Genomic DNA, 118170 nt, shown 5'->3' with positions numbered 1-118170 from the left:
AGTTGATCTTTAAATGTTTGGTAGAATTCGCTTGTAAATTCATCTGATCCTAATGCTTTTCTCTTAGGAAGCTCCCTTATGGCCTGTTCAATTTCTTTTTCTAAAATAGGTTTATTTAGATATTTGATTTCCTCTTCTGTTAATCTAGGCAATTTATATTTTTTGCAAGTATTTTTCCATTCCACTTAAATTGTTAAATTTGTTGGCATATAAGTGGGCAAATAACTCCTAATAATTGCTTTGATTTCATCTTCTTTAGTTCCTTAGTGGTATATTCACTCTTTTCATTTTTGATACTAGTGATTTGGTTTTCTTTTCTATTTTCTAAAATCATATTAACTGATGGTTTATTTTATTGGCATTTTCATGAAACCAATTCCTAGTTTTATTTATTAATTCAGTGGTTTTCTCACAGTCAATTTAATTTGTGACTTTCTAAGTCAATATGAAGGTGGCAGTGATCTGGTTCCTATCGGTTTGACATCACTGGACTAAGTTCGTATCTTATTTTAAATTAGTGCTTCTCAAGCATTTGAATTAGGACTCCTTTACACTCTTGAAAATTATTGAAGATTTCCCTCAAATTTTTGGTTTTTGGGGTTATGTCAGTGTTTTCCATATTAGAAATTAAACTAGCTTAGTATTATTATGAAAAGTTTTGACCTTAGAGTCAATATAGTCTCAGGGATGTTGTCTCCAAGATGCACTTTGAGAACGTCTGCTTAAAATCTATGCTTCTATGCTTCCATATCCTGGAAAAGACTAAGGGGAGGGGATGGAGGAGACACATGATAATCATGTTCAAATATTAACAGGGCACTTTGTGAAGTTATAGTTACTCTGTTTTATCAGGAATTAAAGTCAGCAGAGTTGAAAGAGATGAGTAGAAGTTTAAAAAGGTAATATTTAGGCTTGATGTAGGGGATATCTCAGGAGGGTGGCTTTCCTCTCAGTGGTCTTCAAGAAAACTCTGTATGACTAATTGTTAGATGTGTTTTAGTACTGTGATTTGGACTAGAAAAGTATCACCTTCCAACTCTCAAATGTGATTCTCTGACTGAGTTGTCCCCTAGTGGAGAGTAATGTGTGTTTTGTATATAACACCAACATGTGATGTTTTACTACCTTTGTGCTTGCTGTATACTACATTCAACTTTGTTTAGACTCTTTTTTTCTTTTTGCAATGTAACTGCATATGATATCTGTGTTTGCTAAGCTGTATGTAATTTAAATTTATGTGCTAGATACTATGCATATGTATGTGCAACTTATGTATCTGGGGTAATGTGCATGCATGTAACTCTATTACATGTGAATTAATGTTGAATTAACACCATCAAAATGTATCTGTTTTCTGGGAATGATTTATAGGTGTAGCCCAGACTTCTCTGAGGCATGTCCAGTTCTAACATGGAGACATCCTTGAGGGGACTTTTTGAGCACTTTGCAAACATGGAATCCTCTTGGTCCCCTACCACATGGGAGAGGGTTGTTTCATTTCAGTGACTGCCTGGATCTCTAAAACTGGAGAGACTGAGCTGATCATTCTCTTTTCCACAATCTTTGGGACTCTTTTTTAATCACAAAGAAGTATAATTTTTACTGCCTGAGTCTCTTATTTCAGTTTTCTCAGTGCTAGGGAAGATACTAACAAGGCTGCCCCAATTAGTATTTCAGATATTGTAGCCAGAGTGCTCTTATGTCTAGGACTGACCCTGATTGAAAAGAGCCCTTAGCAACTTGAAGGAAAAATATAGGCCCCTTGCTAGAAACACTTGAAGTCTTGTTCCAAAGATGGGTCTCAACTCTTCCTTTTTTCTACTTCTCACTGGGCAGGTTACTGTGCAGAAGTCTGCTCCTGAGGACTGAGCTGGTCAGTTTCTTTACCATCTTTTTGGCCGAGCTCCTTTCACTAACTCTTGTGGGCTAAGCTATCTGCTGCATTCTGCATGGATGCTCAGTGTGTAAACCATGAACTGAATTGGAGAATGAAGGGGAAATCCTTCCTTGTTAACCCTTTCATTTTTATCCCCAAGAAATGGGGTGGGGTGTTTGTTTGTGTTGTGAGTTGTTTGTCCTCCGTTTCAGAGGCCAGAAAGGTAGTTTGAGACATGGTGACCTTGGAGCTTGTAGGCAGGATCACAAGTGGAATGGTGCAGCCAGCCAGCCAGGCAGACATGAAGCCTTGAGAAACTAGTGTGCATGAGACTCAAGCCAGGAGTTTTAGATGTGGAATTTTAACTGTGCTATGGAAACTGAACTAAGATATGGTTATGCCTTCCATATCTTAGAAGGGGTAGGTCTGTGTGTTTGTGATTATATCTTTGAGTAAATATTCATTTGTAAAAGGTCCAGTATTAGATGTAGGCCCTTGTCTGGATTAAAATTTAGCCCTTCACTTTAGTAGGGAGATAGATTTTCTGTCTATGACTTTTGATTCTAGATTCTCTAGATTCTCTAGAATGTAAGATTCTAGAGAGATTGGGGGGGAGGGGTGGAAATGCTGTAAATGTATAGTTTTTTAATGCTATAAATGTATAAGTGTTTCTTCATACCTCAGTTCCGTTGCTTTCTTTTGGCAAATTTTTCATTTGTTGATTGCTTGACTGTTTTTGTACTGATAATTTTTGCATTATTGCAATTTGTATAAAGATTAGTCTACTGATATAACCTTTATTATTGAACCCTGTACTTTCTGTTGTCCAGTAGAAATGGTTGTATTCTTTTGGCCTTTAATCACACCTAGACTGCTTGCTTTTTGTTAAAGCAAAATGCCCTACAGCTGTGTAGGGTGAGAAACGCTGTACTTTAAATCCATAAATAGTTCGCATTCTTTGCTACTTTTGTGAGCCTACTTGTCCTCTTGTCCTGATGGATGAATTTGCAGTTCTGATTCCTTTGTATTGGCAGTTACAAGGATCCGTGGGGGAATTTAGGTGATCTTTGTGATAAAAGGACCCAAGGACATTGCCCGGACCTCTGTGGGTGTTGCCTATGCGAGAGAGTTCTCCAGAGAATTTTAGTATGCCTTGTGTAGAAAGGAATACTTTTTGTTTTGGTTTCTCTGTGTAGAAAGGGACACTTTCTGTGCAGTTCCCAGTGTGATGGTTTTTATGCACTGAGGGAACTATTGGAGGAGATTCTACCCAGGTTAGTTTTCTCATTTGAGAAAAGGACAATGGTAAGGTAACCCCAGATTATCCCTGTGGGGAGAGCTCCATGTAACTTTTTTTAAAAAATTGTTTTGAATTCTCTCCCTTCCTCCAGTCCCTCCCCTATCCATTAAGAAGGCAAGATATATGATGCCCATTATACATATGAAATTATACAAAACATATTTCCACATGAGCCATGTTGTGGTGGTAGGGAAGCAAGAAAAATAACATGAAATAAATGCTCCAATCTGCACTGAGTCCCATCAATTCTCTCTTTGGAGGTGGATAGCATTTTTCATCTTGAGAACTTCACATGTGGCTCATTTAGTAGTAGCTCATTCTATTGATCGGAGTAGTTAAGTCTTTTACAGTTATCACTACAATATTGTTACTGTGTACAAAGTTCTCCTAGTTCTGCTCATTTCCCATTGAATCAGCTCACATAAATCTTCCCAGATTTTTCTGAAACTGTCCCCTTCATCATTTCTTCAGCATGATAGTATTCCATCATACCGATATACTATAACTTACTCATCCATTCCTCAACTGATAGGCATCCCCTCAGTTTCCAATTCTTTGCTACCACAAAAAAAGTCTGCTATAAATATTCTTGTACATGTAAGTCCTTTTCCTTTTTCTTTGATCTCTTTGGAACACAAACCTAGTTGTGATATTGCTGAATCAGAGTATACAGAATTTTATAGCCCTTTGGGTGTAGTTCCAAACTGTTCTCCAGAATGGTTGAACTAATTTGTAGCTCCACCAACAGTGCATTGGTATTTTTCCATATCCCCTTCATTTGTCATTTTCCTTTTTCGTCATCTTAGACAATCTGATGGGGGTATGTCATTTGTTTTAATTTGCATTTATCTAATTATTAGTGATTTAGGGCTTTATTTTTCATATGACTCTTGATAGCTTTGATTTCTTCCAAGAACTGCCTGTTCATATGCTTTGATCAATTGGGGATCCATGTAGTTTGGAAACCTCAGTGAGGACCAGGTTTCTGTTCAAGTCGGGAGTTCCTTTTGTCTGTGTGCTTTTTTTGCTTGTAGGTTGAGAAAGGCCTCATAAAGCTAATAAGGCTAAAGAAGCAGAGATATTTGGTAAACTGTAAAACGTAAAGTGTAATAAGTAAAATGCTTATTTGTTGACTTATTTGTTCTTTGTTCTGTGAATTGGCAAAAGTTTTTGTTTGGAGATAATTTTATCCGTCCATTTGGGATAGTATATGATGCTTGAGACTTTATTATAAGGCACTAGGGAAACAAGTAAATGGACGTTGCTTATGTTTCCTCAGAAAGCACAAAGAACCATTCTGAATTTGGGATGAACCCTATAAAAAAAAAAAAGAAATGCACTTGCCAAATATCCTGGAAGGCAGATTGCAAACGGGGGGAAATATGCAATCCAGGCTTCTCTGGGTGTGTTTTGAGCATGCCCAGTTTACCTGAAAAGAAGCTCTCTTTGTCCCCTACCATGGGGGTGAGGTAGTCTTCTTTGATTGGCTGCCTGTATCTTAAAAATGGGCGGAGATAAGACTAAACCATTCACTTTTTAAATTTCTGATGGCATGGATGCCATGAACTGAACTGCTGAAAGAGGAAGGACTGTCTCCTGCTTACCTCGCTTTTCCCTCAGTTCAGAGAAAATCCTTCCCTGCTCCCTTTTTATTTAACCCTCAAGAAATGGGCTTGGAGTGTTTCTCTTGTCCTCAGTTTTAGATGCTAGGATGGGAGCTTGAGCCATTGTGACTGTGGAACTTAAGAGTCAGGATTGCAATGCAGCAGGGCAGGCATGTGGACATAGAAGCCCTGAGAAACCAGGGTGCCCGGGACTCAAGCCTGGTAACCAAGCTTAAACCATGAAATTCATTTCTTCTCCCAAGAGCCTAGGGTGGTACAAGGGGGAGGAAGAAGAGAAGGATTATGTAGTTCTTGTGTGGGGAACATGGGGGGGGAGTATATTTCTATATTTGTGATTATACCTTTTCAAGTAAATTTTTTCTGTGTAAAAGCTAATATATGGAACTGAGGTAGAAAACACCCCTGAAAATGAGGGACCACCATCAGTGGGGACTGAAGACAATGGTAGCCCCCCCAATTCCCTTAAGGGTATCAGATAGCCAGCACTGGGAACAGAGCAAAAAAAAAGGTAACACATCTAGCCTTTGGGAGGTGGGACCAGGGCTTTGTGGTATATAGAAATTCTGCTTTTTTAATTAGGGCCACAGTATAAGGGTGACAGGGAGCTAAGTAGTGGTGGCAGGAATACTGAGTAAGGCTATCTAATCCTTTGCTTGGTCAAGCTTTCTAGGATCTTTATCAAAGCTTTAACATGTTTTACATGGCATTCAAACTAACCTCAAGGATCAAAGGCTGGTCAGGAAAATAATTTTGCACAAGAGTGTGGGCTAAGGCACTTTCTGTTGAAGTATTGGAAAAAGTCTCACCCCCTTTTGTGTGACAATTTGGCGGGGGTGAAATCTTTCTCATAAGAGTTAAAAATATGTTGATTAGTCAAGAGGCATGTTGTTGAGGGCCTGCCAGGCATATTGTAGCAAATTTTTTCAGGTTGGACTAGAGTGTCACGAAGATCCTCTTCCAACTCTCAAATTTTGCGTTAATGACCATTTTTTCTCCCTGGAGGAAGACACAGCATGTAGTCACAGGTAACTTGTCAGAAAATCAGAAAATGGAAACTTTGGAGGCAAGAGAGTGATTGGAGAAGGTGGAGCTTCAGTGGGTGCCGACTGGCTGGAGGTAGAGGAGTCAGTGCCAAGGGTTATACCCAAGAAGCTTTGAGATGAGAAGCCAAGAGGAAGGGAGGCATACTAGATTGCCAGGAAAAAGGCAGAACTAAGAAAATTTCCATTCAGGGTGAATCCTCCAGAGTGTACATTCTTCAAGGACTGTTCCCCTTACCTCATCTGGCATGGAAGCCTGGGAGAAGATATCCTCTTTGTATATGGCTTAACAGAATGCTGATTTTTAAAAATATTTAGTTTGCTACTGTGGCTCAATTACAGATATTATTTAAGCTTCTAGCCTCTTCTTTTGGTGGAGAATTTACTGGAGGCTTGAGCTGTATTTGCATCACTATGATGATATCAAACAACTCACATGGACCTTGGGGTCTCTTCTAGAGTTGAATGGAATCTGGCTGTGATTGTTTGAAGTTAACAAGTACAGAGATTTGAGTTTCTAGAAAAAAACCATCATCATAATAGGTCGTTAAGTGAAAAGCACTCAATTGAAGGAAATTTCTAAATAAACCTCATTTCTAGGACCTTAATGCTGCCCATTTCCTTGATGTGGGTATGCCATTTATTCACATACAGACACAGACCTTCTGGTCTGGGTTCTTTGGTTGCCTTTTCCTTTCAAGGTCCAAGGGGAGTGTATTCCATTTATCCTATACAGTGTCTCAACAAGTATCTTTATCTGGAAATGTGTGAACCCACATATCACTACCACCATGGTTTGAATCCAGCTTGGTGAGAGCCTCCTTATGAGATTCCCTAGAGGTTCCAACCTACCTTCAGGAGAACATACCTCAAGGGAAGTACAATGACAAGGTAGCTTACCTAAGATAGGATATACCTGTGGAAAAAATAAGCCTTCCAGGAAAGATGGTTATAGAAGATAACAATTTGTATACCACCATTAGGGAATGAATGCACCTCAGAATAGTCATACCTCTAAAGTGCTGGTCATCTGAAACTGGCCACTGGAACTCTAGTCAAGGCAGAAGATGAGTTGCATCATTTTGCTGCTGCTGAATGAAATGAATTGAAAACTTGATCTGGGACTGAGTTTGCAAGGGAAGCCCAGAATGGTGTTGCTCATTCTTGCAGTATAAGGAAATTCAGAGGAAGTTGTGTGTTTGGATGGTAAGACTTGTCCCTTTGTACCTACCCATATCCACAACCATACAGAATTCGACCTAAACTGAGGCATTCTATGCCTTCCCCTGCCATCTTTTATGGTCTGGACCCTTGATTCCATCCATATAGGGAATTTCCAGTGTACAAGTTTCCTCGGTCATTCATGTTGGAGAACTGAAAGTCTAAGTGGCTCATTCATGATTGCACAACCTAGTGCATATCAGGGGGCAAGGCTTGACCCACATCTTCCTGACTACCCATTTATTATAATGCATCATTCTTCCTGCCTCTCTTCTTTCCCTCCCATAATATTTCCTGCCCTTCCATCCCCAATAGCAAGGGTGAAAAAAGTAGGGAACCGGAGCTAACACCTTAATTTGTCTCCACGGTGTTTATTATGTGACTTAGGCCTTTATTCAAACTCAGGATAAAGGAACTTCCCTCCTGATCACCTCAGGAACCAGTCACATAGCCAACCACTTTTCCTTTCTCTGTGCTCAGTTCTTCCCCAAATACCCTCCACGTGCTCACTCTGTCTGCTGCCCAGCTGGGGAGACATGAGCACACAGTGGCCTGTTGTTCCCTGAAGCTTTCTCCCACTCATCCTTCTCATGAATGAGAGGAGCTCCTCTTGTATTTTCCCCCTTCCTTCCCACCTTCCCTTCCACCATCCCCCCCGCCCCAACCTCTCAGCTACAAGAACACAAAAAACCCACTCTGACCCAGAGTTAAATGAAATTGGTCTCTAGCCAATGTGTAGGACCACTGAAGAGAAGGGCTGGTGGGAGAGAATGACCACAGGAGGGTCAGAAAGGACTGGGATGGGAATGATGGGCCTGGGTCAAATGTACAGTTTCTCCATCTGTTCCCCAAGTGTGATTGAGGGGGATGGAGGTCCGGATTCAGGAGAAAGGTTCTCTTCAAAAGTTCAGTACAGGTTCTTGGTAACAATAGCCAATGATGAAGCAACTAATGATCAAAGCCAGTAGGATGGTAGAAAGTAAAAAGTACTCAAGCCACTGTAGAAAGAAACAGACAGAATCAGGATGGATTTTCCCATGGAAGTCTATAAAAGATTTAAGAATCATAGAATGGTCCCATATACAACATGACATCTCCTCTCTGCCTTCGCCTAGTATCCTCTGTGTTGGGAACGTATGTCCCTTACTGTTGGTTCTCAGAATCCTTGGTTTCTATCAAAACTCAGCTCAAGTGCTGCCCCCTACGTGAGGACCTCTCTTGAAGCTCCCAATGCCTCAATGTCATCCTTTACTCACTCATACCTTATTAATCCAATCCAATGGCAATCGTATTGTTTTTACCTTGACGACATCAACTTCTCTCTTTGTATTAAAAATTCTTCCCAACCTGACCCTTCCCATTTTTAATCTTATACTTCATTCTAGTGCACAAATTCAATGATCCAATAGCTGTGTAATAGCCTATTTGCCATTGCCTGCACATGACACTCAGTACCTTTGTAGCAGCTTCCACCATCCCTGGAATGCCTTCCCTCCTTACCTCTGCCTCTTAAGTATCCCTGGCTTCCTTCAAGACTCAGTTCACATCCCATCTTCCACAGGAGGCCTTTCCCAGTACCTCTATTGCTAGTGTTTTCTTTCTGAGATTACTTTTCAACTACTGTGTATGTGTGAGGAGGGGGCCAGGCTGTGTAGGCACCTCATTATTTACACATCATCTCTTCTAATAGAATGTGAGCTACCTGAGAGCAGGGACTGATTTCCCCTCCTTTGAATCTCTAGAAGTGCTTATCACGGTTCTTGACACATAGGTGATTAATAAATGCTTGTTGACTGTCATGTCCTTCTTGTGATTAGCTGTTGTATGTATATACTATACTACGTGTATAGCTATGGCTAACTGAACTTTCTGATAAATCCACCATGTAAACTCTTGACCTTAGGTCTTTGTGCATTCCTTGTCCTTTTCCCCTTCCATTGATTCCCTAAGTGATCCTCTTAAATTGGTTACCCTTCTCTTTGTCTGCATCATAGAAAATCATAGAACCATGAAGACATGGTCTGCTCTGACATATATTGTCCTTCTTCAACCCACTCCTTGGTATCATTTAGACCTGGAGCCAGGAGATGAATACAGTCCCAAATGGAAAGAACAGAATTTCCTCATATAAAAACTGAAAGGCTGACTTAATCTGGGGTCAATGAGAGGGCATGATATCATGGCTATACTACTACTTTGACTTAAATACAAAGGAATGAATGGAACTTGACAAACCTTTCTCTTCCAAACACCATCCATGGGCAACAAGGTAAGGGTTGGATTGCCCATGGATAAAAGGATATGAGGACAAGGATCTGCCTGCTTCCATCATCCCCCCACCCCATCTGGTTATAGGCACTCGTCTTCACATACCATGAATCAAGGTTCATCCTTACCCTGAAACCACCTTTTCTCTAGAATAAAAAGCATAGAAATGACTTCTCTGGCAGAGAAGTACCCCTAGATCTAGGACTAGCCTACTTTCTATGTTTGGACAAGTGGTTGAAGACAGGGTAAAGACATCTGGAAGGATTCTAGCAAAGTACGTCCTAGAACTTTGGAGTCAACTGCTTTGACTCCAAGAAAGCAAGCTTGCTTTTCATCTTAGTTAGGCTACTCCATGTCGCAGAGGCAAAAGAAAGGGGCCTCAGAACCTTCAGTAGGTGATGACAGCACAGGGGCAGCAAGAATGACTGTGCCATGGCTGCACCAACATCTTGTATAGTGTCATAGAGTTGTCTAGGAATGGACTCTGCTTGGCTTTAGTGAGGCCAGCCTAGAGCTGCCTTCTTTGAGGGAAGATGAGAAAGAGTGGCCATCACAGGACTGCAGAATTTGGGAGATGGAGGGGACCTCAACAGCAGTCTAGTCCAACCTATAGTGGCCTCCTAGCAGCAGCCAAAAGAAATAGCCCCTGCTGTAATCACCAGTGGTTGCAGTGAGATTTCTTACGATATTTGGATCTCTCCCCATGCTAAGGGTCTGGTTTGGGGGCCAAGGGCTGGGATTGGGGGCAGAGGTTCTACCTGGGGCTGGGTCACCTAGTCTTGTAAAGGACAACAGAAGCAGGAGGGGTCTGTACCTTAGGCAGAGAAGTGGTGTAGTTCACAGAATACAGGATCAGGGAACTGCTGGAAAGGGTGCTTGTCCACAAAGCCTGCATGGTAACTTTCATACCTTTGGGGGCCTAGGGCACAAAAACCAGCTTAGTCACTACCACCATGATCCAGATCCTGGCACACTTCCTGAAGACTTGAGAGTAAGCTTAATCTCCCACTCCTTCCCACCCATTTTTCCTTATTTTCCCCCCAATCTCCAACACACCCCTTCCCCCTCCGCCCAACATCTTCTTCATCATTCTCCTTCCATTGTATTACTTTTGATCCTGAGGAATCTCTGACCTCATAGTAGAAAAATTCCATTCCAGAAAAAATGACTAGGTATTTTCCTATCTCCATTATAAGAAACTGTGGTAATTGCCACTCAATGGAAAGGGGCTTGATTTCAAGCTTCTTTGTTTTCCAGGTTGTCAGTACTGGTGTGTCCTGAGGAAGCAAGTAAAGCCCAGAGTATATATGGTGGTAAAGGAGGAAGAGTCCAGGGTGGTTAGTAGGGATAGGGATAAGGAGACTGGGCTCAAACATCTTGGCTGGCCATGTTTTGGTAACTCACCTTAAGAAGAAGGACTATGTAAGAGGATCCAAACTGCAACAACCCCAGTTCTAACACATGTTCCTTCTTCTCAATCACACAAAGCAGGTTTATGTTTCTGGTGAGAGGCAGTCAGTCAGTTAAATGCTTACTTTGTGTCAGGCACTCTGCTAAATTCTGGGTATACAAAGAAAGTCAAAAGATAGTCCTTGCTCTCAAGGAGTTCAGAGTGTAGTGAGGAAGACTACATGCAAACAACTATATAAAAAGCAAGATACAAGACAGGATAAATTGGAGATAATCCAAAGAGGAAGGGCATGAACATTAAGGGGGATCGGAGAGATCAAGGAAGTTTTGCTGCTTATACTAAGTGATGGTAGGACCCAGGTCACCCATTCCCCCAAACTGGCCATAGGGATGATAGGGGAGGTAACAAGTCACCTGTTTATCCTAATGGTTAGCTCTGAAGAGATTCCCTTGTATTTCGTGAGATTGTAGGTGTCCGCAGACATGACGATATAAACATCTTTGTCCAGCAAATTCATAATCCTGGGTATAAGAATCAAGTCTGAGTCTGAGAGCTAAAGGCATGTAGTACAACTATCCCAAGGCCATAGCCTTGCTTCTGAAGTACCTTACTTCTGTTCTGCTGTCTGCTAGTGTCTGCCCCACACTACCACCACTTTGGATACCACCACTTTTTCTCTATCACATAACACGGAATATCAGGTTGGAGAGATTTCCTGGTTTCTGGTATCCAGAGGCCTCCGTGTCATATTCATTGTCCTACTATCCTAGACAGGTGCGATGTTGCCCAAGGCTATATAGCCTCCGGGCTTGATGCCCCAATTTATGGCCCTGGATCTAGGGATTCAGTGGGGAAGGTGGGGTGAAAGTGAAGACAGAACATCAGCCACATTCAGATACCAAGATAGACCAATGGCAGGTCAGGACTAAAAATCTTGTCAGTCTTAGAGCATGTAACAAAGAAACTTTTGGGAGCCATGATTCTCTGCTGGACTTATGTGATAGATACCATCAAATCTCCATAGCAGAGAAAGATAAAGCAAAGACAGGCTTCATTTACTCAGCAGGATTCTATCAGTTCAAGTGAGTGTCTGAAGTGGGATTTCAATCATTCTTCTATTTGCAAATCCAGTGATTTTTACATGAGCTGACAACAACCAAAAGAACTTGGCCATAAAAATCCATTACAATGGAAGGGAAGAACAAGTCACAAACTCAGAAGAAGACAACAGTGTGAAAATAGCTGCAATCAATGCCTCAAATTAAAAATCAATCCCAACAAGAATTCCTAGAAGAGTTAAAAAGATGAGTAGTAGAGGAAAAATGAGCAAAGAAGTGAGTGATGCAAAAAAATTGTAAGAAGAGAATTAATTAAAAGAGGCACAAAAAACACTGATGAAATGACCAACTTAAAAACCAGAACTGGCCTAATAGTAAAAGAGGCACAGAAATTCACTGAAACCTCTGGGAAAAAATTGAGACCTGCCCTTTGAAAACAAATTTTGTTTTTTTACAAAATCCCACAAAGAAAGCCAGAGTGTGATCAAAACCAGTTACATTATTTCAGAACTCATAGCTAAACATTCAAAGTGTTGTAGTGAAGGTGAATTTGTGAAGTATGTAGTGAAATCCACTCAAATTCTTTGTGCTTCAAAAGGTGAAGCTTTTAAGAATATTTCATTATTATGAAATACTGTTGTGGGAAGAATTAACAAAATTGTCACAGATGTTAGTGGAAAACTTAAATCAAAACTGGCAAATTGACTTTTTTTAATTACAATCAAAGTATGTATATTAGTGAGCTGGTTCAAGTAGCCTTATTTATTTACTCATGTGATGAAAATATTACGTTGAGTGAAGAATTGCTTAATATTATTTTCCTTAATGACACCACCATAGGTGATATTTTTAAGGAAGTATATGGACTTTTTGAAAAAGTATAATCTTGCATTATCAAGACTAGTTATGTGACTGCAGATAATGCAGAGACAAGTGAATTTGTAGTTAAATTATTAGCTAAGCAAAACGAAGTTGCTACTGATGGTAAATTTCACTATGTTCTCTGCATTAGACACCAGGAAGTTTGTGCTCAAAAATAATGAAAACATAACAGGTGCTGATGTTTGTTAAGAAAACAATGAATTGTATATGTTCTTGAGGATTGAATCAATGATAGTTTTCTTTATTACCCTTGGAAACTGAAAGATTTACTTGATTATACAGAAATTGGCTGGCTTCTCTGTCATGAGGTTTTGAAGTGATTGTGGTAACTTTTGCCATGAAATCAAAATGTTTAAGAAATGACAGGCACCGGCTAGAACAACTTACTAATAAGAATTGTTTTCAGGATTTGGCTTTCATTGTAAATGTTACAGGATATTTAAATGAGTTGAATTTAAAACATCAGGGTTGAAATTATATTTTAGTATTTATGTATAACTGCACTAAAAGATTAAAGATAAAACCTGGTCTTTGGGAAAGGAAACTAATAATTGTGATTTGGCTCTTTCCCACATGTAAATATTATGAAGAGTCATTTGGGTTTTGTAATTTCAGCAAGTATGCCTCAAAGATCCAGGAATTACTATTTGAATTTGAAACTTGATTTGAAGGATTCAAATGTGGGAAAATGATTTTTTTTTGTTTACTATTTAGCACTCCATTTTGTTGTGATGTTAGGAGATCAAAAAGTAACATTCAAATGGAATTTGTTCAATGTAACATTGCTAAAATAAAAATACACTCAAAGGCTTCAGATTTTTATTTTTACTTTTTTAATTGCAGCATGTTTGGTGCAAGAATCTTAACAATATTTAGTAGTCTGACAATGTGAACGTTAGTTTTCATTCCTGAAGGCTATTAAAATTCCCATAGGGCAAGATTAACAAATGAGCATTAATCATACGCACTGAAGACTGCATTATCATAGAACTTATACCCAATAATGACAAAAGTAGTTTCTGGCAAAAGATGCCAAGTTTCTAATAAACAATATTAATTTTGAATCTTGTTCTAAAATGTCTTATAATGATTTTGAATATATTTAGCATTAAAACAAAATTTTATGCATCTTTTTCCATTAATTCCTGTCTGATTTATATGCGTGCCTGTTATACCCACATAAATACTGAAAAGATATCAAATTTATGATAATATATTTCTTTTTAATATTAGTTATATCTAGTTCTTATCTGATTTTCCTGTATTGATATATTCATAGAAGTAAAAATGCAGTTTTCTAAGTCAATATATGGCCCAGAGAGTTCCTTATATACAGTTTAGTGGGATTATGATACCAGCGCTATAGACTACTTCGATTTTTGAGGAACATGGGCATCTAGAACTCTCAATGGTTGTTTATATGCATATTATATGTATATATATATATGTATAAGTGTGTGTGTGTGTGTGTGTGTGTACATACACAGATACATATACATCTATTACATATATTGTGTGGTTTACATTATATGTTATATTATCATAAATATATTTTATATATATGTACATACACATACACATACACATATATTTTTTTCCTTTTGCTTTTATGGCTGTGAGTAAAGAATTATATACAATTTTCCTGTCCTTGTGTGGATGACTACATGTGATATAGCCTTGAAGAGGGTGAGGTTTCCAAGTGGGTAGGGGCACCATGAGACTTTGAAATCGAAAAGGTAAATCCATCCTCATCATGCCTATAGACCAATGAGACAAGTGCTGTCACCCGCAAAAGATATAAGCTATGGCACGGAGGTTACTAGCTCCCTGAACAACCTAAGGGAGACTAGTATTCATAATCTCTGATGAAGGGTAATATGACATCAGAGGTGTGCTAGGCTTAGTATCAAGAGCTGGGCTAATCACCGCAATAGTGAGGGTTCTTTCCCTTCTCAGTGTCCTTCGTTGTATATTCACATTGTATCACCCAAGTAACATGGTATCTTTGCATCCTCAATGTCTAACACCTTGCCAAATATATAGCAAGTGCTAGATAAATGTTTGTTGATTAAGATTTGTATTTTGTTCCCCATTAGATTATAAACTCCTTAAGGTCAGACATGGTATCTTGTTTCAATTTCATATCCCCAAGACCTAGGACAATGCTAGCTGAATTTGTGTTCTCAGTGAGGTCCCTTTTAGCTTCTGTGCAGATTGAAGCCCCATCCATGTATCTGCATCCCATTTGATCCTCTTCCAGGGTTTTACATAAATCCTCCATAGAAGAGACATCCAATCGGCTAAGGGCCTTCCTTGGGTTCTCTGAATGTTTCATGGATATTAGTGATGTGCTCAGACTATTTATGGTCGTTGTTCTATCACCTCCATTTCAGCTTAAACTCCCTTTGATAACACTTTTCATGTTCCATCCTCATTGGTCACATCTTTGCATGGCATAGGTGCTTAATTTGTGGAGTTGAATTGCTGAGTTGTTGAGTCTGTAGTCCAAGGACACATGGGTTTCTTCTTGCCTCACAACTAAATTTGTTCATATGTGTATCTGTCCCTTGGTCACATGGGCACAGGAGTATCCTTAAAGACATCAAAGGTTTAGGCAAATGCAGTTAAAAGCAAAAATGGGGCTGGAGGCCTCTGAACACATGTGTTCAAGCGAGGCCAGAACATGAGTGCCCCTGAATCCTACAGGCTTTTCCATCTGGGGATTCCCTTTTTATCACAGGCTCACTTTTATCATGCTTATTATTAGTATCTCTCACTTAATGATTCAGGACTGGCTCTCATTTACCAGCTTCCTGACATTCTGTGAAAGATCCGGGACTGTCTTACAGTCCTTATTTACTCCTTGTGATCATGGCGATGTACTGTATACCATGTTCTGTATCAATTGCAAATACCACTATGAACCTTCTCAGTGAGAAGAAACCATAATCTGCCAGTCCTGAATTCCTACCTATAAAACAATTATAGTATCACAGATATAGGACCTGAAGGGACCTTAAAGGCCAACATCTTCATTTTACAAATGAGGACACTGAGGCGGAGACAGTTTGCCCAGGGTCATATATTTAACAAGTGTCTGAGGTGGGATTTGGATCCAGGTCTTCTTGACTTTTGCTGTGAGGATATAGGTCTAAGTATCAAATGCAGGAACCCATTCTTCACTTCCACATTTCACTCATGGAATTCCACTGGTGATAATCCACCCTGCTTTAGGCTTATCTTATCTCTAGGTAGAACTCTAAAGGACTTGGGCGAACTTATATGTTTGAATTGGTCAGATTTGCTGCCATTGTCTTAGGCCATTTTGCTACATCAAGGGGAAGGTATTGCAAGTAAGAGGTTAAGGGACTGGCCTCAGGTCGCACAACTAATAAAGAGAACTCAAATCCAGGCCTCATGCCTCCATTCCATGCTGCCTTCCTTGTTCAATGAACTTTTATTAAATATCTACTGTGAGCAGAGCACTGTGCTTGGACAGGGGTGGATAACAGAAGTTTAGAAAACCTCCCTCATAGAGGTTGTAATCTTGCATGCAAGTTGCCAAGTGAGCAAGACTATATTAATGAATATACAGTACTTACCATGAAGATTAGAATGAAATTTGTGCATGAAACAAGGACGGATTATTCTCTGAGGTCTGAGAAAGTTGTTGGTTTGCATTAGGGTTTTGGCAGAAGTCTGCTACATGCTAACCAAAGGCAGCTGGGCCTGCTTTACTCAGGGCTTTCTAGCCACAAAATCCGAGCTGAAGAGAAGATGGTCAGCAGAAGGCATGAGGAGATAGAGCCCCAAAGTTGGTTCACATGGATCTAGCTACCCAACCACCATTGTGGGATCAGCAGACAATACTAGCAGATTGTGTTCACCCTTCATTGCTGAAGAAGGCCATGCCATCAGAGAAATGATGACATGACTTGCACTTGACTTTGTTTTGAGTGAGGGAGGGCTGTGCAGGTCACCAGCCTCACTTCTCCTCCAGAGCCATCTGAACCCAGGGACCTGATATTCCTCAGGATCACTGGAGATGACCCAGGATGCACTGGGAGACCTTGGGCCCTTTAGGCCAAGGTCTTTGCAGACACTCACTTAGGGTGAGGCAATGCCCATTCATTGAATAAGCCTGTTTAAGAAGTAGCCAGAGCATGGCCCTTTAATGAGGTCAAGAGCAGTGGTCCTAGAAGAAGGAAATGGCACACCTTGCTTCATCATGTTTCTATATCAGGGAAAGGAAGACAGCCCCAAGAACTCGCAGTTTGTTTTGCTTTTCCACTGGCCTACATTCTGCTGGCTTCATGCTCCCTCCAAGATAAGAGGCACAGGAAGTAATAGTTTGGAAAATGGGGGTTGAGAACAACATTTTCTATTAATTTTTTTTATTCCTCATTATTTATGTACCAGTATATTTAAGTAAATTTTCTTTTGTATTACTTTGATGTAATGAATTTACATCAGGCTGGCACAGGGAGGTATCAAAGAGGGAAAGTGGGGTCTTGAACAGTGATTTTTGAAAAACAGTGAATCCAAACAGGGAAAAAACCAAGAATAAAGATGATCCTAGGAATGGATTGTTTCTCTTCTGAGGGGAAAAGGAAGGGAGGGGAAGGAGAGATAGACAGTGCACACTGTCTCATAATTTGCACACGTGAGAAGAATATATGAACATGAGAAGGAAGGGCTATGGACTGTGAGCTCAAGATGAATCCTCATTCTTTTCTGAAAAATGACCAAGATTGAACACACATACACAGTTTAGTGCAGAAATACATGGAATTCAACAAGTAAGGGAAACAAGTAAGGATTAGTGTGGAGGAGGCACAAGTATTTAGTGCAGGACTTTTCATAGCCCTGGGCTTGACATGCCACGATCTGCTAGGCCTCCTGGAAGCTGCCAAGCTCCCTCATAAGTGGCTAGATTATTTTTTCTTGTACATATGTTTTGCAAACAAGGAAATAAATTTTAGTAAAGTTATATCTTTTGATAGAAAGGCTTTAAAAATGAATTATTGGGAACTATGCTCAAAGGGCTATAAAACTGTGCACATCCTTTGATCTAGCAATACCACTACTAGGTTTGTAGCCCAAAGAGATCAAAAAAAGGGAAAAGGATCTTGTTGCACAAAAATTTTTATAGCAGCTCTTTTTTGTTGTGGCTAAGAGTTAGAAAATGAAGGGATGCCCATCAATTGGGGAATGGCTGAACAAACTGTGCTATATGGTTATTATGGAATATTATTGTGCTATAGGAAATGATGAGCAACATAATTTCAAGAAAACCTGGAAAGATTTATGTGAACTGATACAAAGTGAAGTGAGCAGAGCCAGGAGCAATGTTGTATGATGAACAACTGTGAATGACTTAGCCTTTCTCAGCAATACAAGAACCCAAGACAATTCCAAAGGACTCATAATGAAAAATGTTATACACCTCCAGAGAAAGAACTAATATTTGAATACAGACTGAAGTATACCATTTTTCACTTTCTTTTTTTTTTAGTTTAAGTTTTCTTATACAAAATGACTAATATGGAAATATATTTTACACAATTGCACATGTATATCAGATTGCTTACCATCTTGGCAGGGGAAGGGAGAGGAAGGGACAGAGTTGGAACTCAAAATTTAAAAAAAAAAAAGAATACTAAAATGTTTTACATGTAATTGGGGAAAAATAAAATATTATTTTTTTAAAAAATGGATTAATGGTGGTTAAAAGAGAAAACTCTTAGCCACCCACCAGTTTCTGCTTCTACCGTCTTTCTTAGAAAAATTAAATTGCTGTCAGCAGCCTGTGGTCCTACTTTTGGCAATTCCTCCTCCAATGGATAATACTGAAGTTATCCATTTTAGTTACGTCTCTGAGAACATACTATCTTGCTCTGTTCATTGATTGACTGTTAAAAATTGATTCACAAAGTTAAAACACCAGCTTAAAGGCTTAGCTTTAACAAGGTATTTCCCCATGTATTCGTCAAAATCATTCAAGAGTCCTGGAAACATGTAAGAACAGATAAATTCATTTAATAATCTTGTGATTATTAATGTCAAGTTAGGTATTAAACAGAGAATTATATTATTGCCAATATTATTGCCATTGTCATAGGGGAAATTCTATGCATAACCTAAATCAAAGAGAGATTCTCTGTGGATGGAGAGGTCCCCTAGATGCTTCTGTTTGCAGATGACATTATTCTAATTGCAATATGTCTCAGAACATTGTAGAACCTCTTAAGAAAGATTCATAATCACTCAAACTTGTCTGGTCTAATCATACAATAAAAATTAAGCATATAAAATAGGACTATTGGCCAGACTATAATATGAAGTTAGAATGGACAATCCAGTAAGCTGATCCCTCAGTATAGTCAATATATCTTGAATATATTAACAACATAGTCAGTATATCTTGAAAGGACAAAGAGGTGCATAATAAACTGCCCCAACTATTGAATGGGTGGGCAACATTGCTTTTAGAAAATTTTATAGTGCCTTTGATGACACTCCCACCCCCTCCCCCCAAGATAGGAAACAAAGCACCATCTTTTTCATGTCAATATTCCTCCAGGGGTGCTATATATTTTCACAAAGTTATGGAATACTGTAATTTTTGAAGAATAATGTTGAGGACCTGTTGAGGACCTCTCAAAGGACAATGCATGGTAGGTATGAATAAGCCACAATATCACTAATAAATAATGATGGTTATCAAGAATATATGTGATCAAAAAGGAAGGTTGGCAAGTCATGTGATGAGAGCAAAGGAAAGTTGCTGGCCAGTGCACTACTCCACTGGCCTTTATACAACTTTTAAAAATCTATAGGAAGACCCCCCCAGAAGGTTGAGTGCATTCCCTATGGAGGAAGATTTATAGGAGGTCCTGGAGAAGTCACTGAATGAGAAAGTGTGCATGTGTTCATGTCATGCACAAAAGAAGGGAATACCCATATTGACAACTGAAATATTGAAGTGTGAAAGACTGATTAGAGGGGGAGGACACAGTGAAGGCAGGAAGACCTTTTAGGAGATGATTGTAATATTCTAAGTGGTTGTTTCCTCTTCTTAGAAGAAAAGTGAATTATTCTTAAGAAATGCTTCTCCACTCTTCAGGTTATTAGGGAGAACAATTGAAGCTGAATTCATCCAATGTTTTGTCGTTGTTATCGTTCAGTCTTTTGGTCCTGCCTGATTCTTCATGACCCCATGAATCATAGCATGCCACATCATGTTCCACTATCTCCTGAAGTCTGTCCAAGCTCATGGGTATTGTTTCCATGACACCGTGAGCTAGCCATCTGATCTCCAGCTGTCCCCTTTTCCTTTTGCCTTTAATCTTCCCTAATATCAGGGTCTTTTCCAATGAGTCCCATCTTCTTATCTACTTTGTGTCAAGCACTGTGAATGCACAGGCCCCCTGGAGGTGTCTGCCTTCAAGAAGCATATATTCTATTGGCAGCTAGGTGGTGCAGTGGATAGAGCACCAGTGCAGGAGTCAGGAGGACCTGAGTTCAAATCTCACCTTAGACACTTGGCACTCACTAGCTGTGTGACCTTGGGCAAGTCACTTAGGCCCAGTTGCCTCATCCTGGGTCATCTCCAGTCATCTTGATGAATATCTAGTCACTGGATTCAGATGGCTCTGGAGGAGAAGTGAGGATGGTGACCTGCACAGCCCTCCCTCACTCAAAACAAAGTCAAGTGCAAGTCATGTCATCATTTCTCTGATGGCTGGCATGGTATTCTTCGGTGACGAAGGATGAACACACACACACACACATTAGCGAGAAGAAACTATTACTTTAAAAAAACAACATGAGAAAGAGTTTCAAAAATAAAGCAAAAATTTGAAGAGTCAGAGAGGAATCCTAACATGTTAGGAGGTTGTAGGGTGGGAGCATGTTATACAGAAGGAAAGAGAAGGACTAAGCTTAAATAACACACTCCAGGCTTTTCTAGTGAAGGTGTTTTGGATCCTCTGAGGAAGAAGCAGCTGCTTCCCTTCTAAAAAGGTCATTCATTCCTTCACTCACTCACTAATTCATTCAACAAACAGTTACTTATTACATATTTCAGGTAACTTATGCTAGGTTCTGGGAACACTAAGGCAAAAATGAAACCATCGCTGCTCTCAAGGAGCTTTGGAGGCATGGAAACATGAACACAAATACAATATATACACAAAGTGTAGTACAGGCATCTATGTGGCACAGTTGGTTGGAGTGTTGACCTTAGAGCTGGAAAATCCTGAGTTCAAATATTGTCTCAGACCCTTAACTGGTTGCATGACCATGAGCCACCACACTGGGGTGTGACCCTCTCAGCATCAGTTTTCTCAACTCTGAAAAGGAGACAATAACAGCACCAAACTCTCACGGTTATCGTGAGGAAAAACTGAGGCAACATACGTAAAGGGCTTTGCAAACCTGTGAGGGCGATGTGAACGATAGCCAGCTGTAGTTCTGGATGTAGCCATAGTGATAGGAGCAGCAGCAGTAGGAGCAGCATTAACAGTAGGAAATACAAAGAACGAGCAATGAAAGTCTGAAAAGCACTGGGATAGTGGTGCTTGAAGGGTGCTTATCCTTTTAGGAAACTAGGGATTCTACCCGACAGAGGTGAGAATTAGAGTGCATTCGTGGCGTTTGGACAGCCTGTATAAAGTCATGGGGACAAGGGATGTAGTGTTGGGTTGAGAGAACAAGGAGACTGGTTTGGCTAGTGCTCAAGGGGGATTGATGCTTAATCTGCCTAAAAAGGTAGTCAGGAGGCAAATTGTGGGAGATTTTCTTTATCATATGGAAGAAATTGTTTTTCCCTAGAGAGAGTAAGTAAACACTACCCCTTCTTAGTCAGGGGAGTGACATGGTCAGACTGGTGCTTTAGCAATATCAGTTTGGTAGCTCTGTAGGAATGAGGTGGGGAGGGGCAATTGGGAGCTTTTAACAATAGATAGAGACAGAAAGAGTAGAGGTGATGAGGACCTGGACTGAGTGTCAGGGAAAGGAATGGATACAAGGCTTGTCATGGAAGTAGGGTTGATTCCCAAGCCCCATCACGTCAGAGTTTATTGAGTAGAGATCAGTGAAAGAAGAGAAAAGTAAGTAGTGAGAGCTGGTGACTCCATGATGAGGAGTGATGAGACAGATCTAACAAAAGAGAAGTCTGTTGTCTCTCCAGGGAACATAGGCAAGACATGATGGTGACTCTCTCAAGACTTGTCAAAGTAATAGGTGAATACCACCTGCTTATGCTGATCCTGATTCACATGGCCACAAATGATATTGCCACAACTCTAGAAAGCATTGCTTCATCACGATGATGAAGTGTTCAGCAGGAAACCGAAAACCTCAAGGACACAGATGTAGATTTAATTTCTATTGCTGATAAAAGGTTACAAAAAAGGACCCTACTGCCTTCCCCGAAAAGTGAGAAGTGAAGATGGTGTGTGGAAACAGGATATGGATTTCTATGCTACAGCCTAAACTATGGGAATGACTAGCTCTTGCCCTCAAGATCATGTCACACGAGGACCAGTTGAAGGAATTTGGGATGTTCAACCTGGAGAAAAGAAAACTTGACTCAGGGTGAATGTGACAGTTGTCTTCAGGTTATCTGGAAGGCTATCTAGGCTTTTTCTGTCTTGGTCCAGATGGAAGAACTAGAAGACATCTGTCTTGTTACTTATTCTTCTCCATCCATATTGACTCTATGATCTAGCCTGTCCCCATCACCTGACCCTTCATCTTTCCTCTCAGGCTCTCTCTCAAGCCTGGATATTCTCTCATTTTGGCTTTTCAGCTTCCCTGGTTTCCTTCCTTCAGACTCTGCTCAAATCCCACTTTTTGCAGAAAAGCCTTTTTCAGGTTTCCTTCCACTAATGATGCCTTCTTTCTTGGGGGTAGAGACCACATTTTTCTTTTTCTTTGTAGGCTCAGAATTTAGCACATAGCCTTACACATATTAAGCATTTCATGAATGCCTTCTGACTGACTGATTGTAGAGAGGCAAGTTTATGCTCAATATAAGGAAAAGCTTTCTAGTAATTAAGGAATTGCTTGATCCGTCAATTCTACCTCACTAGATGTCTTCAAAAGAAACCTGGATAAGCAATTATATTTTATAGTATTTTATTGTAGGGGGTTTGTATTCAGTAGTTTGTAGTAGAGGACAGCGTCTCGGCTCCCTTCCACTGAGATTTGGGGAATGAAGGTATATACTTAAGTGGTGACAGTAGGAATAGAAAGGAACAGAGACCAATGTAATGGCAGTTAGAATAACTAGTTACTGAGAGTGGTTACCACTATTATGAGTTATTATGATGATTATACTATTACGTTAATGTTGCTACTATATTTTTGTATTTCTTTAATTCTCCCTAAGCTGTGATTTCAAAAACATGATTACATTATAGATTAGCAACTTGTCATTCTTTACAGTCTCACATTGGGAAATGTCCTGTGGGCAGTAGCATTTAGAAAATTAATTGTTTAATCTTTATGGAAACAATATAATTGGGGAATCAGATAAGGACAGTTCCTGTAAGGGCTCCCCATCTGAGATATGTACTTGGGCAATGCTACTGCCCACAGGATGTTTCCCAATGTGAGACAGACAGGCAGATGAATGGGTACTGGCAAATATACCAGACCTACAGGCGGGAAAACATAAATATTTGCCCTAAACCCACTGGGTGTGGACAGGGCCTCAGGACAGGCTGCCTTTCACTGCCTCCAGAAGATATCTTTCTTTGGTTGAGAACTTAATCATATATACCTCACATTTGCAACTCCTTTGTCTGGTTTGGTAGTTGTCTCCTTGACCTAAAAGCAAAGAGAAGGAGAGAAATCATCATGGACAGCCCTAAGGATGGTCCTAATGTTGTTCAGATAGTGTCACCTTTCTTTCTTCCCTCTTTAACCTTTCCTTTCTGTCTCCTCACTTCTCTCTCTCTCCTTCCCCCAGAGCTGCCCTGTCTCTTTCCATCCAGTCTCCTCTCCCAACTCTCACCATTGTGATGGAGTAAACTGGTCTTCTTCCTGACAGAATTACAATATATGTCATCTTCTCCTCCAGGAGAATCTTTTTTCCTTTGAAAAATGTTTCAGTGTTTATGTATACATGGAAATACTGCTGGTCTGCATCCAAGTATATTCGTTCATAATTACGTACTTCCTGAAAGAAAGCATTAGGTCAATTTATGTGCCTCAGATGATTAAGAAAATCTCAAACAGTTTTGTCCTTTGCAGCTCATATTCTGGAAGAGAGTTCATAAGAGGCAGCATAGTATAATGGAAATGGGACGAGATTTGGAGCCAGATAACCTTAAATTGAATGTGACTTTGGACAAGTTAAGAAGAGAGCTGTACCCTTTGGGGAGAAAGCATAAACTTGTTTGCCAAATGCTGATGTTTGAATCTACAGGAGCCACCATGTAAGAGATCATCCAGTAAAGGTCAGAAGAAGAAGAGATTAGTAATGATGATTGTTTGCCACCTCACGAGGGATAGTGAAGCACCTGGTTATCAACCTAAATGTAATAGTAAAGAGGTCCAATAACATCGAAGGGTTGCAACATTAAATCTCCCAGAATTCTCAAATTGGATCAGTTCTGACCTTTTTTGCTGATTCAAGTAAGCACACATGATACTGCCAAAAAGGAATGTAGAAAACTTTGCTAAGGATTATGAAGTCTTGGGCAACAAACTGAAGATTTTAGGGACACAGATGATATTTCCATGACTGATAGTAATAAAAGACAATGGCTTCAGAAGGGAAAGGCAGATCGAGGAAGCAAACAGTTGATTTATAAGATGATATTGGAGATTGAGATTTGGATTTCTGACTCATGGTTTAAAACACAGGAATTACAAGCTCTTGACTAGGGATAAAATACCTAACAACGGATGGCAGGACTGGGTTGCCTAGAGTTTTATGATGCTAATAAAAAGAGCTTCATCTGAAAAAGGAGGAGGAGGGAAACATTTATTTATGCCAAGACCCTGAAGAGCTACCAGCTTGACACAGCCTAGCAGTAGTAGATATATCAGCAATGAGGCAATTGAAAGTGAACTTGGTGGAGGTGAATGTTTTACATTTGAGTCAACTCTCACTCATGGACTTTGGTAGTATAGGGGAGATTGTGTACTTAGATGTCTAGAGAAAATGTTTGTAACTTCTATTCTTGTTCTGTGTTCTCAGTAAGTATCTTTTTGTAAAAGGGGGGAAAATACCCTTAATTTTCCACCCCCAATTAACCAACAAAAATCCCTATGTATATCCCACAAGCTTGATAAAATTGAAAGTAGCTTCTGCATAGGAATTGTAATAGTACAGTCACTCAGAAATTCATTGAAGACAAAATAGAAGCAGTATAACACCATGGCTTCAGACGTCTACCCAAATGTACAAAATATGAGTAAAAAGCAAAACCAGTGGTAAATTTGGCTAGGAGATAAATTTGACCTCACAGGGATAAGCCAGGTCCCAAGGTCCATTGACACCAAACTCTCTCAACACTAGTGGAGATCAATGCTTGCACCAGCCTCAGACACTCAATGTCCTGTGCCTCCATGAGGGTTGGCAAGAGTTGGTGAAAAGCAGGAGAGAAAATAAATTCCCTCTTCTCTCTTGCTCAGTGATTGTATCTCTAGTCTATTGACTTTCTTCAAGTCTCTTTGGTCTCTGGGTTCTGCAGTTGCTTCTGGCACTTTTGGCTTCCGCATCTTGAGAGGGAAGATGGATGTTGAAAACTCTACTTCAGGTTCTTGAAGTGAGAACAAGACTCTAGGAAGAAGCCAACAGGAGAGGAGATGACAGTCTCCATTATGGCCCCATCCTCAGCTTGTTACACTAAAGACTTTGGGGAATTTCTCCTTGTGTGAGATCTGACACTCTCTCAAGTTGAGCTTAACTACCTTGCTCCCAGTGGGAAAGCTTCTTCACTCTGTATTGTCTGGTATAATATATATACTCTTACATATACTTTTTCTGATTTCGGTTTTTGTTATTGAATTGGATCGATGGACTTCATTGAGCGTCTGAGGCTGCTGTGTGGGGGCAGTTAGGTGGTGCAGCGAATACAGTGCTGAGCCTGGAGTCAGGAAGATTCACCTTCCTGAGTTTAAATCTAACCTTAGACACTTACTAGTTGTGTGAGCCTGGGTAAGTCACTTAAACCTTGTTGCCTCAGTTTCCTCATCTGTAAAATGAGTTAGAGAAGGAAATGGCAAACCACTCCAGTATCTCTGCCAAGAAAACTCAAATGAGGTCAAGAATAGTCAGACAGGACTGAAACGACTGAACAACAAATATGTGTATTCATTGTGGAACTGGTGGAGGTTGGTGGGGAGTCAAGCCTTGGATATAACACATAGATCCTCTTTTTCTGCATTGATGAACAGTGATTAGAAGGTTAGCCTGAACCTGAAAACCACACTCCCTAGACTAACAATATTTCAAGGATCATATAGATGTAGTTCTAGTTTGATTATCCCCTCTTTCTGAGGAGAGCAGAGTGATCAAACTTCTAGCTCCAACTTTTTGCTTCCTCTCCTGGAAGGAGTCAGAAGTGATAGTCATTAGAATATATTGCAGTCCTTCCAGATTGTAAGAAAAAATAGATGAGGAATTTGGAAAACAAATCAGAGAAGCTTGGCATAACAGAACAGTGATTCAGTTATCTGAACAAGTGCTGGAGTGCTATTTTTCCCTAATTAAAACTGTGAATAATTCATTTCAGTTTAATCCAACTATTATTAAGAACTTATTATGGACCAGTCACTATGTTAGGTTCTGGGGTGAGGGTGGGAGAATCCCAAAAGGAAGGGAAGATACTAAAGACCTGGAAATAATCTTGTATCTTATTATGATCAAAGGGAGTGTGTAAGTCACTCCCAAGTCATATGTCTCTTTTTCCATTTCTGTAACTATTTAATGAGACTAGAATACATATGCATTCAAAGTTTATTTTTTATTGACTATAAAAAATTGATTCAGAAAAGCAAGACTAATCCAATAAGGTGTCTCCCGTCTATTTGTCAAAATCATCCCAGAATCCTTGAAAAGTGTAACAAGAGATAACTTTGTTCAGTAAGTTTCTACCTTTTAATATTAAGCACACATAAAACAGAGAGATGTGTATTCAAAACCACACAGATTATCCAGAAGAGTCCCTATTAATGTGGGATTCCCTGTAGATGATGGGATTCTCCAGATGTTCCTGTTTGTGGATATGTTAATTCCATCAAGCCCCAGCACATGGTAAAGTTTTTGAAATGTGACTCTATAATCATGTAGAAGAGTTTAGCTTGACCATTCACACAGGAAAAACCAAGTGGAAGAAAAATATATGCTGTCTAGAGTATGATATGAAACTAGGCAATATACATATATGTATATAGAATTTGGTATTCAATGTAAAATATTCATAATGTTTGTACATAATTTATACATAATACATATATGTATATGTAATATATAGAAAACTACCTAGAGTATAATATAGGTATATATAATATATGCATATATGTATATATATACACAAACATACATACATGTATATAATTATAAATGTGTATGCATATACACATATGTGTGAAATATATATTGTGTATAAGTTGTGTGTGTGTGTGTGTGTGTATGTGTGTGTGTATAATCTGGTGACCCTAATATTTTACTTTTATCTTCCAGCTATTGAATCTAAGATGAAAAAGATGGAAATGCTAGGGCAATAACTTATCTATCAGCCTATTTCATTCTCCTCTCTGTCTAGTCTGTGCTGGCCATGCACTTAGCTGCCACCTATTGCCTCTAGGATAAAATGCAAACTCTTCAGCCTTACATTTCAAACCCTGCACAATGTGGCTCCAAACTCTTTTGAGACATTTCATATGACTCCACTTCATTTACCCTCCATTCTAGCCACATTAGGTATTTGTTGTTCTACACTAGGATCTTTACATAGATTGTGGCCCATGCCTAGAATGTAGTCATACCTGATCATAAGGCTCAACTCAGGTGCCACTTTCTCCCAAAAACTTGTCCTGGTTCTTCTGGAGGTTAAGTGTTTTCTTCCACCCCAGATGATCTTGTATTTTATTAGCTGTATAGGTCTTGTAGTTAAGTAAAAAACATGTAGGGTCTAGAAGTTACAGCTGAGACAAATGGGCAGGTGGCCTAATCCAAGGTCAGAGTCCAGTATAGATGGACAGATGTACAAAGACATGCACAGAAATGCACAAAGAATAAAGACATATTCCCAAGACACACAAACACACATGGAGATACACAGACACGTACCTCAAAAGCTTCGGCCATTTTGGAGTAGAAAAAATGGCCGTTAATAAAGTTCACTTGAAATGAAGTATCAGCAACATTTAAGATATGCACAAAGCTCTCCCTGGAGCCAGGCATCATTCTGGGAGAATTCTGAAGGAACAAAGTTCAACCAAAGACTCACTATGGCTCCACTCTGTTCCCAGAGATCAGCCTCATAGGAATCTAATGTAAGCATCCTTGGACCCTTTGTATTCCCCTATGTCCCCTCCATGTATCTCTAACCTCTTCATATCTCCATCAGATCACACCCTTATATGCATGGATGGAATGCCCAGGATGACTATGTCCATGGATGATGACCTTTCTTTCCTTTTCCAAGTAGCAGAATCCCAGTTTGAACCCAGGTCCTAGAATTCCAAATCCAGTCCTCTTCCCATAGGATCCCTTGGACACCCTACACTCCTTTCTTCCACAAGTTCCCCATATCTGCATTCAGCTCCCTCTATCCCTTCTGTACTCCTCTTCTCAATTCCTATTAGGGTGGAGGTGATAAGGGGATTTGGCCTTGCCCCTGAATTCTTCTTTCCAAGTTAGTAGTGAGCCATTCATGGTTAGTGGCTACAATTATTTGACCAGTTCTGAATCCACCTAATTAATGGTACTTGGTAGCTCCATTTTGTCCATAAGGATAGCATTAAGAGATATGCCCTAACCCAAGCATTCCCCTGATCTGTCTGCCAGGAACTCCCATCCTATCCAAAAAACATTCTCCCCTTCACACATACCCCTCTCATCTCCCTGCATAGATTACCTCCCTCCACTCATTCTTCAAACCACCCTCTGACCCTTCTTGTGAATAGGCCACCAGAGGGACTTAGCCTCCAACTGCCATATTGGGAAGTCCTTGATATGGAGAGCTCTGTAAGGCCTTCCATGACTTATGTTCCCTAGCAGGGAGGATGGGCCCCTTCATGTCTGTCACCACTGGACAATCTCCCTGATTCTACTCAGAAAACTCCCTAGAGATCCTTCACTGCCCTCCCCACCTCCACTTACCTCAATATGCAGTTCCAGGAGGAATGTCATTAGGCTTGAAAAGTAAATGAAGGACATCCCTATGATCATTTTCTTTATTAATCTAGAAGGAGAGAGGGGGAAACAAAGGGAATTAACCAGGCAGAGGAAAATAAGGGTAGGAGGTGCCATGTTGGAAAGGACGAGGTTATGAAATACAAATAGAGTTCATCACATTTAGGAATCAAGGCCCCCAGCTCTCTCCCACCCACCCCCCGGGAAGCCCAGTCCAAGAGCTAGACACATACGAGAAGTGTATTTGAAGACCCTCTGCCAAGGGGATGAGAACCACTTCCACTACAATGAGGCTGATCAGGAGGGCAGTATTAAAAAATAGCTGAATCAGCAAAGAAAAAAAGTCAGTGCATCCCTCTCCCCTCACACCCTCCCCCAATCCTCTTTGTCCCTATGATTGTGGCCCCTCCTCCCCACCTCCAACCAGGGGAAAGATCTGCAATAGCGAATCTGCCATTCAGGAAGGGAGATAACTTGGTGGGAGGATGAGAAGGGAAAGGGAAACGAGACCAAAGGAGAGGAAAGAGGCAAAAAGGATGCCAAGAGACAGTGGGAGGAAGAAGGATGATGATCAGGAAGGATAGGGGAGTAAAAATGAGGTGGCATGCAGCGCCAGACTGAGCACTGAGCCTGGAGTCAGGAAGACCTTTTAGTAACTGGATAACTCTGGGTAAGTCTCTTAACTATTCTATGCTTCAGGTCTCTCACCTGTAAAATCAGGGATTGGACTCGATGTCCTCTAAGGTTCCTTCCAGTTCTAAACTTAGGATTTTATAATGTCATGATGCTCTGAATAAATGGCAGTGAGGGTAATGATTTCAAGAAGGGGAGAAGGGTTGGCTAACAAAGGAGGGGTAGGGTGATGCAAGGCAGAGAGGAAGGGAGAGAGGGCAGCACCTTTCATACCTGTATGTCCTCATTGTCCACAGGATACCCATTCTGAAACATAGTAAGAACACCTTAATGATTGAAGGATAGTTATTGTATGTGCATTACCTCGCAGGCCTCTAGGACCTCTGGAAAGATTCCAAAAATCACAGGACGAGGGGCAGAATGATCGCTGGTAGGCAGGCTGTGGGGGAAAGCCTGGGACCCATCCTCCTGGTCCCAGAAACAGCAAACAAGTATCAAGGCCAGAGAGCTCTCTTAGGAACTAAACCACAGAAGAAAACAACTAAGTGCTGTAGTGATTGGAGCATTAGACTCGGAGTCAGTCAATAAAATCTGGGTTTGGATCCTGATTCAGACATTCACCATCAGTGCAACCACTGGCAAACCACCAACTTCTTGGGACCTCAGTTTCCTCATCTATAAAAGGATGTAGTTGAGCTCAATGACCTCCAAAGTTCCTTCCATCTCTAAACCTATAATCCCAAGGCTTTGTTGCCTTTCATTTGGGGAAGGAGGTGGGATGTGGGAAGGGTACTTTCAGGATCTGTTCTTTCTCCTCTGGGTCCCAGGCCTTAACAATCTTCCTTATTCTCTTCCCTCACTAAATCAACCCTATCCATTCCTTGACTTACTCTATCTACACCTACTTGTCTATTAGCCCTTTCCTTTGTCTCTTTACATGTGCTTGTTCTATCTCTGTGTGTAAACTCTTCTAGTCTTCTATTTTCCGCCAGTGTTCTTTCCACCTCCTCATCATAATTGCTTCTCCCTTGATGATATCACTTCCAGTGGAGGTCATACTTTCTCCACCTTCCTAGATGTACAGCAAGTAAAGGAAGAACTTGTCTGCTCCTTGTTCTTCATTGCCAATTCCATGCCACGGCTCCATAGTCATCACTCAACAGTCTCATTTCTTTAGTAACACATACATTACGCACTTATACCACACTCTTCCACATCCTCATTGTTATGATCTAACAAACTTCCATATATACTCACATCTTTCTTTGACCACTTCAGGCCTTGTTCACAGTCCTCCTGTTTACTTTATCCCCTGCCATCATCAATACTGACTTCAACAATCATACTAAAGACCAAGCGTGTTCTGGGAGGATGGTGGAATAGGTCAGGCTCTAAAGCAAATAGATGTATCTTTTTTTTTAAATTTAACTTTTAACACTCATTTTCACAAAATTTTGGGTTCCAAATTTTCTCCCCATTTCTTCCCTCCCCCCACCCCAAAATGCCAAGCATTCTAATTGTCCCTATCACCAATCTCTTTTCTAATATCGCTCCCTTCCCTTGTCCCCATCTTCTCTTTTGTCCTGTAGGGCCAGATAACTTTCTATACCCCATTACCTATATTTCTTATTTCCTAGTAGCAAGAACAATACTCGACAGTTGTTCCTAAAACTTTTGAGTTCCAACTTCTCTTCATCCCTCCCTCCCCACCCATTCCCTTTGGGAAGGCAAGCAATTCAATATTGGCCATATCTGTATAGTTTTGCAAATGACTTCCATAATAGTCATGTTGTGTGAGACTACCTATATTTCCCTCCATCCTGTCCTGCCCCCCATTGCTTCTGTTCTCTCATTTGATCCTGTCCCTCCCCAAGAGTGTTAATTTCAAATTTCTCCCTCCTCCCACTGCCCTCCCTTCCATCATCCCCCCTACTCTGCTTATCCCCTTCTCCCCTACTTTCCTGTATTGTAAGATAGGTTTTCATATCAAAATGAGTGTGCATTTTATTCCTTCCTTTAGTTGAATGTGATGAGAGTAAGCTTCATGTTTTTCTCTCTCCTCCCCACTTTTTCTCTCCACTGAAAAGTCTTTTGCTTGCCCCTTTTATGAGAGATAATTTGCCCCATTCCATTTCTCTCTCCTCCCAATATATTTCTCTCTCACTGCTTAATTTCATTTGTTTAAGATATGATCCCATCCTATTCAATTTACTTTGTGCTCTGTGTGTGTGTGTGTGTGTGTGTGTGTGTGTGTGTGTGTAATCCTACCAACTACCCAAATACTGAAAAGTTTCAAAAGTTACAAATATTGTCTTTCCATGTAGGAATGTAAACAGTTCAACTTTATTAAGTCCCTTATGACTTCTCTTTGCTGTTTACCTTTTCATGCTTCTCTTCATTCTTGTGTTTGAAAGTCAAATTTTCTTTTCAGCTCTGGTCTTTTCATCAAGAATGCTTGAAAGTCCTCGATTTCATGGAAAGACCATTTTTTCCCCTGAAGCATTATACTCAGTTTTGCTGGGTAGGTGATTCTTGGTTTTAGTCCTAGTTCCTTTGACTTCTGGAATATCATATTCCATGCCCTTTGATCCCTTAATGTAGAAGCTGCTAGATCTTGTGTTATCCTGATTGTATTTCCACAATATTTGAATTGTTTCTTTCTAGCTGCCTGCAATATTTTCTCCTTGACCTGGGAACTCTGGAATTTGGCCACAATGTTCCTAGGAGTTTCTCTTTTTGGATCTCTTTCAGGTGGTGATCAGTGGATTCTTTCAATATTTATTTTGCCCTCTGGTTCTAGAATAACAGGGCAGTTTTCCTTGATAATTTCATGAAAGATGATGTCTAGGCTCTTTTTTGGATCATGGCTTTCAGGTAGGCCCATAATTTTTAAACTGTCTCTCCTGGATCTATTTTCCAGGTCAGTTGTTTTTCCAATGAGATATTTCACATCATCTTCCATTTTTTCATTCTTTTGGTTTTGTTTTGTAATTTCTTGGTTTCTCATAAAGTCATTAGCCTCCATCTGTTCCATTCTAATTTTGGAAGAACTGTTTTATTCAGTGAGCTTTTGAGCCTCCTTTTCCATTTGGCTAATTCTGCTTTTTAAAACATTCTTCTCCTCCTTGGCTTTTTGAACCTCTTTTGCCAATTGAGTTAGCCTATTTTTCAATGTGTTATTTTCTTCAGCATTTTTCTGGGTCTCCTTTAGCAAGGTGTTGACCTGTTTTTAATACTTTTCTTGCATCTCTCTCATTTCTCTTCCCAGTTTTTCCTCTGCCTCTCCAACTTGATTTTCAAAATCCTTTTTGAGCTCTTCCATGGCCTGAGCCCACTGAATATTTATTTTGGGTGTTTGGGGTGCAGAAGCCTTGACTTCTATGTCTTTCCCTGATGGTAAGCATTGTTCTTCCTCATCTGAAAGGATGGAAGGAGATATCTGTTCCCCAAGAAAGTAACCTTCTATGGTCTTATTTTTTTTTCCCTTTTTTGGGCATTTTCCCAACCAGTTACTTGACTTTTGGGTCCTTTGTCAAGAGTAGGGTACACTCTGGGAATCTGTGAGATCTTAGTTCCTCCAAGGTGGCACGATCAAGTGTGTACTGGTCTGGATGCAGAGAGGGATTTTTATGTCCAGAATCTTAGCAGTTACCTCTCCATAGCCTCCTGGTCTCCATTTCAGCAAGTCAGCACTGGGGGCTGATTTTCAGATAAGCTGGATGGGCAGGGTCACCATTTAGTGTGAGACAAAGACCAGCTCCCCCAGGGCCTCCACCCAGGGCTGAGGTAAGACTCAGCTCTTCAGTGCCCCCAGGGGTTTTTACGCTTCAACAATGGAGGGTCTGTATAGGCTGCTGTGCAGCCTCTGTGGCCACTGCCTGATGCGGGAGCTATGGGAAGGCCCTTCTCCCTTCTTGGTCAGCTGATGAAACCCCGTCACTGACCTTTGGTGCCTGTGGGTTGAGGGTTCTGAGGACCTGCTGCTGCGACTGGAGATTCCACCCCTGAGGTGTCCTCCTCCAAGAGTCTTGTCCTGATCCATGTGGCCAAGGCTGGGCTGGGCTCCACTCTCTGCTCCCTGTCCAATGCAGCCGATGTTTCTGTGGGCCTTTCAGGTCACCGTGGGTTGGAAATCTCCTCCTCTCTGTTGTTCTCCACTTCTGCTGCTCCAGAATTTGTTGAGAGTCCCTCTCTACAGTTATTTTGTGGACTATGTGGGGAGACCCTGCGTAAGTGTGTCTTTCTAGTCCACCATCTTGGCTCTGCTCGCAAATAGACATGTATCTTGACCACCAATATCCTCTGCTCCATTACCTATCATTCTTACTGCTTTCCTATTACCATGTGACTCTGGACAAATCACTTCAACCTTCTGTGCCTCAGTTTCCTCATTGCTAAAATGTGTGTTGTCTGTGGGGGATGGATTAGATAAACTTTATGGTCTCTTTCATCTCTAAACATATATTTTTATGACATCTTCTCCACTGTTTTTTCACCAGCACAGACATATCTTGGACTACGTTATATCTTACAGATGACAGACAGGTAGATAGATAATGACAGGCAGCATTTATTATTTACTGATTTGTGTGCCAGGTACTTGCTAAACACTCAGGATACAAATACAAGCAAACTAGACAGAGCCTGTCTCAAGAAGATAATATACTAAAGAAGGAATACAACCCAAAGAGAGCATGTGGAAAAGAAGGAGGGAGAGGTGGACACAAGCAGAGGAAGGTGTGGAGATGGCTGGCAGTTGCATGGAGGTATGGTTCCAGGCAGCATAATGCAAGACTCATCAACGGGACCTCGCATGCTAGGGGCATAGTCTTAATGATCTGGCGGGGGTTTGAGATGGGAACGATAGCTAGGGTGCAAGAGCTGTAATGTGGAGATGATTTGGAAGTGGCTCTACAGTCAATATCTTGACCTTGTGGTTCCCATCTAACAATAAACTCCTAATCTTATTACGAAGAAGTTTCTTCTATTTAATATGGTCTTTGCCCTCATTATAACTTTCAAGTCCTCAGTTCCTACTTTCTGCTCCAAGATCATTGTCACCTTCTACCTTTGTCTTCCTATCCATTTCAAGTTCTCCTTGTCTCATATTCCAGAATCCCTTGTCTCTTACCCTTCAGCCATGTATAATATATGAATTTGCCATCTTCAGTTGGTTACCTCCATTAAGCACTTGCTGTGTTATAAATTCATGTTTTCTAATCTCATCTGAGTCCTCTCTGCTTCTCAGAAATCCTTTTCTTCATTTCCAGTTCACTCCATTTTTCATTCTCCAAAGAGGTTATTAGGATCTTTTTTTTTACTTCCCCAAATCCAAACCCCACTTTTCTTACCATCTACTGAGTTCAAGGCCATTTGATAAGAGCTCTTTCACTTTCCTTCCTCATCTCAAAACTGATCTTTTCTGAGGAAGAGATGGCTTTCTTCCTTTCCAAAGCTAACTCCAATCTTCACTTCCCTTGGGTTTTACTCCATCTAAAATTCTTTTTCTGTCATGTATGCTCAGCCTCTCCTTCTTCACTGTCTCCTTCCCCTATCTGCCTACAATGTTCAGTTCTCCCTCAATCTTTTAGGGAATAAAAGAAAACCTTCCTTCAAACCTCTAATTCCTCAAACTACCTTTTTGTCTATTCTACCTCTCCCTGTCAAACATCTGCGCTGGGGTCGGGGTGGGGGAAGTGTTTAATATTGCTTCCTTCACTTCTTCACCATCCATTAATCCTTTGTAGACATTCTCATCATATTGACCTCGGTTTTCCTAAATCTAGTGAACTTTTAGTTATCCTCATTCTCCTTGGTCTCTCAGTAGCATTTAACACCATTGTTATTCTCCCAGTCAACCAGCTTTGAAATCCCAAAATTATCTTTTATTCCTTCTTCCTCACTACCTAGATCTACCTGGCCACCAAGACCTTCACAACATACACACACTCCTCTCTATTTCTCCCTCTACTCTGTTAATTTAGGTACTCAGTAAATTTCAGCTGGATTGCTTAGTATCCTCATAACTAGGTGCCCAGCCTCCAGTCTCTGTGTACTTCAATTTATCTTGCATGACACAATCAAATGAATCTTCATAATGAATAAAGGACCAGAGGGGACTAAGAATCCCATAATTTTTAAAAACTATCTCTAAACATTCACTTATTCCTCTAAATGTAAAACCATTGTCAAATGACTGACAAGTGACAAATGACAAGTGATGTCAATGTTGATGTTTTTGATGTAAACCAAACCAGAAGACAAAGGGAAATATTAGTTAAATAAAGGATGACACTGATGCTATCCTTGAAGACACAAATTAAGAAGCTAGTGGCATTGGCTTTATCACTGCAAAGGTAACAGGAAATCTCTTGTTAGGGAACATTTGGTCATCTTGTATTGGAGTATTAATGATAAATATTTGTAAAAAGACTGCTGTAATAATGATTGCAGTTTATGTACTTCTATCTGTTGCAGAAATTATTTGAAGAATTCTCTAAGACTGTCCAAGTTAAACCAAAACCTATTTTAATACTCAGTGACTTCAATGCAAAAGTGAGGATGGACAAGAATATTGCAGAAAAAATGTGGTTTGGGATTGGGAATAAGAGAGGCCAGAGTCTTAGAGACTAGAAAGAACCCTCACACCTCTGCATCACCAATACTTTATGTAAGAAAAGAATTGAGAAATGATGGGTATGATCAGCATCAAATAAAATCACCAAAAGACAAAATAAAATTGATTCTATTTTAGTGGACAGGAAATATTCATTACTGATATGACAGCCATTCTTGAATCGGTCTGCATCATTATAATAACAATGATATAGCTAGCATTGATTTAACACTTTAAGATTTTTGAATTGCTTTCTGTATAATTATCTGCTCATTACAACAACCCCATGAGGTAGGTACTATTATTCATTCCCACTTTATAGGTAAGGAAACTGAGGCTGAGAAGTCTTGCTCCACCCCCCCAAGGCAATGGAGAGGCACATGATGGCTATTAAGTAGACTGCAATGTGTTATGAATGATGAATTGCAAACATTGAGAATATTAAATTGGTTCTGGATCATTTTTATTGACCCTATTTACAGTTGATTGATTTTGTCCTGTGACTGCCCAAATCATGGTTCTTTGTTTCTAAACTTAGTTTAGAAATTCAGTGGGCCAGTAATGAGTTAAGTTTAAAAATCCAATTCTCCTACTAATCACTGTTCTATTCTTGTCTCGAAAAAATCTGCAATCTTTGAGGGATGCAGGTGGACACCAGGGAGTCCAGTCCGCTATCTCTAACTTTGCAGGTAGACTCAAAAAATGAATATTTCTTAGTCACAGGAGTTCAGCTATCCCTTTTAGTTAAAGAAAATTTGTCATCCCTCATAACTTCAGCTCCTGAAAAACTACATGATATCTGTCTGCTACCTTTGAAGACCTACAAGGTGACCTGGTACATTTCCATCCTTACCTATCTTTGTCCAATTAAAGGGGGTGTCTTATCTCCCTCTTAGGAGCCAGGGAGTATGCTATCTCTGGTCCACTATTAATAGCCTCAGGATGCAGTTGGGTCCCATAAATCAACCAAGCATTCCTGTAAGGCAGAGGAGTGGCTGCTAGCTTCACATGAGTGTTGACTCACTCTTCTTAATGTGATCAGTCATGCTCTCATTCCCATGATGTTGCCAATCCTATAACCAACTGTATTGTTTTCCTCATTTTTCCAGTTCTATTCTTTGTTCTGTGCTTATAAAAAGGGAGTTGTAGCTCCTTCTCTGGGTCTTTGGACCTAACTGAGGTAGCCATTTGATCCATTTTATGAACAGGTTCATGCCATGATAATAAACTGATAAAAGATCAGAATTTTGCACCTCAGTTTACCTTTATTAACTCCTATGGAGACAACACAAAGCAGTGTAAAAGATGTCCGATATAAGTATGTCTGGAAAAAGCACTGGACTCATCACATAGTAAAAGTGAGAGATCAAATATCGACAGCTCACATGCTGCCCTGGTACTTGGATGATGTCAAGAGATTGAGCAGAAAGCCCCTACCACATTGGGGAGGACCCCTTGTGGAAGATCTATTGGAGAACTTGGATAAGGAGCCCAGAGAAAGGGTATGAATATGAATAAATGGTTAAGCAAATTGGAAGTCATGGGGGAAGACAACATGGATGAGAAACTCTGGAAAATCTATCTTCTGAGGAATGGTTGCAAAGGCCTACACAAATCTAGCCACAAACATACACGTGAAAAACAACACCCACAGGCTCACAAAATATACTCTACTTATGAGCAAGCCCATTCTGGGAGGGTTTGAGAATCTCTCAATACTGGGGAGTGACAGTCTTGTGTTAGCATTGAGGGGGCAGTAACTGGGTAAAGTTCTAATGTTTTGGGAGATCTAGGGGAGTGAGATGTAGGAGAATCAACTAAGACTATTGAAGACCTTTCCCTTCTGGATATTCCCTTACAACAAATACATAAGTGTATATCCATACATGTAATATCATATGTATTTGTGTGTTTGTGTGAACGCTGCCACTGGGGATCTAGCATCATAGTCTTCTCAATTTAAAGTTCTACCTTTGATTTTCTGATATGTTTGCATTAGTCGGAGGCATTTTCAACCCTTTTTGCCCTGGATTGATCTGGCATCCATGGATATCTACACATCTAAGTTTCCCTTAGCTACTCCCCAAAGAAAGGAATTTAAGCATGGACTACCTTTCTCTAGCACCAAGAACTGTCAGTACCTTAGGTATGCAATGAGAAATCTCATTTTTTTTCTGTACCATCTTTACACTCATGTCTTTCCAGGGATCCCTAGGACTATTCCTCTGCTCATTCCCATCCCTTTAGGGTTTCTGGCCATGGATTACTTAACGGGGGTGGGGAGAGAGAAAACAAGGGATGATGCAAATAGAAGAAAAATACAAAGATGAAAACACACTACAAGGGGAAGAAGAGGGGAGAAGAGGGACACAGTCATATAGTACTGACCACAGAATAATTCATCTTCTTAGATTGTAAAATCCATTCTGAAGTCTGAGGGATAAAAAGAGACTCTTGTCATCATATAACCATAAGCTCCCCAAATTAGATCTTAGATTCAACTTCTACCTCTCTTTGCCCACCCACATACAATTAAAAAATTCCGGAATCTCAGTCAGAAGGGATCTTAGAGCCACCCCCAAGAGTCCCTTTGAGGTAGGATCTCCAGTGGGCTTGTGGGGCTGTGGCATCTAATGGGGTCACTATGTCTGGCCATGGTAGTCCTTCACCCAGACATGGCTGGTACTTTCTACCCGATGATTTTCATTTTAAAAGCATTAGCGTGGAGACACTTCCTGAGCTCCAACTACTTACAACTTTTTATTTATTTGCTTAATGTTTGTTGAGTTATTTCATTAAATTGTCCACAGATTATCTCTGCTATACATTTTAACCTGATTTCATCTAGATATGAATGGAGGTCAGGGGTTATGTAAAAGGGTATGAGGGGACAGACCTGATTTACCCTTGGTCCCAATCTACCTAATGAAGTTATAATTGGTGGATTTCTTTTCTCATGGAGAATATTCAACTCTTCTGGGTTACAGAGAAGTCTAAGTGTACAGAACAGGGCCTTGGGCCCATGAATTTAACTTTCCAAAAATATTTTGATAACTGTATTTCAATAGAGTTGGTTTCCTTTCTAATCTAATCACACGGACTATCTGTGCCCAACTTGTGGTAGAGTATTCTGAGCTCACATTGGTCTGATCAGCCATAGTCGGACCCACTGAAGTGTCACTTTATCATGATGATGTCATTTGGGTCCTCTTTGAAGACGAAGGACAACAACCACGTATTTCTTAACGCATTTAGGCCATTATTCTGAGAAGGGGGTCCATTGTCTTCACCAGAAGGAGTCTGATTCAGTGACTTCAGAAGGAGAATTATATGTGATGTACTTTTTATGCTTGGATTTTGTGTTTGTAATGTTTAATTACTAAAGCAGTTTTTAGTTGGATTTTATGAATTATAAGTTCCTGTTGAATATTTTTTAAAAGTATCTTTGAATCTACTGAACTAAGTCAAATTGAGGACTACACAACTATAACCTACAACAGGCTCAAGAAGCAAGAAGCAGTCATTCTTTTTTTTTTTCACTTGAAGCTCTCCAGTGAAGGGGAACCCACAATCTCCCATTTCACTTTTTGAACATCTAAGTGTTATGAAAATTTTCCTTATATCAAATCTAAATTAGCCTTTCCCGTACCTTCTACCCATTGTATCCAATTCTACCTGCTATACCCAAGTAGGACAAATAGAATAATTCCTCTTCCATGTACCACCCCTTCAAATACAGGGTGTCCCTAATAAGACTTTGTGGATATCCTGTATTTGGTGACAGCTACTGTGTCCCCTCAAGTCTTCTTTTACTTAGGCTCAGTGTTCTCCCTCATTTCCTTCAACTGATCCACATGTAGTATGATCTTGACCTTCACCATTCTAACTTTTCCAATTTGTTATCCAACTATTTTCCAATTATTATCCAATTCATCAAGGCCCTTCTTCAAATATGGGGCACATAACACAATCCTCCAAATGAGACTGACAAGGGCAGAGCGAAGTAAGACTCTGACTCCCCTAGGTCTGGACACTTTGTATCTGTCAATATAATTGGAGTCTGATTGACATTTTTGATCACCATGCCCCACCTATCATTGGCTTATTATTGTAGTCTACTAAAAACTTCAGATTTGGCTGTGTAGCCATATCTTTTCCATCTTGTGCTTGTGAAGTTGCCTTTGGTCCTTTTGAAATTTAATCTAATTAAACTTAGTTCAGTGTTTACTACCAAGATCTACTTGTATCCCGATGCTGTCATTCAACACACCCCTAGCTATCCTTCCCAATGTCAGGCAAATTTGATAAGCACATCACCTATGACTGCATCCATGTCACTAATGAAACTGCATGGAGATGATCTACTTCTATGCTGGCATTGAACCATTAATGTTTAACTCAAATTCAACCAGTTGATTGATCTTGAAAGAAACTAATCATACTACTGTCTAGCTCAAGGGGTCAGCACTGCCAGGTCTGTTTGTTTTTTGTATACCTTCCAAACTAAGAATGGTTCTTGCATTTTAAAATACAATAAAACTTAATTTAATAATGTAAACACCGTTGTTAGCTCTCAGGTTGTACAAAAACAGGCAGCTGAATTTCGGCCACCTGTACTTTGCTGACTTCTGGTCTAGCCCACGACTCTGTCTTGTCCGTAAGAAAAGCAGGAGAAACTGTTCAAATAATTTTCTAAAATAGAGATAGACTTCATCAAAAACATTCTCCTGGTTGACCATTTGAATAACCCTGTCTGTCAAGAAAAGAAAATCTGGTATGGCTAGTTCTGAATGAGATTTCCCATGTCACCTCTTTATCATCCCATTTTCTTTGGGAGATGTATTCTGTCTCTTTCAAAATACATTCTAGAGTGCCAGGGATCTTAGTCAAACTTTAGTCTCCTGTGGAACATCCTTGATAGGGTGTAAGCACCCTGAAGGCAGGGCCTGTTTCATTTTTCTCTTAGTATTCCCTGTGCATCCTAGAGTGCCTCACACTTAGTAGCCACTTATTAAAAACTTACTGAGTGATCATTTACAAATTTCTATCTCTTTCCTTCTGTCTTCCCAACTTTTCCCTTCCCCAATCCTGTGGGACTTTTCCCATTCAGAAGCTCATTTACCAATTACATTTGTCAATTCTTTCAGTACCCTAGACCGCCATTCTTTTTGGGCCTGGTGACTTGAACTCATCAAAGGCAGCTAAGAATTCTCTTATTATGATCTTACTTATACTGAATATCAACTACCCTTTAGCCATTGTTTTTGCTGTCCATTTCAGTCCAAAAGCCATTAGTTGCTATGTCCTGTCCTTGTCTGCTTTGTAATGTTTCCAGAATCCCTTCCTTCTTCTGTATTTCCATTTCTATGATCTCGTTTCTGGGTTTTAATTCTCACCCAGGCTACTGAAAAAGTCTCCTAACTACTTTCCCGACTTTCAGTCTCTTCTCATGTACTGCCAGATTAATCTTGCTAAACATAGCTCTAGTCTTGTCACACCACCTTCCACCTTGCTCAAAAAGTTTCCATGGCTTCCTATTACTTAATAAATCAAATCCGAATTTCTTCGCCAGGCTTTCAAGGTCCATGTGATTGGTCCCAACCTAACCTTCCAGTCTTTATCTTCCCATTACTTCTTGTCTACCCTAGTATTCAGCCAAACTCAACTAACCAAGCTCTCTGCTTTTGTTCATACTGTTCTCTTCCTCTCGTCTAGAGTTTCCTCTCTAGGTCTCCAGATCTGCTTGTCAAATTCCTAAACCATAATTCAAATATCAGCTTTATGAATTAACATAGAACTACATACTTCTTTTAAAAGTGCTTTTACATTCTACTTTATGCAGTCATTCATATTTGCTTCTTATTTCCCTCTTCAACTACAGACTCCATGAAGGCAGGGATGTAGCTTATATCCCAATGAGAGCATGTGCTTAATGTGTTATCTTTTGACTAGACCATGAGCTCTCTGAAGTCAGAGACCATCTCTCCTTTGTCTCTCTTGCACTACTGTGCATACCATGCTGCATACATGATAGGGGCTCAATAAATAATCCCACCCTATTTCTTTCCCTAGTCCCACTCTTAGCTTTCCCTTACCAACTACTGATCTCCTACCTTCCTACACTGGCTTCCATTTTTTTAATCTCATTCCCATCAGTCCCTCAAACACACCATCACCTGTAGAGTCTCCTACCTGTTTTTCAGCCAAGGCCCAGAGAAATGGAAAGGGTAAGAGGAAAAGCAACATCCGAAAGAAAACCTTCACTTCATTAAGATGATTCTCCTGGAGGCAACAGAGGACAGGTGAATAGGCATCCAGTCATTGAGGGGGAAAAGGGCAGACATATTAATAGAGGGACAGATAAATAGATGAAAGGGAAAGACCACTAGGTTGGTAGAGTTAGGCAGAAATAATCATCATCGTTATTGTTATGGAAGGAAGGTGAATGGAACAATGTATTAAGGGGGGGGGGATAGGAAAGTGGGCAAGATGGAAAGTGAGAGACAAGTGTAGGATGGGAAGATGGACAGATAGGTAAGAAATAGAGTGATGAGTAGATAATAGGATAAGGCTAGAAAGGGAGATAGGGAGAGGTAAGGGGATGGGGTTTATTGAAGGAGATTGGGAATAGGTAGAGGTTTTTTGGGCTGGATAGGTTTAGGGGTGGAAGGGAGTAGGGAGAAAAGGTAGGTGAATGAGGAAAAGGACAAGTGAATGTAAACAAAGGTTAGGGAATGGATAGAATGGAATGAACGAAGAGTAAAAAGGAAGGCAAAAGGTAGGTGAATGGGAAGATAGATAGGTGCCCTGAAAAGTGGAATGTTCTTATCCAGAGCCCATAGACACACAATGAGGCAGTAGTTTCTACTCCTGTCTCCATATCTCTTCTATTGCTGGGTCAGCTCTCCACTTACCGAGAATTTCTCTGATGCCCAGTCCAGCCAATGATCCCTCCTTGGGGTCTTCCAAGAATAGTGACGTAGATGATTTTTAATTGCGGTCTATAGGAGTGCATTAGAAAAGTCAAGAAGGGCCAGGAAAATTCACTTCATGCACACCCAGACCCAACCCTCTTCCCCCACACAAACTAGACTACGTTCTGAGATCTTTCGGATTTTCTATTGGTTAGATATTTCCCACCTCACCAAGGGAGGGGAGAACAGGGACAATGAAAGGGACAGGAAGAGAAAGGAGTCTCTCCTCAAAATTTTAGCTTTATTTTAGAGAGAGGAAGCCCAGTTCCTAGGGCTTGAAGAACCTAACTCTCTATCCCAGATTTAGGTCCTAGTGAGTGATATTAGGCTTTGGAAATTCAGGGATTCATGCCCATTCACATGGTTAGATGTAGGCACAAATGAACTCCACTCACCAGGATACACTTGAGGATTTTCAATAGTTTGCTCCCTTTGGGGTGTTCTCTGAAGAATAATTTCCTGAAATATATAAACGTCCCTGGAAACAACACAGAGCATTTCAAGATTTTAGCCCCACATGCCCACATGGATATGTTGTGACCACACTGTCTCAACAAGCTTAAGTCTGCATTAAAAAAAAAAAAACAACAAAAAACAACCAAACAAACAACCAAACGACACTTTGGCTGAAGAGACCCTGCTCTGGTATAATATTGGATTTCTATCAGAAGTAGTTTAGAAAGGAAGTGTAGTCCAGGCCCTTCTCCTTCTCTGAATGCCTGCTTCAGTCTAGTATTGTCATCTGGGCTATTTATTTGGTATTTCATTATAAACTGCCACCTTATGCTACCATATAACTTGTCACATGGGTTTTTTTGTCTTTATTAGACTGGAAGCTTTTTTTTTTAAAGACGGAAACCACATCTTTCCATTTTCTTATGTTCCCCTCACTGAGCTCAAGAACGTTTATCAAAGCTGAATTGAAGAATAAAGCCTCAGAATACTGACAGGAAAAGGACTTTAAATTTAGATTTCTAGAAACACCTAACCATTTTCTCTAAGTATACTAGTACTAGGTGGTAAGGAGAAACTTTTCTCCTTCCAAATGGGAAAAACCAGTCACAGGACTTTGGTATTTTCTTGGAAGAAATGCCATATTGAAACACAAATTTACATACACAGTCTTTTGCTAGGGATCTTGAAGCCATCTGCCCATGGTTATGGATTAATCTTTCTGAAACAATGCTTTCACCATGCTCCTACCCTCCCTGAGGACCTTCTACAGCTCACTCACTACCATTCCTGAGGAACATTTGAATGCCTGAAATAACCTAATTCTTCTGTCCCTTACCTAAGGTGATCTGCATATACTTGCATCACACATTTAGTAGTGAGGAAGCCAGGAAATTTTATTTTGAATTTTTTAAAGGTGAACATGGATATAATACTCTATCATGAACATTTTTATTCATCAAGCTAAAGAAACTATTTTTTTTAAGAAAATGAATAATTAGCACCTGAACTTTCTTAAAAATACAAACTCAAACATGAGATACAAAATATTGAATGTATTCTGTAGTGATAATCAGGAATCAACAAAAACAGGTCCATTTTCATGATCTTTGTTCTTAACCAGATAAGAAGCTAATGCATATAGAACAAAACAGATGAAAGCTTTTTTATCTTCCTGTTCCAGAGAATTAGACATTGTTCACGAGGTGCTAGGGATTATATTCCTCAATCAAATCCTCCCGTCCATGATTCATAAATTAACAGATGAGACTAATTCTTCTCCAGACAAAACCATGAATGAGTCAAGGTGTGATGGAGCCACTACTATGCTTAGCTTTCTTTTTTAACCTTTACTGCTTTCTCAAAAAAGCTCTTTCATACGAACAACTAAGATTGCAAAGCCTTAAGTGAAATTGTGAAAGGCCTAGAGCATGGAAAACCAATCTGACTCCTCTAGGAGTCAGACCAAGCCTGATAGCCTTTAGAGCCCAACCTTGAGTTAATACTTACAAACACATTTATTTCTTCCCCATCCTCAACGCACCCCCCCCCAACCCAAAAGAGTCGTTTTTTGATCCCTACAGTAGCTATTGCCCTCTTTCCTACTGCCTTGTGGATAAACTCCTTGAAAAGACTGTCTTCCACTTTCTATCCTTTCACTCTTAAATTTCTGAAGTTTGGCTCCCAGCCTCTTAATTCAAATTGTAACTATCTCCAGAGAAATCACTGATCTTTTAATTGCCAAATATAATGTCCTTTTCTCAGTCCTTATCCTTCTTATATTCTCTGCCTCTTTGGACACAGCTCATCACCCTCTTTCCCTTGATCCTCTCTCCTCTCTAGGTGATACTACTCTCTCCTAGCTCTCCTCCTATCTGAGTGCTCCTTCTCAATCTCCATTGCTGGATCTTCATCCAGGCTGTGTCTGCTAACTGTGCATGTCCTTCAAGGCTCTATCTTGGGTCCTCTTCTCCCTCTGTACCATTTCAGCATCTCCAGTTGTCCTGATCTACATCTGGCTACTGGACCCAGATGCCTCCAGAGGACAGAGTGAGGCTGGTGACTTTGCACAGCCCTCCCTCACTTCATGCCTTGCAAGTCATGACATCATCTTCCTGATGTCATGGTCCTTTTTGAGAACAAAGGACAGACACCAACAACACTATTTCACTTGGTGATCTTATCAGTTCTAAAGGATTCAATGATCATTTTGTGTCAAAGATTCTCAGTCCTAACATCTCTGCTGACCCAAGTCTCTCACCTTCAATCACTTATTAGACAGGATTTCAAATTTTTAAAACATGTCTAAAACAAAACTCATTATCTCTTCCCTCATGCCCTCCCACTTCCCAACTTTTCTTTTATTATTACTACTAAGGGCACCACCCTCCTCCTGGTAACTGAGACTCATAATCTAGGGGTCATTCTCAACTCTTCACCCTCTTCACCCTCCCCCCCTTATATCCAATCTATGGCCCAGTCCTGTCATTTCCACCTTTCCAACATCTCTCACATATCCCTTCTTCTCTCTTCTGATGCTGCCCTCATCACCTCATACCTGAACTATTAGAGTAGCCTGCTTCCTCAAGTCTCTCCCAACTGCAGTCCATGCTCTACTCAGCTGTCAACTGGTTTTTCCTAAAATGTGGGTCTGACCATGTCACCTCCCTATTCAGTAAACTGTAGTGGGTCCCTATCACCTCAAGGATAAAAACTAAAATCTTCTGTTGGGCATTTAAATTCCTTCGTAACATGAAGAGATTTTCTACCTTCCTATCCTATTGCCCCCTTCCATGTTCTCTGCAATCCAATGACACTGTCCTCCTTGCTGTCCCTTGAACAAGACTCTCCATCTCTTGAGTCCAGGAATTTTTGTCGCCTGTGCCTGGAATTCCCTTCCTCATCTCTGCCTCTGGGCTTCCCTGACTTCTTTTAAGCTCCAGCTAAAATGCTAAAATGCTACCTTCTACAGCAAGCTTTTCCTAATCCCTCTTAATTGTGGTGCCTTCCCTGTGGGGATTATTTCCAATTTATCCTACAGATATCGTGTTTGCACATAGTTCTTTGCCTTTTGTTTCCCCCATTAGACCACCTACTTTTTGACAGCAAGGACTATTTTTCTTTGCCATTTGTTGTATCTCTTCAGTGCCTGGCATATCATAATAAGAAGCCCTTAATGAATGCTTATTGACGTGACAACACAGATATATCATAATCTCACTTAAGCTTATAATTCATCCAAGGTCCCTTTAAATGTATCAATGTAGTGATTTCTCATATCATCCCCTGCCAATGGCAAAGCTTAGTGATATTCCCATTGCAGTCACAAGTCACAAATTTTACAAGTTCCCTGTTCAAATGACTGACAATCAGAGTCTAATACTGGGTAGAATGAAACTGTTGTTTCTTGCTCCTCGTTTCTATCAAAGTGATGCTGGGGCAAAGTTATCATAAGTATGAATGGACATTTTCTATTCTTGTCTAGAGAAATTCATAGAGCATTCTTCATTCATGTTTTTCACATTCTTATTAAAAATCGTCTGCTTGAATTGGGGTAGAACCAACATGATGGTTTAGTAGTAGCAAGAACAGTTAAGTTCTCACTGATACCTCCTCCTAAAATCTAAAAAATGCACCAAATCAAATCCTGATTGGGAAATGCAATAAAAAAATCATAGTGGGTCATTTTTTTCCCAGCCTGCATCAGTATCAGGAGATTAGATGGAGAAGTCTGTGGACACTGGGGATGGGGTCTGGACAAGAGCATTAAAGCAAAGGATCCCAGAGGACCCTGCCTTGTTGTTCACTAACCAATTCTAGGTCATTGGTCCTGGCAGACTGAGGAGGGAACCTGAGGAGTGATATTCCACTGGTTTCAAGGGCTTGTGGGTCCTAAGCTCTAGACTGAGCTAGGAACAAGTTCAGGAGCAAACAGTAGGTTTTCTTGGGAGGAGAGTGTCCCTTGAAGGAGCAGAGAAGGTGATTACTGGAAGGAAGGACAAAGGCACTTAAAGGAGCTTCCTTGAATAATTGAATGCCTTCAGATGACCAGGTTTGGTGGATTTAAGGAGTACTTCAAGGCAGCTAAGTGGTGCAATGAATACAATACTGGTCTTGGAGTCAGTAAGACCCAAGTTCAAATCTAGTTCAGACCCACAACTGAAGTATCTGTGTGACCCTGGGCAAGTCACTTAACTTGTCTCTGCTTCAGTTTCCTCATCTATAAACTGTTTTAAGTATCAGTGAGAATAAAGTGAGGTAATACAATTTGTAAAGTGCTTAATAGGTGCCATATAAATGCTAGCTATCATTATTAGCAGCATCATCATTCTCACATAGTATCATGTTATCTGTCTGTGGCCAAATGGAGGGGAGAGCCTTAACTACCCAGAGGAAGGTGCTGCCAGTCAGGTGAAGACTGCACTAAAGGGTTGCAGTGGCATAGCCCATGCCTGGCTTTGGTCCGTGGGCCTCTAGGCACCCGTGGCCATGCCATCCCAGCCCTCTGTTCCCTACCCTCCCACACATGCCCGCACAGCCTACCTAAGTTAAAAGTCAGAATGCCAGCTGAGGTGCTGAAGTATATCAAATAGCAGTTTTTGTAGGCGCAAGAGTTTCCTGTGGAATGGAAGAAACAGCGAGTTACCCAGAGCTCAGCCTCCCCCTTGTTGCATCATCACTCATAGGGCCATCCGTTTGCTCCTCTTTCCCTGGAGGGGGCACTTGGTTCCCACATCACTCGCCTGAGTGCTCCAGGAACACGTGATGCAGTCTACTAAGGTCTTGTGGCAGAAGGGGATAGATAAGGAAGAGAGCTGCTCCCCACTGCCCTGTCCTGTTCATACCTTCAATGTATAGAGTTAAGGACAATTGAGTGCAGGAGGTGAGGGAGTGCCATCCTTTGCGAAGAAAGAAAACACCTGAGAAATAGACTCCAAGCCAGGGTTCTCTGAAAGGCAGAAAACTCTTAACTTTTATCTTCAATGTATCCAATGGAATTTTGAGGCACCTCTCTCTTTCCTACATGGTCCAGAGGAAAAGTAGAAGGAGGAAGGAAGGACCAGTTGGTATGTTTCCTTATGGTAGTAGACACAAAGGAATTGGTCCCAGATCACATCAACATAAATGAAGACAGTTACAAAAGGGAGTAGAGCTAAGAAAGATCAGATTTTAATCATACTAACATTCCAAAGAATACCAAGAATAACACATTTTGTGAGACCTTTAAGACGTCTTGAAATTCTATTCCCTTTCCCATTAAAAAAAAAAATGCTTTCTCCCAATTTCCCCATTGTTATGAAAACATTCTTGAAGAATTCTTAGAAAACTTTGAAGAGTAGGGTAGGTGCTTGTTTTAGGCACAGAAAAGTAGGGAATAATCAAAATGTGTTTTCATTTTTCAGAAATGAGAGAGGAATTTTGATTGGAAGCCCCATATAGTTGTCAAAGTACACCTAGATTTTGCTTCTAGCCTTGTACCTGTATAGTTTGACTGCCTGCACTGTCACTTGGTCTCAAGTCACCCTGCCTAGAATCTTGCTAACATCACCACACCCTTCCTCGTCTTAGACTTGCCTTTTCTCACTACTATCTCCTATATTCCCTTATTGCTTCTTCCCTCCCCTTCTCTTTCTTTCTGGGAGCTGAGAATACTGAGGGTCAGGAGTTATTGTAGGCTATTCCATGGAAATGCTATTTGGGAATCTGGATATCCTCTCTTCCAGATATATGCAGCTGGGTCAGATGTTCTTTGGGTCCTGACCTTGTTGCCCAGTTTCAGGAGTTGGTTGCCCACACCCTTCCCAGGGGCATATCTGGAACTAAAATTGATGTTGGTGCATAATGAACTGAGGTGGGATCCTGAGACTTTCCTATTCCTCAGATGAGCTCACCCCTCCCTCAAATGGATTTACCCTGAGTACCACAATTCCTGGTTATAACTCTTAAGTCACAGAGAGAAACTATAGTTTCTTTTTTGTGCTTTTCTGTGCCTCAGTTTCCTAATTTGTAAAATGAAAGAGTTGGATTAGATGATTTCTAAAGTCCCTTCCAATTCTATAACTGTGACCTCATGGTGTTTAAAGAAGGAGAAGGTGCTAATGGAGCTGACCCAAGACTGAGAAATGGAGGCCAATGGCCTGCATGCACACCACCCTCCTTTCTTCTGTGGTTCTTGGACACTCAAGGACCAGGTGAGTAAGAAAGATGGGGAATCATTTATTCTAGACATATTAAGTGGGAAAAAAATACCTACGTAATAGAATGTGGGTCATTTACCATTTACTATCTGTGCTTCACTTTCTGAGTCTGTAAAATGTGGATCATTCCTGCTTTCCTCCACCTTTCTGAGTCATAGTCAGAAGCTTTACAGACACAAATTCTTATTAATTCAAAATTCATTATTTTCTATACCTTCCCCGGGTGTTACATGGAAGAAAAAGGAAGAATTGTGGTGCATGTATGACCTCTGCCCAATCTGTACAATCCCCAGAAAAGTCACTGACCCATCATCAAGGGAATTAAGATGTTGGCAAAGAATTTCTCAAAGACTGTAGACAGGTATAAGAAGCAGAATATCTTGTTCCTTTCCATTACCTGAAATGGATAAAATAAATCATGCTCAAGGACATTTGGGAACACTAAATCTTTAGTAGTTTTTATCTCAGTTTGCAGAATGTTATGACAAATTCAAAGCTCAAACAGCGTATTAGTGTGTCTGTCTTCTCATAGCCCTATTACCCTTTGCTGTATCCATCTTTTAACATCTTTGCCAATGTGAAAGGTATATGATGACATCTCCAAATTGTTATCATTTTAGTATTAGTCATTTGGAATACTTTTTTCATATAAGGATGTTTGATTGTGATTCCTCTTTGTCAAAGTCTCCTTTGACCACTTATCTACTGGGGAATGAAGCCATTGCCTTCTCTACTTGTGTCCATTTCCTGTGTACTTAGATATCACTTTTTCAGAAATAGTTGATGCAAAGGTTGTTCACACACGCCTCCACCCTCCACCTACGTGGTATTAGGTATAGGCAAGGAGCCATTACATCTTCTCTAAATCTGTGGGGACTGTATATACTCAGTACTTGAACCCAGGGCAGAAAATCACTTATTTAGGAAAGAAGAATCCTCACTTCTAAATGATAGGGAAATATGGATAGATTATTAACTTCCCTCTCCAGTTATGACTATGGATGCCCCCAGAACACCAATTCAGTGACCACTAATTGTAGAATGAATTACTGTTTACTTTTGGGTTTGACTAGATGACTTCGAAGCTCCATTTTAACTCAAAGATTCTGTGATTCTGAGTTGTCCTAAGCTTACTTTTCCAAGATTTTCTGTTCTACTGACTGGAATTTGTTTGGCTCACATCTCCACAAGGAAGTCTTCCCTAGCCTCAGTTGCCTATATGCATCTCTTCCATATCTGACAGAGAGAATCATAAAACCTTAGAGCTGAGATAACTCTTTGTGTAAGAGCAGGGAGGAAAGTGCATGCATCTTTGTATGGTCCAAGTCAAAGTCAGTAAATTCTATGGTGAATATGTCTTTGAAAATTACAATTCCAGGTCCATTGACACTGTCCTAATCTTTTCCTCCTCACATCCTATCTTGCATTGTTGTTTTACTTATTAGTACCATTAATTTCATAACATACTCTTTGCTTTTCATATTCTCTTATTTGCTCTGCCACCATCCTTTAACCACTTTTTCTCCTTTGAAATTGCTTTGTATGTGTACACATGTGTGTGCATTTTCCAGCCAAATTCCCCCTGTAGTTCTGTTTGAATCAAGCTAATATAATTTGATTTATTTCAGTTCAACTCAACATTTACAGATCACCTACCCCATGCAGAGTCCAGTGCTAGGGTGGTGGGGGGAGATATAGTGTTTAGATAAGATGTAGACCCTGCCCTAATTGAGCTCACAGTCCAGAAGGAGCACATTACCCAAAGAGACAAAGGTAATTCAAATTACAAGTTAGACTATTTACATCCTGAGCATACTCATCCTGTGTGGGGGATGCTACCCAGTCATATGTTGGGGGTCAGGGGAATACTAACTAAGACAAAACGTTTTCTACAGAATTGACTATGGGTTTCTAGTTCTTAAAAGAGCAAATTCAGGGCAGCATAATAAATACAGACCCCCACATTAAGCCACAGAGCACTAAACATAGCCTGCTTTTGAAAGGTGACAACAAAGTTTTATTTTTAAAATATTTTTTGAAAAAACAATTTTAAAAAGCACTCAGATTACAGACAGGTAGGTGGCACAGTGGACTAAGGAGGAACCAAGTTCAAATCTGGCCTTACCCACCTAGTAGCTGTATGACCCTAGGCAAGTCACTTAACCCTGATTGCCTAAAAAATTTTAAAAAGCCCTAAAATTGAATTTTATCTGTATTTCCTGGGAGTAAATGGTAGCCTCTCACAGAGCTAAAGAGTAAGCAGTGAACACGGGGTCAAAGGACTTGTGTTCAAATCCTGGCTCGGTCATTTTCTAGCTGACTGACTTTGGGTAAATTACTTAAGCATTGAGGGCTTCAATTCCCTTTTCTGTAACATTTTGGACTAGAGGACCTATGAGGTCCCTGTCATCTGGAATTCTCTGATACTCTGATCCTGTGGTTCCTGGAGGAGGACGGGGTGGAGGAATGAACAGGAGACATCTAACTACTCTGCACACATACCTGGTACTCTGGAAACTGGTCTCCTGCTAAACAAAATATAGAGGGCGTCTTGATACCAGTGGCCAAAGCCAGAAAGAATATAGCCAAAACCATTGAGAACCTAGAGGGAAGAAGGGGACAGAGGTGTTTACTTGGAGCTCCCTCACGAGCACTTCTATGACAGATGGACACAAAGCTTCCCTCACCCCACAGACTTAACAGACACTATCACTGAAGAGTTCTCCACTCAGCAGATGGAGATAGAGAGAGACAAAGGCTGAGATCCTGACTCCTTACTCTCTTTGTTCTCTTAGTGACTGAAGACTTAAGTCTAGAATCTGCTCTCCTAGCTCCCACGGACCTGTGTGGACACGTGTGGCATGAGTGTTTGGGACAAGACGGGAAGGGGCATGACTCACTGAGACTTCTTGGTGTCTTCTGACTTCACTTCTTTGATAATGACAAGGACGTGGCTGAACAATAAGAATATGTTACTCCCGATGAAAGCACTAGAGAAAAAGAGACGCACCAGAACCTTGAGGGACTGAAAAAAGCAGAAGAGGGAGCGCTAGGCGAAGGCGAAGAGAGAGAGCAGGGGAAGGAGAGGAACCGAGAGGAAAAGAGAGAGGGAGAAAAGAGCCGAGCTCAACAAGCCTAAGCTTTGTTCCACTAAAGGTGTAAGTTATCAGGATTATCAGGAAGTTATCACTGTTATCTCCTGGTTGTCTCTTTTTATTAATAGAATTGATAGAAACAGTCTGAGGACAAGAAGCTATTTGACTATTACTCTTTTATATTTAATCTTCCATATTCAATCTGTGGTTGTGACTGCTTTTCCTAATACTGGGATGGGTAAGCTCACCTTTTGCAGCATCACCGAAATCTTAAGGATTCCTTCGGACAACTCCAGTTTACAGATAGGACAGCAGGGGTAACGTACCTTATGTCATTCCCACACGGGTTTTTGTTATTATTCTTACACAAGAGTCTTATGATTTGATAAACTATTTCATTGATGAACTCTGATTTCTGCTACTCCCATCAAGGTGGTTTGGCTACAAGGGAACTAGACCTTTTAATGATCATATTCTTTTCTTTTAGACGGCAACAGAGCAGTGACTTACAGAACAGCGGAATCTCTCTATTGAGGTCATCTAAGCCCCCCCACACCTGCCCGAGAAACCTTTCTAACAAGTGGCCACACTGCCTATGTTTCTGTAATGGGGGTTCACCAATAGTTTGTCTGTGTGTGTGACCCTGGGACTAAGACAGGAAGCTCAACCCCTCTCCTCCCTCAGAAAGAGAGAAAAAGGAGGGGGCATCTTGCCTGTGGGGGTGATGAAGAGAGGGGAGAGAAAGGCAAATGTTGCTGGATCACAAAATATGTGGAGGGGAATAAAGTGTAAGAAGACTGGAAAGGGAGGAAAGGGCTAGGCTGTAAAGGACTTTTTTTAAAGAGGGCTTTACATTTGAATCTGGAGGTAAAAGAGAACCATACAGGGATGACATAGTCACTTTCAGAAGACTACTTTGGTAGCTGAAAGGAGATAGACTGGAGTTAGGGAGAGTTATTAAGGCAGGGAGGCTAAGCAGATTATTATAGTGGCCCAGGTGTGTGACAGTCTGCGTACCAGGGTGTAAACCATGTGAGTAGAGTTAAGGGACCACATACGAGAGTTGTAGTGAAGGCAGAATCAGACCCAGTGACAGACTGGATATATGGGGTGAATCAGAGTAAAGAGTCCAGGACAACACCAAGGTTACAGGGACAACACCAAGGTTACAGAGCTGGGTGGTTGAGAGGATGGCCATGCCCTCAACACTTAATAGGAAGGTTTAGAAGTAGAGAGAATTTGGGGGAAATAAGAATGACTTCTGTTTTGGACATGCTGGATTAGCAATGCTTAAAGACATCCAGTTTGAGATGTCCAAGAAGATGTCCAAAATGTCCATGATGTGAGAGTAGAGGTCAGGAGACATGTTGAGAAAGTCATACCTCCAAGAAGGGAGAGGTGAGGCCCTCCATAGGCCATGCTAGGGGTGGGATTGACAACTATACCTAGTGGAGAGTAATAGTAAAGAAAAAAAGTGATTATAGGCTGAGAGTGATGGGGCAGTGAGATCAGAGTGATGAGATTCCAAACAGTTTACACCCTGGTACAGACTCATTGCCTCACACCTGGACCATTGTAATAGCCTCCTGCTTGGTCTTCCCATGTTAACAGCTCTGCCTAACTCCAATCCATCCTTGGCTGAGCAGCCAAATCTTCCTAAAGTGACCAGGTCACCTCCTTACTTGATGACAGATGCAGTTATTCCCTCACAAACCACATGAGGTCAGTGTTGTCCTACACACCCAACACTTGGCTTGTAATTGCTATTAACTAACGATGAGTGGTCTTGCTTGTCATTTCCCCATTATGCGTCTCATTCCCCTCATTTGTGAAATGAGGAGGTTAGACTCAGTGACCTCAAAGGACCCTTCTGACTATAAATTTATGATCTACAGTATCTTGGTCTTGGCTCCCCTTGGTCCAACCGAAAGCCCTGTATCTTCCTGGTAGACTCGTCTTCCTACCTCGCCATCCTTCTGTATGGCTGTAGTTACCCTCTCCTAGCTTCTGTCCTGCTCTCGGTTCTCTTTTGATTGGGAATCCTGGGTCAACTGGCAGATCAAGGCTTTCTCGTCAGTAAGTATTCTTGGTTTACGCACACACTCACACACAGTCTTGAGGATACACACAGAAACAGGTACATGAAGATGTACACAAGTTCATAGATACCTGTAGAATCCCTTACAGAAACTTAAAATAAAGGCATAAAGACAAACTCACATAGGGACTTACGCAACATGAACATGACACAGAAGTTTACATACCCACACAAAGAATTAAACATGTGTATACACAGAAAGCCTAGTGGAAAGAGGAAACATCTTCATGTCATTGATTCCTTAGCACATTAATAGTAGCTGTTTCAATAAAAATTTCCTCAATTTCATCACCCTTTGTCACCCTGAGAATCATATAAGCATAGACTCAAACACAAGAAAGCTGTCTGTGTGGGCACACGTATGGGGTCACAAACATACACATATGCAGAATACACTAAAAAGACTTACCCACAGAAGCATACACAACCACATAGAGACTTTCAAATGGACAAATCCAGATTCACAGACACATGAAGATGCAATTTCAGACCTGAATAGTCACAACAAACCTTAAATATGTATGGCCCTTTATACTTCACTTAGTGCTTTCTCTCTCTCTCTCTCTCACACACACGCACACATGTACATGCATGCACATTAGCTACTGTTTAATCCTTATGACAATGTGAGGCAGGGAACACAGAGAGACTAAATATTAAAATCCATATGGACACTGCTAAAAATCCTATGCAAAGTCTTCCTTTTTAGCTTAGTTTTTGATCTTTTCCTAAGAGGCCCTCACCTATTTTGGGAAGAGAAGACAATATTTTCCTTACTTGAATTTTCCAAGCCAGGAGTCTGTGATGGTGGCACCAACAAAGGTCAGGATGATCACAAGGCCTGTGAACACTTGATGCAGGTAAATTTCATTGTTGTTGAAGTAAATGAACTTGGAAAGAAAATATAAAACGAGGAAACCTGGGGAGAAAAAGAGAGGAAGTCTGAGGCAGTTTCACAATCCCAGTAATGGAGCTGAGTAGAGGTAGGAAAGAATGCCAGTGAGAGATAGCCTAAAGGATTGATGCAAAATCAGAAAGTTCTTGGAGGGTACTGGGGGTGTAGGGTCTCTTTGTCCGTGGAGTCGGTATGTACGTAAGGCCAAAAAACCCACACAGCCTGGGGTAAAAGTGGACATATATGAAGGACTCTGACCCTTTTCTAGATATATTAAGATAATATCATTTCACTGTCTTTAGCCAAAGTCCTTGGTCTCACTTGAATGAATGACCTTGAATGTAAGGTGAATTTTAGTATAAATACAGTGGATTTTAGTGCATGAACTGAATTTTTGTTATTTCTCAGCGTTCAATTTCCCAACATCCATAGCCATAACAATCTCGGGTTCCCAGATATTAGATAAGAGTTCCCACTGTTATGATTCAAAACATCTCCACCATGCTGACACATCATTATATAATGATAAATAATATAGACATCTACTGCAGTTGTGCAGCAAGATACAGGGATGGGGTGATGTGAACTTGTGAGACTATTGCTGGCAGTATGCCTTCTTTGTCTATTGGCCAACAAACAGGTGATCATTAGATAGCGAATGGGGAATCCTTAGGGTTGAATGCACAAATACTGTGTGTACCTTGATCAGCCCCCATCAAGGCTTGGGAGGAATCTGTGTTTGCCTCAACTGGCCCCCATTGAGGCTTGAAGGGATTTAGGGAAAGCACAAGATGCACATGTCTTGATCAACCCCATAGAGATGTAGGGGTAGTTGCTCGCCTTCTTGCCAGCCCCTGCCAAAAGGGTGATCAGGTAATGCTGTGGGAGTCTGTCCTCTCATTATCAGCAACCCCTTCTGAGAAAACTAGACTAGAATAAAGTAGATTAATAATCTTACTTATTAACCCCTTCTTAATGTCTTTCCTGTCTGACCCAGTCAAGAGTGAACCTGTACTAGCAGCCCTCCTAATCAGTCTTCCATTTAAAAACCCAATCAACTTCAAGGGGAGACTGGGATTTTCAGAAACTAAGATCAGGGAGAGGAAATGTCCTTTTGATAATCAAAGAAAGTGTTCCTTAGCTTTTGTTGAACCTAGAGCCCATCTTGGCTTTTCAGGAAGGCTTCCTTTCCATGGGTGTACCTTACAACATTAACTTTCCTATGTAGCTGTTGGGTGAAAACCCTAAAACTGAATTTTGAAATTCTTGTTTGATCTCACCCCACTTTTGCTTCATACTACTCTAAAACTGTAATTAATAATGTTTCTGGCAGGGGGATTTTTGCAGCAGAATGCTTCTCTGTCCCTTGAAATTCCTCACTAAGCTGAGATGCTTGGATTTTAGATAATTAGTGAATTTGTCTTAGCACCCCTCTCCTACCAATCTCCATGCCTCCCCATGAAGAATACAAGCTAACTCACAGACTTCCTTCCTTCCTTCTCCCCTGCTGTGGAGAACCTGTTGAAACTTTCTGCTCACATATGTGAGGGTATGTGTGTGTGTAGGGGGTAGTAGTTGAAAGTAGGCTGCCTTCTGGCTGGGGCATGACTCTAGGTTAAGACCTCCCCCCAGGATTCAAAGGCTCTGCCCAAAACACCTTCCTCACTTTTCTTCAGCCCTAGGAGGAAAAAGGGCTGAGGGGAACCAACTGTGGGAGAAGAGAAATGGACTTTAGCTGAATCAGGAGAAGGAAGTGGTGTAAGTTAAGTCAAGCCAACAAACATTTATGAAGTGCTTACTATGAGCCCAGCACTATCCTAAGCACTGGGGACACAAAGAAAGGCCAAGTACAATCTCTGTTCTCATGGGGAGACAATAATTAGGAAATACAGTAGATGAAGGGCACAACTCAAAAAAGATATGGATAAGGTAGGTGGCGAATCAAGTAGGAAAAGATAGAGTAATTGAAGGTTAATTGATGGAATGGAGTGGAGTGGTGGGTGGGGCAAATTAGCGAAACAGACAGAGGTTGGCACAAGCTTGAAGGAGAGATAGGTATGGTTTGTGGCACTGTTGACCAAAAGGGAAAAAAAAATGTAAGTGGAGGATGAGATAGTCATTGGCTGTAAGTCTGTGTATGATCGGTTTAGCACTGTGTGCCACACATTACCTTGGTCACTATCACATCCTGTCTGTCTCTTCTCCTTACAATGACATAGTCTATTAAATGCCAATGTTTGCAGTGAGGGTGCATCCATGAAATTGTATTGTGTTTAGGTAAATGTATTGGTGATCAGAAGGTAATGAGTCGCACAAGCCTTCAGTAGTAAATGACTGTTATTGTAGTTGCTTCTGACCCTACTCCACCCAACGACTCCCTGCCACGTCTGGTGGTCTTTGCTTTTTGCATTAGTAATGTCACACAGAATTTTAAAAGCTTGTCCTCTTTTGGCAGATTGATGATGAAGGTCTCCAGGTCTTCATATAGTTTTTCATTGATCTCAACAGGGTTCGTCATAGTGGGAACATAAGCACTGATGATGGTGGCGTGGGGTTTTCCTGCAAGTGGCATTAGCGTATTCATGCGCTCCTTTTGGTAGGCACACACTCCATTAGTTTTGGTTACAAAGTCTACACCAAAACCTCCATGGCACTCCCCTTTACTGCAGCCACTCCAGAAAAACATGTATCCAGCTATGATTTCAGTAAGTTGGCCTTTATTTGCTAACCTTGTTTGGATGTAGTCCAAAGTTGTCTTGCAATAAGGCTGTTCATCTTTTAGATCTACTGGATTTTGTGTCGTTCATGAGTGTGAACACATTCCATACACCAATGGTGAGTAGGATTATCTTTGCAAAAATTGTTGTACTCTGGGTGTGTGTATGTTTTGACTGCAGGGTGGGATCCCCACTACCATGTTAAGCAGGCCAGCATTAGGTGAAGCAGACAATTTTTAGGATACCTTTTCTAGCCCCTTCCTCCAGCCAGGAGGTAAGCAGTGTGGTTCTTTAAAAAAGCTGCTCAGGTCCCCCAGTGGGTTCCCAAACCCTACTGCTGCTTCAGTCCAGTGAGAAAATCACCCTGTGGCCTGGGGCACTTCTGTGCAGGACTGTGACTACAGCTCCCAACGTATTTGTACTTACTGCTTCATCACTTGCCTGTCACTACAGGACTTTGAAGCACATGAAAATGGTAACATGGTATGGGTGATATCTTTTGATTCAGGCATAAATTGCATTTAAGCAAGGCAGAGTTGTTGGAAGAGTTGAGCAGGGACTGTATTCCTAATGCTTAGCAGAGTGACTAACATATAATGTCATAGTATATGCTTTATTTCTTAACTTGAATATTGAAGCAAAGATATTTAATAAAACATTAGCAAAGAAATTACAACAATATATTGGAAAAATTATGCAAAATGACCATGTTGAATTAATACCAAGAATGCATGAAGAGTTTATTAGGAAAATTTAAAAAAAACAATAAAAATCATATGATTTTATAAACAGATACTAAAAAGTTCTTGAAAAATACAATATCTCTTTATGTTAAAAATAAAGACATACGAATATGTGAACTATTCCTTAATATGACAAATACTATCTATGTAGAACCAAGATACTATTATCCATAATGAAGAAATGCTGGAGGATTTTCCAGTAAGTATGCCCAAATACTAGGTATAGCGGTAAGTTAAGAAAAAGAAACTAAGGGAATACACAAAGGCAAAGAGGATATCAAATGATCATTTTGTTGTGGTTGCAGATAATTTGATGATTTACATAGAAGACTTTAACCTAAAAGATTAACCTAAAAAAGTTATTTGAAATTGCTAACAACTTTGATAAATTTGTAGCATATAAAACGGCCCACAAAAATCATCTAATTTTCTCTATATTCCCAACAAATCCCAGTAGGAAAAGAGAGAATAAGAAATTCCATCCAAAATAACTAAAGAATGTATAAAAATCTGGTAGTTCATCAGACGAGACACGTGCGAATTACATTAATATAACTATAAAATCTTCACTTTTTCAGAGATAACATCAGTCTAAATAATTAGAGAGCAATTATTTGTGGTTGGGCCATGTCATAATAAAATGATGACATTGCCTAGTTTATTTACAGGTTTGGTCTCATACCAATGAAACTACCAAAGGGTTATATTATAGAATTAGAAAAAAAATTAATGTGGAAGAACAAAAAGTCAAGAATCTCAAAGGAAATAATGAATTAAAGTGGCAAAGAAGGGGAAGCCTAGTAGTATCCTATCTGAAACTACACTACAAAGTAGTAATCACCAAAATTATTTGGTACTGGTTAAAAAAATCCAAAAGTTTATCATTGGAACAGATCAGACACCACCCAGAAGCAACTGAACATAGTAGCATAGTACTTAATAAACCCATGGCCTCTAAGTACTGGGTTAAGGACTCACTGTCCAATCCAACAAAAATCTGCTAGTACAACTCGAAAGCAGTCTGACTGAAATTAGATTTAGTGATGTAAATTGAAGTGAGTACAACCAGTACAATTTATACAACTACAATGTTGTAATGGACATCAACTATTTAAAAAAAAAAACCTTAAGGACTGATCCATACAATGACCAATTATATTCCATAAGATGGATGATGAAACATGCTTCCCATCTCTTGGTAGAAAGGGGATGGTTTGTAGGTGCAGAATAATGGGAGTTACAGTATTAGACACAACCAATGTGTTAATTTTTTGTTTAACTATACTTGTTTGTTACAAGGAAAAAAAAGAAAAGTTGGAACAGGGTGCTACAGCTTGTTGCTTAGGTGGTTGAGATGCAAAAAATGGCATCAATGAAATGTTTAAAATGAACAGAAGAAAAGCAGAAGGAAGTTCAGAAGGGGGATACAAACAAGCAGGACAATGGTGGTACTACAACATTAAGCTTAATATATATAAAATAACATATTTAAAAATCCATTGTAATAGACAAATTTTACATACAATCCTTTTATGTTCATTGTGTATAGAAATGTTCATGTTAACTGGTGTTTGTCGAGTTCATAATATTAAAACTTGGAGAAAAGATTAGGCCAGGTCCTAGGAGATCAGTGTTCATGATATAAGCATATCATATAGAGAATTCATGACCTTGGTCTCCATGGAGTCACATTTCTCTAGGGTTAGTGAATTCACTAGAGTTGATAGGTAGAGAGCTGGTCTTCCCACTAGGAAAACATAGCTTCAAGTCTTGACTCTGATACATACTGGCTGTGTGACCCTGGGGACCTGACTTAATTTCTCACTGATCTAGGCAGTTCAGAGACTAAGTTTCAGAAAAGTTGCTGGCCTCCATTAGTAGAGCTGGTCCCCTCATCTGGGAGGTCCTTATTCCAATAAAATCACAGGTCCAACTTCTATACCTATTTCTGGTATATCTATGGGTCTAAAGAACATACAAGGTGTGGTGTTATGAGTTCAGAATGTATAAGGATAAAATACCCATGTACATAGGGTCTGATTGTATGTACATGGGTTTGGAGTGTCCATGGTTTCTCTGTGTTCCTGGGGCCAGAGTTTGAATGGGGACAGAGTGTTCATGCATCCTGAAAAGTTTGAACTCCCAAGAACCCAGAATGTGAAGTAGGCCATCGCATCTATAGGCCAGAGTCTCCATGGGGCTAGAATATCTATGGGGTTAGAGCATTTGTGTTTACCATGTATTTATTTTTGTACACTCATTATTTACTTACATTTGTATCTCCCTATAAAATTCAGGTTCCTAGAGGGCAGAGGCCATTTTACTTTTATTTGTACCACTGAGCAGTATTTGACATATGGATGCTTAAGAGATTCCTGCTGATTGGTTGGTTGACTGATGGGGTCTACAATCAAGTCTACATGGGGTCAAAGGATATATGGGATCTGAAATTTATAGGGTGATATACACACATATATGTATATACACAGCATAGGTTCTTTTTTTTTTTTTTTTGTACATGGGTCAATGGACCTATTTGGTACCTGAAGGCTAAGGATGCCTTTTTAGAATAATGTTTTTAAGTTCTAAAATTCAGTTAGAAGTTAATGAATTTAAAGATGATTTTTTTCCACATCCAAGTTCACAGACCCTCTTGGCAGACTGTGAATCCCTAGATGAGTGTCCATTGGTCTTAAGCATTCAGAGGGCCAGAGGGTACAAGGGGAATAAGTGTATATGAACCCAGAATGTCCATGAGCTCATGGTGGCCATAAAGCCTAAGCGCATACAGATGTTGGGATAAAGGAGTTTTGAGGTAGTAATGTAGGAGATATTGGTTACAGGAGAGCTGGGCTAGGAGAAGTAGTGAGCAGGTACATACCATGGGTGCCACTGAAGGTGATACTGTCTAACCACTTAACGATCAGCAAGACTATCACAGATGCTGGACACTTATTTCCAATCTTCTGTGGGGACAAAGGGTTCAGTGAGAGATGGAAATTATGCGTGGAGTCAGATTGGGAGAGTGATTGAGGAAAGGGTATTCAAGGTGGGGAGTGGTTTGCATAATTTAGGAGAATGGGTCAGGAGAATGATTTGGGGAGCTGGGAAGATTTGAGGGGTAGCTGGAAAATGGCATGAGAAGTTGGTTTGGGGTAAAGACTTGGGAGGGTAGTTAGGGGATGGTGAAGGGATTGGGATCCTTACTCCAAGGTGGGAAGTCCATCATACCTTGATGTTTAGTAACCGATCTTCTTCTTCTTTCTCAACCTCTGAAACTTCCATCTTAGTTATAACTCCCAACGACCTTCAACGGATCTCTGGTCTCCTCGGGTCATGGAATCCTGGGGACCCTCTAGGAGTCACTGCTTCCATCTTTCAGTTAGCTCTAGGCAGTATGTTTGTCTTTAGTTCTGAAACCTTAATCTTTTACTCTTCTCAGATACTCCAGTTGAATACCGATGAGCAGTGTTGCTTTCAAAGAAACAATCCTAGTCATGGCCAGCGATGCTACCTATAGTCTCTCCCCCATCCAACCAATTCTGAACACTATTGTGATTAATCTTCCTATGGCATATCACTCTTCTGTTCAGAAACTTTCAATGGTTCGCTCTCCCACCTTCAGCTGAAACCCCTCAGCCTTCAAAGCCCTGCATAACCTACTTTGGCTATTACACCCTAACTTGCCCTGCTTCAGGACATAAACCTTTCCCCAGGTTAGTTTCTTTAGTTGCTCCCAATAACAGGCATACACCTAGTTCCACACTTTTCCTTATGCTTTCTACAACTAAATGCCTTCTCCCAGTCTTTCTATATCCAAATCCTCTCCATCCTCTGAGGGCCAGCTAAATGCTCATAACCCTTCTGTGTAGCTTTTCCCAAAGACTTCAGTGCAACCTCTCTTCCTCGACCTGCCACCTTGGAGTCAGAACTGACTACTCACTATTGTAAGCCATTCCCTAATGGTTTACAAAGTAGACTTCAAGCAGCTTGAGGGCAGGGCCTCTATCTCTGTGCCAAAGCGCTCAGATGCATTGTGCAGAGACTTATAGGAAGTCGAATCTATAATCAAAGTGTTCTTTTGAAAAGCAGAAATAACATCTAAGCAGCTAATAGCAAATGAGAGAATGGCCATGTGGAGAATGGAGAGAAATGTCAGTCACTTTCTGCTCAGAGTAGCTCATTTTTGGGGGGGGAGGGGGAGACAACCCATATTTGTACTGTTTTTCCTAGACTCTGTGCCCATACCTATTTTTGGAAAATTTTAATTAGGATGAGCTTATAGCATTGACTTCAAATTTCCTCCCCTTCCATCTCTATTTCCAAACTACCCCCTCCACTACCCCCTCGAACGTGACTCTCAGGAAGAGGTTGGCAAATGTATAAAATGAGGATTCTGCCCTCAAATTGTCTACTAAAGAATCCCTAATATAACCCATCTGAGACCATTCACTTGTTTGAAGACTCCCAGTGAAGGGGAGCCCACTACTTCCTAAGGCAGCCAACTCCCCTTTTGGATGACTCTTACAGTAGCATGAAATAAGAATTTTTCTACCATCTTCTGCAATAGCAGCTATAGTTAAACAGCTTGAATTGAGATGTGGTGTGGCTACGTGTTCTCTCGACTGCCCTTCCCTTGAGAAGTTCAGGCGAGCAGTTGATGGTGGTTGTGACCCTTTGGCACTATTACTTCTGGCCATGTTGTGCCCAGTCTGGGAGCCAATGCTTTTGTGTTGACAAGTGATTGATTCTGTATAACCTCCCCACCTAAGGACAGGCTCTTTGGGCCACCTCCTCTCTACCCCCATCCCCCTTACACTCTGACAAGCTTGTACCTTGGTTGGTTAGGAGTCCTTTCAAGGGTTAAGTCCTAAGGCACCGGCTTTAGCTTCAGTCCTTTTCCATCTGTGCTCTTAGAATGTTATCTGGTCTCTGGCAGTTTTCACTCACCTTGAAACTGACCAATCTTATGCCTCTGCCAGAGGACACTGGCTAGTCCCTGAGCACATGGAGGCTGATCCTATGGTAGATGACATTCAGGTAAGAAGCACAATGTGCCTGATACTTAAGTCCAATAAAGGAAGACTACAAAAGTGCACCTTGAAGGTGGGTGAGATGGGAATTTAAGCAGTGCTTGTGAGTGTGCCAGTTTGGCTCAATGATATTCAGGGAAGTAACTGAGAGTAAGGCTGGAAAAGTCATAGGATCACTGCTTTTTGTTCCCTGAGCCAGAATCTATGAAGGCTCCTTAAAGGACTGCCTACTCCACCAAGCTGGTCTGCCATAATGGCTCTCCCCAACATCCTCTATGCTTTTACTCCCCAACCAAAGCAGGCTGGTGAGTGGAGACTTGCTTCTTAACACTTACCTCCTTTGGGTTTGTTTCCTCAAGAGTAAATGAGGGATGAAATGATGTTCTGTAAAGCACCTCAAAAATGTAAAGTGAAGTGATGCTAGTGTGGTAGATGCAATACTTAGCACCAGTTTTGTAAGAAAGACACTGATGACCTTGAGGGCTATACAAGGACAGGAGGACACAAACTGGCATCACATGAAGAATGTTCCATCTCACCTACATGAAAATTAGTTCAGGGAGAACTGAGCGAGGGACAACCTAAGGAAATTTGTATTTCCATCCATCTACACATGGGACAGGTGAGACAGCTTTACAAAACAACAGTGAAAGGGCTACCCAAAAAACAGCATGGCTTCCTAGTGGCTCAAGCACCAGACCAAGTTAAAAGGTAAGTTAAAAGATCTGGATTTAAATCCTAACTCAGATCCTGGGCAAGTAACAATTTCTGAGCCTGTTATCTCATCTGTAAAATGCACATAACATTTACATCACAGGGTCATCCTAAGGCTTAAATTACATAATTGTAAGGTACTTTTCATACCTAACAGTGCTATGCAAATGCGATTATTCCTTTCTCCCTCACTCCCGTTTTCTCTTGGGTCCCTCTTTTGGTTGTCTAGATTGTATTATCAGCATCATGTATGCTCATCAAAGGTGTTCCCCAATGGACAACCCAACAGAGTCCAAATTCAAGAGGGATTTCCAAAGTACAGCGAATCCCTACAGATACTCCTGTTTGTGTAGGACATTATGCTCTAAGTCTAAGCACTTAAAATAGTGTTCAACCTCCTAGAGATTTGTCACAACTCAAGAGTTTGCCTTGACTATCTGCACAGGAAAAAACTAAGTGGATGAAGAATGTCTACTGCCTAGAAACAACTGGTTTGACAACTGGGCCTAACATGCAGGTGTATAAAGAACACAGAGAGCCTGTCCACCTGCATCTGGAATAAATAGGAAGAGAAAAGGTTCAATGACCTTCAGGAAAATGTAAAGTTTCTTTAATGATCTCAAACTTCTTCCAGAAACAAAGCTCCATCTTTTAAATAACAATATTCTACTGCTAGTATTGTATAGTTATAGAACATAGAATACAACAGTAATCAAATAACTCAAAATAAATGATGAATGGGCAATGGAGAAATTCATGGTCAATGACAGGAGGCTTAAACATAGAACCAAAGAGGACTACAGGGTTTCATCAGGTAAATGTATGACAGAAAATGAAGGTGGACTGGTCGTGGAGCAAAGGATGATTGATAGTTGGCGTTTCACTACTATCCTCACAACGTAAAGGCCTCCAGCATATTGGATGGATCCTCTCTAGAGGACAGGAACAAGTCTCTCAGGATGGGCAGGCAGGGATGGCTTTCGATCTGTCTCACTTTTGAAAAGGATTGAAGCAAGGAGACCAGTGATCCACCAGAGTACCAGCATTACAACAGCTACTTAACAACTCTGAGAAATTCCTGAGCTTATAAAGAATTACCAATGTGTTTCAAAATCTCAGAAATAGCCACCAATTCCTTCTGCATGTTAGACACTTGCTTAGGATAAGAGCACAAGTACTATATGGAAGGAAACAGTAGCTTCCATATTTAATATGCTTTAAATGCATTTCCCATTTAATCTCCATGATAATCCTGTGACACACGCAAGTCTTATTTCCAATCTGGTGACAAGCCTCTCTGAATAAATTAGGCTTGGGTCCTTAAAGATCAGGGAGAAAAAGCAGGGATGACAAAGAACTAGTTTCTATTATTCTAAAAGCCTCAGGTCCTACTCATCCAATTTTGAAACCAGCTCATCACACCACCACAGTTCACTCAATTTTGCTCACAAGACTTCTGTCAAACATCTTGTTGAAACCCAGATATATTATGTCTAAGATATCCTGTCAATCACATCTGACAAGCCCTGTTTTTGATGAACACATTTCCACTTTCATGTGCTCACAAATCATTCCTTACATAGTGTTCCTATAGAACACTAGTTCAAGAAGCCCTCTGATTTTTTCTGGGCCTGTTTCTCCATCTATAAAATAAGGAAACTAGAAGAAATTAATTTCCAGGTTTAAATCCTAGAATACCATGTTCTAAAATTCTAGAGCAACTATGAACCTCAAAATCACCAATGTCACAAATTCACCCTTTTTGAAACCAGGACATTTGCCCAATTCCACCAATCCCATAACATCTTCCCTATGCTCCTATCTCCTACATTTCAAAGAGCAGCAATCACAATTTTCCATCCTCTCAATTTATAGGACTTTTTGGTTTGTAGCTATGAGACTCCCCAACCAGATTTTAAGATTCTTGGGGACAGGAATCACCTATTTGCATTTTTCTCTGGGGGTTAGAATAGTGCTTTACACACAATAGGCATTTACAGGATCAGAGATACAGAGCTGGAAAAGCCCTTAGAGGTAATTCATTTAGTCCTACCTCATTTTATACATCAGGAAACTGATGCCCAAAGAGGAACGATGACTTGCCTAAAGTTACAAATGTAACAAATGGCAGGGCTATGATTTGAATTCAATTGCTTCAATTAAATAAATATAAAATGTTATTTCCACTGGACCATGCTGCTAGTATTTGTTAACAATTAAAAGTCAGATTCAATAGGCTTCTTGATGGACTGAGTTCCTTGTTATAGGAGACAGATTAAATTAGACAACCTTAAGATCCCTTTATTCCAATTCTAATTCTCTCCTCATCCCTCCTGCCACCAACTAACACTCCTTTATTATTGCCCAATTCTACCATCCTTTAAGGCTCAGCTCTCTGTATCAGTTGCTGTATGGATGCCTTTTTTGGGGGGGTTTGCCTCATGCACATGTTCAGCCCTGACCAGCAGATCAGAATCTCCCTGAAGGCAGGGAGTGTTCCTAATTATCCCCCTTCTCTCCCAGCACAAAGCTGGCCATTGAATACATGCCCATGGAATATGAGAGAATACACAAGCATCTTAACTTTATTTCTCTCTCATCATTTCAAAAAGGACTTAACATCTGCAATCTCCAATCTTACACCTAAGGAGATACCTCATGGATTACAAGTATAGTGCTAGCTTAATCTAGAAGATCCTGAGAACACTCAAATCCACAGCTGTGCTTGTGAAATGTTACAGAACAGCAAGTACTACGGTCACAAGCCCAGGTGTGGCATAAGTTCTACTGTTTTAAAATGGCTGTTTTGTGTCCCCAGCACCCAGGACAACGCCTTTATAAAGAATGATAGCTTACTGCTTAGTGAATGGAGTTTCACCTACTGCACTCAACACTGTACTCCACATAAAGAAGTTAGTTAATACATACTTGTAATGGGTGAACAGGACTGCTGTAAGAACTTGCTTTATAAAAATACCTTCTCTGAAAAATGCTATTGTATAAAATAAGAAATACCACTACAAAGGGTTGCTAAGACACAAAAAGATAGCCTCTGATTGAAGCAGAGACGCCTGAGTCTATAGGGCTATCTCCAAGGGGCAAATGGGGACAAATCTTCAGCAGCCAGCACAATGGAAGGAACACTGATTACTTGTTCAACCCCTGGGTGATTCATTCAATCTCCCTGGGCCTCATTTTTATCATCTGCAAAATAACGCTGGATAGATGACTTCTGAGGCACCTTCCACCTCCAAACTTATACATCCCTAGTACCTCAGTCAAATCAAAGTCTCACCCTCCTCACTCACCCTGAAGGATGGGTAGAACATGGTCATAAGGCAAGGGCAAACCACAAAAGTGGCAGAGTCCTGTCAGTGGCAGGAGGAGAATCAGAAGTGGAAAAGAGTTACATATCTGACGTTACATATCTTCTTTATGGTATAAATGAGGTAATGTTATAATAACAGGCCGAGGAGGAATAGAAGTGGCTAACCTGGTATGTCAACTAAGCTCGCCTGGCTGAACATCAAGTAAGGACAGTGGGGGTTGGGGGGAGGAAGGGCTGGGAGGAAGAGACTTGACTTCCTTAGCTGGCGGAGATTGGGATTTTGAGGAGCTTCCCAGTGTCCAAGAAATCCTTCCTTGCCCAACACCTCCAAAGGTACTCGTTTCTTGACTTCAACACAGTCTCCAGTTTAGTACCCCGCCCCCCCCCGCAAGGGAAAGGTCACAATCAATCCCTTACCCGGGGAAAAGGAATGTCTGTGGTTTATTTGGAGTTACAAACAGCTCAACTACATAAACAGGCGACTGAAAGATGATGGGTGAAGAAGAGTCCACTTTTCTGCTCTATCCTATGGATCAGGCCAAGGGAAGGCCCACATCAGGTGGAGCTGCTGGCTGAAGCGGCTCACTGGGTTTCCTCACAGGCTCACAAGTTTCTCGTTGAGGGCAATTTGTGACTGGGTCAGATTGGCAAGGTAAGTCACCATCAGCAGGTCCTGGTGAGGAAAGGCAAGGTCATTAGAAAGCAGGAAAAAGAGCCAACAAGGGGCAAGCATATCTTTCATGAGGCATTGTGAATTAGCCACTGTGCATGCCGAGGGGGATGCATGGACAAGGGGGAGATGGGCTAGGAAGGGCATTCTTGGGGGGAGGGAGCTAAGAGGACTGAGTGAAGAAGAATCTGGCTTCTGGGATGGTTCGCAGGACTGGTTAAAAACAGGAATGTTTTCAAAGTGAAGACCGCCTTCCCTGGGCTCTACAATTTAAGCTCTGCTCTCCTGTCTGTCCTACTAATGGCCTGAGGAAGGGAGGAGGCCTTAAGCAGAGTCACATTCCTAAAACCATGGAGCCCAAAGGAACCTTAGGCTCTTAGGAAGTAGTCCTAAATTTAAGAAGAAACACTGCTTGTTTGATGTGTCCCAAACAAGTACCAGCTTTGTATGGTAAATCAATATTAACAAGGGCCAAAAGGCCTGAAAATCTGTCCAAAGGGTTTGCCTTGGATGTTGGACTCAATTCCACTCAACCCCTTGCTTAGACCTTGAAGTGACAAGATGAGGTAGGAAAGCAATGGAACCTTCTAGACTGTAACTAGCCTATAAACTCCGAAAAAGACCTTTTTTTTAAAAAAAACCCAAAGAACCAAAAACAAACCTGTCTGGGTCTAGCCCCTGTGCCCAGCACATCATACTGTGGTTCATAGGCATTTAAAGGTCTGAACTGGATTGTTCCCAGAACTTATCCTAGCTTATGGGGCTGGTTCAGGACAGAGTTTGCTTTTCAGTATCGCCCCCAAGGGTGGCACAAAGTACTCTCACTGCCTTTCTTTTAGCAGCCACCTCTCTGCCCCATTCTAAACATCTCCAATGTGACTAAGGACAGGGTGGCCACAAGATTTGGGGATCTCACATTGATGTTGCTGTTCAGCATGGTCTCGAAGTCCTCAGGGGCAATCTTGGGAACTTGGTTCACCAGGCCCATCAGGAAGCGGCCCACGGTGTTGTCAGCTGATACCTTTCCAGACTGAATACCAAAACGAGATTTCATTACAACAGGACAGATGCATTTTTTGTTTATGAAAAGCAGGGATAACTCAAATGGTCTGGCTTCCCTTCACCCTTGGCACCCCCCATCCCGTTCCCGCCCATGCTATTGTCCTTCTTAATAGCAAATCTTTAGGGCACCCTAGACCTTCCCACCTTCACCAGAAATGTTCTCCCCTCTTCCCCTATTCCCCCTCACCAGCACATCCTCAGCATACTGCAACACTGTGCTTAGAGCATCCTGTATCCGGGCTGATGCCCCACCAACTTGCTGCAGATCACTTGAAAGGCCAATCACCCGGTTGGGGCTGAAACATGTCTTCATGATAAGGTCAACTGTGGGTCAGGGAGAAGGAAATGTTCTGGATCAGTCACTTCTGTGGCTACTAAAAATTCTATTAAAAGCCTTGTCTCATTGTCCTTCCAGTTAGGCCCCCCACAACGTCCTACAGGAAAACAGGAGCACAGAATTCCAGACTCCATGAAAACATACAGTTAATCCCAGAACTCAAGACTGCTACTAGCTAAGGAGGACAGAGGGTGACAGCAAGGCCCATGAAGAAGAGACTGAATAGGGCTCATCAACTTCCACCTCCCTTTGCAGAGTCAACCACAACAAACTAGCTAGAGAACACCCACTAGAGTCTAGTGACTAGACAAGCCCAAAATGCTCAGAGCACTTACATCTGACGGGTTTGTAATTTTGTTCCTTTGGTGTGATCTACAGCAGGAGCTAAGGGGTACCACAGTTAAGGAAGGCTAAGCAAGGAATAAAGTGAGGAAGTCTAAATTAGAGAATTAGAAGAGAAGGAAACAGGAACACAAGAACTTCTTGGTGGAGGCTGGGGTTGGAAAGAAAGTTTCTCTTTAGTGTAGCCTAGTTCCACGATGGAGAAGTAGTGGAAGTAGCAGCAGCAGCAGCAACACCAGCAAATACATGAAATAAAATCACTGTTACTCAGATGCCTTACTCAGTGGGCTACCCACTTATGAATGGCTTAAACAGAGTCACTGTGGTTCTTATTCAAGGAAAAAGTTGCCGATGAGCTCTTTAGTACCCCAGACAACTACCTGCCAGAGGGCCAGCTCAAGGTACTACAGGCAGGTAGGTTACAGTGAGGCATAGCCAGAACTGCTTCTGTGTCTGTTACAAACCCTCTGTCCACACACTCAAGGGCTGTACAGGGACAGTAGAGGGAAAGTACTCACTTCCAATTCTCTCAGTATCATAGTAGACATATTTCACGGTCAGTGGAGTGAACATCACTCCCATCGTTTTTCCAGGAACACCCATGGAAGCACTGGGAAAAGAGAGTATCAATATCAGCAATATCCACTGAATTTAGCTGAATCAAGTAGATGCTGGCTAGGGGGCTCCCACAGCCCCATTGTGACCCTGGAGACAACAAACAGCACCACAGGAACTGAGAAGTTGGGGTAAAGAATGCCCTGAGGGTGTAAGCAAGTAAGCAGCAGCCAAGATTTCACCGCCAAGGCTCAAAGATTTTGGATACATTTCAACCCAAACCTGTTATAATGGTTTTTGCAGGAAGCATCTTCCCTTCAAGACTATGTTGATATGAACTCATCCAATCCCTTCCCTTTTAGCTTCCACTAACCTTGAAGATGCCCAAATGTAAAGGAACATGCCTGCTCACACCATTTGGAGGATCTAGGACTCATCAACACCAGGTTTTATTTTCTTCCCTGCCCCGAAACCCTATACAACCATGGGTCCTTTTCACCCACCCCAATCAGAGTGGGAGCTTCTTGATCAAAAGCTGTCTGGCCTTCTCTGTCTGTAACCTCAGCACTCAGCACAGTGCTTGGCACAAAGTAAGTACTTCTTAATACACTCATTCATGGAATCTGGTAGATGTTGGGGAGCAGGAGAGACACTGATGGCCAAAAGGACCAAAAAAACATATAGTGCAAAGATGAAAGGTTTTCAAAGATCCAGATGGTAGGTTAGGCAGCTAGTTTAAGAGCAGATGTATGTTTATTTAAAGTTAACTGATGTACAAAGATCATGATGTCTACAACTACTTCCCAACCTGGCTCCTGGTCCCTCCAAGCATCATACCTGACATAGGCTTTGATGCTCATTCGTCCATTCTGGAGGCTGGTGTCCACAGTGAGGTGAATGGGGCTATGGGCCTCCCTGCTGTAGTACTCATGAATTAGCACCGAGTGTTCTGTGATGTCATGGCCTGTGGCGTACCTGGAAAATATAATTTAACAAGCACGCATTAGGCACCTGTGATGAGCCAGACACTAGTGGGTAAAAATAATTAAATAAAAAATAAGTGTTGGAAGGAACTTCAAATGTCATCTAATCCAACCCCCTCATTCTATGGATGAGCAACTTGGGGCCTATAGAAATCAAGTAACTTGCCTAAGGCCACAAGGTGGTAAAACAGCAGGGCTAAGACTGAAACCCCCATCCATTTGACTCTAAATCCAATGAACTGATACTGAGTTTATATGTGAACTATTTTTTGCTAATGCTCCCAATGAAATTGGAAGACCTTTTTCCCTGCCTTGGATATCACCGAGAGACTCCTGACCTGTTGGTACTCCCAAGATAAATCCTGGAGTTCATTTTATGTTTAACACCTCTCCAGTCCAATTTTGCACAGCCTCGCTTAACACCTGCTGTACCCATGCCCCAAACAGAATGTCCTCTCAATTATACACATAAAAGACCACAATTCCCAAGTATGGAGGTGCCATGATCTGGTCACCGGTCCTCTCAGCCTAATCACAGTATGATCAGCATCAGCTTAAACAAAGACCCAGCACTAGAGCCATGTTAGACAAGAGCTAGCACCTACTTAGTCATTTTTTGGAGAAAACAGTACAGACCTATAATTTCATTGGTATAGGGGAGCATTTCTCAAAAGTGTTTTCACAGAACCTTGAGAGGTCCTTGAAACTTCAGGTCTGAGAAGTCAAAAAAGTATTTTTCTGATACTACTAAGATATTACTTGCCTATTAAAACACTTCCCTTTTCTAACATTACCTCTGTGGGGCTGGATTTGCTTTATATCCAAAACAATATATCATAACAAACTGAATGCAAAAGCTGTCTTCTATAAAAGTATATATTAAAAAGATTTATAAAAAGTAAAACAGTGCTACTCTTCTAATTTTTTTGTTTTAGAGAAGTTACTTTTCATAAAAAATGTTAAGATTTGATGGGTTTTTACTTTTAAATGAATATTCTAAAAATGTATCTGTTTTAATTTCTAACATGGTAAAATATTCTAATATTTCTAATATGGTAAATAGCAATGGATATAACCCCCCAAACTAAGAGCTCACTCCCTTCTTTTCCTTGTACAGGAAGCTCCTGAGGAAGACAGCCCCTACACCAATACACATCAGCAACTGCTCTGCTGTTAAGAAGTTAATTGACTTACAGAAACACAGAAAAAGTCTGTGTCAAATTTAAGACTTGAACCCAGGTTTTCCTGACTCCAATAAAAAGAAAAATCCTGAAAGGCCAGGGGAAGAAAATGGAAGATGATATGCACCAGGAAATGATCTCATTCTAAACAGCCCCAGGAACAAACACAAAATCTTGTAGTGTTCCAGCATCTTGGCTAAAAAACCACAGGCAAACTAGAATAATCCCACGGATATCATGTCCTTAAATGTGGAAGTTTCTGAGGTCTCTGTCTTTAGCTTTCTTCTCCCTAAACTCTTTCTCTTAGGACCTCATTAGCTCCCACAAAATTAGTTTAATTATCACCACCACTCCAATTTCCTGAGATTCAGTCTTCCACCAACTATTGTTTACTGGACATACCTAACTCAGTGAATGAGTAAATGAAGCATTTCTTAGGTACTTATTTTACATTTATTCCATGTACACTTCCTACGATGGAACATAACCTTCATGAGAAATAATTTTTCATTCTTTCTATATCCTGAACACATAGCACAGTGACCAGCATACAGCAGATGCTTAATAAATATTTGTTGGTAGACTGATCTTTTAAAGAACTTGCTCCTAATTTTAACGTTGCTCCATAGAGCCAGGCCTGGGACGTCAAAGGAAAATAGCTGTCTCAAAAGCAGCATGCTTATTATTACCAAAGTTTCACCAACCAGTACTGACGGACTTTCTATCTTGCCTTGCCCTGCCCCAATTTGGAGCTTGACTTACCAGCCCAGGATAAGCTCACTTGGAGAGACTTTCTTGTGCAATTCATACATATTTTTAGCAAATTCCATGTCCACAGCAACCTATACAAGAGAACACGAAATTCATGGTTAAAAACCAAGCAACTGATCCCCCCAGTGATGAAACTTGGGAGACAGTGGAATAAAGAAAAGGACACTTAAAGAAGCAGTCTCTATCCTATAAGTGATAATATCAGACTCCCAATACAAAAGCAGTACAACTGACTGGTTTTAGAAGCTCTAACCTTGTGTTCTGCTGCAGGGCAAGTAAAAGTGGTTCCTGTGGGAGCTCTGGTCACAGACTAGCTGATGGGAAGCAGGAGAACTCCCAATTATGGTCCATGCCCAAACTCACCTCATCCTCAGACTCATTATGTGGCACGGAAAAGCAGTTGGTGACTTCTACTGAGTGTTTGTCAATTGTTCCTATGAGAAAAAGAAAATGAGGAATGTCAACACAAGTGTTCCCTAAACTTATGATGCCAATACCTGCACCTCCATGTCCCCTGGGGCTGTGGATCAATGGCGCACCTGCTGCCTGCCAGGCCTGCGCTAAGGATCAAGAGGGTAAAGGATTCTAAGACAAAATCCTGGCCCCAGGAAGCTCATGGTCTATATGAAAAGCCAAGAATAAGAACAGCTAGCGTTTACATGGCACTTTAAGGTCTGTTAGGTGCTTTACTAAGCCACCTCACTTTATAATCATAACTGTGTGAAAAGGGGCTATTACCACCCCAAATTATAGATGAGGAAACTGAGAAAGGCTAATCAACTGCCTACAGTAACAACAAAGAAGGACCTGGGGCAGGCTTCCAGCCACTGTGTAAAAAGAACGGCCAGTTATTCAAAATGAAGGTACTTAAATTCCTGCAGAACCATGTATGCCCTACTGGTGGGTGCAGGGTAGCGAGCAAGCCTGTGATGTTCCGGTTCTCCTTCAGATCTTTTTGGATCTCGCCTCCACCGCTTAATGCAGCAGTCTTGGCTGTGCATCCCTATCAGTAAAACACTTCAGAGGGCACTTCCCAGCGTGTGCGGATTTACCTACACGTAATTTGCACAGACTACTGCGCTAATACCCACGTACGTCACAACACAGCCATGAGTGCTTTGGCAGGAGCGTGGCACGGGCGGAATCACGCTTTAGTAAGTTCGCCCTGGCAGCCTCCCGTGGGACGGCTCACGACGGCCAGTCAGGAAGCTGCCAAAGCTAGTGCCAGGCTGGAAAGATGCGGAAACAAAACGACAAGACTGGCACCTAACCGGGCACGGGGATAGCCTGAAGAGGGCCCTGAGATGCCCATCTCCGAGACAGGAAAGAGAGCGGTGCCCGGACGGGATCCATGCCTCCCCTTCCACTACCACCGGCTCGAGCCTGCCCCCCGGCAGCGGCCGCGACGGTCGTGGGGTGATGTGGGATGTCCCCGCTGGTCCGAACCCGCGTGACGCCCCCTCCCCTCATCTCCCCACCGGTCCGGACCCGGGGACTCTCAGAGAGCTTCACTCGGCTAAGCCGTCCTCCGTCAATTCGGCCAGAAGCTCGGGGCCCGGCAAAGGCACCGGCACGCGGCTGGACGCTGCCCGGCCCCGGCCCCGGCCCCCGCCCCCAAGACAAGCAGGACCAGGGACTGTCTCTACGCTTGGAACGCCCGCCCGCCCGACGCCCTGGTTTTACAGACGGAGGGACCGAGGCCCCGAGAGGCGGCCTCTCCGGGGAGGGGGCGCCGCTTACCCAGCAGAGTGCCGATGACGCGGCCTGCGCCCTCGTTGCGACGCTCGTAGCTGTCCACGATGGAAGCGAGGATGACCGGGTGCAGCCGGACCACGCGGCCGCCGGGGAACGGCCCGGGGAGCCCAGGCCCGAGGGGGGCCTGCACCGGAGCCGGGGTCGGGGCGGCCGGCGGAGGCGCCGACGCCGGAGCTTGGCCCTGGCCCTGCGGTGGGGCCGGGGCGGGGGCTGGGGAGGAGGCCGGGGCGGGATCCGGGGCGGACGCCGGGGTTGGAGTCGGGGCCGGGGTGGAAGTCGGGGAGGAACCCGAGGCGGCCGTCATAGCCGCCATGTTGCCGAAGCACGAAAGGAAGAAAGGAGAGGCGGAAGTACAGAGGGAAGGCAGGTCCAAGGAAAGGGAGCCTCGCTATAGGTCCAGCCTCAGGCACGAAACTTGCTTATTGGCTACGGATCAGTCTCGGGGAACGAAGGGACCGCCCTCTCTTGATTCGGGGCCGTGGGGCACAGGAACTTCCTGTTCTCGCCTCAGTTCCGTCGAGAATTCGCTCCCCCTCCGGACTTGTGTCTCGTACAGGAGAGTTCCGGGACACACAGGACTGGCAGTTGCTACATTGTAACTCGACAAACTTTTTTTTTCCCTTTCTTTGTAAACGAAACTCAGCAATTCAAGTGTTAAAGTCCGGTATCTGACTCTTACGTTGTATTTCTCCGGAACGTGCTTGTCCATAGAGGCTTTTGCTTCCATTCATTCCTATTGCATGCAAATCATTGTTAATATGAAATAGTACAGAATGAAGACAGTGGAGTCAAAACAATCACATGCTTTTCATGGAGACACTACCCTCCCCACTTGCTTCTTTTTAGATGGCTAGGTTGAAAAGCTGGGTATGCTTGACCCCTATAAGAATGAATTACCACTGCTGTTAAAATTCCCCCGTCTCTTGATATCACCTATCTCTTGTGCAAGAAAAGTTAGGGTAACGTTTAGGATCAGGGCTAGGGTTAGAGTGAAATTAAGGTTAGGGTGAAGTTCCTAAAGGAAATCTATTTGAAAGAATGTCTTCAGGCATCAACTATGAGTGTCCCCCCAAATAGAAATAATACAAATATAATACAGACAATATAAAAAAGTACATAAGCCAATTGATTAAATTTAAACAGGATAGATGTAGTCAGGGAAAATACTGCAGTCTGTCAGTAAGAGTTCTGGGAATATTGGGGGAAGAGGCACAGAACCTGTCACCCTGCTAGTTGGAGAAACGACAAGGATGGTCCTGTGCCAGGATCTCCCATGTCTCACAATGGATTCCAAAGTTCTTCAGAGAGACCTTGAGAGTGTCCTTGTACTGCTTCTTCTTACCTCCATGTGGGTGCTTGCCAGCTGTGAGTAAAATAGTCTTTTAGGCAAGTGTATGTTTGGCATTGCAACAATGTGGCCAGCCCCTCCGAGTTGCACTCTCTGCATTACAGTTTAAATGCTTGCCAGTTCAGCTCTAGAAGGGGCCTTAGTGTCCAATACCTTAACTTGCAGGTGATCTTCTGAATCTTCCTAAGATAATTCAAGTGGAAGCCATTCAGTTTCCAGGAATGATACTGGTAGACTGTTCAGGTTTTACAGGTGTACAACAATGATGTCAGCACAACCTCTTCTTTCCCACACTTTTCTTTGGAGACTTCCAAACACTGAGCTAGCTTTGGCAATGCTTCAATTCATCAGCTATAAGCACATTCCTGGAATTTGTTGTTGTTGTTATTCTGTCATGTTTCAGTTGGGTCTGATTCTTTATAACCTCATTTGGGGTCTTCTTGGCAAAGATACTGGAGTGATTTGCCATTTTCACTTGACAGATGAGGAAACAGAGGCAAACAGGATTAAGTGACTTTTTGAACTCATAAGATGAATCTTCCTAACTCCAAACCTGCTGCTTTATCCACTTCAAGACTTCGTTGCTCCCCTGCCCCCCAAAAGGTATACTGCTAAAGTAAGTGAGCTTATCCACAGTATTCAAATTTTCTCTATTTGCTGTAACTGATGGTTCCATGTATGAATGGCATGGTGATGGTTAGTGGAGAACCTCTGTTTTCTTAATGTTAATTATTAGATCAAAATTAGCATAAGGAGGGAATTGCTCCATCCTCTATTGAGTCTCAGCCTCAGAGGCATTGAGTGCACAATCATTTGTGAACAAAAAGTTACAAACCAATTCTTCCTCCACGTTAGACTTGCCTTGTAGCCTTTTTAAGTGAAATAATTTATTGGCAGTGTATAACTGACCTTGATGCTACTTTCATTCTTGTTGAAGGTGTCTGACAACACCACTGAAAACATCATACCAAAGAGTATGGGAGCCAGCATACAGATCTGACCTGTGAGAGCATGAAAGATATACATTATCCAGAACCTGTACAGACATGCCATCATGGAACTGGCATACAATCTGATGAACTCCTCTTGGCAACCAAATTTTTCCGCAGTTTTCCACAAACCCTCATGACTGTCAGTATAAAAGATCTAGGTCAGATCAACAAATGTTGTGCACAGACCTTTGTTCTCTCCTGACATTTCTTTTCCTGGAGCTGTTGGGCAGCAGATACTATATCAACCATTTCTCAGCTATTTCTGAAGCCACACTGGCTCTTGAGTAGATGACCATCTTCCAGGGGAAGGATTAGCCTATTCAATTAAGGAGGATTCTGGCAAGAATCTTGCTAGCAATGAATAAGGGAGAGAGCCCTTCACCCCACACCCCCATGATTGTCACAGGACAATCTATTTCCTTTTCAGAGAATTGAGTGTCAGGTGAACACCAAAGGTGGATTAGTAGCTCTGAAAAGGGCTCAGAAAGCCTCATATGGGAGATGCTAGTCTTCCCTGAACATCTGTATATCCCTGTGGCTTGATGGTTTACTTATGCCAGTGAAAAGGTTGAGGAGCATAGAAGAAGGAATGTCAGAGATGATGGGAGTGGAAGAGGGGAAAAATTCTCCCTTGCTATATGACCAGGGCCTGAGAAAGGAGGATGAGTGACAAGAATGGCAGTGGGCTCTGGTCCCTTCAGATCCAGGTAATCTAATCTGGGGTAGAGAGATCTGATAGTCATAGACCATGGAGTGTGGCACTAGCCATGAGGAGAGAACTACAAATAATCTGGTTATTCTCCTCAGAAGTGAGAGGAAAGGCACCCCAGAAAAGAGGGTGAAGAGACTCATATCACCCTCATCCTGCCCTGGGTCATCTCACCTGGGGCACATTCCCAAATAGCTCTGGTCAGATCTGAACTCTTAGTTAGAAAGGTTACCCAAAGATGATTCCCTCGTTCTGAGAAATGGGCCAAATTCCTGTGAAGATTTTCAGACATGGAGCTCTACTTCACTGAGGTGGTGTAGAAGGTGGATCAGAATTATGGAGAAATTCTGAACATCTGGGCTTTGATCACTTTTTGCCTTTAGGGTTCTACCAGAAGCATCTCCCCATAAAGGTTAATACCTTTCTCCCCCTGTAACCTCACTCCATTGAGTTCACCCCTTAATAAAGAGGAGATTGAGAAACTCAGATGGTCTGAGGGCTCGAATTTGAAGGATAAACTTTTTAGTCTGACGTTGGGAAAGACTTGAGCCTGGCATAACAAAGACTTTTCAGCATTAGGCCCAACAAGTTAATTATAAATCCATTTAAGTGTTACTCCTGCCAACAAGATGAGCCAACATCAAAGTATTTCTTTGTATTTTTATTGCCCCTCCCCCAATGGCAGTTGACAAATTCTGTGTGTAAAATATCTTTCCTCTAGTTACATTTAACCAAATGGCATTTCTTTAAGACATAGCTCTCATATTCAATAGAATTGAATGTGCTTTCAAATTCAGCCCAGCAACACTGAAATTATTAGAAACTGGGAGATAAAAACAGACATTTAAAGATTGATAAAAGTTGTTAAGAGGAGTATAAACATTCATTTCCGTTGGATTTGATTGGAAAGGACTCAAGGATGAAGGTCTAGAACAAGCTTGGAGACTCCAATTGCTTGAATGAAGTTGGTTTTTTCCTAGGACAGAGTCTGCCTAGGGAAGAGACAAAAGAATTATTATTAGGTCATCCCAACCGATGAAACTCTTAAATGTACTTTTGTAACCTGCATTTTTGTGGCCCTCAACAATGGAGGGTATATGAGAGCTGACGTGTATATACCTCTTAGCTTAGGACCATCAAGCAAAAAAAAAAAAAAAAAAAGTTATGGTTTTGAAATGAAGGTGTTAAAGCAGTGTTGGGAGGAGGGAGAAAATGAGGTAGAAAAAAAAATAGGAATCCCTCCTTCATTCCAAAGAAAGTGATGCCTCAATACACCTCAAAGAATTAGGACCATTTCAAAACAGACTCTCCAAATCGTGGCTATAGAAATTGCAGAAATGCTGAGTTTCCCCAACCTTTCCTTCTTTCCTGGAATTTAGCACCTCTTTCTCTAGAATGTTTTCTACAGTGAAGAAAAGGACAAGCACAGATTAGCAGCACCTGGTGACATCCACTCATCACTTGGCCTGAATGAGGCTCATACAACTTCTGTACTCCCCTCATTTCCTTAACTCCACAATCCCATCTGAACATTCCATTTTTCCTTCATCACTGTGACTGAGAGAGCCTTCTTCCTTTTCTCCCTCATTCGGTAGCCTTGTAACATCACACACCACCACCTCTTATTAATAACAGTAGAGGCTTGTTCAAAAATGAGGAAGGACTCTTGAAAGTCGGTCACTGAATACAGGTCATCCGCATTTTCAAAATCAGTGTTAGCCTTATGGGGCAGTGTCCTCCTAAGCTGATTATCTCCTGATTTGATAATATCTGCTAAATTGCATGGCATTAGCCATTAGGTAAGCTTCTCCACCTAGACATTTTGTCACATCAACTTCTTGGGACCTCTCTGAGGCACTCAAGGCTTTTAAGTATTTCTCTAACATAGCGTAAGGATTCCCAGAGCTTTGAGGACCAATTTTACTTACTTGGACATTTGTTCTTATGGGCCATTCTTTACATTTCTTCATTTTTGCTCTTTGATTTCTAAACCAGTTCCTAATCTGTCAAAAAATGAATGTTAAAGACAAATCACTTAACAACTTTTCCACTAATCTGTGCATACAAGGGAGTTAGCCTGATAATTCTCTCAGAGTTGTGCCTCCTATTGGCCAGATGGGGAATGTGAAAATATGGGGAAGGTAAAGGAATCATATCCTTCAAAAGAGGGGGACTACTGGGGAAGTTAGGTAGCACAGTGGAGTGCCGGGCCTGGAGTCAGAAAGACTCATCTTCCTAAGGTCAAATCTGGGTGTTTCACAGGAGGCACTGGAGAGTTTTGGGACTCTAGCCTCTAACAGGTAACACTGACTATGCCAGTTGTTGGACAGGTAAACACACAGGTAAAACAGAGCTACCTTACAGGTGTTCTAGCATTAGCACAGGTTCACTCTAGATCCAGGAAGCCAGGAAGCCAGGGACAGAGTCATAATGAGGGGTTAATAAGCTAGCTTACTTTATTGTAGTCTATTCTTCTCCAAGGAGTTGCTGACAATGGGAGCATTGACTCCTACAGCCTCTCTAATCACCCTTCTCACAGGGGCCAGTAAGAAAGGGGGTGAAGTGTAACTTCTCCTACATCTTGATGGGATCAATGGAGAGAGACACACTATTCCAGCTTGTGCACTCCCCTTAATCCCCTCAAACCTCAATAGGGGCTCGATGAGGATCACACAGCATTTCATTGCCATGTTCTCCTAAGGATTCTCCACTTACTGATCAGTGCCCACTGGCTTCATAGGGCAATAGACAAAGAAGGCAATTTGCCAACAATACCCTCACGAGTTTACATTATTTCACCATTATATCTCACTGCATAGTCACAGTGGATATTTAGTTTTAAGCACAGGTGTTTTATATTATTTATCATTATATAATGCTTTGCAAGCATGGTGAAGATTTTATAAGTCATGAGCCTCAAAAATAGAGATTGCTATGACCATGGATCTTGGGAAACTAAACTCTAAGAAAGAATAACAAAATTCTCCTTACTTACACTAGCCTCAGACACTTACTAGCTCTGTGACCCTGGGTAAGTCACTTAACCCTGTTTGCCTCAGTTTCCTCATATGTTCAATGATTAGGAGAAGGAAATGGCAAATCACTTCATTATCTTTGCCAAGAAATCCCCCATGGGGTCACAAAGAGGTATTTGGGACTCAAAAACAAATGATTAAACATTACAGGTTCAAAACTCATTGCTCATAAATGACATTTAAATCTTTGCATCCATTTCTTTAAGCTAAAGTCCCCATCAGAAGTTAATGCCATTCTACTGAACCCAAACCAGTGACATCATCAGCCACACCAGAATTCTGAGTAGTAAAGAGATAGGAATAAATACAGAGAGCCATACCTGAACTGGAGTCAAGCCTACTGCAGCAGACAAGATCTTGATTTGTTCATGGGAGATATATTGACTTCTATGAAAATGTTCTTTAAGGATTTTCAGCTGGTGTTCTGAGAACTCGTTTTTTCTTTTTTTTCTTGTTCTATATCTAAATGCCATCATGCTGTCTTGCTTTCTCTTTTCTTCCTCATTTGGCGATTTCTCCAAAGTAGTAGGTTGGAAAGGGGGATCTGAGAAATAGCCATGGAGAGTAAGTTGATTAGATCAAAACAAATGAGTTTCAAGTGAAGTTTGAGATTGTGATGATACGTAAAGATCTTACTTTAAGAGAGGAGACATGTTTTAGAGTCTATGACTAGCAACTGCCAGTTATCTAGTTCTTCCTCTTGATGAACTCCTCACCATAATCTTAAGTCTCATTTACCCACCCAGATAAGTCTTCTTGAAAACTAGCAACCTGGAATTTGTAGATCTGCTACAGACCTAAGTTTTAAACATCAGGGGAAAAAACCCCAACCTTTTTTTGCGTTCCACTCGTATTTCACTGTGCTCCCTGGTGATTGAGCCACATTCCTCCCATATTCCACTATGTCCATCATCTTTTTGCCAGGCCGAATTTCTATAAGCAATCAGCAAGGGAAATTTTCCTGAATTTTGTTTTCTTCTTGCTGGGTGGAAGAAAAAGGCTATATTCATTAGCTTGGATTACCTGGAATGAAAAAGAGAGACTTGCTAGGATATTCCCTGTATTTTAGAAATGCACATTCTATGAATGGATCCAAAGGTTTGATGAGGGAAAAGACAAATCTAATTATTTGGAAGTTTTTTTTAAGTTCTTGTTTTAAAAACTTTAAGATTTAGTGTCATTACTGTAGTTCTGCTATCACTTAAGGCCAGTACTGTAGTAGTACCTCTATCCAATGATAGAGATTTGGGTTAGAGAGTCAGAAACCCTCAGTTCCATCCCTCCTCTGATAATTTATGTGTCACCCACACAATTCTCTAAAATATATAGAACTAGAGATTATAGAGATGAAATTAATGAATTAAACAACTCTTAATCATGAATAAATAAAACCAAAAATTACAAATTAACTAAGATTAGAGGGTACAGAGAAGGTGTTTATCAGCATTGGTATAGGAAGGCACCCTTGCACCAAAGAAATCACAGGTCCAATTAAAAAAAAAAAACAAACCAGACAAATTAAAACCATAGCAATGCTTCAGAATTAACCCACAGCCAGAACTTGACACCTATCTAAGACATGAATGCCTAGAACACTCTAAGAACATTGATATCCAGGCTCAGTATCAGAGTGACTACGTATTAGTAAGTTGTTTGTTTTAAACAACGCCAGAATGAAAGTTTCCAAATGTGTGTTTATAATGGCCTTGCCTTTATCTATACTCATTTCCAAATTCTGCCCTAATTTCTCTTTTGTACATGCCTTAAAAATTCCTTTTGATTGGTCAGCAGAAAACCAAATAAAACTCATATTACAATCCCAGTTCTCACCAGCGATTTCTGATCTCATATGTTCCTTCACTTTCGGTGAAGCTTCAGCTTTGGGTTCTAACCAGCTGGGGCCCTTTTAAAGAACTAGGCAGCATCTTTACAGCTGTAGAAGCTTTAACACCTAGTTAAGAAACTAAGCTCTTTATTGCCACTAAGGCCTCTCCTTTATGACTTTTGTTAACAAAGAGTTAAATTGCATTTACCCTTTTAAAGAGATTTAGATTGGTGTTAACCTCTTTCTGTAGCGAATACACAACTTCTCCGCTCCTTTGGGTGATGGTTTGAAATAGTCCTTGCTTACCTTAGCTCAGAATCCTCAGTTTTACCTGGCCATGCAATGTTCCAATCAGTCCCTGTCCAAGTAGTTCCTTGCTCCCCACATAAAAACAAAGAGTTGGAAGTAATTTTATTTTGTTCAAAAAAATCATGAACTTAATAAATATGATCAGACATGAACATTTCCATAAGTAAAGAATAGAAAAAGACAATTGTGTATGATAGCTATCCAGGTACATAAAACATTTATTAAACACTCACTATTAACCATGGACTAGTTCTAAATGCTAAAGGTACAAATATAAGCAAGAACGTCTTTACCCTCAAGGAGCTTACATTCTATTGGGGGAAAGCAATACATAAAGAGGAGCTGGAAAGCAGGGGAGAAGTTTGGAAATAGGAGAAGTATTTTTTGAAAAGGAGTATAAAAATGAAGTTTTAAAAACGGATAAATAGGACTAGTTGGGGGAGAAGAGGAAAGAAAAATCTGCTTGACTAAGAGGGGGAAAAAGAAGGGAAGAATTAAATAATTAGGTAAAACAGGAAAGAAAATGGAACTGGTAAATAAAACTCCAATGGGAAAGGGGTAGCAAATAAGAAAATAAAAGACAAACAAGATGAAAACACATAAGAACAAAAACTATTCTCCCAAAAATAAGTGGTAAAAGCTACATCAATAGGCTGTTACCAAAGAAAGAATTACTAGCTATCAATTGCCATATTTTTAAAAAATACTACCAATCACCAATAACAGGAAATCCAAATAAAAATAACCCTGAGGTTCTTCATCACATTCACCACACTGGCAACTATGATTCCCTCCCCATCCCCAACAAAAGGAAAATAGCAATTGTAGGAGGGAATATGGAAGTATAGCTACGTTCGTGTAATGTTGATTACAAGGTGAATTGGTCCCAACATTCTGGAAAGCAATGTAAAACTAAACTCCAGAAGTCACAGAACTTATGTATATCCTTTTGGACCCAGCAACACCAATATATGCACATGCCCCAAAACAATCAAAGAAAGAAAGAAAGGATCTTCATGCAAAAATATTTCTAACAGCATTTTCTGTTGTAGCAAAGTACTTAGTGGGTGTTAACCCTTCCATTTGGTAATGGCCAAATTAATTTTTCTTATTTGAATGTAATGGAATATTATTGCACCATAAGAAATTTGATATGGAAAATCTTGTATGAAGGAAGAGAGTTAAACCAGGAGAAATTCATAGAATGAACATAGTCATTAAAAAAGAAAATATGGAAAGACTTCAGAACTCTGATATAGTGACAAATCTGGATTTCAGAAGACCGATGATGAAGTGCTGCCAACTACCTTTTCTTATCTGAGAGGTGGTGGTCATACTTAGTTGCTATAAAGGGAAGGGGTTTTTGTTTGTTTTGTTTTGTTTTAGGAGAGGGTGTAACAGCTGGGCAAATCAGATAGGCAGTGATAGTAAACATTCAAAAAAGAAAAGAATCACAGTTAATCCTTTTTAAAATGCATACATAGGAAGAATTCATAGTTGCCAGAGTGGTGAGTGTGATGAAGAACCTCGGGGTTATTTTTATTTCGATTTCCTGTTATTGGTGATTAGTAGTGTTTTTTAAAAATATGGCAATTGATAACTAATAATTCTTTGTTAACATTCTATTGATGTAGCTTTGACCATTTATTTTTGGAAGAATAGTCTTTGTTCTTATGTGTTTGCATCTTGTTTATCTTTCATTTTCTTACTTGCTACCCCTTTCCCATTGGAGTTTTATTTACCAGTTCCATTTTCTTTCCTGTTTACCTAATTATTTAATTCTTCCCTTCTTTTCCCCCCTCTTGGTCAAGCAGATTTTTCTTTCCTCTTCTTCCCCAACTAGTTCTATTTATCAGTTTTTAAAACTCCATTTTTTATACTCCTTTTCAAAAAATATTTCTTTTTCTCACTATTTTCAACATCTTCCATTTTTGTCTGCTCTAGACCCTCATTTTCTGGCTCATGACTCTCTTATCTTCTTCATTCCTTATGAAGCCAGAACTTCTGAGGTAACCATTCTGGGCTGTCCCTTCTAAGCAGTTTATGCACCTGCCTGTAGAGTTTGTTCCTTACTCTACCACCCAGTTTCCCCCTTTCCATTATGCCTCATACCCAAAATGCAGGTGATAGAGAGGACAGTATTCCATGATAGGACTGTTCCCTTCCCTTCAGTTATGCGATTGTGGTGGTCTAGGGTTTCTAGAAACCCCCAAATGTAATCGTACAGGGTAGGAGTCTGCTTCGAAAGAATTCAACCACTCAAGCCTTCTTTCAGTCCAAGAATCGAGTTTATTTTAACACCAATAAAAGTGGGCCAGATTCTTAAGGAATCTACACATTTGATGAGAGTAAGATTGATATTTTTATACAGAAAGATTGTGGGAAGATCCGGATGGGATTAAGAGTGGCAAGTAGCCTGGTGTGGTCTGGAGGTAACAGAGAAGGGGTCTAGATGGGAATTAAGGAGTATTAAGTAAGCAAATTAAGTAATCAAGGTGGGCTGTGGTGGGCCCAATGCTGTGGGCAGAGACACCAGTGAACTTGGCTACTGAAATGTATAAGGAAATTCAGGGACTGGGTTGCTTTCAAATATATGGTGTTTTCCTTTTAGGGGTTCAGGTCCCATCCTCATCATTCCCCCCTCAAATAAATGCGACCAAAATTTTTTGGTAAAGCTTTCGGCTTCCGAAATTACTTCCTCTTGGCAAGGGCCGTAAAGTTGTTTTCCTGGGTCCCAGGGAGGGAGGAGTTTGACTGGAATTGAGCATAGGCTGCATCCAAGAGATGATGGGGGGACATGGGCTGGTACCCACCATTTGCTACCAACTGTAGGTGAATGGCCTGTAGTCTAGAAGACATAAATGTGACAAGCAAGTCTGAGAAGTGAATCCCATTAGAATCATTCACTTTTGACACACAGGATTACCTGATCTTGTTACTTTATCAAAAGCTTCCACTCTGATTCCAATTCCTTTAGGAGGATCAGGTGCTATTGGGAAGTAACAACACTTTTGCAGGTAGAAGTTTTCCACCCCTGGGTTCAATAATCACACAAATGAATTTGCCAGAAACTGACTTTTACTACAACTATAAAAAAGGCTAGGGAGGATACATAAGTAATGATTAGACCAAATAGATTACCTCCCTCTAAGGAAATTGATTGCAATGAAATTCTCTTTGCCAAACCAAACTGAAGATGTTTCTGTTTTAATTTCAGTTGTTTAGGATATAGAAAGGAATATAATTTTAGGCTGAATGACTCAGATCTTAAACACATATTTTATTATCCCAGCCTTAGTCTATGGGATAATAATTTGCATGATAATGCACGCAGGCAGATGAGAAGCCTGATTACTAATTAACTCACCGTTGCTTTGATTATAGAAATTTGTTATAAAAGGATAAAGCAGGGACATGATTCATCAATTCTACCTCATAGTCAGATTCAGGAATAGCTAGGTGAATAATGTTCTTTTTCAAAGGAATACAAAGGAGAAACTGAGTCAGGAGGAGTTTAAATTATCCTCTCAGCTTTTCCAGATGAAGACTTTCACCTGTATGGCATTCTCTGAGTAGCTTAGTTTCTCTTGTATGGCAGATTATTGACTATTGATTAGGGATGTATTATTATACCCATCAGACAACTCAAAATCACTTATGGTCCCATGGGCTTTTATGTCAAATAGAAAGTTTCACTTATCACAACTTAGGGAAGAATTTACATCTCTAAATTTGTCCTGGTGTAAAAGCCAATCATTAGAGATAGTTTCTATATATTTTCAAGTTCTCAGAAAGCCAAGTTCTTTGTATAGGAACTCCATAACCCAAACAAGTTTTATGAGAAATCTACAAATAAGGGGGGATTGACAGGGACCGCAGAGAAGGAGCTTCCTATTCACCTCTTCTACCTTCAGAGCTGCTGTCGGCTGTGCCTTTTGACTAGCCCTGTGGACTGCTCTGAATGGGCAGAACCAATTTGGATAAGACTTTCACCTCACCCCCTCCTTTCCACACACAGTAATCAATGACAAGTTTTTAGATTTTAGCATTAAAACAATAACCAACAATCTTACAATTTTCATAAGTGATAGCCAAAGTGTTCTAGCTGCAACACAAAGAATAAACTTGAGATGACATCAATTGCATTTCCAGATCATATAAAAATGATTCATATAAGGATGGGCTTAGCAATTGCAGAGGCCATGTCGTACTTCCACAACTCATCTCATCTTGTTCTCTCCCCACAGCTTGCTGGACTGGGTGGGGTGATGGTGGTCATAAGCAGGAAGTGTTGAACCTGGGTGATGCTTCCAGAATATCTGAGTGGGCTACAGGGTGCACAGGGCCAGGGTCATTGCCTGTGAGGACCTGATGGAATTCCTTTTCTCCATGTCAGGGAGTGTAACTCAAATTCCCTACCATTCTCCAGGACTCTCTTCTCTTAATCTTATTGAGGATGAGAGGGGTTAATAGGAAAGTACCAGGTTGTTTGTGCTCTGTAATCTCCACACTGAGATACCCTCTTGTTAGAAACACGCTTGACACTCAAGTATCAAGGAAAAAAATTATTAAAGCAGAATTCAGAGGAATTAAACACTCTTGTCCAGAAGGGGGTCAGTCCGTTTTTAGAAAGGGAGAGCACTGAATAGAAGTGAGATGAGCTTTTATACTGGCAGTTCAGAACCGATTCTCCCATCGGGGGACAGATTGGTCTGTTCTCTTTCGGGTCACAAACTCTTTGACACACCTATTACACAGCATTCCTTGGTTTTGCTTTCTCCTCCCAAACATGCTTCAGCATAGGACCCTTGATCAGACAATGGAGGGACAATTTTATTCGGGGTGTGTCTGCTTGTATGCATGAGGTTCATTAAGCAAGCAAAGTTGGAATTTTAGGTTGCCCTGCTGATTTGGGCTTGACTAGTTCTTATGTTCTTGGGTTTTTCTGAAAGTTCCTGTTTTCTGATTGGTCAGGACCACCTGCAGTTTGCTAACTTTCTTTTTTTTTTTAATTTAAAAAAATTTTTTTTTTAAATTTATTTATTTAGCTTTTAACATTCATTTTCACAAAATTTTGGGTTCCAAATTTTCTCCCCATTTCTCCCCTCCCTCCTCCCCAAAACACTGAGCATTCTAATTGCCCCTATCACCGATCTGCCCTCTCTTCTAACATCCCTCCCTACCCTTGTCCCCATCTTCTCTTTTGTGCTGTAGGGCCAGATATCTTTCTATACCCCATTACCTGCATTTCTTATTTCTCAGCAGTAAGAACAATACTCGACAGTTGTTCCTAAAACTTTGACATCCAACTTCCCTTCATCCCTCCCTCCCCCCCCCCCATTTCTTTTGGGAAGCAAGCAATTCAATATAGGCCATATCTCTGTAGTTTTGCAAATGACTTCCATAATAGTCATGTTGTATAAGACTAACTATATTTCCCTCCATCCTATCCTGCCCCCCATTGCTTCTGTTCTCTGTTTGGATCCTGTCCCTCTCCAAGAGTGTTGAACTTAAATTGCTCCCTCCTCCCACTGCCCTCCCCTCCATAATCTCCCCCATCCCTTCTATCCCCTTCTCCCCCACTTTCCTGTATTGTAAGATAGGTTTTCATACCAAAATGATTGTGCATTTTATTCCTTCCTTTAGTCAAATGTGATGAGAGTAAGTTTCATGTTTTTCTCTCACCTCTTTTTCCCTCCACTGAAAAGTCTTTTGCTTGCCTCTTTTATGAGAGATAATTTGCCCCATTCCATTTCTCCCTTTCTCCTCCCAATATATTTCTCTCTCACTGCTTAAATTCATTTTTTTAAAGATATGATCCCATCCTATTCAGCTCACTCTGTGCTTTGTGTGTGTGTGTGTGTGTGTGCGTGTGTATGTGTGTGTAATCCTACCCACTACCCAGATACTGAAAAGTTTCAAGAGTTATAAATATTGTCTTTCCATGTAGGAATGTAAACAGTTCAACTTTAGTAAGTCCCTTATGACTTCTCTTTGCTGTTTACCTTTTCATGCTTCTCTTCATTCGTGTGTTTGAAGGTCAAATTTTCTTTTCAGCTCTGGTCTTTTCATCAAGAATGCTTGAAAGTCCTTGATTTCATGGAAAGACCATTTTTTCCCCTGAAGTATTATACTCAGTTTTGCTGGGTAGGTGATTCTTGGTTTTAGTCCTAATTCCTTTGACTTCTGGAATATCATATTCCATGCCCTTTGATCCCTTAATGTAGAAGCTGCTAGATCTTGTGTTATCCTGATTGTATTTCCACAATACTTGAATTGTTTCTTTTTAGCTGCTTGCAATATTTTCTCCTTGACCTGGGAACTCTTGAATTTGACCACAATGTTCCTAGGAGTTTCTCTTTTTGGATCTCTTTCAGGTGGTGATCAGTGGATATTTTCAATATTTATTTTGCCCTCTGGTTCTAGAATCTCAGGGCAGTTTTCCTTGATAATTTCATGAAAGATGATGTCTAGGCTCTTTTTTTGATCAAGGCTTTCAGGCAGTCCCATAATTTTTAAACTGTCTCTCCTGGATCTATTTTCCAGGTCAGTTGTTTTTCCAATGAGATATTTCACATCATCTTCCATTTTTTCATTCTTGTGGTTTTGTTTTGTGATTTCTTGGTTTCTCATAAAGTCATTAGCCTCCATCTGTTCCATTCTAATTTTCAAAGAACTGTTTTATTCAGTGAGCTTTTGAACCTCCTTTTCCATTTGGCTAATTTTGCTTTTTAAAGCCTTCTTCTCCTCATTGGCTTTTTGAACCTCTTTTGCCAATTGAGTTAGCCTATTTTTCAAGGAGTTATTTTCTTCAGCATTTTTTTGAGTCTCCTTTAGCAAGGTGTTGTTCTGTTTTTCATACTTTTCTTGCATCTCTCTCATTTGTCTTCCTAGTTTTTCCTCTACCTCTCTAACTTGATTTTCAAAATCCTTTTTGAGCTCTTCCATGGCCTGAGCCCACTGAATATTTATTTTGGATGTTTGGGATACAGAAGCCTTGACTTATATGTCTTTCCTTGATGGTAAGCATTGTTCTTCTTCATCTGAAAGGATGGGAGGAGATATCTGTTCACCAAGAAAGTAGTCTTCTATGGTCTTACTTTTTTTCCCTTTTTGGGGCATTTTCCCAACCAGTTACTTGACTTTTGGGTCCTTTGTCAGGAGTAGGTTATACTCTGGGAATCTGTGAGATCTCAGTTCTTCCAAGGTGGCACAATCAAGCTTGTACTGGTCTCGATGCAGAGAGGGATTTTTGTGCCCAGAATCTTAGCAGATACTTCTCCACAGCCACTTGGCCTCCAGTTCCACTAAGTCAGCACTGGGGGCTGGTTTCAGATAAGCTGGATGGGCATGGCCTCCATACAGTGTGAGACAAAGACCAGCTCTCCTGGGGCCTCCACACAGAGCAGATGCAAGACTCAGCTCTTCAGTGCCCCCAGGGGTTTTTATGCTTTAACAATGAAGCTTCCCATATGGGCTGCTGTGCAGGCTCTGTAGCAGCTGCCTGCTGCTGGAGCTATGGGAAAGCCCTTCTTCCCTCCTGGTCTGCTGATTAAACCCTGTCACTGACCTTCGGGGCCTGTGGGCCGAGGGATTTGAGGCCCCACTACTGCGACTGGAGATTCTGCCCCCCCCCCCCCAGGTGTCCTCCTCCTAGAGTCTTGTCGTGCCACGCCGCCTCTCGGCAAAGGCTGGGCTGGGCTCTTCACTCAGCTCTGTGTTCAGTGCAACCAACATTTCTGTGGGCCTTTCAGGTCACTGTGGGCTGGAAATCTCCTCCACTCTGTTGTTCTCCACTTCTGATGCTCCAAAATTTATTGAGAGTCCCTCTCTACAGGTATTTTATGGGCTGTGGGGAGGACCCTGCGTAAGTGTGTCTTTCTAGTCCGCCATCTTGGCTCTGCCCCCTAACTTTCTTATCTGACTTACCAACTCTAGGAACTAACAACTTTTGTGGACACTTAATCCTTTGCTGCCTCTTAAAAGTTTCTGACCTTTTACTGGACCATGCTAGGTCACAGTTCTGATTAACTGTCACCTCTCAAAGCTGGGAGGACCTTTGACCCTGTGGAAACAGAACTCTTTCCTTTGTTTCCCACACTCTTGACTCCAGGGAAGGGATTGGGGAAAGGGAGACACCAGGGTTGTAAGGAGATATTTGAAAACTCCTTAATGATCAATCACAAAGCCTCCAGAGTCTGCTAAGATGCTTTTAGCTATTCTAAATTTTCACTATAACCTTAGCCTGGTCAGAGCCAGGACTACAGGAAGAAGAACCTTAAGAACTGTTTTTTTGAACTTTTACAATTTTTCTTGGTCCTCTAAATTGTACAGGCACAAAGCATTCCTTTTCAAGGTCTTTGGAGACTGAGCTTTTCCCATTTCTAACCTAGGGGCAAGTCTTGGGGAAGCCCTACTGAGTCCAGTCTCCAAGATCTGGTGGTCATGAAGCAGGAAGAAAAGGGGGATCCTGCAGGCACAAGTGTGAGGGTGGGAGTCCCTCCATGAAGGAGGGTCCTGGGATGTAGAGGGAGGGAGTGAGCCTCAGGAAATTAAAAAAAAAAGCACCTGCAATTTTCCCAAGGCCCTAGTTCCTAGAGAACTGGGAGAATTGAGAGAATTGGGCAAATGCTTCCCCTATGCTGCAGAAGGTGTGTCCAGGTCTGAGACAGCCTCATAACCCTTTGACCCAAATGGAACCTGAGAACATCAGGCCCAAAAAGCACCTCCAAGCCTTCCTAGATGCTTGGAGAGTGACCACAACTGCAATGTGAGAAAGGGATAGAGAGATAGGAGGCTTATGTACCTTCAGGTCTTGGCCAGAGAAGGGTTTGAGAGAGTCAGGGAATTCCTGGTAACAGGAAACCAAAGTATGTTGCAGTTTGGGGTGCTAGGAACCTAGAAATGCAAGGGTACAGGATAGGGGTTTGTCTCAAAAGTTTACTGTAACACCAGCTAAAGCAGGCCAGTTTCCTAGTGAGTCTATGCACTGCCTGTATACTCTCTCTGATCACGTCTTTTTACCATTTGCTGCCAAATCTCCCTGAGTTCACACTTTCCTACTCTCCCAGGTGCCATTTGCCCCCTAGAACTATAATTCCTCCCTCCTGAGGCAGAAGGAGTTTCTTCAAGCACCAAATTCCTGAAGACAACCCCTAGCAGATGGTCCTCATCTCTCCCTTCACAGAACAACTCTCTTCTCTCATATGAACTGTGCTAAGCAGTACTGTAAGAGGTGTGTTCATCCTTCATTGCCAAAGACCCATGCCTTCAGAGAAATGATGACATAACTTGCACTTGACTTTGTCTTGAGTGAGGGAGGGCTGTGCAGGTCACCACCAGCCTCACTTCTCTTCCAGAGCCATCTGAATCCAGTGATCAGACATTCATCAGGATGAGTGGAGATGACCCAGGATGAGGCAATTGGGGTTAAGTGACTTGCCCAAGGTCACACAGCTAGTGAGTGTCAAGTGTCTGAGGTGAGATTCAAACGCAGATCCTCCTGACTCCTGCACTGGTGTTCCATCCACTGAGCCACCTAACTGCCCCTAAGTAGCACTACTACCAGAACAAAGCCTGTCCATTCCCCAGTCTCTTCTCACCCACTCTGCTATAGGCTCTTCTATTCCTGAGAGACCACAGGAATCACCTTCCTTTAATTACTAACCTTCAGTTTGCCAGATACATCACACACTTCTACTTCATTTTCCTCTTCCCCTTTCCCTTCTCTGCACCCTTCCATTTTGTCATTTAGCTTCACAAAAAAGACAATTCATCTGTAGGTGAGGGGTTCAGAGGTGGGTTGGGGTGGGCCAGTTGCCTTGCGCAGAGGCACCAGTGATCTGGGCTGCTGAAATGAATGGGCAAATTCAGGGTTGCTTTCAAAGACATGGTCTTTTCCTTTTAGGGGTCCAGGTCCCATCCCCCCTTCAGAACTGGCCGCATGTCTTTTTTCCTTCCTTCCTCCCTCCCTCCCTCTCCCTTAGTCTCTCTGTCTGTCTCTCCCTCCTTTCCCCCTCCTCCTCCCTCCCTTCCTTTTTTCCTTCTGTAACATTGGAGCTTTGGGGCTCCAGTTTCTAGCAGGTTCACTCTTGATCCAGGCAGCCAGAAGGACAGCAATGGAAACATGATAAGGAGTTAACAGCTGACCCAGGCCTTTGTTATGCTTGATTTTAGATGAGTTGAGTGACACTCAGATCCTCCTAGTCCACTGCAGTTCCAAGTTAGCCCCTCACCTTCCTTGCTGTGATCCTCCTAGTATGTGAGGAGAATGCCCAAAGCTTCTCCAGGAGAGCATGGGGAGAGATGACTAAGCAGGGGTGAGAAAGTAGGGGGAAGAATTCAAAGAAGATCCTCTAGGGAAGGTACCCCAGAAGATTCCGAAGGAAATCCTGCTGCAAGCTTTGAGGGCAGGTTCCTGGGCACCCCTGGTCAGCCCACCATAGTTGGGGCAATCTATGGGATAGCCCTTCTAGAGTTACCTACTAGAATGACCACAGAATTCCCAGTCTGTCTGGCCAGATTCTGTGCCTGAAGAGCTCAGCAGTTCCCAAAACTTGGATACCTGTACAGGGTCCCCCATCCCAACATCATTACCAGGGTAAAAGTGTAAAGGGGGGAGGGAAAGAGTGGACCCTCGGGATGGGGGGGAGGGACGAAATGGTGCTGGACCATCAGTGGAACTCATTCCCCATCAGACACCCGGCAGCCAGAATGCTGTAGAGGAGCCTGTAGTTAGGCTGAGAACTTGGGGTGGAGAAGCATAGGGAGAAAGTAGAGGTACCCCAGTGACTAAACTTTAAGTAGGTGCGCCTCCACTTCCTCTATTCTGAATTCTCTGCAATCCACCTTCTGATCTCATTTTTCAAAAGAAACTGCTCCTTCCAAGTTACTAGTGATCTAATTGCCAAATCCAATGGCCTACCATCAATACTCTTTGTTCTGGACCTTCATGCAGCTGTTGACACTAAACAACCCTCTTCCTGATTCTCTTTTCTCTTGAGGTTTTCCCGAAATTACTCTCTCCTGGTTGCTCTTTTCTCTATATGATTACTCTCCTTTTCTGTGCTCCTCATCCAGGTCATGCCCACCCCTATTCGGTTGGCTCATTCTGTCTTAAGCCCTTTCTCTTCTTCCTCTATATTACTTCACTTGGTGATTTCATCAACTTCCATAGATTTAATTACCTCTATTGTGACGACTTTCAAATATAATTATCCACCCCTAACCTCTCTGTTGTCCTCAAGACTCCCATCTCTAGTTAGTTATAAGCCTTGTGCCTTGCACTGTGCTGAGCACTAGAAATAAAGAAAGGTCTTTGCCTCTGATAATTCTCATCCTTGAGTTCTTGGGGAAGACAATATATAAACAGGTACAAACAACTTATATGCAAGGTAAATAAGAAATCGTCAATAAATTTATTTTTATTTATTTTTATTTTTTTTTAAATTTTTTTATTTAACTTTTAACATTTATTTTCACAAAATTTTGGGTTACAAATTTTCTCCCCTTTTATCCCCTCCCCCCCCATACCCAAGCATTCTAGTTGCCCCTGTGACCAATCGGCTCTCTCCTCTATCCTCCCTCCCTGCCCTTGTCTCCGTCTTCTCTTTTGTCCTGTAGGGCCAGATAGCTTTCTTAACCCCTTGATCTGTATTTCTTATTTCCCAGTGGTAAGAACATTACATTTGATCCTAACACTTTGAGTTCCAACTTCTTTAGCTCCCTCCCTCTCCACCCCTTCCCCTTGGAAGACAAGCAATTCAATATAGGCCAAATCTGTGTAGTTTTGCAAATGATTTCCATACTAGTTGTGTTGTATGGGACTAACTATATTTCCCTCCATCCTATCCTGTCCCCCATTACTTCTATTCTCTTAAGATCCTTTCCCTCCCCATGAGTGTCGACCTCGGATTGCATTCTCCTCCCCATGCCCTCCCCTCCATCCTCCACCCCACCCTGCTTGTGCCCCTGTCCCCCACTCTCCTGTATTATGAGATAGGTTTTCCTATCAAAATGAGTGTGCATTTTATTCTTTCCTTTAGTGGAATGTGATGAGAGTAGACCTCATGTTTTTCTCTTGCCTCCTCTCTTTATCCCTCCACTAATAAGTCTTTTGCTTGCCTCTTTTATGAGAGATAATTTGCCCCATTCAACTTCTCCCTTTCTCCTCCCAATATTTCTCTCTCACTGCTTGATTTCATTTTTTTTTTAAGATATGATCCCATCCTCTTCAAATCACTCTGTGCACTCTGTCTCTATGTATGTGTGCGTGTGTGCATGTGTGTGTGTGTACTCCCACCCAGTACCCAGATACTGAAATGTTTCAAGAGTTACAAATATTGTCTTTCCATGTAGGAATGTAAACAGTTCAACTTTAGTAAGTCCCTTATGACTTCTCTTTGCTGTTCACCTTTTCATGGTTCTCTTCATTCTTGTGTTAGAAAGTCAAATTTTCTTTCCAGCTCTGGTCTTTTCATCAAGAAAATTTGAAAATCCTCTATTTCATTGAAAGACCATTTTTTCTCCTGAAGTATTATACTCAGTTTTGCTGGGTAGGTGATTCTTGGTTTTAGTCCTAGTTCCTTTGACTTCTGGAATATCCTATTCCATTCCTTTCGATCCCTTAATGTAGAGGGTGCTAGATCTTGTGTTATCCTGATTGTATTTCCACAATACTTAAATTGTTTCTTTCTAGCTGCTTGCAATATTTTCTCTTTCACCTGGGAATTCTGGAATTTGGCCACAATGTTCCTAGGAGTTTCTCTTTTTGGATCTCTTTCATGCGGTGTTCTGTGGATTCCTTGAATATTTATTTTGCCCTCTGGTTCTAGAATCTCAGGGCAGTTTTCCTTGATAATTTCATGGAAGATGATGTCTAGGCTCTTCTTTTGATCATGGTTTTCAGGTAGTCCCAGAATTTTTACATTGTCTCTCCTGATTCTATTTTCCAGGTCAGTTGTTTTTCCAATAAGATATTTCACATTATCTTCAATTTTTCGCATCTTCTTGCTATGTTCTGTGATATCTGTCTTTCTCATAAAGTCCTTAGCGTCCATCTGTACCATTCCAGTTTTGAAAGATCTATTTTCTTCAGTGAGCTTTTGAATCTCCTTTTCCATTTGGCTAATTCTGCTTTTGAAAGCATTCTTCTCCTCATTGGCTTTTTGAACCTCTTTTGCCAATTGAGTTAGGCTAGTTTTCAAGGTGTTAATTTCTTCACCATTTTTTTGGTTCTCCTTTAGCAGGGAGCTGATCTGCTTTTCATGCTTCTCTTTCATCCCTCTCATTTCTCTTCCCAGTTTTTCCTCCACCTTTCTAACTTGATTTTCAAAATTCTTTTTGAGCTCTTCCATGGCCTGAGCCCATTGGGTGGGCTGGGGCACAGAATCCTTGATTTCTGTGTCTTTGCCTGATGGTAAGCATTGTTCTTCCTCATCAGAAAGGAAGGGAGGAAGTGTCTTTTCTCCGAGAAAGTACTCTTCAATAGTTTTATTTCTTTTCCCTTTTCTGGGCATTCTCCCCAGCCAGTGGCTTGACCTCTGAATATTCTCCTCACACCCACCTCACCTCCTGATCCTCCCAGCCAGCGTTTGGGGACTGGGATTCAAATGCTGCTTCCCGCCTTAGGGCTTTTGGCGGGGGCAGGGCTGCTATTCAGTGTGAGAATTAAGTTCAGATGGTCAGGTCGGGGCAGGGCCGCCTCTCAGGCACCGTTCCCTGGGGGGGGTTATGCACAGACCTTCCACAATGGATCCAGGCTCCCGCCCGCTTGGGGAGCCCCTGTCTGCAGCTGCCTCTCAGCTTCTATCTCCCGGGGGGGCCCGAGCCATGGGGACACCCCACTCCCCTCTCGACCTGCCAAAGAGACTCTCTCACTGACCCTCGTCACCTGTGGGGGGGGGGCTTGTGCCGCCACTGGATATCCCGTCCCTGAAGCCTGCTCGGATCTGTACCTCTCGGAGCCCCGGCTGCCGCAGGTCTGGACTGGGCTCCGCGTCTGCAGCGCGACGGACCTTTTGCGAGAGGTTTGCAGGTCCCTCTGTGGGTGGAGGGACCCGCGTGGCCGCTGGAGATCCCGAGCCCACTCGGATCTTTTCCTCACGGTGTCGTGGCCGCTGCAGGGCTGCACTCAGCTCCCAGTCCCGGCGCCCACTCCACAGCGCAAAGGACCCCCCGCGAGAGGTTTGCAGGTCTCTCCGGAACAGAAATCTCCCTCGCTCCAATATTCCGTGGCCTCTGGGTGCAGAATTCGCCGTGAGTTACTCCCCTCTAGCCGTTCTGTGGGTTGTGGGTTCGGAGCTATGTGTATGTGCATCTTTCTACTCTGCCATCTTGGCTCCGCCCCGAAATCGTCAATAAATTAAGAGGAATTTGGAAAGTCGGGAGGACTAGCCCTTCAGATGTGAAGGCTGGCTGAGCCCCTTTCAGGACTGTTTGTCCACCTTTGATGTCCATCTTCGCCCAATTCTAACCTGCTTCAAGAGACTATAATATGCACAGTAAACCCTCTCAGTAAATCAGATTGAGGGAAATCAACAAACCTCAAACCCACTGGTGAATTAGGATGATATTTACCCCAAGCATGTAAATACTTCTACTGGCCGAATGGGTGAATGGGAACAATTTGTTCCAATGGAAATAAAAGTTGTTGAAGCAAGTGTTGTAGACCACTTAGAGACATCACAGACATTACCTTAGAGGCTAAGGTAATCACTGTATCCTAGGCCATCCCCAGGTATCTTAACTTTTGTCCAGTCACTGGGCTGCCATGACTCTGGAACAGGGAGTGAAACTGACCACTTTGTACAACTCTGTCTCACTTAAATCCAATTCACATGCAAGTCAAGAATCACCCCATGATCTCTTTATGGTAGATCTCCGGAAGTTCTAGAAAACAATGTCTTCAGGAGAAGAAAAACTTTCTTAATATTGCATCAATAATGTCACGTGGAGAATAATGTTTGGTAAAGAGAAAAAAACAGAGTTCTTTGATCAAGGGTATAAAAATTGGGGTGATTTAGGTAAATTTTGTAGTCTCTCTTGCAGGCTACCTGTTTGTCTGGATACTGCATGTGACAATCAATAAACTTCTCATTAACTTTAGATAATTTTTGCTTTTTATGACCCAAAAATGATGACGAGAAGGGAGATTACTCTGATGGAGTTGAGGAGGGCTACAACTTTTGTATGGAAATTGGACACTAGTAAGCAGGTAAAAGGCCCTGAAATGTCTACACCTCCCCCACCCCCAATTGCTCCTACTCTGTCAGTCTGGAAAGGGAATCTAAATGAACTAACTTGACATTCAGGCTGATTTTCACATGTAGTCAGGGGTTCCTGCAGTCTAGGGATCTGGACAAAGGTTCCACCTGGGATTTTTTTAGAGGAGCAGGTTAACAAATCAGCCAATCAGGTATGCTGCGGGACAAATTAGCCAACCTGGTATGCTTCATGAAATTGAAGTGTTAAATGTTTTGTTTGTAAGCATTATCTGTTCTGTGTTTTGATAAATCCAAATTGACTTTTTTCTACGGCCCAGATCAGCTAAAGGAAAAGGAATAAAGAGTGGAAGCTTTTCTGTGGAACTTTCAAAGCCCTCCAAAAGAGATATGCACGTCTCCCTCTCTCTCTTTTTCTCCAATCGGCAGGAATTTATGGCATGGTAAACTAATTAGAAACTTAATTTGCAAATGAAATGTAATTTCTCTACTGTGAATTGCCAAATTGTGATTTGGATGGTTTCATAAATGCCAAAATATCTCAGTAAGTTTTAGGGTCAAAATTCTGTAGGATTTGTTTTAAGGAAAAATAAGAATGTAGACATACATGATTTTATTACACTTCATCAATACTGCATTTTTAAAAATAAATTGAAGGTTTTGACAACCCTGTGTTGAGCAAATCTATTGGCACCATTTTTTCCAATAGTAAAGATGTCATCAAGGGCTCTGGATAGGAAATATATCTTAAAGTAGGAGAAACTAACACTAATATCTAAGAATTCTGTTTTCTTATTTTCCTAGGAAACAGTATGTGACCATTTATTTATATAGGAAATTAGTTATTTTACCTTACTGCTAGATTAAGCGACTCCTCACTTGATCTAGTAAGCTGACAATCAAACACTTTTTGGAAACATATAAGCATTATTCATTTTCAAAATGATTACCTTTCTAAGAAATCCTCCATCATACTGAAATTTTAGTACTGTTTATTAAACCAAAAGGGATCAAAACACAATGATACATTCTGTTCTTTATACATGAAAGGATTTAAAATCAGAAGCTAACTTGATTTCCTTTTCTTTCTTCTGAATTTTTTTCATTATGGGACTGAGAGGCACTGGGGTGAAAAAAAGCCTTCAAGGTCATTGACTTCAATTTAAAAAATGAGTGTTTTGCAACATTTCAGGAGTAAGTGGACTTTTTGCTACATTTTGATCCTTAACTCTCAATAAGCAAAGAGAAATTAGAGTTCTAAATAAATTTTGAGCTCTGTTTAAGGCAAGAAGATTCAAAATTCAAATACTTCACTGCACCAATTTATGCTATGCCAACTGCTCCAACACTACAGACAAAATTAACATGAAACAGTACATCACCATCATTACTAACTGCTTTAAATCTGTTATATACATGCATATCAAAATTCTACCAGATCAATTGATATTTGTAATTATAATTTCAGAGTAACATCTGTACATGTTCTGAATCTAGTTAGTAAGAAACCTTGACCTAAGTCCAGGCCCCTTTCTAATGTACTATTAGCACCAGGACATGATATTTTCCCTGGTGGACTTTGCTCAAACAGATATCACCACAACAGCAACTGTTCTGTAGGCTTTCCAGGAGATTCATGGCGAATACAGTGAAATAAAATGCAGGTAGAAGGTGCAAGTGGTCACTTTGGTCTCAAGGCTTAGATTGTCTTGTCATGTTGATCAAATTCTGTACAATGTTTTCCTGTGTGAGAGAAAGGGTGAGCAAGTTTGTCATTTTACAAAAGAATATATTTATACTGAAGCATATTCTGGGCAGTGAGGTTACTGAGAAGGATAGAAAACAGGAAATTGCGGGTCATAAATCTTCTGCCCTTTTTTTCTGGTTGGACATTATATATATATGATATATATATATCATATATGTGAGATTTTATATATATATATATGTATATATATATATATATATATATGTATATATATATATATATATATATATAGAGAGAGAGAGAGAGAGAGAGAGAGAGAGAGAGCACAATGCTTGATTTTGACAACCACATATTAAGAAGAATATAGATGAATTGTCCTAGAGCCAAATGAGGGTGGCAGAGATGTTGAGAAGGTTGAAGAACATGAAGAATGTGCCATATTAAGATCTATTTATAGAAGCAGGGATATGTTCAGTCTGGAGAAAAGAAAATGTAGGGGAGTGGCACATGGGAGCAGTCTTCAAATAACTGAAAGTCTGTTTTACAGAGAAGATGGATTGGACTTGGTTTTCTTGGTTCAAGAAGAGGAGCTAGAAGCAACAGGCAGAAGTTTCAGGGAAAAATTTTAATAGGCTGTAAGGAAATGCTTCATAAACAATTGGAACATTAAAAAATGGAATGGCTATCTAAGTAGGGATAATGGGTGCCCTCTCTGGCTATCTACCATGTGTCTTCATTGGTCAGATCACGTTTATTTGGAATATTGAACAAAAGTCTTGAGTGACTTTGAATGTATTTACTACAACTATAAAGCATGGCTTAATGTTTGGAGGGTGGATTGGATGAGGCAAGTGTGAAATCAATGCTAATAAGAAAGAAAAGTTTATCAGCCCTGTTCTCTGTGTGTATTCATTATTTGATTCTTTACATTCCTTTACATACCATTGTTGAAGCATGCAGAAAGTTTTTAACTCTATAGATGGCAAACATCTGGGACAGAATAATGATTGTTTTATGGACTCATCAAGTGTGGAAATGTAGACTTTAAAAAGTCTCATGAAGGCATAGTTCAAACCATCCCTAAATTTAGCTCATTACATAGGAGTTCTGATGAGCAAGGAAACTAGAGTTTTGTTATTAGCACATGACACAGTCATTCTTTCCTGGGGAAGGGGTGGAAAATTAGATTCCCTTTTCATGTTGCTGTCATCTAGCAAGCTGAACCCAAATAAGTATCTTCCTGGCAGTGATTTACAGCTCAGTTCATTAGTCTTCATGCCAAACTATCAAAGATACACAGATTGAAGTTTGCATTCCCTAAGATGAGACATTTCTAATAGGAGTGGGTAAGTGATTGAGAAAATATACTTACCATAATTTCAACAATTTCTAAGAGGCTGTGCACTGCCATTTGAAAATACTTTTCCTTACTTCTTCTGCGAAACTTTCCAGCCTTCAATACAAATAATATAGTATGTCATCATAAGAGGAGAAGGTTTTATCTTCAAGGAATATTTTCTCATTAAATGGGATGGTTGAGACAATATTTGGAAACAAAGAAAAATTGGGGCTCATTACTGTTTACTTCACAGTATTTTTAAGCAGGAAAATGTGGCCACGTGATGATATGCCAGAAAATCTAGGTAAGCCAGGGTATGAAAATTATATCTTTGATGTAGTCTTACTGAAACAGACATTCCAAGAGTGCCTGGCCACCTGGTTTCATGATTTCATGATTTATGAGTCTAACTTAAAATGATTACAGAGATTCTTCATGATTAGGATTATCATGGGAAAATTATTTTGAATTGAGTGGATGCAAAATAGAATGAAATTTTGTTCACTGTTACCTTATACTTTTTCTCTCTCTTCTTCCTTCTCACTTTTATCTTTGGTTTCATTTCTTGCTCATTGGACAGTTCAGGTTGGAGAGATGGCAAGGTTTCTAGATGACTGCTTGGATGAGGTGGATCGATATTTGCTATGAATGAGAAAAAAAGCAGGAAAATACCAATGCCTAATTAATTAAGTGAATTATATGTACCTACTTGAGTGCATTGGGCCAGAAATGCTACCATGTTTAAAAGAAGTAACCTCTTATGAAAAGTACAAGGTTGGTAGGAATTATAAATCAATAGCACAGGGCTGAATGGAGTTGAAAAGAATTGAGAGAAATAAAAGCAAGTGTAGTGTGACATAAAAACATTGGTAAGCCTAGGAAGAAAGTTTCTGCTTAAAATTATTTGACATTCGTTTGAGCTGCAGGATAAATGAAAGATGAACAATATATTGTTTAAAGGAGAAGAGGGAAAGTTGTAAACATGGATGGGAAATACTCCCAAAAATTTCTGTGAGAAATTGCCTTGTACATCTGGCTGAGGTTTCTCTGTAATTCTGTAGTCAATCAAACTAGATCTAAGACCGCCATGCTCTTTTGACCTCTCTTCTTTTAGGCTAAAGTTTTGTGGAAAATTAGGAAGGACTTTTCCACCAATTTTCTGTTTGTTATCCATGGGTATCAATGTATGATGGGGATTCACGGATGATAGGAGTGATTTTGAATTTCCTGGGCAAGAAGATGATATGTTAGGTTTTCCCTTCACTTTGGGGAAAGCCTTTTCTGTGATCAGACTCCACATAACTATGAAAGTCTAAATCCCAAGCATCTCTTATGTGATATCAAGGAAATATTTGGAAAAAGAGTGGAATGGAAAAATAGAGAAACCCAGAGATCTCTCTGAAGGATTAGTTTTGAACTGGAAGATAGAAATTTTGGTGTTACTATTCCTAGGTATTCTACAGAGTACTAGGTATGAGCTTTGGTGACCAGTTTGACTACCAAGAGTTAATGCAAATTAATGAGACCTTTTCAGAAACTCATGCAAAAATGTATATTTCCATATGATTTGCCATTTCCAAAAAATGCCTTTGGAATTTTATTCATTTTTATTTTAATGGTTTTATGCCAAGTTGGAATTCCTTTCTTTGAATTATTTATTTTTACTTTATGTGCCACAAAGGACCAGAATCAAATTATGCTATTTTCACATTCAATTGTTCCATGGGAACATATTCATTACCCAATCATCATTTCCCCCTCCCCCATTTAGTAAGGTTCCAAAAGACTGAGTTGTTTTCGTTTTTTTTTTTTTTTTTAACAAAAATCAATGTCTAAGAAAGGGAAGATTTTTCTTTTGAGATAATTGAAATCAAAGTAAAACAGGTCTTTTCTACTCCCCATTGACAGTATATTCCTACACAGCCTTATTTCTCATTCTCCTGAAGTGAGAAGAAACAAGAAAAAAGTGATCAATCTCTTCTCAAAGAAAGATCTAGACCAAGGCTCACCTATCACTTGATTCAGATCCCGTTCTTTTGCCTTTGGAAATTTAGTCAGGAGATAATGTTGGCTTGCCATTGGATCCAGGAAGTGACTGGTAATCTGAATTTCATTGTATTCCTGATTCTTAGGTTAATTTAAAACTTTCTGCTTGAACTGACTCTTCCTAGTAGGATTATTGTCACAAACCTTCTTCATGGCCTTTTCTGAGGCACCCTTGACTTGGGAATCAGAAATGACTGATTCTAATGAGAAAAGAGAAATGGCAAGCATGAAGTCTACTAAGAAAGGGTGATGCGTCTAGTCTTCACAACATTTTGTACTTTGTATTCTAGAAAATATAGAGAGAATGAAGCTTTCCAAAAGGAGAGAAACAACATATTCCATGAAAGAGGAGGAGAAGAGAAAGGAACAAGGCAAAGGCAAGGACACTGCTCATTATAGGACCTAGGAGAAAAACCTCGTTCTTCTTTTTGGAGACTTTGACATCCAAACCTTGGAAGCCACATTCTTTAGGAAGTTATTCATACAAGAATGGAAAGTTTTTACAGAATTAGTTTTTTTCCCCAATGCAATCACCTTGGGATGGCACTAATTTCTAATTTTATAGTGTTAACCTTTGTGCAAAACTTTACAGGAATGTAATTTTTTTTGATCCATTTCAGGAAGAAAAACAAAATGTCAGTTACAGAACAATCATACTCTTTTCTAATAGAAACTGTGTCTTTAATTTACTCATCTTTTCTTTTTTTTCTTTCTTTTTGCCTTACCTTAAAATGAAATAGAGTACTCAAGAATAAAGAATTTTTCTTTGTCGTAACTGAAGACCAGGTAAGCCTCTTCTCTCTGGCACCAAATTCTGGGAATTTGATAAACACTTTCCCAGGCATTTCTGTTACTTATCTCTGGGAAATTTTGGTGAAGTCAAGAGTGTGAATTTTCAGGAAGGGAAGAAAATATTCTCATTCTTCTCCTCAATTTTATAAGGACTCAAGTTTACAGTAATGAGAAGCCCAGGTTTAAGAGCAGAGAATTTCTCTCATGACTAAAGAACCAGACTTGAAATGATCTGAATAACATTTCAGAATCCCAGAAAAAATTCTGAAATCACAGTCTGGAAACCAGAGGCAGAACTTGGCCACTACAAAGGCCTGAGTACCAAGGGGAGCCTTGAATAAGAGCTTCGGTGACTAAGCTGAATTACTGCGACTGTGCATTATTAATACTTAAAAAAACACCTGCAAGAATTTGTATTCCCACACGATTAGTTATTTCCAAAAAAAATCTTAGATGGTAACACACACTTTTCAAAAGTCTTACTCTTGCTCATAGCTATAAAGAAATTTTCTTTTACAACCTCCTTTAAGATCTTATTTGTTAGCTTAGACAAAAACTGAATTTATACTACAATTATACCTCATTTTCTATATAGAAAACGAATTTGCAATGCATAATATTTTCACTTAAAATCTTGCTTGTCTATTTCTTCTGTACAATCTAGATGTCATCCTAAATAAATAAAATTCACTCACTCCTCCTGTCCAATATGTTGAAAAGTCTTGTCCCATTTTTTATCTATTTCCTATTCTCTCTTCTGGGACAGTCATCCCCCTGGTGCAGGTTCTTGTCACTTCACACTTGGATGAATACTGCAATGATTTTCTGATTACTCTCAACGCTTCCAGAATGCCCACTCCAGTGCCTCCTCCAATCACCTATCAAAGTAATTTCCCCAAAGCTTCAATTTTACTATTGAGTTTTACTAAGTTACTCAATAGACTCAATGGGCTCCCACTACCATCAATGTCAAATATATAATCCTATGTTTGGCTTTAAAAATTCTTCACAACCTGTACAGTTCCTACATTTTATACTTTCACTCTCCTCCAAATACTACTCTTCTTGCTTTTCTTTAAATACAACTCTCTATTTCCTGATTCAATGTTTTTTCATTGACTGTCTCTCATGCTTGGAGTCCTTTACTTTCTTGTCTCCACTTCCAGGCTTTCATCAAGACTCAATTCAAATTCTTCCTTCTGCCAAAGTTTTTTCCCAATTCCTCCCACTTCTATTGTCTTCCCTTTGAGATGACCTCCAATTTAATTTTGTATGATGTAATGGTACATAGTTGTTTGCATGTTATCTTCCTTATCCTCTCCTCTCCTTTACTCTCCTCTCCTTTCCTCAAATTTCAAAACAAAATTGATCTTTAAAGAATGAGGAAGAATGCAATGGAAAGAACCTTGGCTCTAGAATTGGAAGACATGGATTCAAATTCTGCTCCTGATGCTAATTTTTGAACCTTGGACAAATAATTTAAGTTTCCTGGGCCTTAGTTTTTTTTCAGCTGGGTAATAGGATATTTTGACTAGATGGAACCCAAAGTCCTTTCCAGCACCAAAACTATGAATCTATAATTTTTCTTGTCAATTCAAGGAAAAGTAGTAAAGTAGGTTCCTCCTAGATCTTGGGACATTTACCATACCCAATCAAATACTTTTTACACATCTACCCTAACACATTGTTATCAAATCAAAGAAAAAAAAAGATTGTAGGAAACCACCCCAATTCATCCTTTCCAATAAAGGAAAAACAAAAAAACCCTGGATCAAGACCTACCAGTCACTTGATTGTGACTCAGTTCATTCTTTTCCTCATTTAATTTGACCAGAAGGGAATCTAGAACGTCAAAAGTATTTGACGTATGACTGAAAGACTGCAATGCTGTCTCACTTTCCTCATCTTTAAGTAGACTGGATGACTGTGCTGTACACTCGATCCTTCCACCAGTCTCACTGGGGCATGCCTTCTGCTCATCTTTGTCCATGGTGGGTTTTTTCTGCACAATGTGAAATGATGAAACCTAAATAGAAATAGAGATATGCTTAAGACTAATTTGTATGGGGCATTGTACAACTGAGAATATTTAAAACTCTCCTGTTTGTTCCCCAGGAGATCTCTCTCTCTCTCTGTCTCTCTGATACACACACGGGCGCACACACACACACACACACACACACATATACATATACACACATATATATGTATATATACACACAGAGAGAATATGTATCAATATTAACAGAATATTGTATATATCTACACATACATGCATGTTCACACACATATGTGCACATACATGTATATATGTATATAAATATGTATATGTGAATATGTGTAAAAGAGGTGTGGGGATGAGGAGGGGCAAAAGGAAAGAAAAAATTATGGAAATGGAAAATGAAGACAAAGAAATAAATAGGTTTTGTTTTGTTTTAAGAAAAGCTATGTAATCTTTGAGCTATATCAGTTGGGCACAACCTTAGTTATGTTTTTCAAGTTTCTCTGGCCTAATTTTTAATCTCTTGATCCTATGTTGGCTCCCAGAAAATAAGGCATATCTTATTTAATATTTCAAAAACTATCTATTATCTCCCTCTCTCACCCCCTCATTTCCTTCATACTTTCTTAGATATTAAATACTTTTCCTTTGATTTCTCAGGTATCAGAATTAAAGTTCAGTTGATCAATTGAAGACAGAGATCCAGAATTATAACTACAATCGAGGAGGCAATACATTTTTCTTGCCTTCTAGGGTACAGCTTTCCTACCACAAAAGAAGAGATGTGCTACCACTACCTTCTTCACAAAAGTATTTGTGGTTGCTGAATATACAATAGTGGACTAGGGTTGATCATAGACAGGTCCACTGCACCTCGGGTGTCCACCCTGACCCATTTTCATTTGTAGTAGAAAAGACGGTTCAGTAATGTTTCTGTATGATAGTCAAGATTTACTTTGACCTTAGCAAAACAAGATGACTACTCACAAATTGATTTCAGTCTTGCTCAAGATCTTTAGTTGTATGAGCATCAATCAGCCCAAACCTATTTTCTTGCTTTCCAGGGCAGCTAGGTGGTGCAGAGGATAGAGCACCATTGCAGGAGTCAGGAGGACCTGAGTTCAAATCTCACCTCAGACACTTGACACTTACTAGCTGTGTGACCTTGGGCAAGTCACTTAATCTCAATTGCCTCATCCTGGGTCATCTCCAAGTCATCCTGATGAATATCTGGTCACTGGATTCAGATGGCTCTAGAGGACAAGTGAGGCTGGTGACCTGCACAGCCCTTCCTCCCTCAAAACAAAGTCAAGGGCTAGTCATGTCATCATTTCTCTGATGGCATGGTCTTTTTCGGCAATGAAGGATGAATACGCATATTTTCTTGCCTTCTATTACTTGTGAATTGGAAAGAACTTCAACTTCCATTTGTTTCAACCTTTCGTCCTGTGCAGTAATCTTTTTGCTTCATCCAGACTGGCAGTCATCATACTGAACTACTGAATTTTAGAGTTCAAAGGGACCTAGGTGACCATTTGAGACAACACATACAGAAAAGGAAGCTCTACTGTAACATACCTGACAAAAGGGTGTAAAGGTACTTGTTTAAGCCTTCCAAGAATGAAAAATCTGATGCCTTCTAAGCCAGCCCATTAGACTTCTGAACAGATCTAATTATAAGGAGGTTTCTCTGACATCACAAATTTGCCTCTCTGCAACTTGCAATCATTGCTCCTTCGTATAGTCTTACTAACAGATGGCTTGAGCCTCAATATCTAACGAAGAACTAAGTTCAAATTTAGCCCCAGACCCTTCACTAGCTGTGTGCCCTGGGAAAGTTACTTAATCCTTAAATGACTCACTTTTCCTCAACCATAAAAGGGAAATAACAATAGTCTTGCTAACAGGGTAGTTGTGAGGGTCAAATGAGACAAGATTTTTTTTTTTATAGCACTTAACAAAGTGATGGGAATGTTATAGGCATTTAATAAATACTTGGTCTCTTCCCTTCCTTTCCTTTTATTCCTGTAATGTATAGTTGGTGCTTCAGCCAAATTCTACTAGGCTCCTACAAACAAATATTTTCTGTTGCCCTTTACTCTCCCAGAGTTGAAAGTCATGACCTATAAAAAAGTTCACTTATTTTCATGTCTGCCTTGAGCAACCCTCTTCCCATTATTCACTTACCTGAGAGTGAAAAGTTTACTCCATATTCAAACCAGCAAGTCTAAAGTCATATGCTTTGGAACTGTAAGCCCCTTATATACTCCTGGAGTGTCTACCAAAAACGTCATCAGTAAAGAAACTCACCAATCAATTAACGCCATACTTAACATACTCATCCAGAAGGAATGTTTAAGTATCCCCTGCTTTGGATAGTCACACCCAATCAAGTCATTCTAAACCACCAAGCTCAATGTCTATTTCCAAAGTATGTACCCATGTATGAACATAGAACACAGGAATTTGGAATAAAAATGTAGGACAGTTTAGACATTTTAATGCTTCAGTAGACTATAAAGTTCTTGAGGATAATGACTGTCTCATGTTTATTATTCTGATCCCATACACCAGGCTAATTTTGAAAAGAAAGTTCTTGATTGATTGATTAATTGATTGATTGACTACTAGGTGCTAAGTCAATTGTTACTTCCTAATCAGAACCTTGTTACTGGGAGTGAGAGAGAGTGGGAAGCAGAAAACCTTGAACCAACAAATACTTCCTTGGGGAAAATTTATAGAAGAAAGGTTTGGTGTTTCCCCAATTCCCAGCCCAAACACCATACTCTCAAAGCATCACCATTTTAGAGCCGAAAGGATCTAATGGATCATTGAGAGCAAGTCTTCGGAGAGAGAGGAATCTCTCATCAATTCATGATGAGACTGAGCTGATATAGAGTCAATAGGGTTCAAGATGAATTAGAAGACACAGTGAAGGAAGCAGAATCAGTAAAATGTGAGTTCAAATCCTGCCTCAGACACTAGCTGTCTTGTTAAGTCACTTAACCTGCCTCAAGTAAGATACCATACTTAAAAGTGTTTACCAAACCTTAAGACTCTATTTGATGGTAACAACCATCATTGTTACATGTTCACTTACCACTAGAGCTAGAAGTCACCTTAAAGACTACTTTTTTCCATTCCCCTCATTTTAATAATAATATTTTGTGGAGCATTTTATGAGTGTTATCTCATATGATCCACACCATCATTTATATCATAGGAAACAAAGTCTCAGAGTTAGAGCCTGGATAGAGATTGAACCCATTTTGTGTCAGCCAGACCATTGCAATTTGACCTCCATCAGGGGCACAAAGATATAGGAAACAAAAGAGAATCTTACCTGAATGGTAAGAAAGGTCCTGAAAATATAAATTCATGGCTGCAAGAAAGTAAATATTTCTCTCACTTCTTATGAAAATACCAAGTTCTGAAAATTAGCTCTGCCTTTGTTGTTTACATATATAAATATATTTGCATAAATACACAAGAATATACACATAAATAGATGTATATGTTTACTTGTGAATTGTGTACATATCTGTGTTATGCATATGTGTGTTTGTGTGTGTATTTGAAGAATCCTAACCTGTTTTCAAAGTAATCAAAGCTATCTCTAGTTACATTGTGTGTGTGTTCATCCTTTGTTTACGAAGAAGACCATGCCATCAGAGAAATGATGACATGACTTGCCCTTGACTTTGTTTTGAGGGAGGCAGAGCTGTGCAGGTCACCAGCCTCACTTGTCCTCTAGAGCCATCTGAATCCAGTGACCAGATATTCATCAGGATGACTGGAGATGATCCAGGATGAGGCAGCTGGAGTTAAATGACTTGCCCAAGGTCACCCAGCTAGTGAGTGTCAAGTGTCTGAGGTGAGATTTGAACTCAGGTCCTCCTGACTCCTGCAATGGTGCTCTATCCTCTGCACCACCTAGCTGCCCCTATAGTTACATTAAAATGTTCTAAATCACTATTGGTTAGAGAAATGCAAATTAAAACAACTCTGAGCTATCACCACACACTTATCAGCTTGGCTAATATGACAGAAAAGGCGAATCACAAATATTGAAGGGGTTGTAGGAAAATTAAAACACTGAGGCATTATTGATGAAGTTGTACAATGATTCAGTCATTCCACTGAAAGTTATTTAGAAAAATGCCCAAAAGGTTATAAAACCATCATACCCTTTAACCAAGTAATAACACTACTAAGTCTTTATCCTAAAGAAATAAAAAACAAAAAGGAAAAATACTTATACATACAAAAATACTTATAGCAGCTCTTTTAATGGTGGCAAAAATTGGAAATTGAGGATGTCTATCAACTGGGGAATGACTGAATAAGCTGTTGGATAGGATTGTAATGGAATACTATTTTGCTATAAGAAATGATGAAAGGGACCCTCTCAGAAAAATTTACATGAACTGATGCAAAATTAAATGAGTAGAGCTATAACATTGTACATAAAAATAACAGAATTGTACGGTGATCTGCTGTGAATAACTTGGCTCTTCTCAACAATATAATGATAGAAGAAAAATCTGAAGGACTTATGATGAAAAGTACTGTCCATTTCCAAAGAAAGAACTGGTGGAGCCTGAATTCAGAGAACAGATGGTTTTTCTTTACTTCATTTTTTCTGCATTTTCTTTCATAGCATGACCTAGGTGGAACTGTATTTTACCTGACTACACAGGTATAACTTATGTCAATTGTTTGCCTTCTCAATGAAAAGAGATGAATGGGATGGAGAGAATTTGGAACTCAATTTGAAAAAGAATGTTAAATTTGTTTTTGCATGTAATTGGAAAAATAAAGTATTAAATTAAATAAAAATTAATAAAGTATAATAAATAATAAAAATTTTATAATAAATAATAATAAATTTATAATACATAAAAAATTAAATAAAAATTAAAAACCATGCTTTGAGTAAAGGTAGTGGAGTATGGTAAAGGAATGAAATTTTGATACTGTGTGAAGTATTCTGGAGTAGGACCTTTTATATTTTCCTGGAGGATCAATTTAGTGACCTAGCAGTGAATTCCTCTTTTCAAGGTTACTCATTAACAAGGACTTAACAGCTTGCTGCGCAGCCCCAAGATGAATGTCTACTTGAAATTTTGTAACTTGGAAAGGAGAAGTTGGAAAGGAAATAAATCCTGAGCCTCCCAATCTGGGCAATAAGGGATATAAAAAGATCTTGTGCACTCTAGAAATGCTTCCTATACCTTTTGCATCATTTGAATGCAACCCTTAGATTAATAGTTTGAAGATGGAACTACTTTCTCCTAAGGAAGTTGAGTCATACATGCAGAATGATTGGGTTATTTATATGATGTATTAGATTTTTCACTCTCTCTATATGTATCATATATATGTATATATATAGTTACAAATGCATACCCAATATGCATTTGTGGTTGTTCAGTTATGTCTGACTCTTCATGACTCCATTTGGGGTTTTCTTGGCAAAGATGTTTGCATTTCTGGGTGACTTCAGTGCCATAGTAGGCACAAACCATCAGATATGGCAAAAAGTCATTGAGAGTAACGGAGTTGGGAAACACGATAGCAATGGGCACTTACTACTGAAGATTTGTGCATCTCATGACCTCATTACCAGCAATGTGTGCTGTTTGCCTAAATGCAAAGAAACTTCATGGATACACCCTCCTAGCAAACATTGGCGTTTAATAGACTATGCCATTGTAAGGAGAACAGATAGAGAGGATGTGAGAGTGACAAAGACTGCTAGATGGATCATAGACATATCCTCTAGAAGCTAAATATTCACATTCAATAAAAGCAGCAACCCCAAGGCAAGATGACTACCAGAATACTTAATGTCAACAGATTCAAGAGCTTCCCTGAGCAGAATAGTTTTTTTGCTAACTTGAGGGGAAGGCTGAGCCAATATATGGTTACCAATGGTGGACAGAAAAGAAATTGGCAGCTTTCTGAGATTTGGTGCAGAGCATTGCAAAAGAAGGAAGCATTTAGCTCCATCAAAAGTAAAGTACAAGTGAAGCTTAGACAGATGCAGAATTCTTGGTTCAGTAAGAAGGCAGATGAAATTCAATTTTATGCTGATGGTAACAAATCAAAGTGCTTTTATGATGCCCTGAAGGATATTCATGGGCCAAAGACACATATGGTGTATTTCAGCTACTCAGGACTGATGGTGCCACATTGATTAGTGATAAGGACGTGATCCTGGGGAGATGGGCTCAACAATTTGTAGTGTTCTCAACAGACCATGAACAATCAATACTGAAGCCATTGACCATATACCTCATGTTGAAGTCAGTTCCTCTCTAGCCTAATTTCCAATTGAAGAAGAGGTTTTGAATGTCATCAGACTCCTCTCCTGTGGCAAATTATCTGGTTCTGCCTCTATTCCAGCTGATATTTACAAGGTTCACTGCTAATACAGAAGCTGACTGAAATTTTCTGAGTTATAAGACAAGAGAAGGTTATCCCCCAGGAGTTCAAGCATGTCTCCATTGTCCATCTCTATGACGGAAAAGGAAATAGATTATCCAGTGACAATCATGGGGGTGAGGAGTCTCTCTCTTAGTCATTGCTGGCAAGATTCTTGTCAAAGTCCTCCTTAGTAGGGTGATCCTTCATTTGGAAGATGGTCATCTATCTGAGAGCCAGTGTGTCTTCAGAAAGGACCAAGGAACCATTGAGATGGATTTTGCTACCTGACAACTCCAGGAGAAATGCTAGGAACAGCATTTCTTTTATTTTATTTTTTAAAATTTATTTATTTAACTTTTAACATTCATTTTCACAAAATTTAGGGTTTCAAATTTTCTCCCCATTTCTCCCCTTCCCCCACCCCAAAACACCGAGTATTCTGATTGCCCCTATCACTAATCTGCCCTCTCTTCTATCATCCCTCCCTTTCCTTGTTCCCATCTTCTCTTTTTTTCCTGTAGGGCCAGATAATTTTCTATACCCCATTACCTGTATTTCTTATTTCCTAGTAGCAAGAACAATACTCGACAGTTGTTCCTAAAACTTTGAGTTCCAACTTCTCTTCATCCCTCCCTCCCCATCCATTCCCTTTGGGAAGGCAAGCAATTCAATATAGGCCATATCTGTGTAGTTTTGCAAATGACTTCCATAATAGTCATGTTGTATAAGACTAACTATATTTCCCTCCATCCTGTCCTGCCCCCCCATTGATGCTATTCTCTCTTTTGATCCTGTCCCTCCCCAAGAGTGTTGATTTCAAATTGCTCCCTCCTCCCATTGCCCTCCCTTCCATCATCCCCCCCACCCTGCTTATCCCCTTCTCCCCCACTTTCCTGTATTGTAAGATAGGTTTTCATATCATTAAAATGAGTGTGCATTTTATTCCTTCCTTTAGTCAAATGTTATGAGAGTAACCTTCATGTTTTTCTCTCTCCTCCCCACTTTTTCTCTCCACTGAAAAGTCTTTTGCTTGCCCCTTTTATGAGAGATAATTTGCCCCATTCCATTTCTCTCTTTCTCCTCCCAATATATTTCTCTCTCACTGCTTAATTTCATTTTTTTAAGATATGATCCCATCCTATTCCATTCACTCTGTGCTGTGTGTGTGTGTGTGTGTGTGTGTGTGTGTGTGTGTATGTAATCCTACCAACTACCCAGATACTGAAAAGTTTTAAGAGTTACAAATATTGTCTTTCCATGTAGGAATATAAACAGTTCAACTTTAGCAAAGTCCCTTATGACTTCTCTTTGCTGTTTACCTTTTCATGCTTCTCTTCATTCTTGTGTTTGAAAGTCAAATTTTCTTTTCAGCTCTGGTCTTTTCATCAAGAATGCTTGGAAGTCCTCGATTTCATTGAAAGACCATTTTTTCCCCTGAAGTATTATACTCAGTTTTGCTGGGTAGGTGATTCTTGGTGTTAGTCCTAATTTCTTTGACTTCTGGAATATCATATTCCACGCCCTTCAATCCCTTAATGTAGAAGCTGCTAGATCTTGTGTTATCCTGATTGTATTTCCACAATACTTGAATTGTTTCTTTCTAGCTGCCTGCAATATTTTCTCCTTGACCAGGGAACTCTGGGATTTGGCCACAATGTTCCTAGGAGTTTCTCTTTTTGGATCTCTTTCAGGCGGTGATTGGTGGAATCCTTGAATACTTATTTTGCCCTCTGGTTCTAGAATCTCAGGGCAGTTTTCCTTGATAATTTCATGGAAGATGATGTCTAGGCTCTTTTTTTGATCAAGGCTTTCAGGCAGTCCCATAATTTTTAAATTGTCTCTCCTGGATCTATTTTCCAGGTCAGTTGTTTTTCCAATGAGATATTTCACATCATCTTCCATTTTTTTATTCTTTTGGTTTTGTTTTGTGATTTCTTGGTTTCTCGTAAAGTCATTAGCCTCCATCTGTTCCATTCTAATTTTTAAAGAACCATTTTCTTCAGTGAGTTTTTGAACCTCCTTTTCCATTTGGCTAATTCTGCTTTTTAAAGCCTTCTTCTCCTCATTGGCTTTTTGAACCTCTTTTGCCAATTGAGTTAGCCTATTTTTCAAGGAGCTATTTTCTTCAGCACTTTTTTGGGTCTCCTTTAGCAAGGTGTTGTTCTGTTTTTCATACTTTTCTTGCATCTCTCTCATTTGTCTTCCTAGTTTTTCCTCTACCTCTCTAACTTGATTTTCAAAATCCTTTTTGAGCTCTTCCATGGCCTGAGCCCACTGAATATTTATTTTGGATGTTTGGGATACAGAAGCCTTGACTTATATGTCTTTCCCTGATGGTAAGCATTGTTCTTCCTCATCTGAAAGGATGGGAGGAGATATCTGCTCACCAAGAAAGTAGCTTTCTATGGTCTTATTTTTTTTCCCTTTTCTGGGCATTTTCCCAGCCAGTTACTTGACTTCTGAGTTTCCTTTCCACACCCATCTCGCCTCCAGATCTGCCTAGCCAGAGCTTGGGGGCTGAGATTCAAATGCTGCTTCCCAGCCTCAGGGCAAAGCCCTAAATATCTTATGAAATCCAAATGACTAAAAATAATGTTTCTGTGGAATGATCAGTCACATGTAAGGAGAAGAAACAGAGGAAATCAGCATTCCTCAGCTTCTGCTGGAATGGGCATTTTAGATGTGTAGAGGGCAGCTGTTATTAGAAAATGTTCTACTAAAAAACCTGGTTCATTCCTTTTCACATAAAGGAATCACCACAATCATGGGAGGAGTAAGCTTAAACTTTTGAAGTAATTGTAGTGAGCCATGCATGTAACATATACGTGTGACAAAGTTTTAATCCACAACACCTGCTGTGGAAGTCCTTTATCTTTCTGTGTAGAGACCACCAGCAGAGCCCAAGTTGCTGCTCTTGGTCCTTCTTTCTTGAAGAGGACAAATGACATCATGAAGGTTATGTCTTGATTTCTAAGTAGATTGGATTTTAAAGACTTGATTGCTTTTGTAATGTTTCAGTCTTGTCGACTCTTCATGACCCCATCAGGGCTTTCTTCAGCAAAGGTATTGCAGTGGTTTGCCATTTCCTTCTTAATGACTTGTGAGTAGAACAGAGCTAGCAAGTGCCTGATTTGAATTCAGGTCTCAATACCTCCAGGTTTATCTTTCCATCCACTGAAGGACCAGTTGCTCTTTTAAGTAAGATAGAATTCTGAAAAGTCATGAGCCTCACTCCACCAGAATAAAGCACAGAGTTGATGGAAAGGTGATGAAAACCAACATCACTGCCTATTAAATAGTAGCTCTGTTGACATTATGATAATCTGAATGTATGAAGTCTAAGGGTTCTGTCTTATAGAAGAGTTAGTAGGAGTGCTTTCTTCTCTTGTAATGGTGAGAAGACAATGTAATTGAGAAAACCCATTATATGCTGTTCAGTTAGTGAAACCTACTATTGTCCTTTATCTTAAACTCAATTTGCCTTGGCCAGCTTCCCTCAGCTCCTGGATATCTTTCCTTCTTTTTTCCAATGAGATAGGACACACCCAGGATTGCCTGCTAACACAGGTTCTTAGATCTGCTTTTCTAAAGGGAAAACAACTTTTGAGGGGTCACCAATGTTCTTTAATCACATATAGCAACAGAGAAAATACAAGCAGAGAAATGATGACCAACAGGCAGGGTTTCTAACTGACCTTAAGCAATACATACATCACAGACCAACAGACAGATCCAACTGTCTGACCATTACATATATACATAGTTAGTTAACAGAGAGAGAAGCACCAACATCTGGGTTTTCAGAGGGGTGTATGTGTGTGGGGAGAGTGGGGGTGGTAGGCTGCTTAACCACTACCCAGAGTCTCATCTGGCATATAAACCTTCTTCCAAACCCCCAGAGCAAAACCTCACCTCAGTGTATACATACACTTTTCAGAGCCAGAGGATATGACCTTTGTGACCCAGTGCTGCATTAATTAATAAAAGGTATGGACCTTCCTACAAAACAAGCCTCCCCTAATTAAGCTCCACTTAATGGCCTCCAGGTGAGGCCTATTAATGAACAGGGAGGATCTTTAATTCTAATTAACATTACACAATCTGACATTTAAATGGCTAAATATCTCTTATGATAACCCTGTTCCCCCAGAATCTCTTAACCTCATCCTGATCCAGCTTATGACTTTTTCAGTCCCTTTCA

General features: G+C 40.7%; 2 protein-coding genes and 1 long non-coding RNA gene across 8 annotated transcripts; all 3 read right to left on the bottom strand.

The window, feature by feature from the left end:
• Window positions 1-7413: 7413 nt before the first annotated feature.
• Window positions 7414-68882, bottom strand: LOC140510634 (solute carrier family 15 member 2-like). 5 transcript variants are annotated; one of them, XM_072619363.1, is made up of 23 exons: window positions 64319-68882; window positions 62715-62957; window positions 62365-62449; window positions 55906-56047; window positions 52836-52925; window positions 52438-52537; window positions 50242-50332; window positions 48281-48355; window positions 43681-43763; window positions 43226-43312; window positions 42504-42593; window positions 38700-38744; window positions 29969-30001; window positions 29296-29384; window positions 29030-29111; window positions 27995-28123; window positions 23705-23869; window positions 23471-23517; window positions 11155-11262; window positions 10735-10831; window positions 10464-10607; window positions 10145-10249; window positions 7414-8060 (listed from the first exon to the last, which is right to left on the bottom strand). In XM_072619363.1, the coding sequence occupies exons 2-23, from the start codon at window positions 62766-62768 to the stop codon at window positions 7962-7964; spliced, it is 2040 nt and encodes a 679-aa protein (XP_072475464.1). In that variant the 5' UTR covers window positions 62769-62957; window positions 64319-68882; the 3' UTR covers window positions 7414-7961. The 5 variants fall into 5 exon arrangements, with proteins under 5 accessions (XP_072475464.1, XP_072475466.1, XP_072475462.1 ...); XM_072619365.1 differs by lacking the exon at window positions 64319-68882 and adding an exon at window positions 55538-55619 and having other exon boundaries at window positions 62715-62777; XM_072619361.1 differs by having other exon boundaries at window positions 62715-68882.
• A 98-nt stretch (window positions 68883-68980) lies between these two features.
• Window positions 68981-76550, bottom strand: LOC140510636 (eukaryotic translation initiation factor 3 subunit F-like). Its single transcript, XM_072619372.1, has 8 exons — window positions 76200-76550; window positions 74823-74893; window positions 74451-74530; window positions 72362-72499; window positions 71488-71579; window positions 70478-70614; window positions 70145-70258; window positions 68981-69231 (listed from the first exon to the last, which is right to left on the bottom strand). Exons 1-8 carry the CDS (start codon window positions 76525-76527, stop codon window positions 69154-69156), a joined length of 1038 nt encoding a protein of 345 aa, XP_072475473.1. The 5' UTR covers window positions 76528-76550; the 3' UTR covers window positions 68981-69153.
• Window positions 76551-79911: 3361 nt separating this feature from the next.
• LOC140510633 (uncharacterized) lies at window positions 79912-84267 on the bottom strand. 2 transcript variants are annotated; one of them, XR_011969316.1, is made up of 5 exons: window positions 84129-84267; window positions 83130-83321; window positions 82619-82842; window positions 81192-81261; window positions 79912-80255 (listed from the first exon to the last, which is right to left on the bottom strand). It is a non-coding gene; the product is annotated as an uncharacterized lncRNA (long non-coding RNA). The 2 variants fall into 2 exon arrangements; XR_011969315.1 differs by lacking the exon at window positions 81192-81261.
• Between the last annotated feature and the right edge of the window lie 33903 nt (window positions 84268-118170).

This window comes from Notamacropus eugenii, chromosome 6, assembly GCF_028372415.1.
Source record: "Notamacropus eugenii isolate mMacEug1 chromosome 6, mMacEug1.pri_v2, whole genome shotgun sequence".
Lineage (NCBI taxonomy): Eukaryota > Metazoa > Chordata > Mammalia > Diprotodontia > Macropodidae > Notamacropus > Notamacropus eugenii.
This window is presented reverse-complemented; position numbering and strand designations above follow the sequence as displayed.

Bases quoted from the DNA above. Each gene is read 5' to 3' on its own strand.
- LOC140510636 (XM_072619372.1), bottom strand. From the start codon at position 76,527: ATGGCGGCTATGACGGCCGCCTCGGGTTCCTCCCCGACTTCCACCCCG. The intron at 74,894-76,199 runs GTAAGCGGCGCC...TTTTTCTCATAG, and splicing joins CGTCATCGGCACTCTGCTGG to GAACAATTGACAAACACTCA. The intron at 70,259-70,477 runs GTGAGGGGGAAT...TTTGGTATTCAG, and splicing joins AGTATGCTGAGGATGTGCTG to TCTGGAAAGGTATCAGCTGA.
- LOC140510634 (XM_072619361.1), bottom strand. From the start codon at position 62,768: ATGGAAGTTTCAGAGGTTGAGAAAGAAGAAGAAGATCGGTTACTAAAC. The intron at 43,313-43,680 runs GTGAGTGGAGTT...GCACTCCTATAG, and splicing joins AAATCCTCAAGTGTATCCTG to ACCGCAATTAAAAATCATCT. The intron at 10,832-11,154 runs GTGACTTGTTAC...GCCTCTCACCAG, and splicing joins CTAACCATTAGGATAAACAG to AAACATAAACCTGCTTTGTG.